The 142,248-nt window shown below is 51.6% G+C and overlaps 5 protein-coding genes across 5 annotated transcripts; all 5 read left to right on the top strand.

Moving 5' to 3' along the window:
• Nucleotides 1–946: 946 nt before the first annotated feature.
• On the top strand, nucleotides 947–9,088 carry LOC100903264 (tubulin alpha-1C chain). Its single transcript, XM_018638904.1, has 7 exons — nucleotides 947–1,076; nucleotides 4,442–4,664; nucleotides 5,513–5,814; nucleotides 5,919–6,181; nucleotides 6,386–6,650; nucleotides 6,885–7,048; nucleotides 8,801–9,088. Exons 1-7 carry the CDS (start codon nucleotides 1,074–1,076, stop codon nucleotides 8,928–8,930), a joined length of 1,350 nt encoding a protein of 449 aa, XP_018494420.1. The 5' UTR covers nucleotides 947–1,073; the 3' UTR covers nucleotides 8,931–9,088.
• Nucleotides 9,089–39,000: 29,912 nt separating this feature from the next.
• Epac (Exchange protein directly activated by cAMP) lies at nucleotides 39,001–91,053 on the top strand. The gene is made up of 23 exons (XM_029111025.1): nucleotides 39,001–39,167; nucleotides 41,250–41,392; nucleotides 41,901–41,992; nucleotides 45,265–45,414; nucleotides 61,734–61,929; nucleotides 62,086–62,336; nucleotides 62,444–62,593; nucleotides 62,849–62,936; nucleotides 63,649–63,832; nucleotides 64,053–64,198; nucleotides 64,520–64,596; nucleotides 64,972–65,118; nucleotides 85,209–85,402; nucleotides 87,565–87,650; nucleotides 87,805–87,950; nucleotides 88,204–88,415; nucleotides 88,498–88,643; nucleotides 88,778–89,022; nucleotides 89,234–89,359; nucleotides 89,575–89,753; nucleotides 89,908–90,109; nucleotides 90,277–90,482; nucleotides 90,649–91,053. Exons 1-23 carry the CDS (start codon nucleotides 39,001–39,003, stop codon nucleotides 90,719–90,721), a joined length of 3,606 nt encoding a protein of 1,201 aa, XP_028966858.1. The 3' UTR covers nucleotides 90,722–91,053.
• Nucleotides 91,054–100,282: 9,229 nt separating this feature from the next.
• LOC100901538 (uncharacterized) lies at nucleotides 100,283–101,966 on the top strand. The gene is made up of 4 exons (XM_003741765.2): nucleotides 100,283–100,335; nucleotides 100,468–100,526; nucleotides 101,129–101,547; nucleotides 101,635–101,966. The coding sequence occupies exons 1-4, from the start codon at nucleotides 100,314–100,316 to the stop codon at nucleotides 101,897–101,899; spliced, it is 765 nt and encodes a 254-aa protein (XP_003741813.1). The 5' UTR covers nucleotides 100,283–100,313; the 3' UTR covers nucleotides 101,900–101,966.
• A 10,769-nt stretch (nucleotides 101,967–112,735) lies between these two features.
• Nucleotides 112,736–115,047, top strand: LOC114828132 (chromaffin granule amine transporter-like). The gene is made up of 6 exons (XM_029111024.1): nucleotides 112,736–112,781; nucleotides 112,909–112,998; nucleotides 113,101–113,153; nucleotides 114,633–114,705; nucleotides 114,798–114,893; nucleotides 114,965–115,047. Exons 1-6 carry the CDS (start codon nucleotides 112,754–112,756, stop codon nucleotides 115,045–115,047), a joined length of 423 nt encoding a protein of 140 aa, XP_028966857.1. The 5' UTR covers nucleotides 112,736–112,753.
• Nucleotides 115,048–116,212: 1,165 nt separating this feature from the next.
• Nucleotides 116,213–117,842, top strand: LOC100902983 (synaptic vesicular amine transporter-like). The gene is made up of 5 exons (XM_029111023.1): nucleotides 116,213–116,251; nucleotides 116,647–116,710; nucleotides 117,114–117,236; nucleotides 117,372–117,502; nucleotides 117,804–117,842. Exons 1-5 carry the CDS (start codon nucleotides 116,213–116,215, stop codon nucleotides 117,840–117,842), a joined length of 396 nt encoding a protein of 131 aa, XP_028966856.1.
• Nucleotides 117,843–142,248: the final 24,406 nt, after the last annotated feature.

Genomic DNA, 142,248 nt, shown 5'->3' with positions numbered 1-142,248 from the left:
GGAATGGTGAGCTGGTGACCTCAGAGCACAACGGAGTTCCCCAGACGAAGCACTGTAGCGGGGCTTGGATGTATTTTTTCATATCGATTCGCATCAGAGTTCGTCTGACTCGTCCGGAGAGCCGCGACTCAGTGGTCGGAAGAATGAGGTACAATTAAGTCCATCCGATAGCACCCACCGGGATTAATGAACGATTCAATGTACGAGCGAAGATAATACTCATTTCCCTTGCAGGAGACACACTGAATGGGGACTTGAAATTCTGACGCCTCCGTGGATATGTGGTTGTGACTCCGCGCGTATCCTGAATGGCATTTCGAGTGGGTTGATTCTGAGAGGGCTGCCTTGCTGTCGTCCACTCACCCTGTACGTTGTGGGAGTGTTGTGTCGAGTTTTGGGATGGCTTCGGCGCGTCAACGCCGGTTGTGCTCATTGGGGCGCCTTCGTCGGTGATACTAAAGGGATGTGTGTTCATTCAGTTCCCCGGCTAAGAATCCGACCTGAGATCTGAGGATGAGGAATCAGAAACGGATGGAGCTTGTTTGCCATACTCTCGAACCCGCGGAATCCGTTCCTCGATAGAATTATAGCTTCGGGAAATTTCCGGTCTTTCTTATCCTATCACTCATCAGTGGTAGCTCTTCCTGGAATACCGATCACCCTTGTCCCATGTACATCGACCGCCGAAAATCAATAATCCTAAATGCTCACAATCCTGTGCTCCAGGGATTCGCGAGTGATTTCTAACCTCTGCACTCGATTTTCTGGCATGCGCGACAGAAAGACACGACAGTCGCTCACGGCGTACGCTTCTGCCAACCGATACACGCGCATCGTCTGAGCGTTCTTGCCCACAGCGAGGAGTCTGGCGGGAAAGGAGCGCTCTGCTGTGTTTGTTGCCGTCGGTCGGATAAAAGCCGCTCTCGCATCTAACTGGATCCCACTGTGTGTCCAGGGTACATAGAAGCCCAAGACATACACTGTTCACAGGACAGAAATATACAAAGATTTATCTAAGTGAACTTTTCCACCATTTTCGTTCCTTCTCCGGAGTAAACCACCGTTCCATCATCATGGTAGGTCCCGTGTGAGCAACCTTCCAGAACGGCTTTTCTATCAATCCTAGATCAATAACAACCTTTGTAGTGTAGGAGCGAGTGTAGCGCTAGGTCTTTCTGACGCGGTTTCTTGATCAGAGTCATCGACGAATGATATACCGATCAAATCCGGAAAAATCGCATCCTCTTCCCAAACCGAGCCAATGCAGCGTGTGATTGAGCTTCTCGTGTCGGGGACAGTTATCGTCCTCCTCGACTTTGTCATTGATCGCGCCAATCACCAAAAGTGATTCCTTTGCAAGAATACGGAAATGTTGGAATTTTCGATTAAATTCCGGAGGCCAAAGAGGAACATCGCAGTCACGAATGAGTTCGGAGCTCCGTTGTTAGTCTACGATCGACGTCGGATATTTCTCTCATTTTTCTATGGTCTGCTCAACTTAGTCGACCATTTGATATCAGAAAATCGTAAGCCCTGAGGATTGAATACTATGTTTGGTTGCCGCGGTGGAGATCGCTTCCTGGTGCTTCGGAATTGGCTCAAAGACTTCCAGCCGAACGAGGGAGAACGACTGAAGATTTATTTCCATCGTTCTGTGACGAATCGACAAACAAGTTTCGAATCGGCGAGACTCGTATTAGGCTCCTATCCGGAGCGGATGCTGGTGGCTCACGAATTGGGGAAACTCAATGTAGAAACAAAGCTTCACGAATCTGAGTCAAAACTCGTCCCACCCATTGTGGGTGTACGAGCGACCAAACACGGCCGTTCGGCAACATTCATCCAAAACGTCGATGCGTGGGTTTCTGCTCCAAATAAGGGGGACACTAATCTCAGACCACAGAGCGGCTGCCGCCAGCTTTCGGCTGACTCGTGGACAACACTGAGCGGCTATTCAATCGGACCGAACAGGGAGACCAGACCGGCCTTGCGTGGGGCTGCAAGTATTAACTCGTTTCGGGTCGTTCCGAAACCAAGCGCAACCCTCCGGTGCAACTCTTGGAGCGAACGGATGCCGCGCCATCTGACTGACGTGCATGTCACGATTCGCAATGCGCCCATGCTATTTTTAAAAGCACTACTCACAACAAGTGAGAAAATGAATTCAGTGGCTCGCATCCGAAGGGAATTGTCGGTATCCAATCGGCAAAGAGGATCGTTAGGCCTTATTTCTGCTCCCATGGCTTGGCAGACTTGCGAGCTTATCCTCGAGGATACCCGACCGAGGGAAGGAGCCTAGATGCAATCGGTGCTCCGGAGACTCGAAACTCGGCCTCGCAGTCACGAGGTCGTAGCCTCACACCAAAGAAACCGATTAGGAGGCAACGTCGCGCATCTCCAAGCCACCGCAATGACGAGCCGATCGGAAATATAGTCGCGGCGTTAGAGTAGCGAGTGGTGGTTGGAGGCATCTCCTCTAATAAGGACCGGGACTCGATCTCAGGGCTAGCTCGCGGGAATGAAACAGAGTCCCGGGGAAATAATTCGGGTCGAGGACAAGGCTAATTCGTACCGGAGACGGGTTCATGAATATGATCACGGCTGGATCATTGCAGGGCGTGCCTGTTATTCTGGAATGCCGCGGCCGGCACGAGAGCGAGTAGACGAGTGAGAAAAAAACGCCTTGTCACATTCGTGCTCTTCGCAAGTCTGGCTCGGCCCCAGTCCTGAAGGTGCGCCGTTAGGCGGACAAGAGACTCATGAGTCGCACGGAGAAGTAATCGTTCGTGAAGTCCGTGACGTCACAGTAGGAGACCCTGCTGTTTCAAACGTGCCAGGCAATTCCGTTCAGAAGACTCCATTTAGGCCGCCGCTTCGCAGGCAAAGCGAGCCACGGCGCGGCTACAGTGGGCGTCGCCCAGTCGTGACAGCGCAAAGCTTCACGATCCTGATATGATCTCCCGAGCCGAGCGAAAAAGAGCGAGTTTCGTTCGACCATCGCTTGTCTTATTGCGTGACCTTGCCATTGGGAATCAGAACATCAATGAGGAGAAGAGAGTACGGAATGATCCGTTTTCCTGACGGGGTTCTACGACCTAGTCCCTCAACACTGACAACTGGTAGTGCTATCTCGCTCAAATCTCGACTGTATATCAACAGCGAAAGCTCCGATGCCCTCGAATGGAGAGAACTACACAATTTGGGGCGATTGCATAATCGAGCTGTATTCGGGTATCTCGAGAGATTCGCACGTCCATGTCGCGGGTTTGACGAGTAGTCGCTGACTTCTGTCGGATGGGTCGATGCCCTCCCTGCTCGCATCTGAATCCCAGCCTGACCTGTGCACAGCTCAGTGGATATAGAATGCAGAGACGATGTCGACACTTTGGTGAAAATTTCATGAGGTTCTCTCGTGTAGCTGAATCCCGCGAAAGGAGAATCAGCTCGGAGAGCAGAGTCCCAAATAATTTTCGGGTCGATGTTTCGACCCCCAGGAGTTGCACCGATTGCATTGAAGTGAAATTAAACTTAGGAGGTGAAATCTCATCTAATTTGGCCGACTTGTCTCCAGTGAGGACTCTTCCTCCTTCTCTCCTGGACCGCATGAATGAAACGCACATCTCGAACGCGAGATACTCCTTGACCTCATTCGTCGACCTGCCCTGTTGGTGAAAAAACCATCGTGGACATCGTTAGAAGTCTACCTACTTTCACCCTGTGCGTGATCGTCTGAATCTCGGCGGACCTTGGAGCAACCTGTAACAATGAGCCGAGTTCCGAATTATCGTAACAGTTTGTGCTCCTGGCTTGCTCGCGAGAGAGCATCTGATCTGACGTGGAGGGAAGTTTTTTAGCGTTAGCGCTCCTGCCATTGTTTACTTTGACCCGTCGCTGTAATGGATGTTCTAGGAATAACAAAAGGACGAGGTTATTTTCGTCTTCTCCGAGGCTCCTCCGACGATCGGGGTGAAACATTGTCGAATCGTCTAACGTTGACGAAACTTGCGCTGTTCATATCTGAAATCTGAACTCAGGTACTTAGGCGGAGTCTCCAGGAAAACCGGCGAATCTTGGGTACTCCCGTGCTCGCTGGATCTAGAACGTATGATACTTTGGTCTCTTCGAGTCGGACCCGTCTCCCTCTACCATCTATTGTTTGCGCGATCCTAGGTCCGATAGAATATTTCCTCCTAGTCACGCGATTCTTTCTTCCTTTTTCCCGGATATACGCTTCGGAGTCGATTTTTGATGGACGGATTCCCCGGGGCTTCCGTGACTCGGCCTAATGATTTTGCCGCGGTGGATCCCCTGGAAACGTTCGCGATCCCCGTTTCAATGAATCGGAGCTCCTGTGCTATTCCCCAGGAGGACGAATCGATAGGCGAACCTCACTCCATAAATGAATTGCGATAGATTTGATAATTGTTTTCATTTCTTCCAGCGTGAATGTATCTCGGTTCATATCGGCCAGGCCGGAGTCCAGATCGGGAATGCCTGCTGGGAGCTCTATTGCTTGGAGCACGGTATCCAGCCCGATGGTCGGATGCCCACCGAAAAAGTCTCCAACGCTGTGGATGACTCCTTCTCTACATTCTTCTCCGACACTGGCGCCGGCCACCTCGTTCCGCGAGCCGTGTTCGTCGATCTGGAGCCCACTGTCGTCGGTGAGTCTCGACGGGGATGGCGCTGACCGTTTTCACCCTACTCCAACGTCTCCCCGAAGTATTGGCCAGTATCACCGCTTGGCTGTTCATTATTCATTGCTGGAATCGTAGCTACGCACGTATGGTGTGGGTCGTTTCTCCGCCTGTTTCGTAATGTGGACTCGAGCTGTATCCGAACGGATTTGGCTCAATATACTGAGCCTGAGACCGATGTATATTATATTTAGATTGCTTCTCCCGGTAATTCGCTGGCGGGACCGGAGCGGCGGGTCGTGTAATCAAACATTCGTAACAAACTCGGCTTTAGCCTCGGTCTAGTTCCAAACGGGATTTGCATAAGCTCGGAGGGGATGCTCGATATCGGGACCATGACACGACTCCCACATGTGACTCGAGCTGCGGCACTTCTAATGCCGGACTGTCGACGATGCGATCCGTCTGCGAAACCAGACTGGACTCGGCTCGCCTCCCGAATTCCTTTCAGGCTGTGTTGGGATTGACGTAATCCTCCGACATGTTGTCGACCTTCGCTCGCCTAAGTAAAGGTCGTTTTGGAATAGACTCGATTCTTGAACGTATTTATACACTCATTGAAGTGCTTGACACAGGGTACCTCTCAAACTAAATGTCATGAAGTTTATCGCGTGATTCCGAGCAGAGCGAAACGACCGGGTCGATCCGCGTACGACGGCTACACTTCAACGTGAAACAGACTAAACTCTATAAACCCAAAATACGTGCGTCCAGCGTCCCCACAGCAGAAATTGAATAGTCGCGGATACACCGGTATGACGGCCGGCTGGAGCCATAAAACACTTGAGTCTGATTTTCGTGTTTGAACTTTCCAGATGAGGTCAGGACTGGTCACTACCGTCAGCTTTACCATCCGGAGCAGCTGATCTCCGGAAAGGAAGATGCAGCTAACAACTACGCGCGAGGACACTACACGATCGGCAAAGAAATCGTCGATTTGGTTCTGGATCGCATTCGAAAACTGGCCGATCAGTGTACCGGTCTCCAAGGTTTCCTCATCTTCCACTCATTCGGGGGTGGAACCGGATCCGGCTTCACGTCTCTTCTCATGGAACGCCTTTCGGTGGACTACGGAAAGAAATCCAAACTCGAGTTCTCCATCTATCCCGCTCCACAGGTGTGCCCCGGGCGATCGATTCTCTTGATTTTGAGGACTGAATTTGCTCAGAATGCTCCTCCTCTTCTCCATGGAGTGACATGGACTTTCAATTCATTCCTCAGGTCGCCACTGCCGTTGTCGAACCGTACAACTCGATTCTCACCACCCACACAACTCTGGAACATTCGGACTGCGCTTTCATGGTCGACAATGAGGCCATATACGACATCTGCCGCCGTAACCTTGACATCGAACGACCGTCGTATTCGAACCTTAATCGTCTGATTTCGCAAATCGTCTCCTCAATCACCGCCTCACTCCGATTCGACGGAGCTCTCAACGTCGATCTCACCGAGTTCCAGACCAATTTGGTGCCTTACCCCAGGTTCGTCTTCTCTTCATTTGAAGTCGATCCGGGGCTCAAACTCTTGTGAAAGGGATGTTGAATCGAAAGAGCAATGGAATGAGTTCTAGGACACTCCGAGGATTTACTACTTTCCTCAGAGCAGGCGACGGTATAGCGAATATTCACAATATCGTTCCCCTCCGGAAAAATCACGAAAATCACAACTTCCGTGCTGTCCTCTAGGATACACTTCCCCCTGGTGACCTACGCGCCCGTCGTGTCGTCGGAGAAAGCCTATCACGAACAGCACACTGTCGCGGAAATTACGAACGCGTGCTTCGAGCCTGCCAATCAAATGGTGAAATGTGACCCACGTCACGGGAAGTACATGGCGTGCTGCATGCTCTACCGTGGAGACGTCGTGCCCAAGGACGTGAATGCCGCGATTGCAGCAATCAAGACTAAGCGGACTATTCAATTTGTCGATTGGTGTCCCACAGGATTCAAGGTAAGCGCGCTCCGAGCGTCCTCTCTCGAACGAGTCTTCAATGAGGAGCCGAAAATTGAGTTTACGTCGGGATCATTCAGTCCATGACGGCCGGACTCCGGAGAATCGCTCGAACCGTCGATCGAAAACTCCACCGTCGGCTTATCCGTTGAGTTTGTGAGAACCCGATCTCTATCGCCGGAAAGACGCAGAGCCTCGATCTGCTCCATTGTAACGTCTCTCTCCCCAACCCAGGTTGGAATCAACTACCAGCCGCCGACTGCCGTGCCAGGAGGAGATTTGGCTAAAGTTCCTCGTGCCGTGTGCATGTTGTCGAACACAACGGCCATCGCCGAAGCCTGGGCCCGTCTCGACCACAAGTTCGATCTTATGTACGCCAAGAGAGCCTTCGTACACTGGTAAGCGCGTTTTTCATCACGTACCATCTTTGACTAACGTGAGCAGACGCGAGTGAATCGGGCGAAAGTATCATCGCCGATGCTATGACTCGTTCGTGCATGCGTTGCGTGGAAAACGCGGCGAGCATCGATTCCAAGCAACCTATGCATCTTTTCCATTTGACAAAAACACGGGACCGTATGAGATTTTGAGGTGACATCGGAGCGTGACGAGCGCGGATCCCATATTTCCCTGGACACACATCACGTATACCGTCAGTGAATACTCTTCATCACCATCGAGGATGAACTCGGAAGACTGGAAACGCGGGTGATTCCTCCAAGAGAAGTCGGCGATAATTTGGTTGAATACGGAGACTATTTTCTGACTTCTGGCCTGACTCCGCTTCCGATCGAGCTTTGCATGTGAGCGAAGATCCTGGCACGCATACGCGGACACGCGCCTGCATCCCCAACCGCAACAATGTTTCACCGGATATCCGAACGTTACGTGCTGCCACCGTTGACCGCAGACAGGAAATGGTTTTTTCCCTTTCGATCCACCACCTGCACCGACCCGACTTCATTCGTCTTTCAGTCTTGTCACGTTTAGGAGACCGCGATACGCATCCCCCCCGACTCACTGCTCCAAGTCTCTTGCGTCCCGCACCCGCGCGGGGAAGGGGCGACTCTCCTGCAGGATCTCGCACTTGTTCGTTTGCTCTTCAAGCACCGCGGGTTGATTAAGATGGATGCAGCACGAACGAAGAAGACCGACGCGAGATAGGACAGCGAAATAAGATTCTTGCTCGTCCGGAGTGCACTCGACGCTTACTATGGCCGCGGTCCGGACTTCTGCTCGGGATTTGACGTCGCGGCCTCCATCGGGAAACCAATCCGCCAGTCCGTCGATTCGTCAGACCGATATTTTCGATGGCGACACCGACGCGGGCGTTCACAGGCTTCAGGAGGCGCGTCCTCGCATTCGACTCCTCGAGAATCGAGTCGAGTTCCTGAAGGAATCATCTCGAGACTCATCTTTTGAAAAGGAGATTTCCTGTCTCTCGCCCCCCTGCCCCGCTTCCCTCCCTCCTTGGGGGGAGTTTCCAAGAGGACCCTTATTCTGCCTGTGCGCTCGGAATCGTCTTGGGCCTACTTGACATTTTCAGAGCCCTCCTCGTTACGTCCTTCTTTCGGAAACTTCCTCTAGAGCTACAGAGGACTCGGGAAGCCGGGAAGTTCGTCTACCGATGGCGTAGCCTAATGGTCACAGCCCGCTGCCGAGTTGTGTGGGAGGTTGCGGGTTCGATTCCTGTAGCTCTTCGATATTTCTGGCGGCGAGTCGCAACTACGATGCCATCCTATTAGGCGCATTAAGGGACGACCGGAGGCAGAAGGCGGTCCTGATCAACCGCTCCATCATGGCCGATCGTCCTCAGTCCTACTGTTCGTCGAAAGCGAGATTCGAGGCTCGAGCAGCGGCAAAGCCGTCCCGGATACCGTACCTCTTTTGCGGAACGACTGCTGCGAGCGCGGAAGCAAAATGGGTACAGGTCATATGATTCGGGTGCCGACTTTATCAACGACCGTGCCGAGATCGACTGAATGAAAGCTTGACTGACGTTCTCATCAACGTTTCCCTTCCTTATTTGGAATTTTTCTGATCTGTTCTCCTTTCCCACCGGTGCTTACGCATTCCCTCGCAGCGACTCGAGCTGCTGTCCTCTTCGTCTTGCTCTGCAGACTCTAATGCGATTTTGCATTTTATTCCAGGTATGTCGGAGAAGGAATGGAGGAGGGAGAATTCTCCGAGGCTCGCGAGGATATGGCTGCTCTCGAGAAGGATTACGAGGAAGTCGGTATGGACTCTAACGATCAAGGCGACGGCGGGGATGAATATTAATTCTTGATCAATATTCGTATGCGCCATGGCGTACCCGAGTCGCGCGATCTTCCGTCCCCTCCTCCATCAGGATCAATGGAGGGAGATACCGACCAAGCTTTGAGCATCTGTTTCTGTAATAAATTTCCCATTGCTAATAAATGCGAAGAAAAAGAACGCGCTCACAACCGTTATGAAGTCTTTGTCGTCTGTGTTTCCAGGGGCGATTCTCCGCGGGTACTCTTCAAGACGGAGTCGCTTCCCCACCGCTTGCCCAGAGAGAATGTTACCATTCGTCATCTGGTCGACTTTGTTGCAGCGCAGCGTGGCTTCAGTGTTGTAGATCGATTCCTCGGTTTTCGAATCGGGGAAACATCGAGTGAGGCGAATCCTTAAGCATGTAAGGCTTGTCTTTGTTTCTAAGCGGAAGCGAGAGAAGTGAAACTCCGAATACGCGGGAACGGGTAGGTCCTCGTTCCGGGAGGATTGAGTCGAAGCGTGCGTCGAACGCCCTACCACGCAGGATATTCACCCGAGGAAATCCCTTGCTCGGAGAATGCCTATAATATCTGATCCGATCCATTGCATATCGTTCAATTCATGCAGCCATCCTAGCTCACCTGACGACCGACTCGAACTCTTGCCACCGATTGCTCACTATGGTAATGGAAACTTGAAGAGTGGGGGATTGGGACAAGAGACGCCAACGAGTCGCGAACGACCGTATGCATCGAGTTGTGATAAATCCAAGGGATTCCCTTCCTATTGGCGGATTTCAATTTTTTTTCGCTGAGTCGTCATATCGCAATGGCGCGGCCACAGAGGGAGACAAAGTAGCTCTGGTGTTCGCCGGCGAGCGCTCACTATTAGATTGCTCTCGGATTCGGGACTCGGTGAGTATTTCTCCTTCGTGCCGTTCATCGATCGAGTTGAACGACTCCGAAGAAGCTCGGGCAGTCTAAGATGTTGCGACTGGTGACAAGGCACATCCCCTCTGCAACGAGTCCTTCGATCGGATTTCTGTCGCGCTTCCTCTCGATTTCAAGGTCGACCCACTCTTGTGTCGAGTCGGGATTCCAATTCACCGATATTCGAATCGCGACGGCTATCGGACCCACTATTCGGAGCTCGGTCGAATCCTCGAACTTCTTTCCCGAAAAATCATCTCGTCTGAGAAATGCATCCTCCCGGCTGCCGGCCTCCGTTTGCGATTCAAAGCGAATCTCACGGGGCGGAAGACAAGCTGGGTGATACCGCGTGTCAATTTGCCTCCAAATCTATGAGGATCTCTCGGGACCCCTGTTTCGGGAACGATCTGTTGAGATACTCGCTCTCTCCGCCGCAGTTCTGCGTCTGGCTCGAGAGAACTTCCATTAATTAAGGGACTGTCCTCATAAATAATAGTAAACCCGGGAGCGGAGACCTGGCTACGCGGATCAAGTTGCGGGGGGAGAAGAGAATAGTGGCCTGAGTATAACAATATGGTTTTGACCAGACGTTGCCTGAGGAGATCAGCTTCACAACATCACCGACCTTGCAAAATGAACATCTACTGCGGGATTTCGGGTACGGGTTTTACGTAGGCATACTTTTTCTCCTTGGACAGCGATCGAGGGGAGGTTCTCGAGAAGGAATATCGGCAGAGGACATTTGCCCCGAGCGACCACCGGGAGTCATTCACTCAGACTCCTCCGGCAGCAGGAGCTGTAAGCTACGGAATTCGCCTGTCGAAGCTTTCGTGGGCCACGGACTTAGACATCAGAGCTCATGCCATGTTCCTTCTCGCGCCATTATTATTTTGAGCAAATGCGTGATTTACGAGAATGGAGGTCTTGTATCTAGCGAGGTGGCGGAATTCTACTGATTCGAGCACACTCTCGTCAAGCAATCCTACGTGAGCCGGTATCCCCCTCAAGGAAACCCGGCTCCATGTGCTGGAGTTGATGCTGGTAGATCGATCGTCGACACAAGCGGGAGCTCCGGGACTCCAGTCTCGTATACACGTATAATGACATCATTCGGGCTCGGGGAAGCAATTTTCACCTCTTTCTGCATAAGGGATCCTCGTGCTGACGTCTATTGACCTCAAGGCAGATACCCATGTACACTTTCAAGAGTGCTCATCCTGACGAGACTCTGCATGCATGAAGTACCACGGCGCTCTTGTAGATCGCTTGATCCCTTGATCAAGTAGTACTCTTCACGTCCCTGTTAATCAACGTTCGCACAAACGAATCAGGTTCGCTTATCTGCTAACGGAACTATTCGTATGGATGGCGAGAGCAGCGGCGTCTGACTGAGAAGGTTCGATCAAGCTGCAGTCTCGGTTTTCTGTCCGAATGGTGAATAAATCGCAGCTTGTCCAGTGAGTCGACCAGACAGGTAAGGAATTCCTCGCGAGGTTCGCCTCATCCGGGGCTCAGTACTGAGCGCATTTATTCACGCTGTGTTCGCTGATAGAGAATAGAGAAGTCGGTTGACCTTGCTCGAGCAGACTCGCACTGGAAATCGATGATACCGGTATTTCTTTCTCAAACAGTTTTCTCGATTAGATAATGCAAATCGTATTATGAGGGTTCACTTCCCCGGCATATTCTGATCATACAGAGCTTCTGATCGATCATCCCGGAGATGGAGCCCAAGGTCGCTGAAGAATTGGGAGAAGGGAGGGGCAGGGGGACACGGAACGGATCTCTATTCTCGAAAAGATGATAGATCCTTCTGCTATGTGGTCCGGATTAGTCGTGGGAATTGCTTCGACGAAACCTTCATTCGTTGGCGTTTCGCTCCTGGTCGATATCGAAAACGCTTCGCGTTGGGTAAGGCTGCCGAATACCGGATCAGCTCAATCATCATTCGAAATGTTGCACTCGTTTCTGATTCTCCCAAAGTTAAAAAATATTCTCCGCCGGTGCGAAAGATTTCCGGGAACCCCCCCCCCCTGATCTTGGCAAATTCTGTTGCCTTACGAAGAGAGCGCCGCGCCGTCGACTCCTGTTGATCGAGGCTTAGGAGGGAATGGTCTGCGAGCAAGAGATACGCTTCACCTTCCCACGTAGATACGCTATTCTTTGCTACGCTTCCCTTGAGATTCTCGATGCACGCTCAACTGTGAGCGCAGCCCGAGGAGGAAAGATCGCGGTCGGGCTCGGAGGGATCTTTCGATTGGAAAAAACGGAAAGAAGGAAGAGTCTTATTGAAGGGTACGATTTCCCGAAAAGAAAATCTGGGCAAACATTATCAATTTCCGATGTCTTATGTTTTCCCGCTCGAATTGGACGCTTCGTACTTTCCCCGACCTCCGTAAACATCCGTGTCGTTTCCAACGCTTGCACTAATCTTCCCGGCTGACGTTCGAAGCTCTATTCCACCACCCGGGTAATACGAGACATGAGGGAATGCGTCGATGTTCGCCGGCAATCTGAGCGTCTGATGAAAGCACGAGAGAGAAAATAATCAGCATTGCCCCGGAAAGCCCCAGAGTCCAGGCCGCACGAGAAGATGATGTGCCTGCAAGAGAAACAAGAAAAAAATTGATGCCATTGTTTCGGCTGCCCGTTGTTCGCGAGGTGGCGGCTGTCGTTGTCGACAGCGTCGAAGGCGGGCACCGGCGGGGGGATCGGGGGATTTCCTCCGTCGATGCAAGGACGACAAAGGTTTTCAAAATGCGCCCGGTTCGACGACCGTCGCCTCGTTTGTTTTGCCGACAAACAGAAGAGTCGACGGGTGTTTCCGGTCCGGGTGAAGGTCTTTCGGACCAAGCAGTCTATGACGAATTCCTCATGAGTCCCGAGACCGGGACGAGGCCTTGCCGGAAAGAGGAATTGCGCCGAGGTTGCGATGCGCACTGTTTATCTGCCGAGTGCACGACTCAGTCACTGCCCTGAACGGAGTTTTGGGTCCGAATCAGATCTTATTCAGACCGTCGGGAACTCCCGGTAGGCTGCCGCAAACTGTGAGTAAAGGACTCTCGGGACATTCGGGAGATTCCTACGGGATAGAGGGGAGCGTCGCGGCTCCGAACGCAATGTCTAATACGAAATTCAGCCGCGCCGACCGCTGCGGCAAAGTGCGTCCGCGATGCACTTACCCGACGAGAAAATCCTGTTGCCCCAAAAAGCGTCTCGGTTTCGCCAGGTTCGTCAGAAGTCTGCGTTACCTCACCGAGCGAACAAGGGAAGGATCCTTTGGGCACCTGTTGAAGGTCTGGGAGAGCTTCACCAAACGGTGGAGGGTACAAGCTCCGTGGTCGAGGATGACGGTCGTATGTGCAACAGGTGTTGTAAATGTTTCAACAGTGGCGTCCAACTGCTCCTCTCGCTCAAGTTCTGACCGGAAGCTGGAGAGAGACAATTCATCGACTCGCGGCTTTTGCGACGGGGAAGGAGCAGCGTTCGCGAGGCGCGTTTGCCGATAATTTTCTTGCGCTGAACTCCGGGCCGGGTTCGGGAATTCAGGAATTTCCCCCTCAATTTTTGCTTCATGAGTTCATGGGCAGCTTGCGGTATACCGGAGCGTCCGCAGCTCGGAGGTTCAGATTCGCCATGGGTCGCTACGATTCTGTGGAAACGGCTCGCCACTTCGCCTGGAACGAGCGGAAAAGTATCAACAGATCGCTGGACTTACGCAGAGGATCCTCGAGACGCAATGGGGAAAGGACGTATGGAGTTGCTGGCTGTCAGCTACTTAACCTCAGTTGGCTCACTGAAGTCTCGCACGCTTGCACCCCATAGTGTTCCTCATAGCCAAGCAGACTGTCGTCTTGTAAAGTGTCCCGTGCTTAAATCGTCGTTATTCAGGAAAATCACGAGCTTCGCAAACTTCGCTCGCATATTCACTGCACCGAGCAACACTCAACGGAGGCCGCAGCTTAGGGAGCTCTTCACACTCAGCTCCAATTGTGAGTATCTCTCCCCCGTGACGGGGAGTAGCATAGAGATGGAACGATGTTCCAAAAGTGCAAATGAACCTCAACGAACATTTTTCCCCGACGGAAAGTGCTTGCACCGAGCGACGTAATACGGCACTGACTGCCTCCGATTTCGTCCAGAGGATTCGGATATTTTCTCTTCAAAGAAACATCATCGAGAGAGCCGTGTCATAAGCTATCTATGTACATCATCATCAGTTATCAGCCGGAGGGGCAAGACGAGCTATCTGCGAAAACACGCGCGGAATAGGAGATCATTTCGGTTTGAACCTCCAATCCAAGATCAATTCCCTTTTTTCTTCTCGGAGCACGTGGGATTGTTCCTGAGGAATCCTTTCCTCTGCGGTGCGGTCCCACGTTTCCTGCCGAGTCGCAATCAGCTTCAACAAAAGGCTGAAGTCGAGCCGTAGCATTTATTACCGAATGTCTGGGCTTTACTCTCATGATTTTATACGCGGTCAGCCCGGACGCATCCGGATTCGTATTCAGGAAGCGGTCTGAGCCGATCTAATCCGTTGATCCTGTCCGGTTGTGATGGATAATCGAGCGTGCTCATCCGCGAAATCTCCGGGGTCTATACGGCGTTGGATGAAGAAGTCGGCGTCTCGGTTTCTGTGAGCGTTCAGCCGCATGTTCTCGTGCTCGTCGTCGTCGTCGTCAAGCACGTCGGATGTTTGAGCATTTCAAGACCTTGTCGGCTCAAGTACGAGCTCGGAATATTCTTCTTCGTTGTTCCGCCTCGAGCGAATTCTACACAGAACATAGAGCTGTGTAGCTAGAGTGCGCTTTTAAAAATGGAAGTGTCTCGGAAGAGCGTCTGTTGTGGTGTCCAGACGCACTTCTCAACAGGTGTCTGAACAGACGTCCCAACTAAGCGAGTGAGCGGACGTCCTGGCTAAGCTGATGTCTAGACAGTCTTTTGAGCAGACGTCTTCTTTCTCCTTCAAGGGTTTTCACGTCAAAATCTTGAGTGACACCTGGAATGTCGGTTAACTCAGAAAGGCCGCCCTCGGCCAAGCCACTGACCGAGTCTCAAACCCCGATGGTATTATGGAATTGAGCTCTGGTATCGAGGTCGCCCCCCCTCCACCCTGCTGTCGGAGTGACCTTCGAACGCTTTATCCACACAAGCCCCAATGTTCCTCGATACTGGAATCGAATAGAAAGCGGATTTCGCGGTCGTTTCAACAATTTTACAAGTCTCGATAGAGCTTGTTTGCTCTCGAGATTTCTGGAGAGCAGTCCCCGGGGCCTTGAGGGAGCAGGGACGGCGACGTCGGCAACGCGGTGTCGAAGCCAAGGCAAGATTGAAATGGGTGGCGGTGGGCGCTACCATTCACCCGAGCGGGTTTGGTGGAGCGGTATCAAGACGTCGGAAAAGGAGGTCGACCGTAGGAGGAGTCGGTCAAGCTCAAAGCGTCCGGAGACAGAGTGACGCGGATTGAGCAGTGAGAGAAAGTCGCAGACACTAACGGAGGAAAAGAGCTCTCGATACGATAAGGAGCACGGAATTGATTTCCTAACGCCAGGAAGGCGCAAGAACACACTTTGTATTCATGGTGGCGTTGGAAAAGAGCTCGTTGACGCCAGCTTTCGCTCAGGCTCCCGACAGCTTCCGGGAACTATCATTTTTCTAGTTTCGGACGGGACGCTACCGTCGACACTCTCTAGCGAGCGTGTTTTCCGAATTGATCGAAATCTTGTCGACAATCCATCAAGCACCTGTATTCGAGAAGAAAAGCGCTCAGAGCAAACACCATTGCGTCTCCAAGGACAGATGGAGAACTGCGAATGATGGCAGATCCCACGTCACGCACACCTTTTTTCCTCTGTTCGGCCCGTTCCTCCTCTCGAGGAACTCTTGGCAAGCGAAAGAGTGCTGCGCTCCGGTTGTCTCGAGCTCAAGTTGACAATCAGGCAGAGATCTCGATGAGGAGCTCCTCGGTCGGTTCTCGGGCGATGACTCGGAAGAAATAACGAGTTGCCGGTTGCCGTACTTGTCCAACAATAGATCGAATAATAGGCAAAGGGTAGGCGCGCACTTCTCTCGAGAGGAGTTTTGATTTTTCCGCCAGTGTGATGAAATCGTCAACGGGGAAACGACAGACACTCTCTCTGGAAAAATTGGTCCGAACACCATGTCCAACAGCCCGAAGAGGTCAACGGTTCCCACGGAGAAAAGAGCTCAGTCAGTGTTCCTCCACAGAGGACGGGAAGAAACCCGCTCTGGGCGACGGAGCAAGTCGGACTTGTCGGGCATCCAGATCGAGAAAGATGCTTCGCTTGTTCTCAGCATATTGCGGATGGTGATGCCCTGATTCTGAGTTCGTGCATAATAGAGGACCTGTCAGATCGTCACGAGTCGATTTCAACATGTTCTCGTTATTCTGCCAAGACAATGTCCCAGACGGAAGGTCACAAACTTGCGATACAGAGACAAGAAGCGACGGAGAAAAGAAAAAAGAAGCGGAAGTGTGGAGCCAGACCCTGGGACAATAATTGTTGTGCTCCGGGAAGTTCCAGTCCTGAACGAGGAGGATCGTGTCTCTAGAAATGACGGACCATCCAGGCAGCGGTTGCAACTTCCTATCGGAAGTGGTCTACTCCTCAATCGGCCAGCATAGTGTCTAATTCACCAAGACACAATCTCTCTCTCGATAGCTGTTCGCGTATCGAGTGCTACCGGCACCGGTCCCCCTCCCCTGGTCGCTTTCCATGGAGCTGCGGGCGTCTCCGCAGGACAGCTCGGCTATCACAATGGTCTATCGACGCACTTGGAGACGTATCCTCGAGTCGGACGGATCCCGTTACGAGCCCCGAGGTGAACTCCGAGATTCCTCCTCTGGGCGATAAATCCTCGGGATGACCTGTGGTGCGAACTGAGCCCTGACCCGTATCGCCTGGGGCATTCCAGTCTGATGTTGATTTGGTATTTTCCTCTGTCTTCGCGGCGGTACGGAGGGAAAACATCCAACCGATCCTGTGTGCCTCGACCTTGATGAGAGTCTCAAAGTGCGATGCAATTTTTCAAGAGTCTGTCCATCGATGCTCATTGATCGACTCTGATCCTTCTACACATCATCAGTGACCTGTGACCTGTCTTATTTCAATCCATCTTTTATTTTTATTGATTCGTCGTTTTCATCGACCAAGGTCCGAGTCCATTCAAGTTGTGCAGTTCGACATGAACGATGACGATCGAGAAATTCGATTTTTTCACCGAAGGCGCCGCGTGACCGTGTCCTCTCCCAAGCTTCCAAAGAGTCTTTGGCGCTCACCCGAGTGAGCGTTTCCTGTTGAGAGGCCCCTCGAGGTAGGACACGGCCCCGCTGATACAACACGTTCTCCGATCCGGAGGCGAACCTTACTTCCCGCAGGATTCTGAGCTCAGAGTCAGCGGCGCTTGGAGGACCGAGAACGGAATCGCTGAGCTACTGTGACACAAAGGAATTCGATAGGATCACACGGATACAGATCGCGGATCGCAGCATACCGTAGAATTAAAGAGAACGCACCCTCTGGTTTGGAGAAATCATTCAGAACTCGGACGGCGGAAAGCTCGAAGGGCGGAACTCGCGAGTCCTCGCTAAGAAATGCTTTTCCCGCGATCGATCCCATGTCAATCAGGTCCTGGGAAAAGGAAGTGAATCGATTCCCTTTCTGCGAGATGGAGGGCTCATATCGGATTTCCGAGGAGGATCGATGACGATGCCGTCCCAGGTATGAGTCTCGTCTCCGCGAAAGAGAACGATGTGACTGCTCTCACCGTGATACGGGAGTGATGGAGTCGACGAATACTTTTCTCACTGATTGAAAGGAGAATCAAGGAGAAGGTGATTCCTATGAAGCCTAAAGGAATGGATTTGTTCGCCCGATAGACATCCCAGAATCAGTTTTCTGTTTCCCAGCACTCGATTCGCGGCTTCAAATATCCTCCCGCCTCCTTCCCATCCGCGTCGCGTTCCCCGACAAATCGATTCGCCCACGGCAAAATATTTACTGATCGGCAGGAAAGCCTTCCAGAGGCAGAAGGACGCTGCGACTGAGAATCACAACCGAATGGCAAATGTATTTACCTCTACTTCGGCATTCGAGCCAAATCTTCTAGTTCTTCTAATTCTCGTCGTTGTCGGCAACCGCTCCAATGAAAGTTTGCTCAAAAAATATTTATTCGCTGAGAGATTTTTTGTTCGGAAACGCGCCGATCGGAGTTGGACGGTGACCCGAACAAGAAATTGGGAAATCCTAATATGCAACAATCGGAGACAGAATGACGGAGTAGAAAAATTTGAAATTCTCTTAGCTCTCTCAGAATACCCGACGGCGAAGATCACAAACAAACATAACCATAAGGTCCATCGAAAATTAGAGACTCTGATCCCTGGATCGAATCGAGAAGCGATGGAAGGCGCTCACAGCGGAGAGCTCACACTGCCCTGTCAAAGCGAGCAGCCTCCAATGGTCAGCCTCTGAGCCTCCTTTGATGATGTGGAGGAAATGAAACGCAGAGGCAAGAGGTCTGGATGGAATCAGTTCTCGATGGGTAGCCGCGAACTGTCTTGATTTCCTTCCGATTTTCCGCATGATTCCCCACACGGGTCGACTGTTATAATCTCGGCGTTGGGTACCGTATCGCAGCTCCGGTGTATCCTTTCCCGCTCGCTATACTTTCTGGGAGCACGTGGAGTTAATGAAAATAAACTCCCCAGGTCAGGATCGGAACCTTTATATCGGTCTGGTTGCTTGGCTTTCGCATCTCGGCGTCCTCATTCCACGGAGGCTGCTCGGTTCCGCTCGCCGGCAGCGGCCGCCTCGCTTGGCGGCCTCTCTCCGCTGCCCCTGGCTGCCACTCCAGATGTGATCAGAAATAGGAACTTCATCAAGCCAGATTAGAACGTTGATTGAGTTGTTTCCTCTCGGTACCTTACGAATACTGTCGGATTCGTAAGGGTGGTTCTCCGGGCTGAACATCTGGGAGTGACATGTGCTACTTCCTACACAACATATCGATACGGAGAAGACACTCGTCAGTCAGATGCTTTCTCCTATCGCCAGTCGGAGGCAACGAATTCCCTCGACTCCTTCCGACCTGCTCGGGGCTGGTGCTCGGTGAATCCCTCGACAGAAAGCTTACACACATAATCACTTTTCCTTTTCTCCGTCAGTTTCCCGCAGGGTCTTTCCAAGGTCTCAGGGGACCTCCCGAGTGTGAACGGCCGATTGCTGGTCGTCAGTCCGGAAAAGGAGTCGAGTTCCTTTTGTCGGAAACTGTTTTATGCCTGCGGAGCGGAAACCCCCATCGAGCTGAGGAAGTCTGATTGTGGGCTCGGCTGGCGGGAGGAGCTCGATCGATACCTCGGAGACATACTCGTCGCTCGCGCCGGGATCCGAGGCGAAAGCTCACTCCATTTTTTGTATTCCTATTTGATTTGCAATCGCCGGTTCATGGAGAATTCGCTTCTGAAACCTCGTGTAAGAGCAATGCGTCCTAAAGGATAAGTTGTTGATCAGGAATGTTCGGCGACGTCTTCTCGGAGGGAACTGCAGTGATATGCGCGCTGTCGATGTCGGAGAAAGACCATGAATTTCTTTTGAAACAATGACATCGCCCTACATCGGAAACTCCAAGTCGAAGTCGGAGGATTTCTTGAAAGCCTCGACAATGGATGAATGCCGGCCCGAATGGAAAAACTCGAATGGGATTTGTTGGACTGTCGGACTCTGCCGAAGAGTGGTAATCCGCGTCTGAGAGTGAGATTCTCGCCATCTCCCGTATATTTCTGCCCGATCACAATCGACTCATGCTCCCAGAATTTTCTCGGTGTTCTCCTGCAGAATTAGGCGGGAACGATGGATTTTGGGAGGCACCTCTTGTTTTCTTCCCAATTTTCGTTTTGAGTGGCTCGTCGGAAATTGGCACCGACAGACGTCAATTGAACGAAAATTCGGAGGCGGAAAGCCTGCCCACTCGGAACCGGAGCGGCCAAAGGTCCCGTCAGGGCTTCCGTCGAGGCTCGCGTCAGGGTTTCCGTCGGAGTCCCCGTCAGGGTTTCCGTCGAAGTCCCCGTCAGGATCCCGTGAGGGAATCCGCACGGAAACTCATTAACGGAGTTTGCGGACCTTCTCGGACCGTGGCCTACCTTACCCCGGCTGCTGCTGCAGTCGAGCGTTGCCTCGAGTCGGAACACCGGCTTCCGACCCCGCCGCCAGATGGTTCCGCTGTCCGCTCGGTCAGTGATGGTCTCAACCAGTTCCCAGAAAAGCAATCACGGGCACCAGCTATGAACCGACAATTGACGCGAATGAATCAACAGGGAAACTTCCCTGGTTCAGAGCGACTCCGCCGCCCCATCATCCGCTGTACCGATCGATCAGAGCGAGGTCAGCTCTTCACAGTTTTCTGAACCTCCTGTCCCTCCGACTCGTAATTAATCACGAGAAGAAGTCACAAGTAGATAAACGTACCTGAATTCAGGAAGGTATGCATACAGATCGATGCCACGATTTTCTATTTCGCGTCTTAGGCTTTCCATATCCTCCACGTCGGTCTCCTCGCATCGGGAAATATTCATGGAGACGCCTCACGTGTTCCCCGCCGGTTTACCCCGAAGATGTTCGAACTTCGGTCGGATGTTCCTCACCGGATACGCGGCAGAGGCCAGCTGGGTACGCAGACCGTACTCCCAAGTGTCGCGGAACGTGAGCGTGCATAGGTCCCGAGCAAACATCCGTTGCGGAGCGAGCCTAGTAGGAACACACGCGGAACTTCGGGTAGCTCAAGTAATTAAAGGGCAGAAATAACAGCGCCACGGCGTTCCATGGGCACTATGCAGAGGTAAGAAGGCTGCTCATGAATATTATTGCGGCGATATTCTGGCGTTGTTCCTCTCGCCTCTCATGAGGAAACCGACTCGCATTCGGAACATCATTGCGATCGCATGGTCGAGGGAGAGGCGATTGTTTCTCATGGAAACGTGTGGGAAGAATTCACATAACTGTTTCAGGGTGAGCGTCCGACTCGGCTGGGTAACTTTATATGTATGTACGTACCTTTCCCTCGCCGACCAGCACACACGGGAAGAACGATCAGAGAGAACTTTCAAGGTGGGCAGACTCGATTACACGATCGTGGAACGGAATTCCACCGAGGTTCGAGGTGCGCAAGCCCACCGTCTCCGATGGGCATGAGCATCCCGTGACTCGAATGGGAATTCCCCAGGAGTGTGCGAACTTGGGTCCAAGACCCCGTCGCGTCGTGTTTTAAAAAACGCAGTGGGTCTTACCGTGTCCGATGCGCCACGATGAATTTGAAAATGAAACGGGCGGCTCATGGGCTGCGTGGGTTCGTCTCGAGGAACGATCAAGATGATCCCCCGGAATCTCCCCCCAACGACGTTACTCTGACGTGTTTCAGAGAATGGAGATAAGGTCATAAGTATGTGTGCAAAACAGAACCTTGTATCTGCCCGGATTGCTCCTCCGGAAGTTTCTCGGAGACTATGTCCCTTTACGACGCAGGAGAAGTATCGACCGGGTTTTCCGCTTTCTGAATCGACCTTGCCCGGAGCTGGTGGAACGTTGAGAGAAAAGGAATTTCGATCAAGCAGCAGTAGAGAGAACCTCCTTCCGAATTTCAGGATTTCGCGGGGAATGGCTGAGATTTCCGCTCGAGTTCCCCAGCTCCTCTTTTGGTGGGAGCAACTTGAGCGACGATAGCGTGACGTGTCGCTCGATTCCCCTCGCGTGCCCGGAACCGTGTCGTTTATTGCGAATACGATTTGCTGAGTTCGGTCATTTCTTTTTCCGTCTATCCGTTCCCTTGCATCGCAAGGCACGCAGTCTCGAGAGATACGGAGCCCGGCGAAGACGTTCATTGTCGAATTCTCGCATATTCGAGCTCGCCGGGCATTGTTAGGAGTATTTCTATATGTCCGAAGCGGCTTATTGCTCCTTGGAAATACCTAGTCTCCTTATGACGTACGGAAGCATACGAGCGTACAAGATGGTGCGGATCTCGACGTAATGCGTAATTGGCTCCTCGATTCGCTAGAACGTTCGTCGTACCTTCACTCATACCCCTACAGCTCTATTCGTGGTGAAATTCCCGCGAAAACCGCGCAGTTGTCGAGAATCGATGGTCATCGTCGCGAAAGCTGACTGAGAGCTGGATTCTGCGAGCATGTTCCCCGAAACACCACGACAAGCACAATAAACAAAGTTACTTTCAACATCAGACGCAGAGCTTGATGGCAGGCAAACTGCCATGCAACTCCACGAGCCTGTCCGTTGGCTTGGGAGAGCACCACGACAGAGTTGTAGGTGCATTAGGGAACCGAAACTAGGCTCCCGCTCGCAGGCAAACGAGGTTTAGGGCCCATTCATTCGGCGAGCGGTGCCGAATGGCGGCATGCCAGCCATGCACGTCCCCTCGCATCGTCGTTACCGACGACGCACGGCGAAAACAGAAATTCCCCCGCAGCGCATCATGAAGAATGAAGCGGAGTAGGCAAGTTACTCGGAAAAATCTCCAGATGACCGGAGACATCCCGGCGCAGCGTGAGGCTCGCAGAGGAAATTGATGGTTCGGAGGAACTTTCCAGAACGAAGGGCGAGCGAGGTATGCCTAAAGGAGGGAAATAAGGAAGGGCGGCCTGCCCGCCTGCCTGCCTTCAATCTGTGGCAGAGCTCCCGGGAGGAAGACTTGTTGTCCAGCAGAAGACGCTGGTACTAAGAGGCAGCTACGCAAGCGATGCGCATACTTGAAAGGTTAATTCAGGCGAGTCTCTGACTCAGCTCGAACACACGACCTTGTTATTCTAATGTTCCCACTTAAACACGGCAGGAGTCTCCTCACTTGGGAGCGAAACAAATTCACGTCGAACTTCCTACCAAACACTCCACCTTGATGGAATAGGTGGATTGCGAAGTTCCGCTCGTGTTCCGAGAGCTCGGCTTTCGATATTTCGTTCCACAGCCGATCGATTTCATGAGACACGAAGGGGGAAAATGAAGAGCGTGATCTGCTTCAAAGGTTCAGAACAATCCGCTCGAAGAGAGTACCTACCCTCTGGATTTGAAGCCCATTTTTTGCGATCGTTCGAGCGTTCATTCAAGGTCTGAGGAGAATCCAATCTCCGATTATTATTGTCTGCAAGTCCCCTTGGCTCCTCCTCGCTCACCGGCGGGAGCTCGGAGGTTGCCATCCGGCGAGATTGATTTTGCTTCCAGCAATAATTATACCCGGCAGTATCGGAGCTCTTTCGCTCGTGTAGACGATGTTGCAAACAGTCGCGAGCTCACAAAGGCTCGCCGAGCTCTCGACGACAACAAAATGTTTTTGGACTGACAAAGCGCCAGACGGAAAGAATGCTCCGAGCACTCCGCTCGCAGGTATCAGCAGGGAACAATGAGCCCAAACATCTCCGAAGCATCGCACAGAGGTTCCCTAGTCCACGGCAGCCTACTCACGCAGCTGAGACACGGATGAGCTTCCACCGGAACCCGGGCCGTGCTTTTCAACGTCCGAATTTTACGCGGATTCTACTCCCCTGCCTGCACCTCGGACAAACCGTCGATTTGCTGCTCGCGGAGCTCACGTAGAATCCTCATTCCGTTTTATGGCTCCGGAAAACTGTTCGGACGACCGTTCCCCACGAGAAGAGCTCCAATTTTCAGGGTGTGCTCAGCTTTCCGACGAGTTTGCGAGCCGGTCTCCCTGTCCTCTGTTGCCTCATGCCACCGGATCCTTTTTGTGCAGGTGCGAGTGTTCCCCGCATTGGAGGCCTTACGGCGCAACTCACAAATCTCGGCAGCCGAATAGGGTAGCAGCTAAGCGCGGGTCACAGCTCGGATTCTTTCCGCCCTTAAACCTGACATTCGCTCAGCCGGAGAAAACAGCTGATCGGAGGATCCGATCTGTTCGGTACGCCCCTCTGTCTTGTTCACTGTGGTCAGCACCGATACGGCGCAGACGTGGCCGAAGGGACTCATCTCATCGGGAGGACATTGGTGCGCTAATATTAAGCCCTTCCTAATTGGTGCACAATGATTGCCGGAAAAGATCGCTCAGGAGAGAGGGTCATCTGCGTTTAGGGCTGTTGTCTCCCGACTCGGATCTGCTTCTGATAGGATGGAGTCGGCTGAAAGAAGAAAGATATTGATGCTTCGCGATGCGTTTAATAGCCGGCGATACCTATGGAATAACGGAGCGAAGACTCGATCTGAGCTCCTGGGGGAGATACATAGGTTTTCCTATGAAGTTCCATCGAAGACGTGGATATTTTCTTATCGCTCAGTGAAAACCGCGCAGGGAACCTCTCTCGATTTTGTCGATCACTGCTCCGGTCATTTGTTCGAATCCGAGTACCTGATTCCACGAACATTGGACTTGGGACTCGGAATCCCTGGGAATTTAAAACTCTCGTAAAATATCCATCCGGCAGTCGGCTGCTAGGGACAAGTTTCCGTTTGTCGTCGTGACTCGGACCGAGTACGAGTGAAACTCCCGAGCCCGACAGAAGCGTGATCGAGAGGCGAAAATTTCGTGCTCGATCGATGCGGAGCATGAGACTCGGTGAGCGCGTCATGAGCTGACTCGTGGTGCCGATCCATCCTGAGTAGTCGGTAGGACTATCGGGTGCTCGGAGCGTCCCGCAATGCTTCTGCCAAACGTGTCTCTCATGTCAGTCACTCTTGATTCCAATCTGAGATTCCTCTAAATGAAAATGTGGTCGAGCTGGAGAGGACGCCGGTTCAGTCGCTGGAAACATATCCGATTAAATGTCAGTAAATTTGATCGTTGATGATTCGTTGCGTGGAATCGCCGCGCTCCGTATCAGTTCCCTCGCGATGATCGTCAGAGACACAATGTTTCGATCGAAGATAATCGAATCGGCTCCCACAATGAATGCGGTATGAATATTCACGGAGGCAGCGGTCACGCTGCAAGATGCGTGTCGATTTCTGTCACGGCAATCGTATGGTGGAGGTTCGCGAAATGCTCATGACACCAAATTCCCCCACAGATACCCGATGAAGCCTGAAATATCTCACGATTCGCTAAAAATTCACACGACAACATTGTGTATATGTCCGAACTCGGAAACGCGTTTCCGCATTCCAACGCCTCCCCCCTGCGGAGAAGAATCTGCAAAACTCGGCCTTACTTCAGTGGAACGGTCATGAAATCACTGCGCTTGCCTGCGTGCCGCGCGTGAAATTACTCTGCGCGCACGCTATTCTGCCGGTGGAGCGCGCCGTGCATGGCAGCATGGCCCTCGGAGCTGGAGTAATGATACTCCGACGATTCCGATTCTCCGCGAGGAATTCCTCGTGGCTGGAGTATGAGTATCCTGCAACTTCCTCCTCATGATTCTCATCCCGATAGCCACCGACCAAGGATCAGTCAGCAATTTTCTCCTCATGATTTCCATCCCGATAGCCACCGACAAGGAATCACTATCGTACTATTTCTTTCCCATGACTTCAATGATTCAATCACTCTGATCTCAACTTCAGCCAACCGGCCTCCATTCAACGAAACTCTTTGGCTATACTCGACTTTCTTATTTCTTCTTCCTCGTGACTAAGCGTTTAAAGCCTGTTACAATTATCCTCCAACGACCGCCGTTATTTTTTGGAGCCCAGTTCGGCTCTGTTTCCACGAGCCTACTGAGGTTTAATCCCTTGTCGCTGAGGATTGATTTCGCGTCGAGAATTCGAGGCGCGAAGCGCCCTCACGGTTGGTGTATGCACAATTGGTGGAAATTCATTCACGGGAATCTCTAGGGAAGCTTCGAACTCGTTGTGCCCAATGTGGCGAATATTTTATGCGCGATCGACTCGCCGCAAGCGGGTCCTCAGCGAGCGCGTTCCGAGTTTACTCGAGGAATATATTCATTCCGACCGAGCATGACCGTGCGTGGCGGTCTGAAGTTTCACCACTTAAAGTTATCCCGGAGAGCGTACGTTGCCGATATTTCGCAAGGAGCTTGCTTCGGAACTCTTGTTCTCGAATAGACTACCCAGGTACACGCCGCAGACTCGATAACGTCTCCGCGAAGCACCAAGGGCTCGTTCCCGGAACTTTCTCCGATTCGGGGCCATATTTCTCGCGATATTCGAGAAAGCTCCGGAGCATCCAATTTTCAGATTTCTTGTATCGTTGGAGAGAGTTTCATGGAGTCGAGAAACTTCAGCTCCGCTTTTGGGAGCTTCACGCATCCATCGAACATCCCGGGAAATTAGCTTGTGCTTCCGGGAGCAGTCGCGGCTCGAAGCAGCTCGAACCGCGAGGACGTTGGGAATATCGGTGACAACAAAAACCTAAAATCCCAGGGATACGGATGGCCCGGGGCAGCGGATGGCCAATCCTCAGAGCTCAGACGCTTGATGCACTCATTTGTTTAGGAGCTCCTCGCTTATGCTCTAGGCCGTCCCGAGAGAGTCAGCTGCCATCTGCACTCTGCTGCAAAAGCTCTCACTCAGAGCGGGGCTACCAGAGGGAGTTTGTCTCGTTGACGAATCTTTGAGAGCTCGACTTCATCGAGGCCTAAAGCGTGTTGGCGTCTTAGCGGCTCCGCGTTCCTTCCCTCGTCGGATGGGACCGAGCGCAGACGCAACCGCGGCAAGGACGCCTCCTCCACAACGTCCTAACGCACCGAGAACTCTGCTCGCCGCGAGCAGCCCGCGCCCTCCGCGGAGCTCTCGGGCTCATACTCTAGCTAATGTTATTACAGCCGACGTTGTCGTTATCGCCTCGAGAGCTGCTGTTATCAAGCCTCTAGCTCTTGTCATCGTTCTCGTCGGTGCGGTAATCACTCCTGGCGTCTGTGTCCTGCTTGTTTCGCTCGAGCGAGTCGTCCTCGTTCGCAGTTTCGTTGTCAATGCACTACTGTCCGATGCCTTGTGCAAGTGCTGTGGCAGGTGGGAACAGGTGGGAGCCTTCCAGTTGGATCGATGGATAGTCTAAATTTAGCGCCGCGCACGGTGTGACTAAGAACACAAACCCTTGGGCCAGGGGCGCAGACGAGGCTGGTGGAGTCCAATCGATTCCGCGCCGACGGCAAAGCTCTTCGTCAGATCGACACATTTTATTCGTGTCGGAACGATTCCTCCCAGGGGAAAATTCCGAGTACGGAATATGAAAAGAACGGGAAACTCGATCTCAGATGATTCTTCCCGGGCTCGCATTCTAATTCTCAGTCAGCGTTTCTCGCCAAGATCCACCTATCCACCAATCGGGTGGATTTGCCTGATTGATAGGTTATTATGATATCTCGATGTGTCGGTCGGAGCTTCTCCGCAGACGCCCGGAAGCGGCATCTCGCCCGGAGAATGAGCGTGATTCGACGACAAGGTCGAAAACCCTACAAGGCTCCGACGACAAAACTGGTGTGAGGTGGAACGTCCGGCTGGTTTTGCGAGCGGAGAGCAGTCTGAGTCGCTCCTGGACGAGTTGGGAATCTGCCCTGTGGGACTCCGCGTTGGAGTCTCCAAATTGAACACTTTTCTCGGAAAGGATGCTCTCTCAGGGGACGTACTCGCTTCTCTTTCGGTCTCCGCGCGAAGCTCGCAGCGCAGCCGATGACCACATCACATAAGCGTCTGACGCTCGCTCGAGGGTGGGACCTTCTTGCAGTTCACCTTATGGATAGCTCACCATTGTTATTGTCAGTCTATCGTTTGGACTCCTTGAACCCAAAACAACCCCCTTTAGGACCCCGTATAGGAACTAGAAGCGATGAGGACTGGATGGAGCGATGGAGGGGTGACTTGCTCAACAAGCTACTTCGGTACCTAATCGTTTCAGCAATCCCAAACCCAAGCCAAATTCGAGCGTCAGCGAAGGAAAGGTGGCTCCGTTCCCTTCCACTTCAGTCCGGCAGCCGTAATATGGCCACCGGGATTTAGCCGCTCTTTGGATTCGTGACATCGACTAAAAGAGGGGATCGAATTACCCGGCCCATCGCTACAGCTCTGTATGATCAAATAATGACTATTATCATTATTATCAAACGACGATGCCGTTTCCTATGGAGAAAATGGCGCTGTGCCATGTTCTGGTCAAAACTCAACATTCTCGGGAAGCCGATGATTTTCTGAGGAGACGCGAGCGCTCCCCATCAGGCCGACGGAGGCTGAGGGAGGAAGACGTTCGAGATCGCTGTCATACGGAATCGAAGCTCCGACTTGGGAGGATGGGAAGAATTTTAATATTCAACTTGCTATGATGGACTCGATGCAGGTAGCTTAGGCTCAAGATCATCGATCCCGTTCCCGAGTCGGAGCACGACTGCCGGAATCGTCGGATATTCCCATTTTGAATCCAATCTCCTAATTAGAACCTAATCCAGCTGAGCTAAGGCCGATAAGTGCTCGATCGAATCGGATTAATCGCTCGGAAACGAAATCTGCTCCTCTCGAGGTTGCCGTCCCACCGGACCGGCATCAGCCTTCTGTGGAAAAAAAATGAACTTCTTCCCGAATCCTGGGGCGAATTTTCCAATGCCGAGTTCTCTTCAGTCGTTCCGCCTGATCTTCCCCGCGGCAGATCGAAGCGAGCGGAAAGTTTCTCACTATCCTCCGCCGCAAACTATGGTTTCCTCCCGATCCCGGGGTCCGGTCTGACGAATGAGAGGAGGAACAGAGTTTCCCATTTCCTTCAAGAGCTCAGACTTCATTTCCCTCTGTTGCCGTGCGCCTCAAGGGCGCTGCGGCACGTCTTGAGTCCTCGCCTTCCTGTGGAAGCGAGGTTACCCGGCAACAACAGGTTACCGATTGTTTGGCAGCGACGAGCAGCATAAGGTCAGAAGATCGAGGGAAGTTCACGTAGACACAGTCGAGTCTTCCTCTCTCTGACGTTTTTCGAGAGGCCTCGGCATCGGATCGGAACCCCGTCGGGACTTCTGGAACGTTTTATCATTTTCCGCACAACAGCAGCTTCTTCTGTCCCCACTCAGGGAAAATCTTGACGTTTCACTTGAGAGCTTCCTGGTCCGAGAAGTGCTTGCGGACAATGTTGTTTCTCATATGCACTCTCACGCCATCGGCCGCCTTTATCGAAACCTTCGACGATGAGGACCGGAGCCGCGACCCTGCTCGCGCTCGGCGTCCCCGTCTCGGTCCGTCTTCCTTTGCGGAGATCATAATTGGTGACTTTGCTCGGAACTCGACCGAATCTCGTCCCATAATGATCACCCGCCATCGCTCCCGCTGAAATTGTACAACAGTTGTTCGCGACTCACCCAAGGATCGAATTGCGTACATCATTAAGGTTGTTGGAAACACTCTCGGTGGAGTCTAGCCGAGCCGAACATCATCGGCAGGCGTGGGTAGAGCAGCGACGTAGGCCGCGCTTCCGGTCCTGACGGTCCCTGCGAATTCCGTCTTTGTCATCCTCGAAAACGGATTCGAAGCGCTTGGCGCGGCCGGAACTCGGAACAAACACTTGAGGCAGCTGTCGTTTCCCTGGACGGTGAGTTCCGATGAATACGGGCAATGACCGTCGGCACAGCAGCTGCCGTCATCTGCGAGAGTGCGGAGTGAATTCACGCAGTTGGCGACGAAGACGGAGGGCACAGACTCCTTCTGAATACATTCAGCTCCGGAATTCCGCACGCTCACATCTGCCGACGGGATTGACGTCGGCAACAACTTGGGAACTCGGTGATTGAATGCAGACTTATACGCAAGTGGACCTGGGAAAATCAATCTTCGGATGCGCGAGTACCGTTCAGACCTGCCGATTGCGTCGGTTTGTTCCTGAACGTCCAAAATCTATCTCGAGCTCGACTGCGGACTCGTCCCTGCACGGTGAATGGTCGTCTCTTGAATGCGAGCTGCGCTGGACACGCTGCGGTGAGGTCGACGAAGCGCGGGGCTCTTTCGGATGGGTATCTTGCGTCATAGAGTCGGGCAGGTTGGGAAGCACAACCCATGGCCCCGCTTATAATAACCCATTCGGGTCCCCGTGATGGTCGAAAATCGCTCGTCGAATACCCCATTGAGCTAGGTGGCTGTTTTCATTACCCTCGGACGCGAATTTCCCGCGCGAACACTCACGATGTTTTTGTTCGGCGAGTCGAAATCCCCAAGGATGATTCTGGGGAAGAATGGGAGGTGAGCAGGAGCGTAGGTCCGGACTTTTGACGTGAAAAAAATGTTGTGAGCCGAATGACCGTGACCGTGAACGGGGAAGCGGGACGGAGCCCTCAGGGCAGATTTGCACATTTCGCGATGTTTATATCCTCGGAGACTTGAGATCCGACCTTCGATACGCTCAAGAGGCTGACTGCCGGAAATTCCTCATTATCTCATCCAGGTGCTGGAAGTCTGGTATGCGAGATAGAGCTCAAACAACGACGTTGCAGAATAAACGGCAACTTCGAAAGTGCCCGCGCTGACTGCAGGATGCGGGTGCCCTCCAACCATTTCCGCGGTCGACTACAGATCACTGCTCAGATGGCGACTCTCAGGATTTCGAGCTCTCGAGGTCCAAAACCGGAGGGTATCCCACCACTCAGGCTAATAAACTCGCGGATGTTTCATACGAGTTTCCATGAGAGCTTTTTCATGTTCCGCACACTGCTCCTGCTTCTCTCTCGCCGATGGAATTTGCTGTTTGCTCCATTCATAGGGATTCTCTCGGAAAGTTCCATTTCGCCGGTGGGCGGCCATACGGATGAGCTTGCAGGGGACCGAACAAAAAATTACATCAGAGACCAGGAAAGCTTGGGTGATACCTACTCTGACCTCCTTTGAACGAAGGTCCCGCCCGCCTATCCGGATGAACGGGGAGATTAGCCAGAGCTGCCTACCCGGCCGCTGCATTAAATTCAGTCTCCGTTTGAAGCTAAATGCTCTCTTACCCGCGCAATGCGACCGAAATAAGCGATTGCGCGAATTTCTCCTGATGGAAATTCCAGCTTCCCCATATTCAGCTTTTGTCGGAATATTCTGCTGGAAGTTTGACCTCGCTGTAGCGCAGCCTTAATGAGGCCCGAACCGAACGTCGTGCACGCAGCGGGGCTTTTGTCCCGGCTCGTTCCCTGAACAGGAAGACGGTTCGCATCACGTTGCGTGTCAGGATAATCCTATTCCGCTGAGGGATAGCGCCACGGCATGCCCCGAAATTGAATTCGTGGTTTTAAGCTTTCTTTCTGTCTCCGCGCGTCGGGGGTTCTGATGCTGTTCTGGGATTACTCAGTCCTTCAGCTTTGAGTTCATGCTCGTATGGAAGAAGAAACGCTAGACCAAGCTAAAGCGTGGAACTGATTCAGCAACATTCGCAGCAAACAGATAGATGGAAGCAAATCCGTTGAACAAACATTGCTCATCGCAATATGCTACGTACGGGAGACTCACAGACCGAGTCTTGACCAAATAAATCATGTAGCGTTGGGGCAAAGCTTGCATTTCATTCGAATACGTCGAAGGAGGGAGTCTTCCCTGCATGACATGTGTGTGCACTAGGATCGCTTAATGAAATGGAATCAGCATTTACTCTTCTATTCATCTATCATCATGAACATCATGGGGGCGAAATTAATGATAATATTTTTATCCGATAATAAATTCAGAGTGTACACCTCATGGTACATCTCCGACTGGATGCCGTCCCAGAGCAAGTCGAATTAGAGGATGGAATTATTGGTCCTCAGTGATTCATTGGAATAGTCGCGAGCCCAGATGTGGAAAAAGAGCATCACTTGGATGAAGTGCGGAATTCCCGCGGCAAATCCTCTCAGCCTCCCGTTCGTGTAAGCTGGAAAGCGCCAACTTACGGTAGGATTTTCTTCTTGTTACAGCTCTTGAGATCAAATCCGGGTCAGGCTCGGCCAGACCCACCTCTGCCAGAAAATTCTTCTCCAAGACCAGTATTCGAGCTTCAACACCCCATGGCATCCCGGCGGAGGAGGCGGTGGTGGTGGACAACCTCAACAGCAACAACCACAGCCGCCGCCGCCCCAACAAGATACTCGGGAGAGACTGCTCGAAAGAAGCGATTTGATGCTCCAGCAATACCTAGGGACCGGGCAGGCTAGTCCGCCACAGCAAAGCAGCTCCCCGTCTCGGAAATTTCGGAGCCACTCCGCTGTCGGTGAGTCTCCTTGTTCCTCACAACTCGCGAATCTACGACTTTGCCCCTCAGTCGGCTAAGAGCACCGCGGAGGGTCGTGCGATCGGACGGCGACTCGAACGACTGGCGGAATACATGGTGTCATGGTCGTCGTCTAATATGACGAAGTGATCCAATACGGTCAGAAGAGTGTCGGTGCTGTTATTTCGACGAGCTCCTGTCGGAACCTGTCCGGCTGCTCCGGGTGATAAAACAGTTACGAGCTCGCGCAGCTGCAAGCCGAGCAGTCGGTCCGCGGGTCATAAAACTCACTTACTCAAACGCTCCGACGACAATGTGCGGAAAACGATACGCAGCTATGCAATTGCAATCCATTGATCAATCGGTCGAATAATTACATATTCAATGGGAAGTTTTGTGTGGAGGAATCAGTGGGACGGATTGTAGAACACATTCGAGGTGAAACCGAATGTGACGTCCGGCGGCGAAATGCGTCAGAGAATCCGTGTTCGGTGCTGAAGGCGTGGGGACGGTTTTGATTAATGCTGGAGGAAATCCGGGGTTAGAGGAGAACAGCCGGAAATAGTCCGTGACACAGTGACAGGAGTCGCCGGCGAGGATGACGCTCTCGGTACTGCGAATAATTCATGGCACACCGATCTGAGTGAGTCAGGCACGGGAGGGAGATAAAAAGAGAATCGAGAGTCAGACGTGCTCCTCGCCGCAGTGTGTCGTGGAAAGAGAAACCCCATTGACGGAGGAGAATCGAGTGGTCTTTCAAATCGTCGCATTATCCAGCGAGTCGCCGCCTTGCGTGACCTGAACAATGCTGTTAGGTCCTCTTTCTCGCCTCGTTAGAAAATTCTCAGACTACATTTTGAGTTTTCAGGACTAGACCGACAGCGACAAAAAAAACTTCCCCTCCATGCTCCTCGTGCAACTCGACTCTGGGATGAATTGAATCATTTTTTTTCGAGTTCATGCTTGAAAATTCGATACTTTCTGTCTGACCCGGTTGCGGGTTCTCCCATTGACGTTTGCTTGAGCCGCGGTTCCGGAAAAATCTCGCGGTAACAAGAAACCTGCAGGAATTCGAATATGTCCCGCGGCCTCACACATTCTGCAGGATCCCGGAAGTCTCGACTTGCAAGCTTCGTCCACCGATCTCGCTCCCTCCATCATTCATTTCCTAATGCCTCGCATTCCTTGGAAGACTCAATCGACGAACGACATGTCCTGCATCAATTCTCGGGAGGTTAACTTTTCCGAATTCTTTCGTCTTTGAGTGGCATGGGGTCAGATCGAGCAGTAGATCTCCCTTCCCGTCGACGACCATGAGAACAACACAATGATTCCTCTCGGGGAGCAGGCTACGATTGGTAGTCGCTTGGCGGAGATTCGAACCTGCTCGATTCCCTTATTATAGAATTGAGCGGGTAACAAAAAAGTCTGTTTCGGTAGCTTGAGGATATTCTACACGATTTCCTCGACGTCTGACGCGTCTGACATTTGACAACTCGGCAGGTTACGTTTGTCCTCCAAGAACGTCATAAAGTCAGCGGCTTCGGAGACGAGGCGCAACCTGGGTCTGAGACGCTGACACGATACACGCTGCGTTCTGCACGCAATCCCTGCCGGACGCGGGGATGTTTATTTTCAGATTCGCCCCTGTGCAGACATATGTACATACCTGCATAGCCTTGAGATACGAATTTCATTCGAAGGAAAAGCTGAGTCTCGCGTCAAGAGAAAGTCTGGTGCTTGAAGGTCGAGAGGAGACTCCCAAGTTCTCTTTCCGTTGTATGTGGATTTTAATAGCATTTGCTGCGCCATCCGATACTCGGTACGTTGCTGCAGGTTCGTTCGTGATTTTTCGTGGCGCCAAGGCCCGCGGGAACGTCTGCCTGTTTCACCCGGAATTCCCACGGTCCAGCGAACTGTTAGCGTAACCGCGGGTTGGAACTTGATCGTTGTAGTACACGTATAAATCTGACATCTGAGCGATGTTCGGAGATAACAAGCAAGAGGAAAAGCGTGTCGAGAGACCACAGACTGACTGAGACGCTCTCGTACGTGAACACAGTCTTCTCAGAGAACGCCACCCGCGAATGCCGATTCGAGCTTTTTGCGGAGAACTTTTCGATACATCGATGAAGTATTGAGGATGAATATGACTGATCGAGCCTCGTCGATTCCCCGGAGCTGTTAAGGGAGACTAATCCGTTCGAGCGCCCATCACCGCCAGAATTCGCCGTGTAGCTCGTCCGAGCCAAGGATCTCGCCTTCCTCGACGGGAACCCGGGAGAAATGAGGGGCCGGGAGGGGATATCTGATTCTCTGAGAAGGGAATCGGCTCACTTGTACGCACAATCCTGTTCTGTGCGTTCCTTTATTGTACTCGCCTAGACAGGGCGATACTTCCGAAATAGTTGGAGATTCCGTAAAAACGCGCGAGCCGATATCAAACGAGGGCTTAACTTGCGCGTAATCGAAATCAGCGCACAGAGAGTCTCGAGGGATCGGAAGGAACTTCAGGGTACGAGCTCCTGGAAAATTGCCAATTCCATTCGCCCGGGATCTACCCCGGAGATTCAAACCTTATACCCTTGGGGGCGCCGCGTCGCAGCGGATCACGGACGTGGATCCACCTCTTCCATGTACGACGACGCCCTCATTGCTCCGAGTTTTCGTCAACGCAGGGTTGACCATCGTTACCGAGGATGAGTTTCCATGGCGTTGCTATCTCTCACGCCAGTCTGATTCCGAGCGACGAGGATTTAGAGCAAACAGAACAAATAGCGAGTTATGGCGCGTCTAGGTGCAAGGAAATCCCGGAGCTGGCGTCGATATCGGGGTCAAAACACTAGGCATTCGCTAACCCTACTGAGTCTCTCTCTCATTTCGTCTCTGCCCGAAACCGTCCGACAATGAGAACTCCTATTTCCTCAATGCCCATACTCAACTCCGCGAATTTGAGCCGTCGCTGGCCTGCGGGGAACCAGGCCAGTTTGTTTGAGTATATCGTCCGCAATCCCAAGATTACGGGGACAGTTTACTATTTCTGCGAGGCGTCGGCGAGCATGGATATCTCTAAAATCCCTATAATCTATCCGTCCGGATTCCAGATCTCTCAAGAATCTTCGATAATATTCGCGTTTCCACGCATGGGAAGACGCAGACTGTCGGAAGGCTTCGCGCTTTTGTCGTGATCCTTGGAAGGCCACAGTCATGCCAAGAGTTCTAGATCGGGTTGAGACTACGATGAACAAGTCGCATACCATAATCCGTGGGGCAATGCGCCTTGAGGAATGACACCGGAGTCGAGCAAAAACATCCACCTTGAAGCCGTCTCCTCGTTCCCTCGTGTCCATCGCTCGGTCGATCAAAGCATCGATCGAGTTACCTTGATGGAGGACGAATATCGAATTTCGGATCGCCCGTGTACTCCCAATGGCTGAGTCGTTGACCGCTTTCTCGAGGAGGCGCACCTCAAGCTGGACTTCAAAGTTTTCTCATTGAGACTCGGCATAGCGATCGGTCCAGGGTGGAACATTCGGTTAACAAGGTTTGGATCCGACCCTTGATAGTGCCGATTTTTCGGGTTGACGCTCGCTTCGATATACAGTTGAAGGAGGAACAACCAGGTTCCAGGCTATTGCCAGTCGATCTCGATTCTGGAGCGTCGAGGACGACGCAGGTATCCTTGCTCAGGCACAACGAGTCCTAATGTCGATGCATAAAGTCTTTCGCCGGACCGGTCGCGACGAACTTCCGCAACACGAGACCATCGCTCCTGATATTTTGAATCAGACACCGGAACCCGTCGCCGGCGGTCGCTGGGACCCAAGACACCGGCGACTGAAAACGTCTTCAGTGTGCTCCGCTCGGGAATCCGCGAGAGTCGATGAGCTTGGAGCGCGCACTCCGCGGTGTCCAACTTCAAAATGAGGAGTATGATAAGGTCCGAACGCCCGGTTTCTCGTCTCGGACTCCTTTCGGAAAGGGGAAGATTCTGGCGTGGAAAAGCGGCGAATATGTGCGGCCCATGAAAAGAACTCTTTCCTTCATCCGAGACATGACTTGGAAGATGAGCTCGGTGCCAAATCAGCTGACTGAGCGAAGAGACTGGTGGACTAGCATAGGGTAGGGACAACCAAAGGCGGGGAAGCTCCACAATTAGCTACAGGGAAGAACAAAAGCCTGCCTAATTGGTGTTCTTCTCCTTCGTCTCACATGGTCATTCCCTACCATCATCAATATTCCTTGCCGTTGGGGATCTTCCCGTGCTAGGGAGGAGATCGACTCTTGGGTTCGGCGTTGTTAACGCCGGACGATGCTCGGGAAGACTGGGGCGACCTTGGTGTTCCGCTGTCTCGTCGGCGATGTCGAGGCGGAACTCTCGCTGGAAATGCTAATTCGTCGGTGACAAGCATCAGAAACCGAATCCCAAATGACAATGACGTCTAAGATGAGCCGAGCGTCGGGCTCCCACCGAAGAGGATAAGAGACAGTGGGATAAACTCCGGAGTTACTCAATCTCTAAACGGATGTCGGCGGCTCGAGCGATAAGCTATGGAAGTAACGCAGGAGGACCCAAGCGGACAGAAACCAACGTCAGGGGAGAACCTTCGATGGGAGTCGCCAGGGGAAAAACTGGGAGACAGCTGAGGATGAAGGATATTCCTTACTTCGGCGACGCTCACCGTCGCTCCAGGGAAGGGCTCCCTAGTGAGGGAGAACGAGATGAATAATAGCATAGGAGTCAGCGATTCGAGTCGGAGGGAATACCGTAAATGAAGAGAATGACATCTGGAAATTCGAAGCGCTAACTCGCACGATTCAGCAAACTAAATGTTGTGTGAGCGCCAGGCGAGCAGACGACCGAATGAGCGAAAGGAAACGAGGAGTGGTAAGGGGGGAAGGCACTGAATTATTTACATATTCACGATTTGCAAGCAAGTGATGCGGAAGAAGCGAGCGCGCAAGCAAACCCTAAGAGTTGCTGGACGGCAAAGCTTCCCTCCGTGCTCGCAGCGAAGTCTCTCCCTCTGCATTTCTACGTTTCTTCTACTTTCTTTTGTTCTCGGAACTCGGTGTTGGTTGGAGAATGCCGTTTTTCTTCTAGAGGATATCTCGATTCGGTACATCTGCCACCGATCCTGATTTCGTCCTCCTTATTTTTCTCGTCATAAGCAAGCGACTAGGCAATCGTCTCGATAGATAGAAAGATATCTCTCCGACCTAGCTGATGCTCAGACTTCGAATGCCAGGCGTCGAGGACTCTTGTGGGATGGTCCGAGCCATCTGAAATTCACTTGAAGCTGAATAGGATCGACCCGGAATCACCCTGAAAATCATCCGCAATCGATCCAGAAGCAAGCATACATGCTGAGCTGAGATCGGCATCATACGAGAGAGCGGGAGCTGCGTCAACGTTACATTGTGTCGCGACGAGCGGCACCATCGCATCGGTCGCAGCTATTGTTGCGATTCAATCAGGATTAATATCCTCACGTGAGCTCCTCCTGGAACCGAGAAACCTCGCCCAAGAAGCATCGCATAAAGTACCCGCAATTATCCTGATTTCGAAATATCCCGATCTGATCCGGAGTCGAACCCCGCAGCCAATGCAGGGAGAAAGAGATTCCCTCGCAAGAAAAATAAAATCCTCCGATGGGAAAGAGCGGTCAAGAGGAACAATTGCTTTTTTCCAGAGTGAACCTTAGTTCAATTTTCCGGACGAGCAGAAACTGGAGAAGAATACCCCGGAGATTGAAATTCACCGCGATATAGTTCTCCTCCAGCCGACGAGTCGAGAGTCAAGGATATGGAACGCTGGGATTTGCAGGAGCCGCGTCTCCTGAGAAACCGGCTGGAAACGGCTGATGCTCCGCTACCCGAGGAGCGCATTACTTTTCCCGATCGGCAAAGGATTACAAAGCTCCGAAGGCCGCCGGGCCAATTTCTTCGATTGTGCTCTTATATACCATTCTCTTCTACTTCAGCGATTTGAAGTTACCTCGGTATCTGGCAAACACCAGACAACATACTCCTGATCTTTTCCATGAACGATGTAGGAGCATCTCCGCATGCCGGTCAGATTCCAATCCTTTCGACTCAGATTTCTCGGGGAATTTCAGATATACGTATCGATGTTGAGCGTCTTCAGAAGCACGGCTGCGAACGTGGTGGTTCAGCTCCGCAACAATCTCGAAGGGCTCCCATGACATTGTTTCAGAGGAGTTCTGTTGAGAGTGTGTATAAGCAGAAGACTCCTTTGGTCTGAGCGCTCGTGAGGCGCAGTCTACCGGAGCGCCTTGTCTTCCCGCTCATACCTTGCTGGATGTTCAAGAGTTTTCTCGAATTAAGTTTTCCGCTCCGAAAACTAGAGCGACGTCGGGGTTGCGGAGAGAGAAGGAAAACTTCTCCGGGCTACCTCTCGGGGAATCTGAACCCCACTCGAATGAGGAGCTCGTGGTTTTTTCTCGTTCCAGTGGATCGCAGTCATGAAATCCGAGCCAGTTCAATGTCTCGTAGGAAGGAACTTACCTTGAAACGATTCTGCGCGATGTGAGCGGCTGAGCATCCAGAGAGACATCGATTCCTGACTTTCTCCACCAGAGGCCGTAGCCCCCGAAGACCTTTGTCCCCCTATATCTGAGTTCATCTGGGAACGCGACGCCCGCACGGAGCCGCTTCGCCCGACAGCGGAAGGTCATTCCTACTTAGAGGCGCGCATGGGGGGAAGGCGAAAATTTTCGGCCCTAATGCATAAGTATGGACCCCAAGGAAGCGCGCCATCGTTCAGGTTATCTGGCCTCCGAAATGCGGATCCCCCCCCCCCGTCCCGAGGAAGAAGCCTGTGCACGCCCCTGTTCCTCCTCCTGTCACGCATACTCACATACGTACACATTGAGCATACGTCGTTGCCGCGAGCCGCGAGCTGTCAACGCCTGCGGAATCTGCGCCCGCGCTGTGTCGGTCGCTCTCGAATCACGACTCACGACCTTCCCCGAACGGAAATATAATATTCTCACGGAAATGCTTTTCCAGGTGTCACGGAGCGCGGCGAGCTAGGAAACATGGTCCCAGGAATGGGAGCTCGTGGAAGACACCCCCAGAGCGAATGGCAGCGTCTAGCAAAGCTGGTATCTACGCCGGCCAGCGGGAGATTGTCTCGCAAACAATCAACACGCAATAGGCACGCTGCGCAAAACGTCGTCGTTTGGTTTCACAGCATGGATAAAAGGTACGCAGCCATGTCTGATCCTACCTGCATCCTAGCCCAGGCCCAGGTTAAACCCGGAGTACATACTCTGCGACGGGGTTCCCCCTCGGCCAACCGTTCGAATTCCTCTCCACGGCACCGGAGGAAATGGGAATACCCCCCCCGACGGTGTACAGTGATGCGAGTATTTTGAAGAGAACCATCAAAAAGCACAGGCCTCAGGCCCTGAGCTCGCGACGCAATATGAACAGAGTTTCTCGTGTAGCCGGGTGAAGCGCGGAAATTTTGAATTGCTCACCGTCGAAAGGTGCTGAGTTCCGGGCCGGAACTCCACCTCATAATTGTAGCTTAGAATTGCAAACTAGGAATTTGCAGCCGCTCGGCTGCCCGAGCCTGCGAATATTTGATTTGGGAATTTTGAAGAATATTCTTTTATCACCTCATAGACCTCGAACGCCACCGGAAGGGTGGAAAATTTCCCGATGCCGATGGATTGTTCGAAGCGCCCGATGTACTGAAGGGATTGAGGATGGAGAAGGAAATCTGCTGGATGTATCCCATTCTGTTGAGCGAAATCGAATCTCTAAAACATGATATCAGTCCTATATCTGGACTCACTAGCGACGTCATCCGGGATTGTATACATTTTTTTGATCCGGCCACGCAGAGGAAGATGACCTTATCCGAGGATACGACAAGCTTGTACCTAGGGCTCTGAGAAACATGGATATTATGAGACATCTGGCCCGCCTACTGAATGATTCAAATGCTCTGAGGAGCGTGACCGATCCTCAGATCGCGAGGTTCCCTCTTGAAAGGGTCCCAGACGATAAATCGGTGTCTGGAACGAAGTAGAACGTGCCTCTGGAGCGTCTGGCAACTCGCTCCTCTACCCATCGCGGCTCGATGGGAGATTCATTCAAAGCTCTCGGGAATAAAGCTCTCAGGATAAGTGACCGCTCGCGATACTCGAGCCGCTCTTGAATGTCGTTTGAACACCAAATTCGAAATTCAATGACTCCCAACGTCTCCTCCACCGATTCCGAGGCATGAACGAGCTTATGGTGTGGGACTAGACCTGGTGGATCTTTTGTGGCTAAGAATAGGTACGTATAGTCGAGACTAAAAACTTCTCTCGGTCAGCGATCCATAAAACTCAATACGAAACAAGTGAACCGAAGCTATCTTGTCCGCTCAGAGAGCTGGGCTTAAGTTGGATAACTCGTTCCCGGAGAACCAAGTGGGGGGAATATTCGAACTTTCCAGCTTCTCGGAGAGTCACCGGTTTGTGTGGGTCCGAGCTGAGCGCTTCTCTGTCGCGGAAGTCCGAGCTGAAATTCTGGATGGGAAATGAGCGGCTCTGGGGAAAAAAGACCTCGGACGGAATCACACGGAAAATCGAGAATTTTATGCGGCTGGACCATTTCCCGACGCTCGCTGATCGTCCGTGAGGAGTGAATGCCCTGATGCCTCCGATACTCCCGGGCCTATCGAGGCGGCATCCACAGACGCATCGAGGCGACTGTGATGATGAGATCGCAGGTCCCTCTTCTCCACGTGCTAGTCTTCCGTTCCCGTCCCTGTCAGATGGCGATGTCTACGCCCATCCATGAAGGAGAACAACGTGCTGATGTCTCGCAGAGTAGGAATAATGAACAGGATTGACCTTCCCACCAGGACGGGCAAAAACACTGGCAGAATCGGAGCGCATTCCCATCGGGATAAATAAACTCCGGTATCTCGATTCTGCATCGAGAATGCTATAAACAAAAGTATCGACAGCTCACCATCGAGGTTTTCACTTCGATGGGCGAGGGGAGACTTCCGCTGATGCTCCAAGGTTACAGGAGCGGCGAAAAGCCGGCGCGAAGGTGCAGAGAGAGCAAATATTGTTCGCCTCGAGCTCCTATTCTCTGCTGCTCCTCCAATAGAGTGTTGAGACTGAAGCTTGCGGCTTGCGGCTCGCCTGGGCAGTTTGTTTCATTGCAGCCGACAGACACGCATCGTGTGATACCCTGACCCATATAGACTTACCTACTGAGCGGAAAGGACTGTCTGTGGCTATCAACGTATCCTTCTACGACATGATTGTATCATTTCCAGATGCACCGACCGCACAGAAGATGACCTGGAAATGATCTACGCTAAGCTGCGAAGTATGCCTCCGTTCTCACAACTGCACCCTGTACTCCTACAACAGCTTTCATTTTACGGCTACTACGAGGATATCGACGCCGGTGTGACGCGTACGTTCATTTCTTCATGTTCTTGAGCTCCGCTTGATCGATTGGTCGTCACGAATCTCCCTATTCAATGATAGATTATCCTTTTTCCCGAATCCCGGACTGATCATGGGAGGCGGTGGGGGGAATAAATAACATGCTGAAGGAGGGACAGCGGGACCGATTCCATGCGGAATGAGGAATAGGCCTCCCACATGTGACTCGTTCTTCCCCGAAAAGGCAGAATCGAACAGAAGCGACACCTGATGGAACCGAAAAAACATTCAAACAACGAGCTGGTGATCGTGCCTGAGCTTCCTGACTGCGTGAACTCAGTCCACGCTGACAAACTTCGGAATTTCGGTCGAGGATCTAGGCTGAGCGGGTTCTGATATTTTCGCTTCGTACGAACTCTCATGTGCGGAACGGACCAGCTTCGTTCCGCACTTGTATCGCTATCAGGCTTCGCCACCATCGCATCGAGGTGCTTCACGATCGCACGTCGCGTCGTCTCAATATTCGCGAACCTCAGTTTTCAGAGAAGGCGACAAGGGAAAGAACTGGTATGCTGTACTCAAAGGCTCACTGGACGTCCAGATTGCGAATCCCTCAGGCGCGTCGAATGTAAGTCCGTCTTTTGTGATTTGTCCAACTCGTATTAATTAGCTTCATTCAATTTGTCGTTCCGCGGTCAATTCCAACAAACTCGCACTGAGCAAAGCCATCGCGGCTCCCGAATATTCCTCGGAGGATGACGATTTGGGAAAACAGGCGGAACAAAAACAAAGACCTTGGATTGAAATGCACGACTATTGTTGGCGACAGCTGCTCGGGAAATTAGCGTTCGGTTCCGAGCCTCTGTTGACGGGTCGGACTTTGCGCTCTCGGACTCTCTCTCCTGAGCCGCTGCCGTCGTCGGAGGGAGAAAGCTCCGAGGCTGGACGTCGGCGTCGCGGTGACGTGAAAATACGACACGAATCAATGCTCGCGTTCGACACCGTATTGTTAAAGGTCATAATTTCTCCCGGGACTCTGTCAGAATATACACACTGCGACTGACGTCCTTCGCCCGCGGCTCCGGACAGCATGACGTACGTACGCGCTGCCAGCGTTACGAATTTCAACGCGAACCGACCCATTAGATATCCGCTCAAGCGGCAGTAGCAGTAGCCGCACTTCCCTGACAATACGTTGCGGACTCGGGAACGAGCGCGCCCATCAAAACCTTCCCCGCGGTCGGAATTCCGAAATTTTTAGAATCGCTCGTCGAATTCCCAAAATCTGACGCTTCCGAAAAGTTCGAGGAGACTAATGAAGGCGAGAGAGGAGTTAAGTCCTTGACAAGCAACCGGAAGGAATCAGAGATGAGATATCCTCGCGGTTCTCGCGTCAGTATGCTGAAGAGACTCTTGTTGACATGTTGTCGAGCCGCGCGTTCGAGGAGTCGATGACACCGTCTGGCGCTTCCGTCACGGTGGATGTTTACTCTGGAAAATTTAACGTTGCCTCGAGCGACCTCCGGAACGAATATATGCATATGGATCTCCCGACTTGTCCCGACTGGCGCGTAAACTCTTCCGCCTTCGTCTCGAGGGGGAACAGGGGCTTGGACGAAGAGGAAAAAACGAAACGCTCTCGTTGGATCGGATCATACCTCCTAGCTCGAAGAGTGACCATTCCTGGCGGAGATTCGGTTCGCTTTCCAAGATTACTTCCATGGCTGGTATTGTGTTGCAGACGTTACCTTTCTCCGGTACTCTCCGGGACGAGGTGATTACGCCTCTGGTGATGGTTCTCGATAGTGACGTGAATGGCATGGGTGGACAAATAGAGAATCGACATCGATCGAACCCTTTCGCTGGTCCCTTAATCAAGCTGATTAGGTTTGGTCGTGCAACCCTCCAACCGCCATGTCCATTGATCGAGCTCACCGCCGATTTCACCAATGCTCATCTCATCATCCTTTGGCGCGGTCCCAGCTCTGAAGAGATGGATAGCCCATGTCGCATTCCTTTCTCCGGGCGGACATTCATGCGAAAATATATCGAAGGATCGAAGCACAGAAAGAATGAGCAGAGAATACGGTTTCTCTCTTCTCCGGGAGCCAGAGCGGAAACGCTCAAGCTCCAGAAGTACGAGGATCCCGCCGCGAACTACGTCGTGTGCCCGCTGGCGTTCGAGACTCTCGGCGGCCCTGGCCCCGTAACGCAGAGACTGCTTCGATACAGTGGGTCAGTTAATCAAAGAAGCGACGGGATGTAGGCGAGCGCGAGAGTACCTCTACCAACGGCTATCAATTTGCGTACAGAGAGGTAATGCGGCTTCCGTCATGGGAACCATGGCCGCTTACAAGGGACCCGCTATGGAACTGCCGTAAGGCCTGACGAGAGTGGGGACAGATGAGCCCATCTAAATCTGATTCATGTGTAACGTGTATTAATAATAAACATTAAATTCGTCTTTCCCTCTATTTTCTATTACTGTTTGGAGGAGCGTCGAACGAAGGGCGCCGAACCTCCTGTCGGTTCCCTACCCGCTCCCTCGAGCCTCCATTTCACTTCGCGGAGTCGAACGCATCGAGGAAAATCCAGCTTACCGTGTGTGCGATGCGGACTGAATGAGGCTGATTCGGAGCTTCCCATCGATGAATTCCTCCGAGGACGAGCCCTACGATCGACCTAATCCGCATGTGATTGGAGACTCTCGTTCCCGGCTCCCGCAATGCTTTACCGGTCAGGAGCCCCTGTATGCGCCGGTCCGAGAACTGGAAACTTTTGCGAATAAATCATGAATTATTCACCGTACAACTTCCCAAGGTCACGTCGGATTCAGGGGGATATCCCTCGGGGTATGACTGATGGTTTTTCGACCAGCTGCTTCGAATACATACATTCCTCGCTGGACTGGCGATCGGTTTCCGGGGCATTTCGCAGACGATTCTGTCTCAGATTGTCGAGTCCGATGGCTCCTGTGCCTCGGATCCGCCGCCGAGGGAGACGCTCCTGAGTGTTTAGAGATCGCCTATTCTTATGCATCGACGCGCGATAGGTTCAAGCGGGGCTCGAATAGGATTCTGATTGCGAACGACGCGACGATCGGACCAGTTCTCGGAGCCCCAGGATTTCAGCCCGATTTGCATCCGATGAGGACTCGGGAAACTTCCGCCTCAAAACGAGCTCTCGAACGAAAATGCTCCGAAGTGAAACTTGTCCTCCTAGTTCCGCACTCGGTCGAGAAAACTCGAAGGAGAATCGGACAAGGATATGAGCGATTACCTAATTCATTTCCCCGAATTGCGGCTCTAAGACCCATGATGTAGCCAGACCGATGACATTCTCAGCTACATAGCACGAGTTATGCCCGACCTTGGAGAAAGAGGGTTGGATCCTCACCGTGGTGATGACGTGATGACAAGCAACGTTCGCTTCGGCTGGGAGCCGGCAGTGGGAGCCTATTATTGACCGCGATTTCGTATTCGGTACGACGTCTTCGCTGGCGGAAACAATAGCTCAACGAAGGGTGTGACTCACACTACCTTGTGACTTAATTAGGACAGAAAGGGTCCCTTTCGCGCTTCCTGGCGAGGCTCCTCAGGGAAGCGAAAGCTTTCCGTCCCTTCCTGTAGACCTTGCTCGGGATTCTATTGCGTGAATTCTGCGCGACCTCTAATGACGCACCAGGAGAGGATTGGAACACCTTGAGCCATGCCGAATAATGATCCCGCGCCACGTATTTCTGTGAGGATTGTGTTCGCATGAAGCTGAAGCGGAAAATGACGAAAAAAAATGAGCGATTCCACCTGAGATTGGTGCTGAATCCCGAGTCGACGGCTTCGTTCGTCTATGAACTAGTTCCGCTCCGGAATAATTCCTCAATATCGATCGCTCTTCTTCCAGGATAACGTGACGCTCTGCACCTTGGGAGTGGGCCGGGCCTTCGGCGAGTCCATTTCAGGGCTTTCGCTTCCACATTCAGCGACTGTCGTCACAAATGAATGTTGTGAACTCCTACGGATCGACCAGAGAGACTTCCAATTGCTCTGGGAGGTAAGTTGACACAGTTCTCGACATCTATGTAGAATAGTTTCCACCCCTCAGGCAGAGGAACGCATGAGTAGGGAGCTTATGATCGACGAAGACTCGAAATACCTTCCCCGTTTTCCGAGATCAATTCTGGAACAGAGTGCGATGACTCCTGTGGAGCTCGCATGGGCGGTGATCCTCGCTCGATGGAGAATATAATAATCGGATATGAGTCGCCGCGAGGAGCGAGCGCTCGACTTGTTTTGTATGGCAAAGTCCCGATCGTCTAGACTCCAGACGGACGGTTATGAACGAACGAACGTCATCGGCCGGATTTTCTGGTTTCAAGGTTCGAGAGAGGAGAATCAGGTAAAATTGATGATGCGGGTCTCTACGCGGAGCTGAGTCTGGTATCACGGGATATACGGGAGCGTCTTCTTGGTCGAAGTGTTCGAGTTCGTTTCCCAGAGACGTCGGCTGAGGGATACGGACACATCTGCAGAGACGTTTTCGCTCACTCGCTCACCCACCCACTCGACGACTGACCAATGAGATTAGCAGACGCACTCGAGAGAATTAATTCTCTCGAGAGACGATAATGTAGCGAACGACTTCGCGTCTTATTTCGAATCGATCTCGAACGATTCGCCGGTCAGAAACAAAAGGTTATTGCAATCCGTCTCGAATCATGGAAGTGATCTCGAATGTTTAAGCTCTGGGCTCCTAGGAGATTTTCCGAACCCAGAGGTACCTGAATAGCTCGATCTCGACCGAACCTCTCCTCTGCAGTGAGAAGAAACCTCAGCGCACTCAGCTGGAGAAGTTTCTTGTCTTCTTCTAAAAGCCGCTCTCACTGCGAGGCTTTTAGACCAGCGGCCTTCTGAATAAGAGTCTTCTAAGTAGTTTCGGGAAATCGTCCTGGGAATTTTCGGTAGTTTCCGTTCTGCGCAGTCCAACGGGGAACAGGTGGGTCCATTCTCGAGAGATAACGGAAAGAGGGAAAAATCCGTCGCCGCGAACGCAATGCAGTGCGGGGACCCCGCTGTGGAGCATTCGGAAAACGCAGAACTCGAGGACGGAGAAACCGAAATGGAGCTTTCCACCAATAGATCATTGAAGAGCTTCCTCAGAGATTATTCGGTCCGTTTCTAAGAGCTACTTCGGGCGTTGAAAATACTGACTCGTTATGAGAGTGTTCCCCCAGTGGGCCGATCGCTCTCATTCACGTGCTCCCGCTAAGTTCAGGCACTCCTGTCGGAAGCAGGTTGACACTCTCCCTAGAAAGGAGCCGATCCGAGCTCCCTCCCTGAGTCGCTACATTATCCCTTCAGCTGTCGTGAATGATGATTTCTGGAGAAAATGAGCCGCGCGGTGCTCAACCCACTGGGAGCGCTCTCGCTTATTGGCCCCAAATCATGCAGGAACAAGGTCGATTGGGAGACTGACCTTGATTACCACAACGGACAAACCCGCACACCGTCTCAAACTCTGCGGGCTCTCATGATTGCGGAGTGGTAGAACAATCGGGACGCCTGGAAACTGCTCGGAGAACTGTTCAGTGAACCTCTGGGATCTGAAGCTGCCATAATTCACCCTTTGAATTTCCTTTACGGGAATTCCGGCTACGGGTTCGAACTGGCTTCCGCTGGTACCGTATGGCGAGGATTCCCGCGATCGCAGCTACCATTTTCGCATCGAACGCGCAATAGAGCCACCGACCAGTGATCCGAAAGCGCTAGGAGACGGCTTTCATGGAAGTTTGATCGCGGTTAGCGGCGGCGGCGACAGTATCGATTCGCGGGCGACTGCGGATCAAAACTCAAAACAGTTTTGATTCATCGCCGTATTTCCCGTCACTCGGCGCAATTACCTACACATGCTGTGTAGCATTTCACCGGAATCCGTGGAGTCCGTGAGATCGATCGGAGAGGAGCCTGCGTCCTCAAGCAAGGGTCGGTGCTCTCATTGAATGGATTCTCCTCATCCGGCGCGCCACTCGCTTCCACCGAGGGCTTGGGAGTGAAATTCGGGACCGCGACTCGAGGGTGAGCTTACCGTACCTCGTTTTACCGGCCGCGGCAGCGGCGATGCTCGGAGCCAGCACCGGTCATTGTGCTCTCTATCCGTTTGTGCCCGGGTTCTAAGGAAGCGGATCGAGTAGGTTGCCTAATGTTCTTAGGCTCCGTTGCGGTCAGTAATCTTGTGATCCCTTCGCGGGATTAGTGGCCCGTCAGCACGAACGCCCTCACCTCGTCAGTTATCCTCATACAGAGTTGGCTGAATCCCGATACTATGGAAGACGGGCGTCCGCTAGGGTTACGTCAAAGTGAAGTTCTTATCTGAAGCATAAACAGAAGTTTCCGTTCGTTCGGAAAGTGAGGAGTCGCTGCGCCGGTCAAAGTCCAATATCTTTTGGTGATAATCGTCTGTGAAAGGAACGAAATCGAGCTGCTATACGCAGAGGAACGACTGAAAATGGTGGAATGTGACAGCGTGCCGAATCAGGAGGATGCAACATGGGATGTCACGGTACGTCGTTGATGCACTTAGACAATAACCGCACTTGGATACGTTTAAGATCGTCTATGTATACTTTTTCCGATGGAAAGGAGCTTCAGTCAGATTTAGCGAGCATCGCTTCCGCAGATGCGAGAAAGAAATTCAGGTCCCGGCTGGGTATGAGATTCGTCGACCGAGAAATCGAGGGAATTCTCTGTGTTCCCGGCAGAGTCGGGAATAATTCGATTCCCCTCCACGGCTAATCTCTGACCGACGTAATTCTATCAAAATATTGCGCCTCATTGGCTGCGCTCGTTTGCGGATAACGACTAACCTAGTTCGGAGGTCCGGGATATCTAGCGTCGAGCAGTTTCCACAAACGACGGGGGAACAGAGTCTAAGTGTATGGTCGAGAAAACGTTTTACTTGTTCTACAAAAGTTGGTTGTGCGGTGTTCCCACAAGAAAAACTCGGGCTCTGCCAAAGAGGGTCGATTTTTCGGAATCACTGTGATACAGCGAACCTTACTTTGGAGGGGCAAGAGGAGGGGCTCGATCGCTGGGACAACAAGGACCCGCTCTACGGATGTCGAAGTTGCACAAACGATGGCGGCAGAGGGATTGTTCCGATGTAGAATCGAGCTCCCGATAAAAGTGGAGACCGTTCGCCGCTCCTGGAGAATCGTTTCTTGCTACACATTCGAGCGACATCCCTGCCCTTCGAAGAGGCTACCTGATTGGAATCGCGTTGAATAGCAAAAGACTTCAGAGGAGCCAATCGCTCATCGATAGATCTAATCTGCGACAGGTTGTGGACAGAAACAGTTTCCAGGTTTAATTGTTTTCCAGCTCCCCGTCGGCCGTCGCTTCTTATGAGCCCAGTGCAAACTCCCGAAACCGATCAATTCGAAAGTAGAGGAATGAGGACGGAGTAACAAAATTAGGCCTCGATCAACATCGTCCCGAGGTCCCACCCGGCGACGCGGCTCTTTGTGTCCACTTTCGAAATTCTCCCTCCGAATGCTGTAGATCTTCCGGGTCGATTCCCTAGAGGACAGTCGTCTAGGATCGAGGATTTGAGCTTCGATTCGAGAGCGAGATTAGCGGACAATGTCGATTCTCCAAGAGCGAGATTGGGGAAGAGATCTTGAGCACACGTGGAGCGGTCGCTAGATGCGGTTGGACTCACCCTATCAGAGCCCAGAATTCATACCAGGGGGTGAGCGGAGAAATTGTAGGAATGATTCCTCGGTTCCATACGGATACCCCCTTTGAGCGCGACGACTCAGTCCACAGAGCTCTAAAGAGATTTCAGTCTTGTCACTACAAAAAAAGCTCGTTATAACGACCCCATTACAAAGAATTTCTCGGTACAACGAACAAGGAATTTCTCCTGCTTTGGCCAGCTCGCCATAGGGATAGTGTTGAGCGGCATTCGTTACAGCGAAAACTCGGTACAACAAACCAGTTTCGTCGGTCCCTTCGTGTTCGTAGTAACGAGCTTTCACTGTATTCGATAACTACGGTGTTCGAAAGATGCCAAGCGCCAGAAAAGTCACAGCAAGTCTCGTTCGGTCTTCGAGATATATGTTTGACCAGACGGATGAGGCAGATGTAAGGAATCTACTCTTCTAGAAACTCTGTTGGGTTTCCGGAGATGGTCGATCGAGAACGAGTACACGGAAACTTTTGTTCTGTGCGAGAAGCACTCTCGCCGATAGTTTTCCGCGCCGCTGAACCTATGCGATCGACGCTCTGGGGAAGGATCAATGATAATCCTCAAGTATTACTACAACGCGTCGGTATGATGTGGAGAAAGTCCATGCGGGGATACCATCAGAGCCTCGGGAAAGCACGGAAATTGAAACGGCGAGCAGCACCGAAGGTTGACAAGCGAGACATTCATCCCTGCTGGGAGACCGAGCTCCGAACTCATAACTTTGAATACAGCCTGCGGAGTTGGCTATTTTGACTTAGAGTGACAGCAAGGAGAGAGAATGAGGAAATAAGTGGTCGAGGATCGCCTTCGGACACGGAACGCGCATTGTGGCCTGATATTTAGAGGTTGGCAAGACTCTAAGCTTCAAGAGGCCCGGAGTCGGACCTGTGCCTCAGAAAAATCATTGCAAGAATCCGCGCGTATATTAGTTTCTTATGTTAATGTCTCCGCATTCATTAATGGAGCTCCGTGAGAGCTTAGAGCCGGGGTTTCCCAATTGGAGCGAGATTAATTTTCAATTCTTCTATTGTTCAGGAACTCTCTTACTGACAAATCCCCTGGCGGCTCTGAGCTTGTCTGAGCCGTCGAGCTTCCTCGTGGGCAATCTCGCTCTGTGATTCAGATCACCTGTATCTCGGTCAAATCACAGCAATGAAAAAGATTTCCAAAGAGAAATGATACCATGACCTCCCATTCGGCATATCAGTTGAAATCTTGTCCGAAATCTGCCTCGCGTCATGTCTCACGTCCCCCGCTCTTGCATCATACCCTGACGGTCTCCTCGGAATGGGAAAGGAGCATTTCAAACCTACTTCTACTCTTCTCAATTCTTTAAGTAGCATCACTTGGCTCAAAGAATCTCGATATTCGTACAACGAAAATTCATTGACGCTGATCGACTGCTTGCTCCCGGCAGTTCTCCTATTGCAATGACGACTACCTCAAATCGAGGCGGCAGCTCCGGTTGTATTCCGTGAGGCCTCTGTTGTTCTCTGAGTCGACGTCGAATTTCTGCATGAGCGGAAAAGCTAGCTCGTTAGTTCAGCCGTCGTCGGCGTTAACAAGCTTAAGACTCCCGTAATTGCTTTGGGGAAGTGCGCGACTCCGAGTTTATCATAACTGCGAATGAATATTCAGCGTCTCGTAGCGAAAATAACGTTTCCCCCGGAGCTGTGTACAAACACTCCTCCTCCGCTTGAGGGATTCACCGAGACGATAAAACACGAGACTTCACCGCTGTTCCTGATTTCCATGTATGCATTGAAAAAAATCTGCGTACGATCGAATTCACATTGCTCATAGGTACTCCGCTGAGCTCGGCCAACATATTACTCGACCAGACTCGGACTCAAGAAGTCATGGGTACGGCCTGGAGGGCGAAGTCGAAGGCGCGAGAGAAACGCGGAAAAATGAATCGTCCGCATCTCGGGTTCGCGTGTCCAGCCTCCATCCGCTCTGCGCTTTTCTGATTCCGCAACAGTTGTTCTGCATCGGTGCGAAATTTCATTCTCGCCCATTCGGGCGAGTGGCTGGACACGTGCGTGAAGCGGCGGCGGCTACAGCCGGCCAGAATCGCCGGCAGAAGGGCCAGCGGATGTCGAACGACGTCAACGTAAACTTGTTATGTGAATTGTTGGAGTGCTAGCTGCCTTCCGGCTCGCTCGCACTTGGTCGGTGCTTGTGTGTGCTTATGTGTGTGGGTCGGAACTCCCGCCCGCCCGTGCGTAGGAGGGCAGCTCTTCGGACATCCACAAGTGCGACAGAGTGGACTGCCTCAATCTACCAGAGTGAAGCTCCCCAGCTGATTCCCGTAGGGGAAGAGGCGACCAGGACCCGTTCCTGGGGAATCCCGTTGGAGGATTCGCGTACGATCTCCCGTTGTCAGTTAACTCCCACAACCTACGTCCCTCTCCAAGTCCTAGGCAGACGATATCTGCATACGAATTTTTAGCTCTGGAGGACCGTCAAATCATCTTTTTCTCGCACAAGAAGCGGTCTCTGCACGCACAACTCGTCATCGGAAAACTGTCGTTCAGGGTGGAAGACGGAAGTGAAATTCCCCCTCTCGAATGTGTTATCTGTCAGATACTCCACTATCGGAATATTGGGGCAACTGAAAGAAGGGTCTCGCAAAGCACTCGGCGCTGCTTGAATGTCTGGATCAACGCGCTGGTTGCTACAGCTCGTCACCGTTTCGAATGCCCGCGCCGATGAATATTCGAGGAACGCCAGTCGATGTCTCCACTCGGTGAATACTCCACACCTCTGTGAGGCGATGACTGGAGCTTCCAGAGGATGAGCTTCGAACAGTGGGATAATGGAGCGGGAGAAGGACTGGAGGTAGTGTCACCGTCGCATCGCTAGAATGCTTTAAGTGGTACACTCGGGGAGCGAAATCCGGATTAAGCGACTTAGATGCAGACACGAGAAGACTGTCACCTCTCGAATGCTCTTCCCTTTCGTCTGCATGTCTCACATTCTCCATCAAGTCCTCCTTCCCCGTCTCATTCCGCGACAACCTTAATCCATTCCTCCTTTCCGAATATTTCTCGAGGTTTCCCTTTGGGTATTTTTCTTCGAGCTCGGAACGAGGCAGACGCAAAAACTCACTGCTCCTGTGAGCAGGGATGACGATTTATTCTTCATGGATCAGAGACTCCTAGCAACGTTTTCTGTCTGAGGAAATGTTGGCTGGCTGAAAGGGAGCGTGGGTGTATATCGAAATTCGAACGCACCGATCCTGAGGCTCTCTCCGTTCTGCACATGATTCCCGCTGAGAACCGCGGACCACGTGGACTGTCGTGGGAAATAATCGAGAGAGCCACGAATCGGGTCAATTTGCCGTTTTTCGAACCGATCCGAACAGCTATTCAGCTGGCAGACGAGATTCATTTCGTCTGCTCCGATTTTTATTTCCGAGCTCAACAATCCGAGCAACGAGGGAGGAAGATGATCTCTCAGGTAATCTCGGGAGCCTGCGTGAAAATTTTAAATCGATGAATCAGGCAGTACGCGAGGCATTCTCGGTCGAGAGACGCTCAGTATACACTGCCCGTGCCTGGGGGAAACGGGGAGCCGACATCGGATCGAGCCTCGCTGACCTTCTATGTGGTTATTGAAGACATGAGATTGATGGAACGGGGTGTGGGTTTAAGCAGCAGAACGCCGACACCTGGATGACGACGAGAACTCGTCAGAGCTCGCGAGGGTGTTTCTACTGCTCTCGCTCGGAAATAGAAATTCTTTGCTCCAAGCCCACGCACAAAGGAGCCTCGTGTGTTATCAGCTGTGTTCCCAAGGCTTGCTGCCGAGTCGCTGTCTAAATTCAGCTCACGCTCCCTTGTTGGAGGCGACCCTCATAGGGAGCAAAGAGGTGCGAGCACGCGGTGCTATATAACAGCGAGCGAATCCGAAGCCTTCAGAGTAGTTCTGTTGAAATATCGAGCAATAATTACTCGTGAGGGAATGATCCTCGATTCCAATGGGAGAGCGCGGGTGTCGATATGACATTAGAGTTCTCCCCATCGCCGAAGTTATCGCTAGAAATCGAGCGGAAACCGAGAGAAACATGTGGACCCTCCCGAATGAATGAGACTCCCTCGCGGAGTAGAACTACGCCCGTTCGGAACGTGCTCAAGCAACACCTGTGTCGCTTGTTGAGGATTTTTTCCAAATGAGTGAGCAGGGGAGGACAGGTCGTTGTGGTGATCTCCGAAAATTAAGAACTCCGCCGGGAGGCTGCGGGAAAGATTATGGCGTTTTTTTTTCTGCGCGATTATTTCTTAAGTAGAGTCTTATCGTCCAGCGCGCTCGGGGCTGATACACTCTCAGTATGAATTAGATTTGAAGCTTCTGCGGTCGGTGTAATACTATCGGAACATGAAGGTCTATCACGAGAAGAATTGATCGGTCACGGTCGCATGTTGAGGAAAACTCCCGTATCGCCTGAGAGTAAGGGATTCTCTTTATATCGCTTTGGTCATGATTTCTTCATGAGGTCTGAATTCGTGGAGGCTCGGTTTCGCGAGAGCCAACCGAGAGAGGAGGCTCTTCGTAGCATGGCATTGAATTCTGGAAGGCTTTCACAGCTGACTCATCTTTACCCTCGCTCTCTCGTGCCCGCTCGTCTCCTATCCGCCTATCTGGCCGAGCTGTTGAATGAACGGATACTTTTGGAAGTCTGGCAGCTCAGACGAGCGGGAGGAAACTTAGATTACTGTCAGTGACGATCCAACTGTGGGACCGGAGTTCCGTGCTTCCGGCCACGACACTTGGGACAGGAGCGAGAGCTCCGATCGGATCGATGTTCGATCAGGTCGTTGAAACTTCGCCGTCTCAGAACCTGTCCATCGCCTGGCCACCCAATCAGAATGTATTGATTGCTACCGCTACCCCTATTTCTATCTCGGAGCGCTCTGGACCGCCCCAGATGAGGACTCTGAGAGTATTCCAAACTTCGTCGGAGGTCCACAAAAGGTCCTCAGGTCAGATCCTTCCGGATCGATCTACCAGGACAATCGATTCCCCGACCTCTTAGCCTCGTTCCATGTCGGGAGGACAACTTGAGGGCCTCGCGGACTCGGCTAATCAAAGCAAGTTGGGGTCTCCCTTCAAGCCCGCCCCTCCCCCTCCCCCCTACCAATCATTGAGCTGTTGAGAGCGAAGTTCTCCCCTAAGAGAGACAAAACGAGCGGAGGAGTCCGTCTGATTGCTCGAAGAAGAAGTTCCAGAAGGCCCATAAAACGCAGCAATAAAAAAAACAGCCTCGCGAAACGGAAGCGCGGGATCAGCAAACGGAGGGCACGGCGGCCGTGAACACGCGAATACTTGCGAGAGTACAAGTTCCAGCTGCAAGTTCTGGGGGAAGTTATATGGAAGGTTTTGACAACGAATTCCCCACATAAAATAGGAAAGAGTAGCATGCATGAAACACACGAGCGTGAGGCTCTCGATAAGGGATATTTCCGAAATAATCGAGCATGAGTTGAATAATCGAGCGGGAACGCGATGACCGGGCGCCTTCGCGTTCATTGTAGACAAAGAGCACGTCAACCTCACGTGAAGAAAACTCGAACCCTAAGATGAATCGAGGCAAGCTCGACGGCTGTTGAGTTCCGGACGTGTCAATGACACGGAATTTCGCACCTGTTAGAGCGAGCCAGTCGGGGCTTGATTGAATTTCGAATTCTTGAGAGCCAACGACAGAAGACGCGCCGCCTGAATATATTGGGCTGTCCGTTTGTGACTGACGCCTGCTTCTGCGTCAGGTTTGCTCCATGTGTAAGTGTGACCGTGCGTGTGTGTCAGAGGCCGTGTGTGTGTCGAGACGCTCATGCGCTGGCCCGTTCGTTTGCTTGTTCGTGGGCTCAGTTCGAATTGTCAACTTAGCATTAAACCCTTACCAACATAGAGAGGCCTTTTACGAGGCGCGAGAAAGAAACGTTGTGCTCCGTAAACAGAGTGCCGTTGTCGAACAGATGATGGCGGTCCTCCACTATTAGGAATCGGGTCCCGATAAACTGATCCGGGGCCTCATGAAGAAACGATTCAGGCGCCCGAATCGGTGTACTCCTTGTTGATATTATCTTTTGTCCCAAGTACTTCGACGAGTGAGTGAAAGATGTGCGATAAATTTGTAGAATCCCCTTGGATATCTGAACTCGGTTGCAAAATCGCAAGATCTTGTGCTAAGAAGATGAAGTGGCGAAATACGAGAGGTATCTACGTCGTCTCCACCGGAGAGGAAGGCTTGAGTGATTTTAAGGTAAGCGACTTGAACTACCGCTACTCTCGAAGGCTACTCAGATCTACTCCTAGAGCACTGTAATTCAAGCGCAAGGTAATTTATCCCGTCCGTGGGAATTCTCGGGGAAGATTCATAGAAACTGGGCATAGAGAAGTCGTTGCGACTCCTGGTCACTAGTGAAATTCAATAGATGCGCCCCGATCAGACCAAAACAGATGCGCCGTCTTGGAGCAAAGAAAGAGAAGAGCAGAACAGTGTCGGAGTCTGAGAGCTTCTGAAGCTCAGGTTGACTCGCCGGTTGGGTCAACTCAGGTTGGGTTCAGATTTGGAAGAGAATCATTCACTCATGCAAAAGATCCATCGCGAGGGAGCTCCTACGTCGGAAATATGGAACTTTAATTAGGATGCTTCCTGTACGTATCAAATCGAGGAGTCTATCATTTATCTTCTTGATGAATCTTCCTCTGCGAGTTCGTCTCCGATGAGAGACTGAGTTCGACTCCGTAGGTACCGAGTGCAAGCAAGGCTGACTCCGTAGGTACAGAGTGCAAGCAAGGCTGACTCGCAGTCCGGATCGAGATGGCTGTACGCGTTTGGATTCCATCACCGCAAGTCGCGGGCCGGGAGAATTTCAAATCTTCAGTCCGTAGCGGCCCAGCTTTCCCCTCTTTCCCCGGCTCGCATTCTGTACATCAGGTGGGAAACTGACGATCTGCCTTGACTGACTCCGTCTTGTTGTCACGTTCCCACTAATGAAAAAATCTACCGACTTCCGAAATCCCCAGTGGAGATGAGGAAAATTCACGACGGGAAACGGGCAGAGAATACGGCAATGATAGTAACCTCGCGAAGTCTCCTTGACGCCTCCCAGAGCTTGAACCCCTGGAGGCTTCCTCCCTCCTCGGGAATTCTCGCTTGTCTCAGACTTCAACGGTAAGGAGGAAGTATCCCGAGGCTTCCCTCATTCCCGCGGTGATGCCATGCAGCTCGTGCCCCACAAGTTCATTTTTCACGGAAGGCGTCGGTGTTACTTTCAAATCGAGCAGAAGCATAACGGTCCATTCCGTCGCGATCGGGACTCTACCCACTGCCTAGCACTTCGTCCCATGTCCTTATGATTAACCTCCTTTGATACGCTTTGATTCCGTGATTGGTATCCATGGAGTCGCCTCGACTGACCCTGAGATGTGCAGACTCGACGGATGATGATAATCGGCAAGAGCAATTCGATGCTGCGGAAGTATAGCTGGCGTTTAGAGCTCGTGTCAACCCCAGTCCCATCCTTCTCACCGAAGCAGGGCCTGAAAAGAGCTAACTAAGCGGCCGCGATGCTCATACGTATGCGCGGAGTGGAGGTGATCGCTACCGATCAGAGTCTTGTGAGAATAATCGCTGCGCAGCGGTCGAGGTGGGCTTCTGCTCAGAGCCCATTTGCTTTCGATCGGTCCGAGGGAGAAATTTCTTTCCGGGAACCCGGGACACTCGGAAGTGGGCCGTCATTTCAGACATCTCGCTCGTTCTCAGCAGAAGCCCGGCTCGAATCAGAAGAGAGCTGCGTTTTCCAACGTCGGAACATCTCCTGCGAGCAAATAAGGGAACTCCGACGAGCCCATCAGCTGTGATAGCTGAGGGAGGAACCAGACGCGGCGGAGGTGGGAGTTCCGGGCAGACCACCGTTCTCGGAAAGCGTCTGTTTTCGCTAACTAATGTTTTAGTATTGATCCGGAAATCGATCGGATAGACCTACTTATCGTCCGCCGGCGAATTCCTCAAGGTGATGATCCCGTGAATGGATCTCCCCCTCTCAACAAGTCGGCAATGGAGAAAGCCATAAATCTTCATGGGCCTTCGCCGGAGCTCTTTTCCAGCTCATACGATGATGGACCTTTGGAGTTTAGTTCCGGGAGTCGAGAACGGCGTCAGTCCCAGTGCTCTTCTGCGGTTCGAAATGGAGCCCCCTGTCACGAGATGAGGAAAAATGACAAGGGATGAGGCCGAGACGATCGCGCCTTTGAGACTCTGTGTAAACTCGGCCCTGTCGTGAGGGATGAAGGTCTCGTTTGCCCGTGCCGAAAATGCAAAAATCGGCGTTATCTCGATGACTGCTTTGTTTCCGATGAACACCGGATTAAACATGGATAGAATCGTGATCACCCTGATTGGGACCGATTGTGTGAACCGGTCGAAGGGTGCCATGCTCCCTGCTGGGTCCGAACCGGAGTCGGACAAGTCCGATATCCCGGAGTCTGATTGGAAATTCGTGAGGAATGGCCATCCCAAACTGGGGGGAAATCGATGTCCAGCTCCCCTGTTGGGGAGGATTATCCGGTCAGATCAGAAAAACTTTCATCTCTGCAATCGCCTCTGTTGCCAGTCTTGTCTCTGGTCCAATGATACGGAAACTTGAATCATTGTTCTAATGCCCTCCTCATGTCTTTCGGGGAGATACGAGCCGTTTGGTACTCCAGAGTTGTGGTCTGCGGTCTCTCTCAAGGAGCTCCCCGGGTCTGTTTTTCTTGTCGGAAAGAGAATTCCTGGCCTTTCACTTCTCTCGATCAGAGTATAATGAGGACACTTCTGTCATCAGAGTGGATCGGAGCAGGGCGAGGTAGAAGTCGTCCTCTGCTCTATTCTCCCACGAGAATCTGTTGTACTCTGCATGGCTCGAGCGGACTTCCCGCTAAAATTTTCTGTGTGGAAACATGATTGGGACACATTTCACAGAGCGTAGAGCGCAGCCTGCTTCTGTTGTCGGTGGAAACGTAGGCGAGCGTGGTCCGAAAAGAGTCACTACTTGTTTTGGCGAACAGGAGTGCGATCCGTACAACGATCGATTGCTCTGTTCGATAATATTGTAAATTTTCAAGATAACAAGAGCGGCTTGTCAAGAGCTGCACTGTGACTCACTCAGTCTGAACACGCGTCGGTCAGTTGGGGTGTTCGTAGTCTACAAACGCCGCTAGGTTTTGTGCTCAATGCCCCTTGCCGATATTTTTTTTTCATTTCTGTTCGAACTACCTGTCTCTCGAGCAACTTCTTTGGAGTCGCGGTTCTACGATATTTGGGATGCTAGGGAACCTTTTCGTAGAGAGGAGATCTCTAGAGCATTAGCGCAATCGAAATCCACTGGGGCTTCGAAATGCTTGAAATTGTGACTAGCGATGACTAGAGATCCGTCGAAGCTCGACTGGAACGGATTCCTTAAGTATGACGCTGATCTTATTACATTTTAAGATTTTAATTTGTCCGTCGTGCGCCAGGAAACCTCATACCGCTGGTCGATTTGACTCATGTTCCGAATCGATAGGGAATGATCTCCGACTCGTTGGAGGGACATCCGTCAATGGGACATCAAGAGTCCAGACTGGGAGCAAGATTTCTCTTCGCGAAGCCGCGCCGAACACATGCTCAAAACAAGCCATCAGCCAACGAGTCGACAGATAAGGCCCCCACAGAGCACGAAGAACCGGGTGCATACAGTAAAGGATATCAGAGAGTCGTTCCCTCGCGGAAATTCTCAAAGTATGACTTCTGTCTCACACAGCCAAAAATTCGCAAGGGCTCATGAATATCGAGAGCTGTGGCCGTGCATCGTGGAGCGGCGCGCGTCGAGCCGATGATGATCTCCTGATTTCTTGTGAAGGAGTCGATGACGTTCCAAGATGATGAATCCGAGCTGCACGGAACTATAAGATAACCCCCACCAGCGCTGGGATCCGGAAACTCCAATGTCGGACGAGGTTCGCTCGCAGAAATGCTCTCTGATGTCATTACCCCGTCCTCTCGACATTTGCGGGAAGGCCCAGATTCGTTTATCGGGGATACTGATTGCTCAAAGCAGCCGGTTGAATACTTCGCGAAATAGCATCAGTCGAATCAGGGCTGATTGGGGCGATTTGCTGGAAAGCTGACATCGCACGATGCTCCGGAGCTGGTCGCTTGCCATCGAATGGAGATTCCGCGCGCTTCGGTTCCAACAAACTCGGGAGGATTCATTCGCTTGTATTTGCTCCCGAGGGAGATTGCCATGCAAGCTGTTCTTTCATTGACTTCGCAGGCCTATCCGCAGACCTGCTTCGTCGATGAATTCCGGGGTGGGAGAGCCGGAAAAATAAGACGATCGTTAGTTTGCGGACCCGCGATATGGCCTTGTGACGCGAATGAACTGCGTCGCGGTGAGCTGGTCGCATCTAGATTCCGTGATGACCTGTCGTTTGCCGAATTTCTGGTTGGACTCATGCATTCACGTCCCGGAAATTATTTACGAATACTCGGGGCGTCCCAGAGACGCAGGAGTTGAGCCAAGAATACAGACCACGGAGTCTCTATTTCTGAGTCCGATTCTTCATATCCTTATTAATATCGCCAGGAAGAGAGCATTAAGAGAGTTTGGCCCGGGTGAATACGCGTGAAGGGTCAACCGCATTGAGCTCGGCTGATATTTCACATTATGATATCTCCTACTAAAGTGTTCGGTCGAGGGAGGCTGACAGCGAACAATACAGACTCCTAATTCGGGGCAATATTTCACCCGCGTCATCGAGAGAGCCATTCATGTGATGTCCAGAAAACTCAGAGACAGGACACTTATCAATTCGTTCGAGATACGTCGACAAGAAGGAGAATTTCATGAGCGCTTACACGAATTGTTGTGAAGCCTCCCAAGGCAACAGTAATCGAGTCAGTGATTCCGGAGAATGCAGGGAATTATATTTGAGGAAGAATGGAAAGCAAAGAGAAAGAGCCTCGGTCAAACGTGTTTTTGTATGTTTTGCTATCGATCAGGCGTCATTGCGCGATACTCTGCGAGAATCCACGGCGAGGTCGCTCAACCGGGCGCGAAAGAATTCAGGAGCTGCTCGTGATTGATTTGCGATAGCTGGCCACGAATATATTCCGCAAACATGGTGTCGACCTGATATTTCTGGAAATAGATGCTCGTGCCGAGGAAGCGGTCGGAAACATTAAGTCAGGGGTACTGCCAGCGGCTGACGAGTCCGGAACTTCGGGAAATCTCGTCCGCTCGCTCGAGAACCTACGCTCGCAATGATAGAATGTTCAATCACTGATTCCGTTTCGTTGAATATGCAGATTACAGGGGGCCTTTTGAAATGGAGTGAATTTCCGTTTAGGGAGATCCACTGCGCGAGAATCGTTGAAACATTACCGAGGTCATACTTCGGAAATCCGGGCGACCCACGCACTAAGGACGCCGACAGAGACACCAGCAGACGCACTGCCTGCGGGACGTAACGACAGATACGGCGGAAGCGTTGCCGAGCCGTCACTGGAGGGAATTCTAAACATTCCGACACAGAATTTCTGATTTAAAAGCACGAGTTACGCTTTCGCAAAACTCCCCGATCATTGTTCATCGGCATTGTCGAATCCCGTACGGACCGTTATTTTAGCGGCTTTGTAAGCCCTGATCCCGCTACTCCATCAGAATTCGAAGGCTCGATGCCACCTGCGAACTTGGAGGATTTTCCAGCTTCGCGGTTGATATCTCGCGTTTATTTGCTCTGTCTCGACAAATAAAGGGAAGTCATCCTAGGACGACCTAAGTGTCCCAAGTACTTCCAGGCAGCTAGGCTCCCCGCGTTGCGAAAGCGCGATCCGCGTAGGTATTTGGCACTTTGTCAGCCCTCACTGTGGTTGGGAAACATTGGTCTCGAGAGACTCTTGAGCACATGAGGGTGCATGGTGGCGCAATATCATAATGAAAAGAATCAATTCGGTGAGTGGCGTATGTAGGCCCGCAGTGACGAGTCAGTGACTTCTCTTTCGAGAGCGACCTGCGCGTCGGCAGCTTCTTCTCTTTCGGAGTTGCGCAGACTTCCGATGAAAAGACTCTCGTGCGATACCGAGCTTCGCGAGAACAGGTGGCTCCAGCCGTGGGGCTGATCAGCGGCTCTCGTTGCGCTGCGGGCTTCGCTATTTCTTAGACTGGCCGCGATCTTGAACAGCGTTCACATAGTACTGCGTGATGCGTGGGTTCACCCGTAACTTTCACCTCGGGGTCAGACAGGTTCAGGGACAGCTATCGAGAGTCCCGAATGAAGGTCGTGGGAGACATTTCCGTAGAACATGGAGTTGGCAAGTCGCTTGGATTCGAGCTCGTACTCGGATCTTCCTCGGAGATTCGCTCATGGTGCTGTGATCGAAGCCAACCGAGCGCCACGAATCCACGATCTGCCGGGGAGACTTGAAGAAATCGAGTCTTTTGGCGTATGGTAATTTTTGCATTGATGATCCTCAGGGGGGTGGCCCCCCGAGCGTGTAACGACCCCCGGAGACTTCCGATACGGGGATTTCATTCTCCCTCAGAGCAGTGAATTCCGTCGGCGATGTCTAATTCTCGATCCTCCAATCTTTACAGAGAAATCGACATTTGATGGAAGACATGATTTCCCCCCTTAGCACCTTAAGGGGGATCACTCATCATCCCGTACACCCATCTCTCGCTTCTCAACAAGCCACGCAACAGCAATCACAATCATCCATTCATCAAGGCTCTCATCAGACTCTCAATAAAATGACAAGTCTTGGAGCTCCTGAACACATCGGTCCTCCCGGTAAGCATTGATGCGGCGGGGAGAGAAGGAATCAATCTCGGAATATCTCCTCCGCTAAGGGAACTGAATGCGGTCCCTGTCAGTCAAGGTTTCTCGAAGAAATAAATTTGCAATAAGCACCAGGCACATTGATAATGTGGAATCGTTATATTTCAGAGCCGATTCGTCGAGCTTCTACGAATTCTGTCCGGCTCTCGGGTGAAGGCCAATTTCAGTTACAAGACACCCATCCTCAACTCAACAACAAGTTCTATCCTTCCTCCAAGGTTATCCCTCCCGTGCCGCAAGTCGCGGGTTTGCAACAAAATCAACAGAGCATGCAACAATCTCAGCAGCTGCATCTACACCAAGCACAGCAGCAACAACAACCGCAGCCTCAGCAGCAATTCCATCTGCAACAGCAGAACGTGAGTGTCGTCCGAGGATATTTCGCCTCCAAGACTTCAACGTTCTCGTGGAAGCATCATTTTTCTCACGAATCTCCGGAATTTATCGTTAAGCTATTATTTTTCAGTCGGCTTCAGCGCTGGCGCGAGCTTCGTGGGTCCTCCGAACAGTACTTCTGTATCAGGCACCGCAACTGGTTCGAGATCGACGAGTTACGCCAGGAAGAGCTTTTAAAAGGTGTATGGTCGGCACCGAGATGGTCGACTGGATGTTGCAGGTAAAGCGGATCACCGGGACGATTTTATATGGTCACTGCTTTCGAAAGCTCCCGAGAAAATCCTCAAAGCCTGTCCGTGTCTCTTGTTTGAATCAATCTAGGAACTTGCTGATCTGTGAGAATTAGATATTTGAGTCTGAATGGAGACTCGGGGACTTTGGAAGACATTGCATTCAGTAGAAAATGGTCTTCAGGAAGAACGGGAAGCTCTCACCCAGTCTGCGCATCTATCTGACCCCAAATACCTCATTACAGATGGGCTGCGTTCATGTGCGCTTATCGTCCCGCGCGCAAGCAGCTGGCATGTGGCAGGTACTCTTGGAGGAGGGATGTCTAAATCATGGTACGTGACTCGAGTATCCTCTTCCTGGGAGGCTCCTCGTCGAGAGTTTACCGTCCTCTTCCGAGCTCGGCCTGAATTCGAGAAGCGCTCTAGATTTCGGGGCCTTGTCTTATCAGTCCGCGAAACATCAGCTTACCTAATTTCTAATTCGGAATGTCGAGCTGCTCGCGAATTCCCTTCGCTCCCCAGTTCCACTCAATTATCGTCGCTGCTCCTTGCTCTTGAGAAAATTGGGAGGAGGCTGCCCTTCTCAGACGAGTCTCTTCACGAACGAGGCTGTAGTTGGAAAGCGGGAGAACGAACAAAGAGACGAACAACTTGGCTTTATTGACGTCATTCTCGGAAGACACGATGCGCTGCTTCTGTTCTCGCCTGTGGAGACATCGTTGCGGCAATCGTCAACAAAGAGCCCATGGTCTCGTCACTGATACGGCGAGATTCGTCGCGAGACTGACATCAAAGGCTCCAGAAGACAGAGACGTCGATAGAGAAAATCCTTGGATCATAGTATAATGCGACCGCTTCACGGAGCTCGATTCTGATCAGACAGAGGAGCCCGATGAGAGGAGCGCTAGCGACTCAGGAATCTCGCAGGGAATCGCGATTCGGACTTAGATCAGTACTCGCAGACGTCACAGCCCATCTAGATTTCTGTCAAACCTACGTCGTGTTTCGTCCGATAATGTCATAGAATCAATCTTACCGACTACAGTTACCGGAGAGCGTCAATTCGAGGACAAATATTTGTTCTACCGCTTCCGAGACGACGATGCGGAACACCCACGGCTCCCAACCGCGGAGGAGAGACCTATCGCAGAAGCAGAACTGCAAGACTGGCTTGTGTACCTTATGCAGTTGGCTCCCGATGCCAATTTGCGAATGATTCTGCGTAAACCGTAAGTGTCCTGGGCGTTGAGGAATCTCCGACCGAATAATATGATTCCGAGAGACCCGGTGAATCTCTCTAACAGAAACTCCAAGCAAAGGAGCGTATCCATGTATTCAAATGAATGCAGATCCTCCCCTGCATACCGATGCTTTATTCTCGAATAGATCGAAAAAACGTTATAGACACAGTTTCATTCTAGTCCCTCATTACGGATTGTTGCTCCACAGTCCATCGGAGAGACGCCAGGATGACCTAGATACTATATACGAGGAACTGACTCGAATCAAAGCCCTGTCACACTTGTCGAATTCAGTGAAGAGGGAGCTCTCCGGTGTCATGGTGTTCGAGTCACACCCAAAACGTGATACTGCTTGTAAGTAGACTTCCGCCCTCGCGATCCTGTGATGGACAGCGACAAGTTAATTCCAATTGAGAACACCGTGAATGAAACCCGATCGCGAGATTCGAGTTCCTCGGCGATTTCGGCTCATGGCTTCGATTAGATTTGCGATTCCCGTCGCTAGTTTTCAGCTAGTGCTACCCGAGTTCTTTCGGGAAATTCAGAGAATATCTCTCCATACCTCATTTCTGCTAGATGAGAGAAAATCGCTTTAGGAAACTCGCGGGGGCTCCGGGTATTTATTGACAGCTGTCGAAAGCTCCCACGATGATCCGACTCGCTCGAATATTGCAGTGTTCAATCAAGGAGACGAAGGGAAGTCCTGGTACATCATTTTGAAGGGATCAGTGAACGTCGTCATCTACGGCAAGGTTTGTAAACCATTTAGTCAGGCAGGAACCGCTGCGTTCCTCGACATTCTCAATTGATGTCCATTCGGCGCATGGTGACTCTGATCCACCGGTTCTATCCGCTCAATGTCATTGATAATGATGAGTCACTCGAGCGACGCCGGACAATTTAGCTCGGCAGCTAATTGTTCGGACGGAGTTCGACGCGTGACAATTGTCCAATGATGTAAACGCGGTCCGTTAAACGCCATCAATACTCGCTGTCATCGTTGAGGAGGCGAAAGACGGGAACACCCGGTTATGGAGACGGGGTCGGAATCGCTAAGAAATGTCCTGGCGGCGACCACATAGGTGAAAAGATCGATCTTACGACAATTCTTGATATCTCTGCTCCAGGGTGTCGTCTGTGAATTGCATGAAGGCGATGACTTCGGCAAATTGGCTTTAGTGAATGATGCCCCTCGGGCGGCGACCATTATAACTCGCGAAGAAAACTGTCATTTCCTGCGTGTGGATAAGCACGATTTCAACAGAATACTCAGGGTGAGTACAGCTTGTGCCTGCATGGTTTTTATTTCCAGGCCGACGGAATCAGAAGGGAGTTCCGCGTGAGAAAAAGCTCTAGATAGATTTACAAATCACTGGGTGGGGCTCCAAGTAATATGTCCGGCAGGATATTCTCGCCGGAGGCGAGACGGACCCCCGTAGACGTTTCGATGCCACACTCGTCATGTGATGAAAAAGAAACTGTGACGATAAATCGAAGGATTGAGGGTGCGGCTGTTGGAGGATTGTAGTCTGATACATCTCCTGATGTCTCGCATCTCCTCGCTCCTGAGGGCATCCGCATCCGCTGGATCTCGATGGAGAGCTTCGCCTATTCGTTGCGACGAACGCGTGGGAAAATTCTCGCCCTGCCACCGACTTTAGTTCTCCACTTGACAATGAGGGACGAGTCTACCTTCGCGATGGTGGCGATCAGCAGCGCGATTGCTCAATCTTCTTGTTTTCTTAGTCTCCCTGCAAATCTGCTCGTGCTGTGACTTGTGATTATTGTGCGCGGCGACACATTCGACGTTGTTCGCATCGTTAAGCATCGTTCATGGAGTGAATGCCCCGATTACATCAACTCAGTGAAGTGGTCAAAGCTGACAAGCCTTTGACATTCATTCATTTGTCGAGCAACTGGGAAGAAGGGGAGGACGAACGGCATGCGAGAAGTTGATCGCCGTATGCTCGTCGTTTTGCTCGTGTGGGATAATCTTAATGACAGACGGGGACATAACGAGGAAAGAAGGAAACCGACGACTCGCAGTTTTGTAAGCGTGCAATGTCCGTGCGAACAAATAACCGCAACTTTGGTTTTGCCCGATGGGCTCGAGACTCCGTTAATGAGCCCTTGTGTCTAATAAAGATGGATGGAGACGCCGGCGCGGCGTCAAGACGTGCAAGACCACCAATACAGTGGAAGCTACTTCGATACTTGAGAAAGTTTCCCGGGACGATCGGACTTTTCCTATCACCAGGTGTAAGAGCAAAAAATATTTCGATGGAGATAGACGAGGGCAATTTCCTCATTTGCTTAGACACGATGGCGTACTCTCAAGCAGGAACTCAAAGCTGCGAAGCCCGTCGCTGATCTTTTGGCGTGATAATGTCTCTGTCGCAGGCTTTCTTGATCTTTTCGGAATACTTGGTCCTCTCTCCATCAAAATCTCCTCTGGACCGCTCTCGGAGCGTTATAGCAAGTTGTCACAGACACGGGCGCAGAGACGTACTCCGCGGCATCGGATATTTGATTTTGAGTGAGCTCACGGGTTAGAAGGTCATATTGATGCGCATCCCCGTATCCCCAGTCTAGCTCAAAACTTTCTGCCTACCTCTAGGAATGGCTCAAGATTGGAGAAATACAATTGATCATCGGCGACTGTAACCATTGAGAGGAACAGATTTCGTAGGCCAAGATCAGGGACCGCAGACATTATTCATAGAGGATCCAGAACACTGGGGCTTGTTTGAATTGGCGGGAAACTCCGAAATCTAGGGTCTCATGTGTTCCTTAGATGTTCTTACAAACGCGTTCTCATCCACCCCGGCTGTCACGTCGATTACCGCAAACAAAGAAAAAAGTCGCTGAACTATCCAGGGCCAAGAATACAGGCGCGCCATGAAAATCGCCCGTCGGTCGCCAAAGAGCCTGATAGACGCGCTGTGTCCCGAAAAAGTCATACTTTTTTTCACTGTTTGTTCTTCGCTGAACCAGAAAATTCGTCAGCACTGTTTGAAAACCATCAGATAATTCTCACAAAGTTCAACTTTGTTCTTATAGAAGAAAACAATAGCGCGGCGGCTGCTCTCCCCAAATTATTAGTCGCCTTTGCTTTCTTTTTCTGTATAATTGTGGATTCAGGGAGCGAATGGAAGGGAAAGATACCACTATTTAAGCCCCACAAGAGCGAGAAAGGTTTGAGCGTCGATAGCCGGAGCGATGAAAGGGAAATCAGAAAATTTGTAAAGTGACCCAGAAACTTGATACTAAGGACATGAGCTCCCCCCTTGAATTTCTCTCAATCACTGGTCAACGTTCTTGAAGCTCGTAGCAGATTCTAGGAGCCCTCGAATCCATACAATGTAGATAACACGAGTATTCGTATAAAATCCTTTCGAGGAATCGATTCCGGAATGGATAATAGAGTTATCCGGCCTGATGCCAGTGTTCGGTGTTTTTTTGCAGCCTAGCCCGTCTGAGAAATCTTTGCTGACCTGATTCTGCCACGCGATAATTGCTCCTCGATTTCTTCACAGTCAAGACGAATGCTGTCGGATCCTCCCCGCGGCTTCTTAATATGCAATTCGGGATTCGGACTCCCTTGAGCAATCACGGTGGGCGAAATCACGATCATCCGCGCGTGCTTTTCTGCGAATACTGTTTGACGATTTTAAAAACCAGAACACCTCTAGAGCGACAGTAGTAGGATATCCGGACCGTAGGCATCGTGAGAAGGGCGTCCTGGATCATTTTTGCTTGACGCGGTTTCTTTTATCTCGCCTGCCTTGGACTGAACTATGGACTTTCTACGAGACTCCATCGCAAATCCGTTTTTTCAACGCTCGAGCGAATCTCAATAAGAACCCGATGCGATGAAAATGCGACCTGAATACAAATAGAGCCTTTCGCAACTTCTTCTGGAGACTGACCGATCGGCCCGGGAGCGAACCTTTTCCTTATTCCAAGTAGACAGGTCGGTTGCTGAATAGAGACCTTCGGAACTTCTGCGCTGTTCCCTCGATTATATGAGAGCAATCCGATCGATTCCTCCCGGTTGTCCTCCGCGGTGCGGCGTGCGCCCCAACAAGCTGCAAATGAGTTAGGCGGCCGGCACTAGTGATCGCACCGGTAGATGTCTACCACTCCCAAATTGATTATTCGGGATCAAAGCTTCTAGGTTGGAGCCGGGGAAGGTGAAGAAAAACTTCCTTTTTGTCTGGCGACGAATTCTTCCCACGTTCTTCCGTCGCCGCCGATCCTCCCCGCTCCGATGAAGCTGACATTGTAGCCCTTGTTTCTCGTAGACGACCGCGCAGGATATGAATAAAAATTCCGTACGGAGACGTCTTGCAGGAATCCTGTCTCTCGTAGCGAATATCTGTCGAAACTCGAAATGCACTCCCAATAGGCTTTCGGCGATTGCACCAAGCGAGCGATCGCGCGGCCAGCGTCCAGCGAGCGGCGACAAAACAGCGTGTCCGATGTAATTGGCGGTATCGCCTCCGCAACAACGATGACCGACGTTGGTGTCTTATCGTTAGCCCATCCTCCCAAGGCGGCTACATGCGCTCCCGTAGAAATTTTCCGTGGCTTTCATCGAGCCTCCCACTGACCATCGCTCATCGCTTCATGGAAATTATCGAAGCTCGCTATCTCTCGAGGAGCTCCCGATCGTTCGCGATTTACATGCGATATATCTAGTCCTCGCATCGACCTCGATTGTTGCCCCATGTCATTGTTTGAGTCTTTCGGAAGCTTTCGGGCTCGGGTTCACAGAATCGCGCTCTCTCCGCTCGATAGCGCCTTCAATTAGGTGTATGAAGCCCACGAATATCCTCAATCCTCACCATCGGAAGAGCTCGCGCATTCGTTATGCTTAACCGAGATCGCGAATATGAATGGGGAATTGATCCTCCATCCACGCAGAGCGTCGATACCCTTGATGGGTGTGATTGGGAGGTACATCGATTTTCCCATGAACCCCTCATACATCTTGTTCCATCATAGCCACATGTGGGATGCTATGAAGTGCAGATTGAGGAAAATCCCAATTTTCATTATTTTGGTACTTCCACCCTTCCTCTCATCTCTGTGTGCGATTGAGCACCTTGCGATTTGTTTCCCTACTCGATAATCATGGCCGTCGACTACAATGACCCAAACGTCAAGTCGTCGGAGAATGGGCATTTTTCAACGAACTCTGCTATTTGTCTGAGCGGCAGACAAACCGGGGGCGGCTAAAACGAAGACGGGCGGACACTTGCGCGAAGGACTCCGGGAGTATTTATCGGGTCGCTGCTCATTCCGGGAGACATTTGTCCTTTTCAAGAAGGCTCTATCTCTTTCTCGATTCGGACTCACTTCCTACCGCCCGGCCCTTGTCGCATCGTGAGTCTTCCGCCGTATTCCTGACGGAAGCGCTCAAAAAATACGAAACCGGAGAGCTTCGGACGCCGAAAACAGTATTCGATAATTTTCGCCAAACAGGGCGCGAGTGGTCGCTCGCTGTCGTTGTCTTGAGTTTCCGAAAAGCACAAGAGTCATTGACGTTGTTGACAATGGGAGACCCAGACGTGGCTATATTACACCTCAGTAGTTCGATAGTCATCCCGGTCGTTTCTCCAACTCGCCATACTCGCGAAGCGTGTGTAGGCAAACAAGCCAACTCACTGACGCTCACGGGGAAACTCAAACAAGCGCTACGCACCCTACAGCGTTTTCCGTGAGCAGAGCCAGATAGAGAGATTTAGCGAGCGACAAAATCGCGCCGTCGTTTAGCGCCGCCATCGCTAACGAAAACAAAGCCACGCTATACCCCGGGGTCGTCATCGATGTCAGCACTCGTAAAACCTACAATGTGCCACCAAAATCAATAGGAGCGAAACTTTCGAGCCAACGGCGCCATGAATACCTATTTTGTCCCATGGACAGCGGCTCGCGATCCATCCAGGTTGCCGTGAACGATGGAGGGTCCCCTGAACCCTAGAAGACCTCATCCAGTGAACGAATGCGCAGGTGGATTTTTTCCATGCATGAGTTCTTCTTCCCGATTCAACGGGCGGTGAATCCTCCCCTCTTCACAGTCTTTGCTGATTGCGTTGGGAACAGGAAGCCGTCCTGGGAAACCGCGTAGAAGAAGATGGAAACGCGGCTCAGAGTCGATGATGAAGATCGCAACCGCAAGGGCCATTTCTTCGACTCGCCGGCACGACTTGAATTCAGAGTATATCGATCATGAAGATGATTGTAATTTCCATTGATCGAAGCTCTGATAGCGATAATTGTTAGCCACAGACCAATGAGCGCCTCGGAGAAGTCGATCTTGTTTGCTTTCTTTCGGTGATCATCGATCGATACGGAGAATGGCGTCTCTTCCGATTCGGAGTAATCTGCAGAAAACCTGCGATTCTTCTCAATCACTGTCATCATCATTTCAATCGCCGATTTCAATTCCGCTGACGCAAGTCGATATCGTGACCATCGTGTCAAGAACGCTCGACGTGTCTCCTATTCGTTTTCACGAAGCTTGTTCCATACGACGCCTTTCGGTAGGAACTTCGATGGAAAGTCTGTCTTCAAATGAATTCTGCTGATCAGAATTTCTCAAGAAGAAGTCGCCTTCTCTCGTCAGACAGATTCAACCTTGGTTCCCCATTCATTGATGACCGTTGCCGCGTCGCTTGCGGGGAGATCCTCTCTGGGCGGAAAACGGTCTTCGAACCCTTGCCGGTGGGTGTTAGGCGAATGCGCTCTCACTAGCTCTCATTTTGCATCGTTTCGATCCTGTCTTCTGCGTGGCTGACCAGCAATTGGGCGAAATCAGAATCGTCCATCGCGATTCATTTGAAAAATATGCGACCGCCCTTGCCGCGCACCGATTGCTCTGGGAGATAATTCGGACTCTGCCCACAGTACCGAATAATTTTCATGAATTTCGGTCTTCGCAGAAAAGAGCTGTGACGCCAAAAACAGAATCCTACACCACTGTTCCACAAAGATTGGTCCAGCGTCAAGAGGAAAATGTTTCACGAATCCACAGATGCGCTCCTAGACTCTTGGCCTAGAACACGCATTCCGAACTTCGCTCCCTCTCCCCACTCGGACGGAGTGCCGCGCAAACAAAAGACCCGACGAAAAGACTCGAGTGGGGCATCGATTCCCTTTTCTCCATGGAGGAAAAACCATGAGATGAATGCGATACATCGATCGTTACGCAAGCTCTCGATATCAGAACACTTCGAAAGATTCCGGAATGGAACATCATCCGAAGATTCGTGAGCTCCGGTTTGATGCCATCGCTGCTCACCTATCCGATTCCGGACCTTGAGAGTCCAGGTCATCGATTGGTCCGTTCCTTTTTTCTGCGAGAGCTTCTGAATAAGTCGTCAGCTGCGGTGTCCATCTAAAGGGTTTTGGAAGCGTTTCTTTCGTATCATCAGAAGTCGCAGAATGGGTGAATGAACGAAAAAAAGAGAAAGAACGGAAGGAAGACGAAATGGATGCAACAGTGTTTTATGCTCGCCGAGACGACAGATTGGTTCTACCGAATACGTTTCTAAAGATTTCCCACAATCAAAGGAACTACTGTTGGACTTGACGGCCTTCATCTCCGGTCGACTGCTTCACTGCGTCCAACAAGGGGCTCCGTCAGTCTGTGTGTGATCGCAACTTCGACCAAATTACGTGATATTCGCTCGCTTGGACGATTGACTGCCTGGTTGACCGGCTCGCCGGCCTGCCGGCTATATACTCGCTCGGGCAGTCCGTTTGGCGATCTAACCGACTGTTTTGGGGTTTGCGCCACGTTGGGATTCTCTTTCAACACATTGTAGTTTGTTGTGCCATCTTCAGATACAACGTCAACTTATCGGCGGACTCATAGTAGAACCTTGTAACCGATCGCGGCAGCCGTTCGGAGTGAATTTATCGCTGCCGTCGGAGCTATCGACTTGCGCGATGGCTAAAGGAAGCGTTCTGAATCTATCTCCATGCGAACTAGCACTCAGGAAGCCATGGCTCCGCAATCCCGAACCGAATTTGAATCTCGAACGTCCAAATGTTCGGGATCGGTGAAAATGAAGTCCAGAATCCGTTGGAATGACCGCTGACCACCCGACATGCTCACCGATCGTTCGCGCTCAGAATTCTCTTTCGGGATGGGGATGCGAATGATAGGGATGCTCCGGACAAGTCATTCGAATCTGAGCAAGAGAGGGTCGCAAGCAGCGGGACTTATAGAAAGCGGAAATAATTTTCTGGTGTCATATCAGGCGGAGCTATTCCTAGTGACAAGCGTGGAGTTGTCCCTCCGGATAGGCCTCCAGCGAAGCGTCTGTCGATTCCGAGCCGCCAATAATGAGCATTCGACAAAGCTCGCACGGTTTCTTCGCCTATGCAAACACAGTCGACGCTTATCGATATTCATCGTGTCCGATCGAACTTTCGGTTATTTCGAAAACTTGAATCGTTCCTGCGGTTACGATCAAAAGCACAACTCCCGAATCTCCGGAGTAACATCTGTGTCGTTTCCAAACGGGAGCAGTTCCTAGGAGTGAAGGGTGTCTCGGTCAATATGATTCGTTTATTTTCGCAATACCACCCATCCATCACCATTATCTTCCTCTGCTCGTCTCGAGAGAATCTATCCATGACAGGCACGGTCAGAAAGAGAGAAAGTGAATTGTGCCTCCAATATCACTGGGGTAATACAAGCTCTTGATTTTTTGGATGCCGACCTCCCTCGCTCCGGAAAACGGAAAACCTCCGGCGGAACATGCGCTGAATTTCCCTGTTCAGGTCCGATAGCAGAATGATAATCGCGGACTTGAATGGAGGCATCCCGCTTCTCATTTTCGATCGCTTGGAATATCGGATCTTGAAGAGCTAGGATCCTGAGGTCTTTGACATGTGAGCGTGAATGTTATCAGACCCACGGAAGCGACGTGTATTATGGGGAAAGTCACTCAGCGGATCGGCAGGTGAAAGACAGTGTTTCGAAACGGAACAATGCAGCAGCGATGACAACAAGCTAATACTGAGCAATAACAAGCCAATAGGTCGTAAATGCTGCTCGTACACATATCTACGGAGAGGACTAGTTTTAGAATGCAGAGTCGGGCGGAAAAAAACTAATTCATTATTTTGCGTCGGCATCTGAGTGCGTTTATCGCTCGTAAGACGAACATCTGACTGGGATAGTCGTGGTGAATGATTTCGTTATGAAATCAAATGTCACTTTTTGAAATGCTGATAGAGCCATCTTCGTGGTCGTGAGTGGTTTTCGTACGTCTGTTGTTAGTGAGGGCATTTGGAAATATCCTTCCCCAGCCCAGTCGGCGACCCTCTCCGGCGTGATCGGCCGCGCGCCGCGTTGATTTTGACAGAAAATGCCGGCGAACAGTCGAGGGAGCAGCTTGAGTTCTCACGACTCCGGTGGCCAACCCCAGGCCTGTTACGCTCACTAACCACTGTCACAGTGTGTGTGTGCGTGTTTTTATACGAGAACTTCCTCTCTGGTCTCCGTAGGAAGCGACCTCACGCGAAGTTCCGAGTAGAAGAGCCTTGACTCTCTTCACCATTAGGAGTTCTTGCTCGGTTGGAGAATTGCGCGAAAAAGTTCTGGGTATCGGGAGCTATGAATGCATAATCCGTCTGTTCGGGAACTGAGTGGATATTTCCCAGTGGACGAGTGGACAGTGAATTGAACCGGTGTAAATGTAACCAACAAGCAGGTATGCAAAATGTGAGCCGTCTATCTGGGAAGCTCGAAAAGTGTTCCATCGTCGAGGAGTGCAAAGAGTGCCCGGATTGCCTCGACCCTCACTGGTGTTGTAGACCCTTGAAGGATGTTGTGCGTTTATTCAGGGAGTGGTTCTGCTTCGGATGGAAAGTCAAGTTCATTCTTGAGGTAAAGTTCTTATCTAGGCCTCCCAGTTCACTCTTAGTCAATCCGTTGTTCTTGGTGTTTCTTCGATCGCGCATTTCGAGGCTCTTGCCCCTCGCTGAGTAAATCGGTCAGCATTGGCTCCAGTCTGCGCGATCAGAAAAATGACTCCACGACTAAGTAGCAACCTCTGTTTCTCGACGAATCAAGTCGTAAGCCGTCATCGACATCCAGAAATCGTTCATTGTGAACATAGAGTCGAAGCGCGATCCGTTATACAGCCGATGAAACTAATAAACACGGACTTGCGAGGCGGCAAAAACAGCACACGCGAATGATTGATAAGATTGCGCTCCAGACCATATTGAAGGTTCATCCGAAGCAAACGGGATTCCGTACGTTAATGGATGTTCGCCAGCCTGAGTGTATCCTGAAGCGGTATGGACTCACGCGACGAGAAGAAACGAGGAAGAAATGAACATAAAGTTTTTTTGTCGTCGGTCGTCTGGGAATGAATCGAGTCGTTCGTCGACAGGTCCCACAGAAAATTCCTTGATTAGAGCAGCCTCGTCGAAAGGCCCGATTGGAAGTACTGAACGGTGAGACTTTATCATAATTTACGGAAGGAAACGCTTGGCCTTGTCGCGTCCGGGTCTTTCCACGAGGGGCAACAGCTACAGTATCTGCGACAATTGGACAAGGTTCACGTCGGATACCGTCCAATGAAGCCATAGCGCGCGATTAGGCTCGGCTCAAGTCGATTTGCTTCATCGACTTTGCTCACCTTCGCGCGCTTTCACACATTGAAGTCGATGGCGGTACTGTAATCAGAAAATAGGCCCTGACTCGCGTGACGACTTTCGATAAAAATCTGAGGAACCAATATTTCTGTCGCTCCACGTTTTTATTCGCAGGATCTCGTCAGATTCCCCTGCTTGAAACTTTTCTGCTTCTGGGGCAGGGGGACTCGTTACGGTGCTGAATGTCGGCAAGGGGGAGAAATTCTGAGAAGTTCCAGCGGCCATATATCTCAGATGGTTCATTTTATGGACATGAGAGACAATTCGCGACTGTACTTGACAGCACAGCGTCATGGACTTCCCGCCTGACTTCTAAGGCGAATTTACTGCTCCCATCCATTTCCCGAACTTCGAGGCACCGGCGACAGTGCCTCAGAGGAGAAACATCCGAAAACATCAGGGGACATTCCCCCCAATGAGATATTGAGACTTCGACGTACGTGGGGAAGAACTCTTCTTCCCGAGACCGCGTCGATCAGTGTGCGCTGCTGATTCACCGGGAGATCCGTTCGTTATTCGAAAGCGTTTTCATTTCTGCCTTCCCCTCCCGCAAGTGCTCGATCGTTGTGCCTATGACGATGATTATCATCATAAAGATGGTGCCGATAACGGTTGTTGTTGAGCATAATCCTGCCGATGAAGACTCCGATCCCGACAATGATGACGTCCGGTCATGTTTATCTATGAGGACGATGGCGGCGTTCCAAGTTGCTGCTCCTTCCTCGACGTCTCTGCTTCCGGATGAGGGGCGAGGAAACAACTTAAGATCGTGATGAGTGGCTTTGGGAATCGCTCTTAACCAGGCCAGCCAGCAACAGCTATTCCGTCATCCCGTTCGGGGAAAGGATGGATACCTAGTCGTTGAGACCGATAGCAAGTTTGCTGAGCGGGAGGACGGAAAGATCGTCGGACCGACAGAAAGTGAGTCTTCCAGGCTGAATATGAGGGAACGCGTGGCAGGAAAAAACACCGAAACATTCTGTAGCTATCTGTTTCGTGGAGCGAAGAAAAAAAAACAACTTGATGGGAACCAAACAAGCAGGCGGGCAGGCAACAGATTTCTGGCTTATGCTGTTTAGGGACGGAGAACCCGGAGTCAAAAACTTGAAGGTCCCAGTCAGGCGCTCTTTGTTCCTTCGTCCCAACGGATCGTTTTCGGAAACTTCGTAGCTCCTGACTCCGAGGGAACGTTTCCGCTCATCGATCGCTGATGTTCTCGGCGCGAGCTTCCATCTGAGAAATAGCTGTCACAAAATCGTTCCGCGTTCTCGTTCTCGAAAACAGAAGAGCGAAGCCGAGCGACGCCGAGCATTCAGGAGGGAACCATCGAAACAAACTTATGATGTTTCACTGAGCTGCTGACGGATCGAAACCTCCGTCAATGGTCCTCTTCCCCGTCCGATTTGGATTAACGAAACGTCTCGTAGTTTGTTCGTTTGTCCGACACCGCCGGGCGTTTTGCTCCGAGAGGGCTACGTTTTTATCTCCGTCGTCTTTCCCCGAGACCTCGCGGACGTCGCTCCTTGGCGGATAGCGCGCTCTTGCTTAACGTGGACAACGTCGTCAGTCACATGCGCACGAGATAGTTTGAACGAAAACGTCGACAACAACGACTTTCACCATGGCGTAGACGCCAACAACACCGATGACGAAAAAGAGCAGAAGAAGGAGAACATTTAAAGTGAAACCAAACTCCCATTTCCTGTCTGCACATCGTCGGTCCGACTGTGAGTTCAGCGAGCCGAGTCGGCCGCTAGCCAGTGGTCGCTCCGTTGGCGTCTAGTCGATGCAGGTTTTACTACAGCGGAAATCATGTCGCGTAGGATTTAGTGAAGGTACCGCACACTTGGGATTCTGGGACGTTGTGAGCTTCTAGTGGCAGGGTCGGTACATCGGCAAAGCCCAAGGGTCCGTCGATCCTTCCGCGTACATCCGAATCAGTGGCATGAGTAGGATATTAAGGAAAACGACAAATCGACGAGTGCGTGGGACTACACTCCGATACTGAAGAATGAGCTCATTCCACTGGAAATCAGAGTGATGCCTCCATCACACAAGGGGTACTTCTGGATCGTCATTGAGCTTTCCGGAATTAGAGGTTCGGCTATACGGCGCCACTCTTGGTACCGCTTGTTGGAAGAGCCTGGTGACATACCCAGACGACGCCGACGGTTGGGGAACGTATAACTGAAGCCCTTATTTGGGAACCCGGGAGTGTGAATACACAATCAAAACAGCTCCGTTAGGTAATGCTGCGCATATGCTCCTCTTTGAGCGAGTGATGATCATTGACGCTGCCGGCGCAGGGACGCCGTTCCGTATTTTCAGTAATTCATTGATGCGCTCCTTTGATATGTATCCCCATTGATTCCCTAGCGTCGTACGTCCATTGGCTTCTCTCGCCTTGTATACAAAAAAATACTGGAACGCTCCATCGCTATCCGACGTCGTCAGGGATGGTGAGCGATGAGCCCATGGAAAATTGGAGGAGCAATTAGTCGATTGAGGACATTTCACAAAGAGCTCTCGATCTTCATGTATAGAGATCCCCATATTCTCGATGACTATTCGATCTTCCCGCGAATCGATACCGGGCGGCAGATGTCAGCTCGATCGATTAGGTCCTCAAAGTGCTTCCGAAAGTGATTGGCTCAACCCTTTAAGCTCATTCGTGTCCTGGATGAAGTCTAGTTTTTCGCGTAATCGCCGTCGCACCAACTTGAGTCTTTCGGTGTTTTGCAATGGAGTTCGATTTTCCCGCTTTCGGTATCGTTACAGCAAGCCCTCCTCGACGTTGTTGGCCGCCGAACGCATGAAAGTTCCATGTCCCCCGTTTCTAGCCGGAACTGTCGAGGTGTCAATTTTCGTTAGGAAACCCAAGGATACAACGAGAACTTTCAACAGTTTAAACAAATCGTGACGTTACTTCCCTCACGATTGCCGAGTGATGCCGTCTTTCCATGAGGGTGATTGCAGACGACGATGGCACTTTGCCGCGCTTGGAGCCATTGACTCGCGTGAACGGTAGTCTGCGGAAAAGCGTCGATTCCACGAATCTAGGAGATGATAGTATCCGACGGGCGTTGGATCTCACGCTACGTATCAACACAAACGAGTCACACTGCTTTCGCAGCTGGTGATCTCGATATATTATGTAAGACTTCCGATTCTCCGCTGCTCAGTAATAATTGAAACTTCCCCTGCTTGAAATTCACGGGCTCTCTCGCAGGAGACTTCGGTGTCGCGTCGTTGCCAGCGACGATAATGATAATGTTGCCTGTAACGACTATTTGTGGTCTGGCGATGGCTCCACAGTTCCCAGCTCTCAGAAAACTCGTTTCGATGAATTAATTCGCTCTCTGTTTCGAGGATAGCGCGAGTCCCGCGAAACGAATAATTGGTTGACGACGCTTGGAACAATGGAATCCGAGAAGTACCGCTTGGCATGCTCACCCGCGGAGCGCTAATATTCAATCACAGATGTTATCTCATCGACTCAATCGACCAGGTCGAGGAAGACGGAGGTGGGAGAAGAGGCTGAGGTTTACTCCTGAAAGGATAGTGAGGAGCAACCGCGAACCTACGCCTCCGCTGCCCCTCACCACACCCATGAGATGACTGTGATTAGGCAATGGAAAGAAGATGGGCGTGCGTCTGAATATCCCGCGAATCGTTTACCAACAATAGGTCGCATCTTGGAATACACCCAGTCTTCAGGATTTCACGGAAAAAATAACTCATTGTCCTCCTGGCCTAGCTCTCACTTCCATTCTGTGCGTTTGCTTGTCCGGTCAGACATTGCATGCAAAAGACAGGCAGGCAGGCGAGCGAGCAGTCTTTTCAGTCACGGTCACGACAGTCAAGGCCATCGGTCTCGGTCGATCATCATCAAACAATCGGCCCGTCAATCTGTCCCCTATCAGAAACGTGAATAGATGTATCCAGCTAGCCAACCGGAATCTTGGTCGTCGATTCCCTCTAAGCACCATATGTTGAGCTCGTCATTTGTCGAGCTCGGTACCTGGGTCCTGATGAACGCTTCGGATAAATTATCACGGATCGTTGGTCGTTCCGTTATGACATTGTCTGGACAAGAAGCCTTCTAAACGCTCAGGGACTGAATCTTAATTATTGTCCATGGATTAGGCGCTCAATCGAGTAATATCATTCGATGCAAAAATAGGAAAGTTATTTATCCCGGTGGTTGACTCTCCCTCTCCATCAATCCATCCGGCCACCCTTCCATGTTCGGATGGATCAAATCCCGATCCAGGATCATGAGAGAAGCAAGAGAATGATGCGGGACTGGGGTTCCGAATCCGTTCCATTCGCGAAACGAAGCAAACTCTTTTTATTTGGAATCTCGAGTTCATGCTAAGTAGTCAACTAGACTCATCCCTAAGATCCGTCTTGTGATGTGTCGTCAAGTTCCGAGAGACTCAATTCGCACACACACTTGTGCCCAAATGTCGATGAGCAGATCGACCAATTAGACGCCAACGAATCGCTCGAATCTCGAAAATATTGTTGTTCTCGGCGATGTGGCTCTTCCCGCGCCTGCGTTTGACAACGCTCCGTATCTGGAAAAGTTCCTGTGTATCGCCGATACTTTCGAGCCTTGTGCCAAAACTAGGTCCGGCACGGAGATACTGTACGCTTCGTGCTTCGAGACGTCCATGTGGAGCTAGAGTCGATCATACGGCCGTCATCGATCAGGTTCGTGATGAGTTTGTTTAGAGCGAATGGAATTCGAAGTGGACGAGTTTTGGTCACCGACTCCGAGCCGAGACGGCTGAACGGATAAAGACGGCGATTCCCAGAGGGAGAAGCTTAAGACTTCCGATCAAAGGATTGGTCACGCACCGCCAAGTTGGTCGCGGTGCTTTTCAAATCACGCTACCCGCGACTTGCGGGTGGAACAGAATAGCGTAGCGTTATGGCAAGATGGGGTGCAACGGAACAGGCTTTGTTCTAGTGAGAAGAATCAGAGGAAGTGAGTCCGATTCGTTTTTTTCCGTGACTTCCGAAACACCGTTCCAGAAGGGAACGGATCCAGGGATCGATCGAATTCTATCGTCCTGACATCATTGACTTAGGCTCCGACTCCCGTCTATGAACGAGGCGTCGATGATTTTTTCCGTCTCCATTGGAGTGAACATCCAACTCGTTGGACCAAAGCGCTGTCCTAGAAATGTGAGCGCGATAGATAGATCAGATCTGGAGCGAAGTTTCGGCGGCCGGAAAAAATTCCAACTTACACGTCACGGACAGAAGACGAAAGATGATCGGGAAGGAAGCTAGAGTTCCGAATGACGAGAAAAATAATGGAATAGTTTTTGTCGCTCGTTGACCCGTTACGCGAGAGCTGGTCGAACGAGGAAAGTTGCTTCCGAAGACTTGGCGGCCGAGAGACCATGATACAGCGACAGAGAAAATGAGCTTTAGAGGGAAATGTAGAGAAGGGTTTCGACTATAGCTGGGACGGCTTTCTCCTCGCCGTTTTCTGAAGGGTAGGGAGACCCAGTTGTTTGAAATCCATAGAAGCCCCTTGGACTTGATCATTCCCACTCCGCGGTCCATCTTTCCTCGTTCTTGTGGTAATGTCGCTAAAGATGTCTGAGTTCCTATCTGCAATCGTGACAGTCGAAATCTTAATGAGTGTTAACGCGATGCTCAGTCCGGTTGGGGAAGACGGTCCCATTGATCGGATCTCGGGCTTCGGCCATCCGAATGTTTAATTTCATCGGCGACTGTTTTTCATGCGATTCCTCTCGCGAGAAGATATCGTGACCAATGAATTACAGCGGTCGAGAGTTTACATAAGCTGCCATGCCAAAGCATCATGAATGATGAGCCCGATGGCGATGAATTCCAATCCGTTCGTTAATCCGTTCCCATGACTATTCGATCTTGATGTCGAACACAGGCCATTCGGAATTTCCTCCAAGTCTCCCATGGTTCCGCTATGTGCAATGACTTCTCGAGCTCGATTTAATTATATTCTTGATCGAATCGATGCTTAAATGTAAGTGTCCCTAGAGACAGTCTGCTCCCCGATCCATTCGAACCATAAGCTATGGATCTTTGGTTGGCGCATTTTCGAATCCTCGCCGGATGAGCTCCTTCAAACCTCGGCGTTTTTCTCCCGCGAATGTGTCCAAGCCATCGGTGGATCCGCGATATATGGCACCATCGCAACACCTACGAGAACTTGGTCGGACTCGATGAAATTAGGGAAGGAAGGGGAAAGTAGAGGATACTGGTCAGCGTAAGACTCGCTGAGTTCCGAGACTCCACCGCGAACGGGTACAATCGGCGCTGGCCACGGTCGTGTCCCGAAGGGGAGGGAGGTTCGAAATATCGAAGCTTCATATGCTTTCCTTCACACGTACCGAACAGAAAGTCCTTCTGTGATCGAGTCTCGTCACCTAGCCGACTTGAGCGCTTGTCGGCTGTCGATTCGGACCCCGTGGGGACGAGTTTTCGACCTTGATGAAGTTTCAAAGAGCGTCTTTGGTATTAGAGCGAATATCTGCGCTGGCCATTCGATCTTCATTCGTTTTCAGCTCTGTGTGAAGACGTGCTTATCTTTCGAGTCTAGAATCAGACCCTCTGTTCCTTGGCAGTGAACCAGGGCTTTCACAAATGAGAGTCACTGGACTGTTGTCGGAGTCGAACGTGAAGCAAGGCTCGCGCTGAATGGGACACTGTGTGCTGGCCTTTCGGAGCAATAATCATGGAGAAAATGAAACAAAAAGGGATATTGTCCCTGCGTCGACACATATATTTAGCGCAATAATGATGGCTTCAGTGCAATCTTGCCCCCGCTGCAAGCTCTACTCAGAAGGATGAAAGATCCGAATTAGGATTCTATTTCTTGTTCCCGAGCGTCGGTCTGTTCTCGGAAAATTGACGTTCACGCGCACTTCGCGGTTTCGATACGAGAATTTTGAAGTGAATATCACTGACATGAGCCACTTTCGGAATAGCGATACCTGATCGGCGGAAGGTTAGAAATCTTCGAGTGAGTCCTAATCGTCGCGGCTAGGTTCAGCGCTCATCTTCGGAACCACGAGGGACTTCGGTGCTACATTGTCGACAGCGAAAGAGGCGCGTTACGATGTTACGAAGCGACAAAAAAGAACGACCGGGGAAAGTAGGAGAATGGAAGCGATCCAAGAGCGAACAGACGAAAAATGAGAAACAATGGCTCTTCACGAGACAGCTCTGCTCGTGTTCGATGTCACTTCACTCGTCAGTCAAAGCATGTAAACATGATCACGGGTTGATACAGCTCGCCTCAGAAAGGCACACGCGCCGATGAAAGTTTGGAAAATGTTCGAGAGAGGAGCGCGGGAAAAGAAGAAAGAACATCTCCTCAACGGAACTGGCGGTCAAAATGCTCAAGCGACAATATTAGGACGAGGAGAATAGAAGAACGCCGAAAAGAGCCGATTTCCAGAGAATTCGCCGTCTTCATGTGTTGCGGTTTTCTCCTCCGGCATGGGGTTTCGGTCCACCTGTCACTCGCTCATTGTGAACAGCTTATGGCGATTTGTGTTGAAACAGTCAGCGTTGCGCTCCGCTTCAATCAGAAGCACTTTTACAAACACCATAAACAAGTTCCTGCTGGACAAACGGTTCAACGAAAGCTCGGCGTTTTCCAATAGAGAGTCAGTCGATTGAAGTCTCGCATTGCAGTGCCGCTGAAACGGACCCGATAGGCGGATTGAATTGGTTCTGTCGCTTACGCCGGCACCCACTCGGGGTTTTTATTCCCCCGGGCTACGGAGCGGTCTGGATCGCAGACGGCGGTCTTAGATTGGGAATTCGATTGTAGATGTTTCGATTTGCGACAGCTTCGAACGGTCGGGCTTTGCGCCGACGGATATTCTGAAAGAATTAGCCCTCTTCAGCGAGACGCTGTTTGCCCATCAAGTGTTATCTGAGTCTGCCATAATGTAGCACATAATGAAACCATGAGGTAAAGAGCTGAAACCCGGCTTAGGAGCTCCGGAGTGATTACAAGCTTACGAAAGTGGGGGTCACACGGCCGTATTCGGCTCCGCGATCCGAAGATTGGGTGAAATTCACTCATCGTATAGACTCAAATGGTGCACCTACATGAGAAAAAAATTGATGTTTCACCCGAAGGAATCTTAAGCCAGTGCGGGAATTCATTTATATACCTTGAAGATATGCACCCAAGGCTAAACGCTCTTCACATTCGTTATCGGCACAGTCACGAGAGAAAAAATTCCTCATCGGCACGGGTGTCGGAGCCTCTCAGTGAGGCGTCCGACGTTCGTGCAATAAGTGTGGGTCTTACCGCGACGGCGACGATGATCACTCACACTAGTGTCGAAAAGTATCGATGTCTTCCGGTCGACGTCGAATTTCCGCGGCGAAGCCGCTGAGTCGACTAGGGATTCCGATCAACAGGTCCAAGTTGCGTTCGGAAGATTAGCAGAGCAAGGTTCTACGCTTCATTCCCAGCAACAGTCCTTCGGGGGTCACACGCGACCGCTCTCAGAAGAAGGACATCCGAGCTGAATCCCCACGAAATCTAACGGATGACGATTGTGAATAACGAATGCCTTACCACGCGGAGGGGACTGCAGGTCTGGGATACCGAATTAATTACGCAGCGCCGCGCCGTTGCGAGGCGCTTGATCCGCGGCCTAGCGGGCTGACTGAGCCCGGATAGCGCGGGCGCATTTCTTTATGCAAATCCGGGGGCGATTTTTTTCGATATCGCACCTCTCTGTCATAATTTTGTCTTCACCTCAATTTTCTTTGAATTGTAATTCGTCTACCGACCGTCTCATTGAAAGGCGGATGGGCTCACCGCTTGAATAGATGAGCTTCAAGCACCTTCCCCTCCTCGCTTGTCTTGGCTGGGCAGCGGCCTCCCATAAACCGGATGGAATCGTGGGAGATGAAACTTCCTTTCGCCCACTTAGCCATCCGGCCGGCCTGCGGATGAACGCTGGGATTTCGCTTTGATTCTCTGATCTGAAACAACGGACTCCCTCAGTTAAGCCCGTTGCGACCACAACGAGTGAAAAATAATGCTTAAGCGTCTCCGGAAAAAGGAACGTCGGATAGTCAAGCAGAGGAAAGATGAAGTGTTTCGAACTTGATTCAAATCCAGGCCGGAAGCGAATGCGCTCTGCTCGACCCGATGGGCCGTCGAAACTGCCCCGGATCAGGGCGCGTTTCGAGCTCGGAAATCATCATGGGAAAGACTTGTTGGTTGAACTGAGCGTGACAATGGAAGAGTCAGAATCATGGTGCTTGAGTCTCAGATTCCAGGGTGCTCTTTCGCTCCTAGCTCGTGTTCATTCAACAGACGAAAAGCGTAAGAAGTGGGCATCAGGCCCTCTGAAAGGTCCTCGGGGAGCTCATTCCAAACTGTATATAGTTATAATCTGCAAGTCAGAAGAATGGGGCATTCACATGGCTTTGTCTCGGAAATAATGCCCCCTTTCGATATCGTTCTCCTCGCTCGATCACCCATCTTCTGCTAGGGCATTTTGTCTTGAAGTTCACTCTGCCCTGTGTTCAGTGTGAGAGGAGCTTATTCTTAATCATGGTTCGGTGATTCCCGCGCTTCCGCGTTTTCGCTGCGACGGTTAGCTTCTGCCGAAGTTTTCGGCAGTAATCTTTATCCAGGGATCCCAATCAATCATGGAAGCAGAATCAATTTTTGACTCGAAATTCTTCCCGGATCCATCCATCAGGATTCAAGTTCATCAAATCCAAGGTCATCACGTCTATCGCTACCGAATATCTCATCCGTGCGCCAAGTGATGAATTATTCGTCTCGTTCTCACGGAGCGATCTCCGTGTCAGAGACCCTACTCGCTGAAGATGCCAAGCTCGAGTTTCGGAATGGCCCTGACTACAATTCTTGAACCATTCTCGAGACGGGATTCACAAGCACAGATAAATCCTGACAATCCTAATTTGTCGAAAGAAGTCCCTCATCGGTATGACCCGCGGGAAACTTTGGATCTCTACCCCGATCGCTCCCGGACACCGATCTCATCTCGGTGTCTTCTCCGATTAATGATCCGTTTCCTCCATCACCCACCGCAAGAACCTTGAATACCGTTCTGTGACCGTGATCAGAGCGAGGGCTTTTGCCCACAGTGCTGCCTTCGATTGTCGGTTGCGTTCCGCGGTCTTTTCTCGCAGATCCGGAGACCGAAACCCGATCTGTTTATCCTTATCGAAGTACTTTTTTTCTGGCGGGTCGTTAGTATTTCTGATCCTGGTTGAATTTCACCGGATGCATCACCACCCCATCATTCTGTCACCGGCCGATCGGCGAATGCGGAAGTGTTTCCAATTGCAAATCCTGCCAGAAAAGCGCCTCTATTAGCCTCATCACTTTTCGGCGCTCATACGATCCGAACTGCTGTGGTTACATCCAGTAAGACTGATACAGAAAGATCGATAAATCGTCGCATTATACACAAGGAGAAATCCCGCGGCCTTCATAAAGAGGAATGCACATCGTAACTGAATGCTTATCGGAGAGCAGCGAGGCGATTTTGTTCAAGTTCGGATGGAATTCTGTGCAAAGTCAAGGGTGTAATAGATCGATAGTATGTGGTTCCGCTTCACAGCTCGCGAGATTATACGCGATCTCATGAATCTCATTTCATCCCCGCAGGACGTCGAGGCGAATACGGTTCGGCTGAAAGAACACGGCCAGGATGTCTTGGTGTTGCAGAAGAACGCGCAAGACGTCAGCAGTGGCGTCAACGGCTCCCAAAATCAAGCCGTGGCCAACATCCAACAAACTGCACCCAACGGTCAGCAAATGGTTGCCATATCCAACATTCCCTACAATGCCTCCCATTACAAGTAAGTCACGTTCATTCTCGAACGTACACGTAAATATTATACAGGAGCCCTTCAATGATTGATTGGAGATCGAATCAAATAATTCATGCCGCTCTGATTTCATAGTAATTCTGTCTTTCCGTATCAGACTCTCAAGAGGCTTTCCCCTCGTTACTGAGCGTTTGTTTCTAGCTCCGGCCAAATCAAAGAAAAATAATTCTTGGAAGCGGTGCAGATCACGCAGTCCGACGTAGGATTATGAATCGGATTGCTTCTTTGTGAATTCACATTGTCGATCTCTCATAGTCGCCGAAATACTCCCCTGAATCGAATCCTCCGATTGATGTCGAGATATTGGCTCGAGGTTGACGTCTCGATCGGTTGTTCTGATTGTTTATAAACTAAGTACCTCTATGTGGCATGATCCTACAGGCATGGGTATGTAAACTGTGACATCTAGGGTCTCTTACTTTGGGATATATTGGTTGCTCGTGTAGTTCTACTACATTCTCACAACGACTTTATCCTCTGAGAGAGTTATGGTGTGATTTCTGCCGCTCGATTCCACGAACTCTCGTTCTCGAGAAATCTCGAGCGTGTCGGTATGGAATATTGCCGATACCAGCCTGCACTGGCCGCAGTTTTTGCATCCGCCGACTATGCTCGGCCGTAAGGACCAGCAGCGGTAGAACTCGTGATCAGAAACGGCCTCTTTACGAGTGATGAGGTGTTGATTTCTGACGATGGTTCGCAAGTGCTCCCTCAGCCCGACGATGCAGTCAGCGATGAATCATTTAGACGAGCACTCAACGGGTGAAGTGACCGCCCTACGGAACCATCGATCCCACAGTGCAGAGGACAGTCGTCAGAATGATGTCAATCTAGATGAGCTCTGAGACCGTGAGGACACCCGTGTAGAGTCTCAAGTGACTAGTGACAGGTCCGGACGCCCTACGACTGACTGAGGGGGGACGGCACGTCCCGGCCTCTTTTTCCGGTGCCTGCAACGAAAGGAGTTTTCGCGTACCGATGCCAACTTCCCCGACTTCTCTGAGTCCTGGGACTCCCCCGACTTAGGAAGAAATTCGCTCGGGGGGTCCTGCCAAACACTTGCGGCTGACAGCAGGGAGAGATGCGGAGAAGAGCCGCTCAATATAGAGTGGCAGTGAACAGCTGGTCGTAATTTCTCGGCGGAATTCCTCTGCAGATTCCACGGTGAATCTTATCGATGTGCGAGGTCTCTGGAATTGGTGTCGCCGCAGAGAATCCTTCGTTCGACTCCCGCTTTCTTGCTCGGAGGCAGTGTTTGTGCTCGGTGGATCTTTCCGGTGTCTTTCTACTTTTTTGTGAGAAAACAAAACAAACATTTCTCATTGCGTCGATGCCGCAACGGTCAACAACTCCTGTCGAACGGAACATGCTCGTCGTGCTTGTTAAACGGAAGGGAGCTTTCCGGCGTCGACGACCACGGCGACCCTATACAAAAAGGTACCCGACCGTCACTGAAGGGCACAATGGGCTTCATTTCTAGACTGAACAGAATCAACAGCTGGGAGAAATGCGGAGGGAAAAACTTCCGAGAAGGAGAGAGTTCGCGTCGATGCCTTATTGAATCCGGGTTTCTTCTCAACCGCTCCGAGCCTCGGTTTCCGGCTCTTTGACGGGAATTTCACAGAAGAAAAGTGCGATTAGTTCCACCGGCACGTCAGCTGATCCGGCCGGATTGGGGCAAGGAGAAACGAGCAGAACGAGCGCGTTTCTCGAAAACCGTCTCCTTCGTCTACTCCTCTTGTCTGACCCACTGTCGATGCCGTGTTCGGTCGAAGTTGACCGCGTGATATCGATCCGAGCGAACATGTTGAATTCCTGTCGAGAATAATGGCTGCTGTTGTTCCCTGTTGGAGGAGCCGCGCGGATGTCGGCACGACCGTGGCTTGAGTATTGTGCTGAACAACGGCTTCCGGAGCGTCCTGAGGGGGCCAGCCTTGTCCCCATCTGAGCTTTGCGATCGATTCTGCCGGAGTTCCCCGAAACTCTTATCAGAAACCCCCAGCGATGATAATCTCACAGCTAGGCAATGTCAGGAAGACTCCCGATCATAATACCCTCGACTCCTGCCGTTCCTAACGGAGTCTCTCCCAGGCCACCCCGACTGCATTAAAGAATCGAGCCCCTCTTCTCAGGTACACGGTTATGGCGGGTACGCCACAGAAAATGCTGGAACATCTCCTCGAAACTCGCATCGGAGAAAGAAATGATGAAATGCAAAGTAAGTTCCGGGACGAACCTGGACCTGATCAGACAGAATTCCGCAAGTGAATTTAACTGCGTCGATCCGTATTCCGCAAGGGGTCGGGAGGGGCCCCGTGAATTTATCCGCTTGAATCCGCGCTCGGAGTTAATTGATGATGATTCTGCTTCAGTCTCCTCGAGTGGCACAGCGGCTGCAAGCGCGGCGGATTCTTTCCTGGAAGACTTCCTGCTCACTCACGTGATCTTCATGCCGTCACATGATCTCTGTCCGGAACTCATGCGTCACTACAGACTGGACGCCGTCAACCAACGACAGGTTTGTATGCTCGGCTTCTTGGATACGTAGACCTGAATCCGATAACCGAGCTCCCCGGTGAATATCTAATTCCGGAGACGGCCTGAGGTCATCTCTCCTCGGGGAAGGGGCCGGGCCGAGGTTTCCCACGAGACTTCGAGTCTTCGATCCTCCAAATCTGACCTGACCCGACGAGATCAGGATCCTTGACTCTTGGGGTAGATCATCCTGTGAGTCGTCTAGAGACAGTAACGTATAATTCTCTAAATGACAGGAGCGTGAGTTCATACTGGCCTCGAAGCGTCGCGTGGTGCAATTCACCGCACAATGGGCGGCGATCGTGCGCGAGCCATTCTATCAGGATCCAGTCATCCAGTGCTTTTTGGAAGAGCTTCTAAGTGCTATCGAAGAAGACCGACAGAAATACCTCGGTGCCCTCCAGGATCAGCTTTCGATCGTGCAGAGACTTTTCGAGATTGTTGACAAGTGAGTTTGCCGCGAGATGAGCATGCATTGAAACTCATGCCTTGTGGTGAGTTGCCGCAATGATTGATCTGTCTCTTCGCAGGTATCGCTCGGATCCTAGTATGACGAGTGGTCAGAAATGGAAGGTGGACACGAATGGTCAGATCCGCCATCTTTCATCTGGAAGCACCCAAACAGACGAGAATTCGCAAGAGCACATCATAAGAGCCATCAGAGATACCGACGAAAGTGAGTTTCACTCAGCTTGACTCAATAATCATGTCCGGAAGAAGTCCTGTTCCCTCATTCCCTCGCTCATAATGGGAGCGGAAAGAACACGGATTTCATCGTCTCGAGTTTGAACTCCTCTCTCCCATCCACAGTAATTTTCCGCGTCTACTGTGCGGATCACACGTACGTCACTTTGAAAACGGCCGTTAAAGCGACAGCGAACTCGATTAAAAAGCTGGCAGCGGAAAAAATAGCCTTGAAAGATGAGGTTATTCTCGTCGAAGTGAAAAGTAACGGAGAAAAGCTGCCTTTTAATGAGTCTGAAGTCTCTGTGCCCACCGGCCTAAGTATCAATGGGAGAATATTCATTTCTCCCATTGACCACATCGATGCACTCGTGAGTATTGACAACGCTTGAGGAGCGGAGAACTTGGAACGACCTTATCATTGGGAGCGATATTTTCCCGCGGTCCTTCGGGGATGCGAAGTCCTGAGTCAAAAGAGAGTTTGGAGTCAAGACGAGATGGGCTCATAAGTCGCCCTGGTGATACCATCGGTGGATTTCTCGAGTTCTTCTTCAGCTCGATAACGCTTGTGTTCGATTCTAGACACCCCTGCAAGAACAAGACGGGCCTAATGAAGGTACAGCGAATATCTTAGAGGCCTTGAGTTCCCAAGATATCGCGTACCACATGACCGTCTACGAGTGGCAACTCTTCACCACAGTCCACGAGGTAAGTTATTCTTCCCTACGCGTACCCGATCACGAGCGTTTCAACTTCGCTCTTTTCTTCGTTCGCCTAGAGCCGGACGAACTGGATCCTGCGGTCTCACGCGCTTCCCGCTCACGATCCGGTTTCGCATTTGATCCTGTCCATCCTGAAGTCAGTAAATTCCGAAGCTCCGAAGTGGTAGCTTGCAAATAACCTTATTCCTCATTCCATTGCAGTATGAATTGATTTATCAAGTGTTCGGTCGTAACCAGTTTCGGCGAATCATGTCCAATTTGGACGTCTTCCAGAGGAGATTCAATCAAGTTCAATTCTGGGTGGTAACCGAGATGTGTCTTGCCAACTCTTTGTCACGAAGGGTGACCTTACTTCGGAAATTCATCAAAATCGCCCAGCAGTGAGTTTGAATTTCCGCACCTGCGGATTTGACAACATGCCATTAGAGAATCGATCCGATCGTTGCTTCGTCAACCTTTTTCGGTAACCGATCGCCCAAGTCGGCCGCTCAGCCCGCTACTTCTTTGTCTGAATACGTTCCCTTCATTCGACAGTTGCCGTGAGTACCAGAACCTGAATGCACTATTTGCCATTGTAATGGGGCTTGGAAACGCCGCCGTATCAAGACTCGGCCAGACGTGGGAGCGACTGCCGTCTAAGCTGAGACGCAGTTTCGAAGAACTTGAGAACCTTATCGAGCCTTCACGGAATCACAAGCGATACCGTAATGCCGTAGCGAAGCTGCAGCCACCACTGGTACGTGTGGAGACTAATCCCTCATCACAAACATTCACCTTCTCGTTCTCCACTTTTGTATGCGTCTAATCGAGGACTAAATTCATGGACGACCTATTAGAGTGTGAGAAGAATGTTTCCGTCCTCGCGGAAGTGCAATCCTCGAATAAGGAATCTTTCCTTTGCAGATCCCTTTCATACCACTGTTACTGAAAGACATGACGTTCTGCCACGTCGGAAACAAGAGCTATATTGACGGATTGGTGAATTTCGAGAAAATGCACATGATTGGACAGACGCTTCGACATCTCAGGCATTCTCGAAGTCAGCGCCTTGCGATGGAACCTCCACAGGGGAGTTCGAAATCTCATCACAATGTCGCCGACTATATTCGGTAGGTCATCGGATCTGGCTCGGAGCTTTTCTTTGTTCTCACCGACCGAGAGTTTCTCCTGATCGCGTTCTGTGCTCATCTCGAAACATGGGCCCATACGATTACTCCATCGGTGGTGCATCGTGCTCGGAATCGGGAATAACTTATTGATACTTTTCTTCCACAGAAACCTGAAAGTGATCGATAATCAGCGAACCCTGACCAAGCTCTCTCACCAGTTAGAACCGCGAAGGTCGTGAGACGGCCGTTCGCACAATGAACACTTGGCAGACCCATGAGCGGCGCGCTCACAAACGTAGAGACTGTATCAATTGCATTCCATATAGCAACGCGTCGTAGGACATTTCTCTCGCACTCACACTTTCTCTCTGCACATGTTGTCAAGTGCAAAAAATCGGTCCATGCAACGAGTTGATTGATGAATCAGTCCGTGATGGATGGATTCATCGATCGGCTCTTTCCTCACCTCAGAGAAGGAACTCATTCTTGATTCGTCGTCCTCCCCATCCGACTCTCCCAAGCATCGATCTCGGATGCGTTGGAGAACGTCTCATCGACTCGGTCTCCGAAGAAATGCAAGGAAAAACACTTGGGAGTCGAGCAGATGCGAAAGCATGGTCCGTGTGATTGCAGTCACGGACGGACGAGCTGATGCACTCACGAGCACATAGTGATTTTCGGAGAACATCACGAACGAGAGTAAATCTTGAAAGTCGTCCTGCCTGAAATCCTTAAAATACATATGACCGATGACGTCGAACTGTGAAAACACCAAACGTCTTCCCGCGTGTACTCGCTGAAAGTGTGAACGCGGGAAGACGCCAAATGATCTCATGGGCCTCTAGGCCCCCGCATGATATTCAGCCCGTCGTTTCGGTGCCCTTGGTTGTTGAGGTCAACGCCGAGGAAACCGTTCGCCGACAATTTGCGTGAAATCGTGATTGCTGTTCTCGTTTCGCTTCAAGCCCTCCGTTGTCCGTGCAGCCCTTGCGTCCAACGTCAGTTTCATCTCCATCATCTTCACATTTTGATCATTCGCATCGAGCATTTCTCCTACCAATGATTGCAGACATATGATGCTTTTGTAAAATGTAGACATTTTCATATTCTTGCTCGCTTTGCTTAGAATACTTTGCACACGTTTGACGCGCGGCGGTAGAGTCGACTCGGCTCCTCACTCATCGTAGCATGAAGTTTGATCGTTTTATCGCGGCACCAGCAACTCGTAGATAGGCAGAAATATCGACGTCTGCGACTTCCGAGCTGCTACCACAGTGTTACGGACTCATTGAGCTCGGCCCTGGATATCTGTGGTTGGAGGGCCGCAGCGTGGAAAATCATATGGATCGGAGAACATTGGAGGCTCTTCGAATGAGGAGGCCGATTCCCAACGCATATTTAAAAAGCTCCGATAGGTGTGACTGCTCGAGAGTCGTACGAACGCAGGCCCACAATGTGAACTATGTGCAATATTTAAAGGCTCCGACTGAACTTATCCGTCGACAGAGTTGAGTGTTAACGTCATTCATATTTTAGATTTCTTAATTATGAAGGGGAACTTTGTCGAATACCGTTGACCAAAGAGCTTCGCGGGAACGAGTCCTTTCCGGACGTCGCATATCTGCTGAGCTTAGAGATATTCCCACCACATACTCAAGACAAGCCGCGTATTCATCACGCAGTGTGCAATTGGAACGAGAGAAAAACTCATTGTTCAAAAATATTTGGTAAAACGTCTTAAAGATACAATAAAGGGAAAAGTGTATGGAAATGTCGAAAATTCTTTCAGAATTCGCGATGGGCTCGGGCCTCTCGGACTCCCGTGGAAGCGATGCCTTTGCGCCGATAAGCCGAGGGCTTCTCTTCCTTGAGAGCGTTCTGTGATTTCAATACTGAGCCGACGACACAATGAACGAAACACAGAACTCTCATTTCTTCATCATCAGAGGGATCTCCCCACGGAAGGGCACCCCATGAAATTGTCCGACTACCCAGGCGAGTCTCGTATGTACGTGAACGCCCCTCACCGACAGCCAGGGCTGGATCGGATATATCGGATCGCTAGCGGAGTCTGCATTCGCTGCGGAGAAGATGTGGTCTGCAGAAAGTTGGCAGACCGCAGAAACACTCGATCCGATCGAGCACCGTACCGCGGGCTAGGTTATCTTCGAATCTTGACTTCAGCATAAGACTTCGCTGATGCGTGGTGGCGATGAGACTGGCAAGAACGCTCCTGATTACCGAGACTGCAACGGACAATTCAGACAATTCGTTCCCACTATCCATCCGATTCCCCTATTCTTTAGGCGCCCCGTGACAGCCCACACATGTTTTCCGAAGTGAATGTGAACGATACATTCTCTGCGGAAGCCAATCCTACCCTAGCGCATGATATTGCTGATTCGCTCGCCCCAGAAGACGAGAATCGCATTTGAGACGATCAGCAAGAATCTGTCCGAGGCGAGGTTGCGACTGATTCTGCAGGTCGCGAATAATATCATTGATGGAAAGTTGACGTGAACAAACATCGATACGAGCAGGAAGCAATCATAGAGCCCACTGAGGAGAGCCTTTGCCGAATCGAACATCTGGCAACGAAGCTCGAAATGGAATCTTCTCGGGAATACTGTTCGGGAATCGGTGATACACGCCAGGGAAGAGAAGATGCAGGACGACATTATTCCACAGTTCCGGAAAGCGGAGAGGAAGCAGAAATGTGTCTGGAAATTCCCAATGTAGAGAAAGGGTCGACCAGATGACTTTTGTCTCGTGAGAGCGGGGCTAGAACGTATGAGCTCAATTGCGAGACACCGAGTAGAACTTCCAGGGACGTGACATTCAGACCTGTGCGCCACGCCGAGTATTGCAAGTGTTCGCTGCGTTGATGAGGCCGGGGAAGTCGAAAGAGTACCGGAGGATCCCATTCAGTCCTTGGCGATACATGTAGTTTTGCCCATGAGGTGTGGATTAAACAAAAGTGAGTCACTTCCAAAATGGGCCGCACGACTCTGTCGATTCAACGCCATCTAGGCCTTCAGGGAACAACGACCATTGTCAATGACTCTATCCGAAGGAGGTCAGCATATACCTCGCAGCCGGCTCGATTCTGAGCAGACCTTGCGGATGCGCTGCTCGATAGTTGATGCTGCTCAACACGGTTATCTTCCTATACGTCGATCGAAGGCGAATTGACCAGGAATTAATTTCCAATTCGAAAGCGGAAAACTCTCCCAGGGGACGAGTTTCTTCGGGTAACCTAACCTGGAGTCCACCCCAGAGTCTATCGACCCGGCTGATTGTCGTCACAGCGAATTCGAATCCCTTTATTGTGCGCACTTATAGTCTGATTATGAGTGAGACATGAAGAACAACGGCGTTTTTCTTGTATTCGCATGAAGGCGACAATTTTCGCGGCATTTTCGAGCGGATTTCAACTCCACGAAACTTCAAGACTCTGGTTGCGGGAGCCGTAGCTCACTTACATGGGATGGCAGACCCATGAGGATTCCCTTGCGAATCGGCCTACTGAATATCTAGTTTCGGAATTTCGATTCGCCCGGGCGCGGGCGGAAGTCCTGGACACGGAGCCGCATGGATGGAAACACTGAGGGATGGATACCGATAGCGCCTCAGCAGACAGTCTGCAACTGGTATGGCGGACGGCTCTAAGCGCGCCAGAGTTCGTCTTCCGAGTGGGAGGAATGGGGCGAGTCCAAGGATGACTTGGACCCAGATGAAATAATCAATGGCCTGATACATACATCCATTCCGAAATGGCATCATGGATTTTTAGCATTGATTGGATCCCGGCAAATACTGAGCGGGCTTGCGCATGAAATGGAGACGGTGGAGCCAAAGGGGATGGATGGTCGACGTCGGGATCCGTCTCCGAGGAAGACCTCGCGACGGAGCATTGAGGTCGATGCCCAGACAGAAAATCCGACCAAGACGGCCAGCTCATAATCTTAAGCAAGGCGAACACTTGGGGAGCGGGTAATTCTTTGTCTTCGACCGATTTAGGCTCCAATTAAAACTTTCTGTTGATTATGGGAAATATGTCCCCGGGGTCCGACCCAAAAGCTGAATGTCGGGAAAAGCGTTCGAATGTGCTCGGCATTGCTGGAGGGGGAAGGGCGGTTTCTTCCGCCAGAGACCCCGAACTGAGAGTGTGTGGAAGAGAAAGAAGCCGTACGCTCACGAGCCGCGCAAACTTGCCAGAGAAATACTTTTCTCCCACACTATCTGTTTCGACGCACAAGTCAAGAGACAGGACAAAATAGTTGTTCTATGGTGCTCCATGGGATCCAATCCAAGCGGGAATCCATCGGCCTCATGCAGTCCCATTGATCCCGCATTCGATCCGCCTCGGGGAGGACTATATTGCAATCGGGATGAAGGTCCTCGAACACAATTTGATAAGAATCAGCGTGTGAGAATATTGGGGAAAACACCCGTTTCTTCAGAGAGAGAGGCGAGGTCCGCAGGAAACGAAGGAAGCAGAGATATGTGCCTTATACTGATCGGAGGAGACATGAACGCCCACCTCGCTCAGTGGACAGGTGAACAGAATGTCAGGGGGGATCACATGATGGACGTCGTGGAGCAAAACCAGCTCCATGTCATGAACATGAAAGAGATATGCGAGGGAAGCCACACCAGGGGCTAAGCAGTGCTAGATTACTTACTGCGCAATGACAGAGCTCGGGGGTACATCCGGAGCATGAGGATCGATGAGGATAGGATCAGGAGCAAAGAACTCTCCGATCATAACATGATAGACATGAAAATTGAGCTCCCGGGGGCAGTCACCTCGGAGAAGAGGAAGGAGTTCGTGGTCAAAACCAACAAAAGCAAAATCGCTGGGGTCAATGGACAAGTCTCAAGAGGTCGACAAGAGAGAGGTGAAAGAGTTGAATACAGAGACCTTCTACAGGTCAATGAGGACCGCACAAGAACAACCTCGGAGGAGGTTCTAGATAAATCAAAAAGTAGAGCGAACAAGAAGAAGTCTTCAGGGAGGTGGGAGCCGGAGACGAAAAGACACGCTCCCGCACGCGTCGGATCCACCAACCAATAACCAGCTGAGAAGAATCGGCCCCGCGCACGGGGTCTCTTGGATACAATGCAAAGCGTGTATTGCCAGGAATGGTTGATAAATCAATCTATCGATCGATGCTTAACTTCCCTGAATGGGGAGCTGGGCTGAACGGCTCGGCGAAAGGTCTCGTGTAACAGCAATCCCTATGGTTCCGAAAACCTACATAACCAGATCGACGCCGGTGCCATAGTCTTCATGCTTCGAGTCATACGATTCGTCTGCCTGCCGTAGAGGACCGAAATCTGCACAGGGGCTCAGGACACCATGTCGAAGGGAAGCACATGGCTCACTTTATTACATGGCCAACCGGGGTGCATGACAAGGACGGGACGAGAGAAATCGGAGGACACGCAAGCGAAGAGCAGCCTCCGGTGAGAGACTGCGCGCGTCAGTCTAGTCTGAAAAAGAGAGGAGAAGTAGACTTTGAGGACAGCGCCATCACCAGATCCCTGCTCCCGACCTGGGCCACTCTGAGAGTTTCAGGAATTGATGCTAATCGAGGTGCCAGCCAATGCTCGGATTGTCTGAACGACAGGCACGAGCTGGACTGCTTCGTGGGCGTTCGAGTCGGGCTTTCCGAGGGTCTCAAAAATTTCGCTCTCGCTCCGGGAATCGGAATACCCGACGGCACTCCACTGTCGGTGCCCCCGAATATTGTGCCTGAGTTTAAGCTTCCCGGTGCCTCGTTTCTCGAGCAGCTCAATACCTTCTCCGCCGGCATCACCGCGAATTCACCGCTGGGCCGCGGGAAGATCCGTGGGAGGAGATGCTCGGACCATCCGAACGAGGCAGTAGCAACTTGCCATCGGTAGACCGACTCTCCGACTCGAGATTATCGGAGTTGCATCCACAGCTCGATCACGCTGACTGACTTGACTCACTCAACTCGGTATGTTTTAGCAGACCCTCAGTACGATCGAACGAGAAGAAGGAGACCGTCGGGGAATCGCACACTGAGCCCACATTGCGGGTCGGATCAACATGCCGCGGATCTTACTGTCCCCTGGAATTCCTGAGTGTCTGCGCGATTTCGTATGATCATCCCAAGACCCATCACCGGAGGAAGCTGAAAGATGTGACAGCTCTCTCTCTTGATCTCGCTATCTTCCGATGGCGCGGATATATATTCGAACCAAGATCCAGAAGATTTGATTGGGAAGCCTATTTTTCTGGCCATCTACGATCTAACCTAAACCTATAGCCCTACCGGAGGATTTCCCCGAACCCTTGCTTTCAACCCTTCGTCGAAGAGACTCCTCTCCCATCAACGGCGACTCAGTCCGAAAAGGGCTAGTCAAGCTGTACGTTTCGTTCGCGTCATTTTTCGAAGACGAGCGTCTTTGCTCCTGACCCCGCCGTATTCCCCGCTGCGGAGTCCATGACTCCGCGAACAGTTGTCCTAGATTCACCCGACTCCACAACGACAGAGAACCTTAGGGAACATCTGCAAGTGAAAGTTCCTTTCAGGCCGCCTTCGCCGCTTTGATGCGACAAACCGAGTTGTGAATTAAAGCTGGGGGAAAACTTCGAGTTCGGTCGTATAGAGAGTATGTACATATGAAGCAGAGTGCGAGCCTCAAAAGATGTTTCGCAAAATTCCATCTGGAGCGTCATTCATTCTCGCTGAAGCTCGTAGAGTTCCAGAGAGAGTCTGATGAGGTCGCACTCGCTCGCGGAGGAGTTCAATGCCCCTCACAGTATCGAGAGCGCGATCCCTCGTCGTCATTGACGATCCCCATTCTTGATGATCCATTCAATTTCACGAGAACTCAGAGTGAATTTCGTATTCTCGGAGGTGTTATTCATCAGGAATAAATCATACTTTGCTCACTTCTCCAATGGATGGAAGGGCAGGGTCTCCAGGGATGCCAGGTAGTAGAAAGGATGATATTGGAAGAAGGATGCCTGCGCATATTTTCCCGACTGTCCGCCCACGGACCTGGATCGCCAGCAAGCTGACTGGCGGGTCCCCTGTCCCCACGCTGAAGTCCGGGCCAGTAGTCTTTTTAATTAAGGATCCGCTCCCTACCGATGACAGGCACCGTACCCTTCCTGAAGTCAGATCCGGCAACATCTGGCTCTCTCGACGAGTTCACATGGGGCCATTGTTTCTTGGGAGGGCGAGCGAACTCATTCGCTAGTCTTCGAGCTCCCGCACAGGCCCCAGTGACCAGTCTGCTGTCCTCTAGCTCGGAGAGACCGTCCATCCTATATGTCGAGCCTGTTGTGGCCTCGCGGACTACCAAGCTTGGACGCATCTGGCATTCCTCTAATTCCACAGCAGGACATCCTCTCGAAAGGAGTAATTTTCGTTGAACGATTTCACCCAGCGAGAATTGTTCGGCCGATTATGGTAATTTCGAGAATATAGCCCTTCCGTGATTCTCATGATTTACCAAGCTCGGGACTCCATCATAGTACGCGGTTGCGCCAGAAGACGCATCGACCTTGGGGCTTATTTCGAAACTACTCCCAGGAAACCTCAAAAGAGACGTCTAGTCGTAGGAGTACGCATTTTGGGTGCGACACGCGATCCTGGACTCGGCACCACGCCCTCCCTGATCCCGCATTTCCATTCTTTCACTCTGGAGTCCTCGTACACGCATTCTCCTCCTGGAGGCGCTCGCACGCGCGCTCAAAGCGCTTAGGCGAGAGATATTTCTGTGGAAAAACGTGTCTCGCAAATAGGCAGGATTCGTCGTTGATCGCTACACCGGCTGTAGAGAGCGGTTTTAGAGGCCCATACCTCACTACCGTGCCATTGTCCTCGATAGCCGCGTTCATCTCTCCAAGAATGGGGAACCATCAGAAGCTGCCGACAGAGGATCCGGATGAGGGGAGGGGGGCATAGGCAGGTTCCATTTATTGAATCGAATCCTCTCTCGAGGGGTGATCCATCTTCGTCGCCAGAAATTTCGTAAGCGTCGCAGATCGGCGCGACAGCACGGGCACGTGACACACGTTCACGGGAAGCAATATTTGAAGCGAAGCGTTCATGTCCTCACTCCGCTACTCTTGTCGCGGAAAAAGTAGTGGTAGGTACTCCTTCTAGAATTCTAAGCTGCAGTGGAATCGTCTCAAGCCGACATTCTCTTTTCGAGGTTCTCTGCTCTCGGATCTGGTTTCGTTTTGGCGTCCGATATATTTAACTCGAGCTGAGATCGGGTCAGGAGCGTTGCAGGGAGTCGCGCGGTCCGCTTAGGATCGTATCTTCTCTCTTTTTGGAGAACACTTCCGTACGTATGATAGATGATCTTGCTCGTTTGAACTTTCTGCTCTCTGTCAAGAGTTCGCAAGACACTCGGACAGCACAGGGAAGAGGTCAAACACACTAAACATTGAGAAGTGCTCTCCCAGTGCCCTGGTGCGACTTTTCGCTTGACCCCTGACAGGAGGCCCGCCCAAAGATAAGCCAGAAAGTTCCACGACAACCTCGACTACTAGCCAACCGTCGGAAAATTCGATGATTTGCCCTATCGAGAGCGTTCCTCGCCTCCCCATGTCCAGACAGCTTATGACGACGGCTCAGATCCTTCCGTGATGAGCTCACGAAAATGCATCACGCATTCCGAAAATCACTCTCGGCATGAGTCATATAATGAGAGAGGAGGCGTGACATTCCATTTGTATGATCGAAGCGGCCCGCGGGAGACTCCAGACCTTGGGTCGGTAAAATCCGTCACCTTATCGTGCCGGGAATAAACAATTCCCTCACTCAGTGGATCCATCCGACACGGACTGCAAGAGAATGACTCTGCCCGGTCACGCAAGGCAATCGATATCTCCTCGCCTATCTGAGAAAGTTTTGAGCCTTGACGTACGAATCGGAAACGGGGACTCATTTCGCTTTATTTGAATGAACTTTCCCCGATTCGCTCGAAGAACCTGCGATACCTGCGTGGTCAGAGTTTTCTCCAGCGAAATCTCCACGATATTCTGGGCACAACCAATACAATGAATATTCATCGGGGAGATGCAGAAGCGTGCGTAGGGTATCGATTATGATCTCCAGCAGATGAGGTCCGCCCTTCGGCTCGATCCCATAACACAGCTCGCGCAGCTCTTATAGAAGATTTCGGCAAGTCGGAGTGGCACGGGCGTCGAGGAGGATCAAGGAGCTCGCGACTCGAGACATCACGGGTGACTTCCGCTGTCCAGGAAAGGCCGAAAAGTCCTCGTGAAAGAGTCGAACAGTTGGCTTACTGATCCGCTTTTCGCTGTTCCACCTTGTCTTTTTGGAATCGACTTACTCCCGGGTCGCTCACCCCGTTGAGCGTGTGGCTAAATATCCCGGGGAAACCAATCATTCTTTTCCCCTGAGAGTAATAATTAGATTTCTAATCGAGCGTTTTGATCGCGCCAACTCTTCACGGAATCTCCGACAGAACATTGGTCGCGTCGACTCAGTTCAGCAGGTCGGCGGGACAGACGCGCCACAGATTTTATCTGTTCCCGAGTCGAGATCCAGATTGGCCGTTTCGAACGGAAATTATCCGATCCAATTCCCCGCGATAGGGACAAGGAGTGGGTTTTTGTCTTTCCTCTCATAGGTTACGGAGTTCACGCGTGAGAGGTCTGATGTTGCAGGCTGATCCTGTCGGAGGAGTGAATCTGATAAATGTCTAGCTGTCTGTGTAATCAGATGGCTCACGCAGCTCACAGTGGGAGTATAGAACGGCAACGTCGTCCGCGTAGACCTCATATCGCTCAGACTGCACTGAGCGAGAGTCGAGATGCGTTTTTTCACAGCAACAGGTACACGAGCACCCGAATCTCCATCTGTTTGGCACAGCTATGCAAAAGTGATTTCCCGCCTCCCGGGTGATGTCATCCGACGATAAAGTGCTCGCTCGCGAGAACCGCCATTGAAACTTGTCTCGTTTCCAGCCGTGTTTGTCCTGGTGTCGGCGTGTGCGGCGCAGCAATGTACCTTCAGGGATAGCGGGGTAAGACCAGGAAGTCCCTCAGAAACGGAGCGGGCTCTTGTGAGACGAGTGCGGACGAGAGAGCGAGAACGCGCACAGCGGCGGTGGGCGGGAGTGAGTCGGGGGAAGCGAGCTCGGTCCTCAGACAGAGACACTGGATGAGAATCCTCGCTGGATGGGACCGAGCATTAGGAAGCGTGGGAGCAAGGGGAAAAACGGGTGGAAAGACGCGGAACAGGCTCCCAGGCACGGACAGGCAGGACGGTAATCCTCAGACGAGCATCTCTGGCTTCTCAGAGAGCGGCTCGTTTCGCGTCTTGGGTCACGGAGCCCTTGAACCTACCGCCGTCGTCGGCCTTCCGCTCTCAATCTCATCGTCGACGCAGACAGCGTCCTCTAATAAGCCTACCTGGAACGAGCTCTCAAACAGAGATTTCTCCTCTCATTCGGTTCCTTTGGAAGGTCAGGCTCGTCGCTGGAGAGCTCAGAGAAATCTTCCGCTCCCTGTCACCACATAATTGCGTTCGTGTTCTCGTGGGCGACAACCTCGACCATGCGACACATGATCGGATCTGAAATCCCTAGTTTGGGCTGAGTTTCCTCATATTGTCTCCTGGTTGCAGTTCAAGCAGTGCATCAATAATTACACCAACTGGATTCAAGTTCAATTCGCCCAAACGAAGGACCTGACGGTGCGCATGATCAACGCGATTCCCGAGCCCCGGGAGAAACTCGGTGGAGCGCACGGTCTCGATTCTCGTCCAAATCATCATCATCATATCGGTGCTCCGTCGCTGCGAAACAACAACGTGCTCCTACGCAGAGATCTACGAGCTGTGGAGGATAACGACTTGGATTCGTCATCTGAGGAACTCGCGACCCCCGCTGCCCATGTTAAGCACGACTCCGATCATCATTTCAGCGGCCATGGAGCTCAGTTGTCTTCCGAAGAAGGCGCCGTTGCCCGAGGTCTCTCTTGGCAACAATTCAAACGAGAAGTCGTCCAAGTTATCGAGTCGGTGATCGACAGCGCGTGCCAAGGGTAAGTTTCTCCCGGGCCGCCCCCAGCGACGGGCCTTCGTGTGCGCGAGTATGCGCGGGAATTTCAAAAATCACTCGATTATTCCAGGATAACGAACGGCGTTGAGACCATGACTCATCCGGGAGGCATACACGATATCCGCTCGATAGTCTGCATCTACAGCAGTGTTTCGACGGTGAATATCAAGGCCTCCTTCGCCTTGAATGAAATCTACGAGAGGCTCAACAATGAGCAGAGACCCCGCTTCGAGAAGGGACTTGCAGTGCCTCTGCTGATGGCGGCTAAGCGCATTGGAGAAGTCAAGAAGGGAATGGAGAAAGAGATTCCGATCTGTTATTCCCTATTGGTGTGAGACCTATACCTGAGCCGAGAGTTCACTCGGAATTGAATAAATTAGTAGAGAGTCCTCACCGCGGAGAATATAAGTATGTCATTCCCGGGGAATTTCTCGTAGATAACTCTTATCGTGACTGCGACTGAAGCTAATGCTAAGAGCATCTTCCAATCGAAACATCGGCTACAGTGCATGGACCCTCTGGTAGCCTCTGGGAGTTCGGCGTGACGGGTTGCGGAACGGTCTCCGATCCAGACCGCTCTCTCGCATGATCTCCGGGCACAGTCTCCGAATTCCCGAATGGAGGAGATCCGAGAGGACAACGTTCAAACACGTACGCGCCTCGCTGGAAGTAGGTACCCCATACAATATACTTTTCATCTGCACGGGATTTCATGACACGGAGAGGTGCTGGAGAGTTTTCTGATAGATAATTTCCTAGTAAGATAATGGAGCTCGATCAAGTTGGGATAAAACGCGATGGTGAATTCGAGCCCCCCTTGAATTTGATCCACAGCGGATGCTAGGGTGAAGTCTACATGAAAGCCATGACGAGCAGAAGGCAACGACCGCGTTCCTGCCCGGCATGGAGACGGAGCTCTAATTTGCATTTTGGTAGCAATTAAAGTCTCTTTCTCTACCATTTCAAGCGTAAAATAGACTTCTACGTGACGCAGGCATCCAAGCGACAGCCCGCAACGCAAGCGGAAAGCTCACGGGCTGACAGGCCCACTCTGAAATGACTCACAATCCGGGTTCCCAAACGCTTCTTTGATGAGCCACGCAGCCCCATGCGTCCCGGCGGACATCCATGCCGACGAACTTGAGTTCCTTCTAAGTACCTTCCTCCACCACGCTTGCTCTTTCCGGTCCCTTGGCGTTAAGTATTTTGAAAACGTAGCCCGTCCACATCTGACTCTGAAGCGCTAGCCCTTGGAGCGGCTCGCAATCTCAGCGCGAACGGAGATTCTCGGTGGATCGCGCTCGTGTATCTGTCTCTGATGCAAGATCCAACGCTGTCCTAATTTCGGGAATTGACCAGAATGGATTTTGGGCGGAATTTTGAATCAAGATCGTTCGAGCAAAAACCGAATACAACGATACGTATAACCTCAATCACTGGTGGGTCTATGTATTCCGAAGCTTGGAATCGGAGGCAGCATTTTCCCCCGGAAACTCCATCACGGCATTTTTCGGCCTCGCAGACTCCCTTCGGAGAATCACCCGATTGGGAGAAGACCGTGAGCATTCATGGCGGCCGGTGCGACCGAGCCGAATTCCAAGCCCTAATCATTTGTCTAGTGGACGTGCCTCCATTGCCAATGTTTCAGATAGCTGCAGTACTCACCCAACCATTATGAAGTATCTTATGGAGTTGATCCTATACGACCTGACGCTGACGGAGGCATTCTAGCTGACGCAGAAATCAGGGAATAGTTTTAGTTTAGTTAGAATAGTTTCAATAGCTCTAGTTTTCCCGGAAGAGATAGCTCACGCTTTATCCATGTACGAAAGAGTACTATCAAGTCAACTTGGTCTCTCCTCGAAAATATCCCGGCATATCCGCCGAGGGAGATGCTGGATATGCCTGATCATGGCCAGTTGCGCTGTACCTTCGGTCGAATGACATGTTATCCGTGGCTAAGGAAAATCGGGAATATCGGCTGCGTATGGGCGCTTCCGGGCCTGAATCGGACAAACCGAAAAAATCCGCTCTTACATACAGCCGACATACACATTGAATTTTTCCCGTCCGCGGCGTCCCTGAGCTCGTCGAGTTGTCTGGAGCTCTACCGTAAGGGTAGGGCGGAATTACGCAGAGCTTCATTGTAACCTCATGGACATATTCCACCGAGACGGACCGTCCCTTGGCGACGATTTGAGTATGTAGCTCTGTCTTGAATATCTAGCTATGGGAAGCTTGGGAAGGCCTTCATTCGAACTCGAATTCAATCTCTAATGAACGTGGTAGGCGATGAAAAACCGTTTCAGGCATGAAGCTTTCTCGCAATGAATGCATTCAATTAAGGTTAGCTTGCGGCAACCCCCTACAGCGCAGATTCGAATCGTACAGAGGAGCATATCAGCGGTCTTCGGGAACGGAACGGTGGGTATTATGTTCAGAAAGAGCCGTATCTATCGACTTTGGGTCAAGGCGTTCACGCTTTGTGCTGCGAGAACAATCTCCATCATTCTGTAATGGGGTAGCGTCCGATTCGAGTAAATCGAATACCTGATTGATCCGTGTTGAAGATTGTGACGGGCCGTCATGGGTTCGAAGATTTCCGACCTAATTCAGAGTTACCGCAGCTACGGAATTCTCAGCCTCGTCCTGGTCTTCCTCGCGTCCCCGGCTCGTGAATTTCCTGACTCTCCAAGTCGAATACGGTGACATCTTTTGAAATGTTTAAACCAACGAGATGGAGTGCGAAGCCCCCTCGAGTCGAGCTCCCGCGAGTTATGCCGGGCCTTGTTCCGGATGTCGTCATGGGCCAGGACCTGCGATTGACAGCTCGAATCCATTATAACTGGACTGGATGCGAGCCTGACCGGAAGTAGCGAGTGGAGTCTTCTGGACTACGTGAAGGAATTCTTCGCGAGCACATGAGTCGTCGGCTAGAGGCTGGCAAACCGTAGAGAGAGAGCTTCTCGAGTGCCGGCGTGTGCAGCTGTGCGTCCTGTTTGAAGAGCGACAACATTTGCCTATCGATCTAGCCGTGAGGACAGAAGCAGGTCGACTGAAAAACGAATAAGATGTTCTTATGCTCCATGCTATCATGCTCTCCAGATTTCCCGATATGCCCGAACCCGCGACTCCGATTAAACGAGCTCCATCTCGGAGCGCTGATCCGCCTATCGGGCAACATTCGTTCAATAAGGCCTGCGTTAGAGTCGATTCCCCGACGGATGGACTCGAATTGAAGCGTCCAAACTGTGGATTACCAGAAGAGATTCAAATTTTTCGCGGCGACCGCGAAATTCGTGGAAACCGCGATTTTCAACAGTTTTCAGCGATTTCCGGGAATTCATACGTTTAGAGACTCGATAATAAATCGAACTTTCTCCAAACAACCCAGAGGAGTTTTTCCCCTCATGGGGGAATCGGGCTCTCGGAATCGAAGGTGCGCAAAACCTCAACCGGGCTCTTTGGGACTCGGTCATTTCTTGAGCTCGGCCACGGGCTCTAAGACTCGGTCGGATCAAGAGTCGCAACAAAGGATCGAACTTGGAAAGCTCATTTGATTTTGGGAGTGACTCTCGCAACGAATTCGAATCGAATTCAGTAGCTCTCCGCGATTTCGAGGGAATTTCGGGGTTTCCGCGAGTTTATAGTTTTCTTACCGCGACACGCCGCGATTTCAGCGATGTTTCGCCGCGAAAAATTCACATCCCTGATTATCAGATATCACATGGGGGCCAGAGAGTCTTGGCTTTCTTGTGAAAGCGATGGCATCCTGGCCAGGAATAAAGATTTTCTCGTCCCGATTCGGAGCGTTCGATTCCATTATTCCAGAATTCGACACGGCGGGCTCTCAGGGTTCTGAGAAGTTACGCGTCCTGCTCTGTCGAATTCCAGAGCATTGGGAATTATCCCTGCATCGAGAATTCAAGAAGTTGAGCCGATGACTCGGCGGTTTGACTAATTGCGTCTACTTTGACTTGACCCTGGAATCACCAGAGTTTCAGGACTCAGAGCACAGCAGCCGGCTCTTGACCGAGATTTCTCTTCTGGAAGATCAGAAAAAATAAAACGAGCGAGTCGAGGCGGCTCCTTCGAGGAATGGACCCGATACTTCGTAGGCAAACGCAGCGGAAATCACTCATCTTGCATCGCCCAAGCTTCCCGCGAACCGATAAATCCTCACGAGCCGAGTCCCGAGTTTCCCTCTCCCGTCTCAAGGTCCACTGATTGGTGATTAGTAGCAAGTCTGCGCAAATGATCGCAGATCGGCCTCCGAATTTGAATGAAAGCGTGCGAACCAAAAGCCTCCCCGCTGCCGCTTTTCAAGTCGATTAGTCTGGAGACGTCGCCAAGGTCGCGCGTGTCGTCGGGCTCGATGCAGTGGAAACGATCGATTGAGGGAGGCTACCCCGAGGACGCATGAGGGTCGAGTAGGAGAGTAAGAGAAAGGATATGAATTCTGAAGGAAATAGCCCTACTGGAAGCAGCCTCCGAAACGAGCAACAATGTTTGGACTCCATACCTCACTGCTTCCATAACGCACACCATCTAAAAAATCTCCACGGAGGCCTGTATTGCACCGAGCTCGAACGGTCCGAAAAAAATCGCTTTTTCGTTAGAGAGGGTTTTGGGTACAAGATTCATGTAGGAGAGATTCTCAGCAGAGCAGGAAGCAACAACGACACGAATGTTCCGGCAAGGCTGAGCCGATACGGAATGATGCAGTCGCAAACTCCTCAAAGAGAAGGAGAAATAGCGCTTAGCCTGGCGAGCGAGCGAGCGAGCGAGCGAACGATCGACTACCCGATTCGAGAAATCGTCCTCGAGGCCGTGTAACGTCTCTGAGTCCTACAACGATCCGCGGTTCCAGCTCTGGGTCGACGAACAGCATTGCGGATCTCTGAAATTTGAAACCAATACGACTCGAGTGATCCCTCCAAACAGTACGAAGTATCGAGTCGTAGAGTGATCGATCAAATCCATCTCGATGAGGCTCGCAGCCTTCCTCGACGAGATTCTACCTGGAGTCGTAAATAAATTCGAAACCCTTAAAAAATAATTTTACAAAACGCTCCCATGTATTTTCCTCTAAATCATGTGGATGACTTCGATATTCCGGTCCGAAAGAGTTCGGTCAAGCAAAGTCACACGATGCTGATGTGGTCATTCGAACGGATGAGAGTTGGTAGGTCCGAGGGCACTGTCGCCCGATACCCTTCTCAACCTTGACATATCTTAGTACTCCTTGTTGTGGTGAGGAGCCCACGAGTTGTCGAGACTTCACTGCAGGGTCATGGCTCATGGCCTGTCAGATCTTCGGATCATCGAGGCTCGTCTGATAGAGGATAGATGAGCGGAACTTCCAGCCGATGGTCATGGGAGACGGGGAAATAATACTTCGATGAGATCCGGAGCTGACTCCCAGACTCGAAGTCGAGAGAACGGTCGAGAGACTTTTCGTCATTACGTAGAGATCGGTCCTTTGGGAATTCACTCGAAGCCTGTCGAGTACTTGGAAAATGTTCAACGGCAAACATTACCCTCTCGAGATGCCGTGCGCTGAGCAAACTTCCATTCGGGCAGCCCCGCCAGGGGAAAAAGAGCCCTCAGAGTTCCAGAAGAGCGGAGAAAAACACTTTTGACTCCGACATAACGTTCCTCGGATCTAATTCTATCGCACACGGGTGTATACGGTCGACGTGAAAGCAAATATGCGGTGGAGGATCCGCTGAATCAGCTGATATTAGTTGGAGCTGGGCCTCTGTGAAGATCAAAGGTTTGCTCGGCCGTAGCGGAAACACCACGGCGGAAAGCCGCCGGGGCTCGTCCCCGCTCTCTCTCACCCGCGGACCGAAGTCCTCTCGATCTGTGAGAGACTCTCTAATGCAAGCCGACGGTGGAATATACGCTCGGTTCCGGACTCTAAATCAGACTGGGGATCGAGTGCGAGGTCCCGGCTCTATTGCGTGTCGGGCGATTGGTTTGCCTATCTTTGGCAAGATACGAGACCGTCATACAAATACGCGGAGACAACAGCACCCGCTACGTGAGCTTTCGCTTCCGATTCGAGTTCGGCTTCGCCATGCGCTTACGGAGCAGGTGTCCGTCTCTCCTACTGACGCTCCTTTCGTTCGAATGCGCTCGGAAATCAAAAATCCGAGTGCTTGTCTGCTCTACAAGGGCGTGAGGTTCGCTCCCCGATTGGTGCGGAATAAAATCTGCCCCCAGAGCTCCAATAATTCGGCCATTTCATTTCCATTCGGGCTAGAGATCCATACGTCGAAACATGACTACAAGACGTCGAGTGCGGCGCTTTGACGCGAAAACCACCCGTTTCTCCCGCCCTGATGGACTGGACCGTCATTCAGGATTCATCCGTCAACTCGCTCTCGGGTTGAGTGCGGGGCCCGAGCCGCAAGCCATTCTTGAGCTGAGTATGATCTCTTGCGTCGAGTGATAAACACGCTCTTCTACAGAGCCGTTGCTTTCGGTCGCCAGTCGTTGCACGACCGCTCGACAAGCAACATGTGGTTCGGTGAGTAAGAACAATCTATACTTTCTGAACTGGTTCTCTCAGAGGAACCGCTGCACAAGCCCAGCTCAAATCCCCGTGCGAATTCTTCTTGGATCATCTGCCAGACAGATTTCCTGGCCAGACATCTGGGAATTTTCTCCATTGAAGGTTATGCACACGAAGCCTTGACCGCGAAAGCATTGGAATTGAGGCACTCGGCACGATGCGTTTTCTTCATCGTCTATTCCGCATTATTCGTCGACAACATACTCTTGACTGCGGCGGGTGAGTAGACGCTACTGGCTTCCGATCTTTTGCTTATGCAACGCGAGGAATCCCATCGCCTCCTGGTCTAGATTCTAGATCCTCTGCCGACGACCCAACGTCTGAACCCCGATCCAGTCCCTGGGGCCGCTTCCATGAGGCTCAATGAGATCCGAGCTGTGAAGTTTCGCGGCTGCTCTTGATTGGATCGTGGGCTCAGCGCGGCTTTCGACGGATTTCTCCAACATATTCGCCGGAATTGTGCGGATCGAATCCTTACCGATTTCTGTTGGCGCAATTCGTATGAGTTCTGACGTCCTGGAGCGTCATTCCTGGGTTCTGAGATCGACGTGACTTCAGGAGCTCCCGCTGATGAGGAACGCCAACATTTCGGCATGATGATCGTACTTGCGGCGTATGCGGAAGCCTTCATGTGCAAGGTGCTAAGCGAGCCTCGACCCGGGAGGGTCCCGGTGTGGTGTAGGTACCTTCGCGACTGGACACGATCCAGAGGAGCTGTATTTATTGGGCCAATCTTGTTCGCTGAAATATCGGAATCGAATCAAAGAAAATGATGTCAGATATTGCATCTCCGGGGCTCCTCGAGCAAACCGATTGCAAATCGTTGCGGGGGGGGGGAATTCCAACACTCCGCGGCCTTCCAAGATGAATCTAAGAAATGTTGTCCTCATGGAGAGAGCCAGACAAAGAAGTCACCTTTTCTGATACGAGATCCTAGGGATCTTACATTCCTTACGAGTGTCCAGTCGCCCCTACATAATCGCGCTTTCACCGTGCTCAGCTCGCTGAAACCGCAACCGTACCGCGACCATTTATTTTCTCTGACGACGATCCTGGTGTGCAGCTTCCGTTGTCTCCGGGTCGGGCAGAAAAAGCCGCGCTCCCTTCTGAACTTCGGAGTTGGGGTCAATCGCACCTCTCTCCGGAAAAAGGTCACTCGATCAGGTCCCCATACATAAACCTGCGCTAGCGTCCAAAGTAGCGGAGCCACTTTTGAGTCAAAGGCCCGCGACTATATCTAGGTGAATATATGATAACACGCTCTTGACATGGTCTCAATTCGGTTTTCGATCCGCCAACTCGTTCCGTACCGAGCTCGCTGTACCTCACTATGACAGAAAAAGTTCTCTCTGACTCCCATCATGGAGAAAGTCTTCTCGCACGACGATATTCAATGATGCTCAACAGCTGACTTTTATGAGCGACCGGGATCGATTCTCTTGCTGCAGAGATCCCGGAGAGCCTGGACGCTACTTCTAGCTCAGCAGCTTCCTTGGCTCCTTGTTCCGGTCTTAATGCGATTCGGCAAGTCCAGGGCGATATTGTGCCCTCTAGAGGCCCGCAACCGGCTGACTGAGTGTCGACCGAACTTCATCCTTTGTGGAAGATCTACTCAGCGACTCGCAAGACATCATTCAGAGTTCGTAGGGGCATTCTAGAGTCAATTGACAGAGTTAGACTATTCTCTCCGAAGTTCGGCTCGATAAAAAGCTTCGAACCGTTCAGGCGGATTTGGTTCAGGGCGGAGTTTCCGCTGATTCCGACAGAGAAACAATCTCCGGCGGCTCATGAAAGGCCAAGCGAGAGCTGCACCTCTCGATACGTTGCGCGTTGTCATCACGAGTCGGAATTCTCTTCGAGCTAGCGCATCAAGGAGCCTGCCTTTTGACAAGATCACGTTCCTATCCAGTCAATGAAGGCATTCTTCTGGGGATTCCTCTGAATTCGATTTGCTCGAAGCTCTATCGGCGGCTAGTGGGAATCATTCCGGGCGTCGTAATTAGGATTCGGCATTCGCCACCGCATGGGAAATCATCAGAAGCCGTCGCCTTCCGGGGTCTGCACGGCTTCGCGCGGTGAGGATCCGATGTACAGCTCTTCCAGGGCTAGGTAATCTTAGAAACTTGTCTCCAGCTGGCTGGATGAATAAATAATTTGAGGAGACCCGGTTATCGAGGCAGAATTCGCCGACATTTGCGCCTGATCGAGGTCTCTGATCCGGAGATTTCATCTCACCAGCCGAGGGGGGGGCGAGGAGAAGTCCCTCTCTTCACCCTCCGGCTCAGATCCAAACAGACTGGCGGAAAAAAATTGCGAAAGTCAGTGGGAGACAAGGCATTTCCCCTAGTCGTTTGAAGGATGTTTTTGGCACGGAGGATGGAGAAATGACCTGATAAGGGTGTCCTCTCGATGCTTTTCCGAAATGCGTGCGACCGGTTTCGCTATGTGCCGCCAGCTGCGATTGGCTGGGCTGTGACGGAGTGTAGGCTGGAGGCTGTACATTAACCATCGACATTCGACACGCGAGAGATCGTATACAGATCGGAAAGAATCGCGGAGCAACACGCTTGCACGGTAACAGAGCGAGGCAGACGGAAATTCAGCGTAAAACTTCATACCAGATCCGGGCGATCCAGGGGACTCAATCACATGTCATACGAGAATTTCTCTATCGCTGTTACGATCGTCGAGCCCGTGATCCCACTCCCGGTCCCTCGATCGATAGTGTCTTCGGTGATTTCGACCATCTTCACGCTCCGGAGAAACTCCTCATGCCCTAGGAGGTCCCCGCGCCAGATGGGGAGGCCCTCCCTCTTCTATCCTGGAGCCCCTTGCCCAGACTTCAGAATCTCTCCTCTTGTATGCGGAGGAACTTCGCGGGAATACTGAATTAGGCATCTCGATCAATGTTCCCACGGAACTTGAGACCCCTCCATTTATCCCGGTAAGATACGCGCATCGACGGTAATGAAGGTGTCGCATTCCGCGTCGCGAGTCTTCCGGATTCTCTCCCGAAACTTCTTCCAATACCTTCGCAGTCGCATATTGTTCTGTCTTGGTCTTAATTGCCTCCTCAAATATCAATTAAAACGAGCTTACTCGGCTCTGACGACGCCGACGGCTCTCCGAAGTCCTTCCTGCCGAGCTGCCCGAAACTTTTTCTTTTTGTTCACGTTTCGAGTTTCTCAGAGTTCACTCTGAATCCGACCGGAACTTCACTTCGTTATACGCGTCTCTTTCTGACGCAATGAGCTTCTGAATTTAGAGATTCCGCGGGTATGTCGAGTTCCCGCGCAACTCTCGACTCCGATGGGGATCGATGCATCACCGCTCTGTGTTCGTGGATACGCACGTGGGAAGCGTCCCATATCAGACGGTGGTTTCCGGCTGACTCTGTCGGCCACATTTCTTGAGCGAAATCGATGCTGAGTATCACCCGTCGACCACCACCCTCAACAGTCCTTACACCTACGCTTTCCGCTCATGTATACGTGTATCATTTTGAATGTACATGTTCACGTCATTCCGTACAAATAGATCGGAATCTTGTAACGGTCCTCGCATCGACAAAAAGCGGATGGATGATTTTCGTGGCCGCCTTAATGACGGAATCTCAGCCCCAATGGGAACACTGCGAGATGTCGTCGGTGTTCCGTGATCCTGAGAGGGTTCAACGAAAGGGGGAGAAGATAGAGATCAAGATCTGCGCAATCGGTCATTCGCAAAAGCGAGCGGAAATAACTCTGCCTTAGAACTCCGTGTCGCTCAATGGCGCATCGGGTGACTGCCATGGAGCACCTATCGGCCCTCCGGCAAAGCCGCGCAAAAATTATCGGTCGAACTTTAATACTCGTCTTGTTATTCCGCAGTGCCTGTGCTTCCGGACCTTCTCCGTCAAATCCAGGGAAACGACGATACCGACGGGACCGCTCCGGCCCGATCGCTTCAAGAGGCCAAAGTCGTTCTGGTCAACGGGTCTTTCGGCTTGAATCGAATCTCGGAATCGGTTGTGGAAGCTCACGGCGCCAGCGCCGCGTACATTTTTGCTTTGAAAGCTTTCGTGCAGCTGGTCGCGACGCCGTTCGTGGGCCTCGTCGTAACGAAACACGGCCATCGAAAAGTTTTAACGTGGGCTGTTTATCTCCTCTTTTCAGCGTGTCTGGGTAAATGTTTCGTGTTTGATCCCCTGTCGATTTAGAATATCCTCACACTGACAATATCTGCCATCGACGCGTTTGTTTCCACAGTTCTCTGCTGGGCGGAATCTCTGTGGTCGATAATCGCATCTAAAATCCTGCATGGCCTGGCATCAGCAGGTGTGGCTATATCAGGTTCGTGGCTTGACGCAACTAATAATCATCGAGCGAACACGACGCGAGCTCCAAAGATGAACCCCTTCCTGAGGGGGATGAAATTTAATCGCGGCCTCGGAGCGGAACATCCGCGGGGAATTCACCGAGGAATACCGTCGGATTGACTGATCTGACTTTCCTTCCAGTGATGGCTAGAATTACTATATATCGACGCGGTTTCTTTTCCAGGTCTGAGTTCCATCGCTGAGAGCTATTCAGAAAACGAGGCCTTACGAACAAAGATAATTGGCAGGAGTATGGGCGCTGTAGCGCTCGGTGTTCTCGGTATGAAATAATATTTTGTCCGCCTTATATCTATTCGAGCGTGTAATCATGAGTGGATGGATGAAACCGCTCCGGGATGTGGCTGAATAGATTCCCTTTGTGACTGTAACTTTCTTTGCCTCTACAGTCGGATATCCGTTCGGTGGGATAGTTTATGACCTGTGGGGGAAGGATGCTGTATTCATCGCTATCCTCGTCATGATCATGCCGGTCGTGGGTAAGACTGCTCAATTCGACTTCTGGAAAATAAAATTCTCGGAGGACACGTTCCGATAAGGGGGCCTAAATTGTGGAATGCAGTTCATCTTTTTGTTCCAAGTCGTCGTCATGATATCCGCCTACAACGATCACGAGGATTACGAGAAACTCGAGGCGAGTAAACCATGGTCCCGATCTCTTCTTCATATTTCCGACGGCTCCATTCCTAGGAATGCAATGAATCCCGTGGGGATAGTTTCCGGTGGATAAGGAAAATCATCCGATATCTATGAAGCGCCCGATGAGATCTAAGTGAATAGCTTTCGGCAAAGAAAATATAGCTCGCAAGGAGCCGAGACCGGAAACGGTTCCGTCACATGATCTGCATGGCGGGCACGGCCCACTTGTCTCCGTTGATTCGATTATACGTTTTACGCTGGTGCCCCGTAGTCTTGCATACAATGCAATCCGAATCAATTATTCAATTATCCATAGCTCTATTCCGACCGAGATCGCACCGACCCTGCGGATCAAAACACTGGCTGTACATGAAGCATATTATTACGCGGACGGACCCTCCCCGATGGAAACCAGAAGTCGCCCGACGTTCTGATGGGTGTGATAACTTTGATGAGCATCGCTTTCTTGCGGGACAAACTCAATCCGGGTGTCCCTGTTTCCCCGTATTTCCCGTCCTTCGTCAATTAGATCCTCATGCTCCGCGGAGCGTTTGAATGGGAATCGAACGTTGAAAATCGAGAATCGAGAAAGGACTCCCAACGGGAAAAACATTCGTTGCTGGACAAGCCAGAAGAGTTTTCTGCGTCTGTTTGTCGTTTCGACTCCTGGGAGAGCCTACTGTGAATATAAAACGCAATGAGAGCACGAAGCTCATAGCCTGAGGGCGTGTGTTATATTTCCCTATGGTCCGGCGCCCGAACAGGAGATGCCTCGAACGGAGCTCTACACCGAAGTTGTAGGCCAGGCCTGATCGACGCTGCGCAGGTCGAGTGGACGCTGAATTCACCAGTTTTCTTGTTCCAAGTGTTTCAGGAACTTGCATGTTTCTCCCGGGCCTGCGAATCGAGTTTTCCCAATTTTCCGGACCATAATGAAAGTTTCGAAAACGATGCGCGAATCGGGCCTCTCAACGAGCGCTATCGGCGCAAAGCTCCGGTCATTGCCTTCCAAAACATTGGACGCGGCGCAGCATGATTCCGGAGGCTTTTCAGACTCCTGTGTGCTCATTTATTAGTATTCTTTGAGCCGCCATGCAGTTCAGCTTGCCCGCGCTTCGTTGGGAGCTATTCACATCTTCGCTGCACCGATCAATCCATTCACCACTTTTGAACGTTTTTCTCCCGTTGAGCGGAGCGGGAGATTATTGGGACACTTCCCGCGGAATGCTTGCTATCAGGATGCATCATAATTCTATTCATGGGATGATTTGAGCGATTTTGAGCACTCACAATAGAGCCAGGCGCTCCCGTTCTCGGGAAAAGACCGAACGCCGCCTCATCAGTTCCTGGAGTATTTCCCGTCTCCTATCACTCTGAAACTCTCTACACACCGGAAACTTGCGCGATACAGGCTAGATATTGGATATTTGCGTCTGAGCCTAGACTTGCTTAGCGGTCGTTGTGCCTTCCCCAGGAATCGGATCACGGCGCCAGTGTTAGAGGAATCACGGAAATGCTGACGGAACCCGTCGTCATAATCGCAACCGGTTGGCGACTTGTTCTCGTTCTCTAAAGTTTATTGCCCCATGGAAGTATATCCAGGCTGAGCTGTCTCCGATGATCAAAGAATTGATTTCAGGCGCTACGCTCCTCTCATCAGCCTCGATCGCGATTCTAGAGCCCACGCTTCCAATCTGGCTGATCGACACATTCAATCCGCCGCGTTGGCAAATCGGTTGGTATCCGGATACCCCCCGAAGTTCGATATTCGCCTCGAGAGAGTCACTGTCAAGAGCGCCTTTTCAGGGACGGTGTTCCTACCCGATAGCATAGGATACTTCGTTGGAACTCATTTCTTCACCCATGTCACACGTCATTTATCCAGGTGAATATCAACTCGACATTTTCCGGTCGCTTGCTTTTAATCACGCTAGATTCGGATCATTGAAATTCAAGTCGATTTCTCGACGAGGGCTTTCAATAATTCTCTGAGAGCGCCGCAGCGAAAGACCGTGGAGCGCTGCGAGAGTTGATATTCCTCCGGCTCCTCGAACATTCTTATCTCATGGGTTGGAGAATGACAGGGCCTCCGCTCAATTCGCTATCAACGGAAATCTGGCCTCTGAGACTCCGCAAATTCGGAACTCATTGGAGGTCGGCGGATCGGCGCGACGGCGAGCCGCGTGATGATTCCAGCGATCTCGAGCCTCCAACGGTTTTTCTGAGGATTTTGCCCGAAATCATACGGAGAATTCCCAAGCCCGACCAAGAAGTATCCGAAGAAGAAGATCCGGGCTCATCTCAAGGAATCGTTCCTCCAGCCTCCTGGGCGTAGTACGTTGTATTCCGGAGAGCGTGCAACTGGTCGCTGAATCTCAGTTCATTCCATTTCAGAGCTGTTTCGATGTTCACCGCTGTATTTTCTATCGGGATCGCACTGTTTTTCGTACGTATCGGCTCTTACCTCTTCTCGTTCGTGAATTCCTAGTCGCACCGTATTCGAAGCGCGTCTCGTCGGGATGGAGCGATTCTCCATCAAATCATCTCTGGAATCGACCGGGGCCTGTACCCAACCTTGGATTATTTGATCTCACCGGGAGAGCGTTCGTGATTCATCTCGAGAACCTCACGGCCCCCTCCCGAGCACTTGAGGAGCTCAGGGGCTTTCTCGAGACGATTCCATATCCTTACCATCATTCTCGTTTTGATATCGGGTGCAGCAGCCCGTGCTCTCGACGAGAGGCTTCATCACTAGCCGAACAAATCGAGGACGACGAGTGCCTTTTTCGGCATGCACGATACGGATCGATTTTATGATCTTTGAATGACGTTTTGAGAGTATTTCCTCTCTCATGATTTCCCTATCTCAACCGCCTGGAAGGAGCCCGGTTTGCTCGAAGCCACCGAAAGATAACCGAGAAAATCGCGGAATAGTTACCTACGAAGATAAAAGAAAGAGAGTAAGGAAACGAGTTTAAATCCCAGGGCAGGGAAGTCGGTTGGTGGTACCGTGCGAATTTCACGGACAGTGAGCGAGCGAAGCTCGCTGAGAGAATGGGTGACGGGAATCCTGAGCGAGTGCTCGGAAAAGTGGTGCGCCCACCGACCGCCTGCTCGTTCAGGCGGTCGCAAATCCTTTCTCAGTGATGACATATTCAACAGCGACACTCCCGAAGGAAATGAAATAAGATTTTCGGGTCTTCGTCCACCGGGCTAGATCATTCTCTCGTTCCGAGCCGAGTTTGTTAGCTCCATGCTAAGTGGACGACATCCACGTTGGAATGTATTGTCGGAAGGATCCTAATCTGATTTGAAACCTACTCCGAGTCAGCCTGTGGGTAATTTCGTAGCTAGACCCACGACCCGGCTGGTCCGTCTTCGCATGCTTTTATTCTACCCCAGAACGGCAGTGGAGAAAAAACCTTACGCATTCCCCCTACACCATACGTTGGGACGGGCGATGATTCGAGAGCTCTGGCTATTTTCAGATTCCACGCGTATCCAGCTTGCCTCAACTAATCGTACCGCATTTCATCATAGGTCTGGGTGTCGGTGAGTAATGGGATGCTCGGTGAGATGGGCGATCGTCCTTGCGAAGGTGAACCTTGACCTTACGTCATTTACGTAGCGCTTCGTATGAGTTGCGGAGGGTCCTGTCAAGCATCCCGTTCTTATTTTGGCAAAGCCTCGATATCCGTCTCCTTGCTCGGTCATATTATTTCTCGTTCATATCGAAGCCGTCGCTCTCCTTCCCCAAGGACCCCAAGGAGCACGAAAACCTCTATATTGTGCGTCTCTCAACACGATCCGGGCTCGTATGGTGGGATGGTTCGGTTTGCTCCTCCTCCCGGACGTATTATAGACGCCACGCTTTTGTCCTCTTGGGACGGTCAGGAAAAAACGTTCATTGACCGATACCATTCGGCCCGAATCGTTGATCGGTATCAATCTTCAGGCTGTACGGATGTTTCGGTATTGTCGCTGTTGGCTTCATTCGGCGATATCTGGTATCGGGAATGGTGTTATTCGATGATATACGCTCTGAACCAGGCGGCGGTTTGCGCAGCCTATTCTCTCGGTAAGTTTTGACAGCTGCGAGTCCAAACTTGAGATGCGCACCTATATCAATGACGTCAGAGTTCTCGCGACAGCCATCGCCTTCACGCTCCTAGACGTGCATGGTCCTGGGGAGTACTAAGCGAATACTTTGCAGGTCCCGCTTGGGCGGGCGTCTCGGTTTCGCACTTCGGATTTCCTGCCACGATGACAACGTTGTCAGTGGTGAACATTATCTACGCCCCGTTCACCCTGGCGCTCCGTCCCCTGGAAAGAGCCCTCACAAGGGTAGGTTTTCGGGATCCTAACGGGGTTATGATTTCGAAGACGTATCTTCGAATCAACTGAATCGATGGTCGCTCATTGACTCAATCGTCATTGATCGCATTGCCGCAATCGACAATTGTGAGTGCGCGGGGGAAGACGGGACCGAAGATTCAATTCAGCATCTTGACTCTGCCCTCGGCAAGATCTCGGGGCTGGGACGACTTTGGATAGAGCTCATTTTGCAGGATGATTCCGGAGATTTGTTCTCGATTCCGACAAGTACCAGTCTCACGCTGGTAAACCTGTTCCGAATAATTCACAGGTACACGCCAAAATGGAGTCGCGTTTCGCGGACGAGTAGAGTACCAACCGGATACGCAACCATGAATCTCTCTCGAAAGCATGCTAGACTTCAGAATTCAAATAAATGGACCGTATGAAAATATGGTCCGCTCCGCTCGAATGTCAGAACCAAGGGACTCTGTCACGGATGAGTTATTTCCCTGCGGTTGCTATTCATAATTCACCTCCACCGTTTTCCTGATATTCAATCGATTCTGAGCCACTGCAGCCGCAGATTTCATGTCCATGAATCACGCGCGATCGTCTCTCCGTCCCCCGCTTCGTCGGTGCACATCTGAGCGGCTACGCTTGGAGAGCGCCTGAGGATGCCGATTCGAGTTGCTAGGCCTCATCCTAATTGCGGCAACTATGAGCCTCCGTATCCATTAGTGGCGGACGATCCTACCGATTATAGACGGGTGGGCCAGGAGCTATAGAAGTCACTGAGTAGCACCGAGGAGAAAATGAGGAGAGAGAGAAAAACTGCGCAAACTGATTCTGCTCAGGGTTCTGGACCAGATTGCGACCAACAGTTGGGAGCCGGCTGGCCTCATACGTGACGAGACTCTTTGATTCACGGAGTCGCCGTCACGGGGGGCCTGAATCTCGCTGCAAAGGGTAACGCGTCTAGCGAAGCCGTCTACTGAACTTGCCGGTCGACTCTCTTTCGATCAAAGACGAGGCAGCCGGGGTGTAGGTGTGAGATCCGAAGCGATCGGAAACAGGAGTATATGTATCGAAGAGAATTACCGACTATTTGCCGGAATGGAGGAATGTCTCAAGACGATACGGAGGAGCAAGAACAAATGATGATACGAGTCGTTTGCATCGATGACGTAACTCTGGCTCCGTCAGTGCGAGGCGGGGTCCGTATTCATGCACACGATCTGCGACAGACGGAAGTGTGCTTATTCTCTCAGCTGTGAAGCTTATTCGGCTGAGTCGCAGCATCGATTCGGTTCATTGATCAAGCAGTGCTTTCTAATATCCCTTGTCTCTTCGACTCATGCCTAGATCTTGTATAAGCGACGGACACTCTTGGAGGCACCTCAATAACGCGTCGGCGAAGAAGAGATCAATTATTATGGTCAACGGAAACAGTATCGAATCAGTCGAATAAAGCCCTACCATTGATTGACACTGCTGGTTTCGCTACAATCATTGATCACGTTTATTTATATTCATCATCACATCGTCCCTGACCTCCCGTAGGGTACAGAACAGACCCTCAGGATGATTACCGGACCTGAGAGGATACCTCTACTAGTATTCCAGGAAGGCGTTGCGAAACGAGGTCTGTTTACTCGCGCCCACTCGTCTGCCCACAAGCTCGCAAGCCGGTCTGCGATCCGACGGTGCGCTTTCGCGATAATGGTCGCCTTATCAGCGCGTCTCGGTGCATCGGACACGTTCTGTGTCTGTTCGGATGGGACAGGATTAGCATTAATCTAGGTCGAGCAATGCTACGATGCGTAAGCGAGTATTCGGCTGGGTCAAAAGTGTCCCAATTCCTCCTCGAGGAGCCCCCTTCGGAATCTCGACCCGTAGCACGGTGCTCAGCACGCGGAACTCTTCTGGGCGGCGATTTGTCTGAAGGGATTTCGCATTCGAGGTCTAGCTTCCGATGCTAGCATCGCGTGCCCTCACCGTACTCCCTCCGCTCCTCGCTCGTATAGAGCACGTCGGCGGTACTCCTAGCTTGGAGAGATGAACTCGAGAAACGAGGAGTGGTATCTGCGGTAAGGCCCGAGCCTTACTGGCGACAGATCGTTGAATCTATGTATGTATGTAAACACAATACAGGTATGCGTCGATGATTTCGACGACGTGAATGTGAATTCCACGGCACCCATCCTTTTTCCGACGGATTCACTCGACTCTGACGTTCGCCAGCGACGTGTGAACCCCTGAATCACTCAGCGTCCTCTGCGGAGATAGCAGCCCAGATGTCGTTCATGCCTGAAGTACAGAAGAGGCTCATAGGCAATTCCGTGTCACGACCGTGATGATGCTCTGCTTAATGTGGGGTGCCTGCAAGCCTACCTTTCATCTGGCAGGATAACGAAATGCTGTTGGCAAAAGACGAAAAACCTTATCGCGCCAATCACAAAAGCATCGTGGCATGAAAATGTCGCCCCAAATTCTGTCGATGGATTGACAGCGGGCTGACCTTGAGGCGAGCCTGCAGAGTTCCCTAAAAATAGATTATTCCACATCAGACAACGCACCAGCAAATGTCCCCTGTTCCGTTGTAATAGATTTTTTCCCTTGCGATGGCTCGCGTTTCTGCTGGCCGAATGCGGCGGATGTGCCCACCACTTTGTAACGATAAGACCGCAACTTCGATACTTCATCATAAAGCCTCCGACCACTATTGGGCGATATCGATGCTTGGAATCTTCAGAGCACAGTCCGCATTCGGTCGCTCTTTCTCAATACCTCTGGGGACCTAGCCGATGCACTTTGTCGGAATTCTCAATTTCGTCTTCGCGCTCTCTGTGAGTCTTCGCCGATGCCTTCCCGGTCCGAAGTCGATTCGCGAGGACCACTCAGTCAGCCGCACTGACTAGACATATATCTCAAAAGAGTTCCTAGCGCGGCAGGATGCTCTAGACTCTAGAGCCTTGTCGAGACAGAGGTCGAAAGTCTCTCCTCCACCCAGAGGCTGATGACTCAGAGTGGTTCCATGAAGAATTCCGCTAAATTCCTCATCGCCGTCGCGACGTCATTTGAGCCAAAGTGTGGGTCAGTCCACTGATCTTCATAAATTTTTCCAAAGCTCCACCCCCTGCCCCTTTGCCGGCAGACAGAGCACGATCCGTAGAGCTGCAGCTCGATTCTGGGAAAAAGGAGAAGGTCTCCATCTACTGGAATCGATCTGTCCCTCATTGGATGTCATCTGTCCGGAAATTCTTCTTTCGATTCCGATTGAGTGTCCCGGAAGAGAACGGAGAACCTGTTTTCTTATCATTCTAACTCGCAGCCTCAGTAAGTAAGCGAAAGCAGTCAGGCTCAACTATACTGGAAGGGCCCGCAGACCGGAGACCATTACCTGGCAGAGCAATCGATTATGTCAGAACGGATCTGCCTCGCCGCTGTATCTACTCCAGTTTTCTTCCTATTGAAGGAGTCTGAGTTCCTGTGGAAAATTTTATTTCCCTTGCTCGTAGAGCTCCGATGATTATCCGAATGCAGATTCGGAACATTCGGCCCGGCTGCAGCCGACGTCTCCGTGAAGTAGGATCTTCGTCTGACCGACTTTTCCCTTTGGTTCTCCTCACAGGTATCGCGACGCGAAACAAATCACAGCGATCTATTCTGTGACTGATGGTTCCTGGATATTCGAGTGGAAGGAGGTCGTCGCATCCTTCTATGGGTCACTCGGTGCATGACGGGTCGAGACGCGTATGGGGCCAGTAGGTATTATAGAACGACGAAACTCCACATGAATAATTCGTGAAGAAACCAGAGGAATCACGGAGGCGGCGCGATCGGTGCCTTCGCTCGTCGAGATAATCAATCATAGGGGCGAGCCAATGGAAATTGATGGTGTCCCTTGTTTCATGGAACCTGGTCACGAAAGCGTCGGGAAGAGTCACACTAAAATAATTGAGCGCGATGTCTGCCCGAATAATTCAGGCGCGGTCCGGAAAATTTTCGAGGAATTGAAAATGGACACGGACTTGATAGAATACGGGAGAGCCCAATCAGCTCGACGACATCGGGTAATTTCATGTATCGTGATCGATTCCACTAGATGGGCACCAATCATCAAAATGTCCATTAGAGTCGGAACTCCTACAACTCTCTTCCACCGTCTTTGACGTCTATCCCCAATTGATTGGATGGGCATTATTTGTGCTTTGGTATAAGGATGCAAAGTTCGCATCGATTCTCGATCGGAGCAACATCGCTTCCGCTGAATACTATGTTCAAGCCTTGGAAGGAAGTGAGCTGTCATCATCAGTGAGCGTTGGGAAGCGACGAGTTATTTTAGAAGCTCGCCAGCCTCGAGTCGTCGATAATAATCTATTCCAGTCCTGCTCACAATCGTTTCGCCGCAAACTCACGCAGGGCAATGCCGGATTCTAGAATAAGCGTACAAGAGAATAAATCATAAGCGCCTTCAAGCATGGAAATAACTGAATGAGAGTTCATCGGGCATCGTTCGGAACCATTGAACAACGCGATGCCATTTAGAGGCTTCCGTTTCATCGAGGTTTCGATCAGATTTCGAACTTTCGATGTTGAATTATTCAGCGAGCCTCGAGCGGGGCAAGGAAGAGGACGTTTCTATCGATGGATGCTGGATTAGTTATTCCCCGGCCCAGACTGTACACTGATTAGCCTACGCCTAACCGACGGGCAGGTGTTTTGTAGGTTGACAGCTCCCTCGGCTGGCTAGGTCGTTGCTTCCTTCGTTCGCACTTGTGTACGCCCAGGTTGAGTTTGCTGCAAATGGAGACAGATAGCGCAAACTTACCGCGACCGGAGCTAAAAACGTCTCCCGTAACGATGGGCGTGCTTGGCGATGGAACGTCAAGCGGTCGGGCTCGGGCTCTGCGGATCGGTCGTTTCTCTAGACAACAAAAATATTCGCAGAGCATCGATTCGTCACCGAAAGCACTTTGGTGTGAGAAATCGCGTCCCCGCACCGAGGGACTAGGTTGTCGCAGGGGAACTGCTTGACGAGAACTTCTCCCACCGGAGGCGGATTCCTCGGATTTTTTCGGTATCAGTCAAGGATCACGTAACTTGGGTGCCCATGAGCCATTCGCGGCCACTTACCGCTCCATCTTTGTTTTTCTTCACCGTGTCCCTCCCAAAGATTAATCGTGGAGGGGCTCATTCTGTCGCCCATCATCGAAGATCGGCTGAAGCTTCGTCTATACATAAAATAATAATTTATCGACATCGATCCCTGCTCGATACGTAGTCACGCATTACCGGGTACCGCGCGACATTGTGTACTCACGGAGCGCGTTCTCGTAGAGATTGGTAGTTTCCGGTAAGTGCTTGTGCTCGGCTGGCCCAGTGAGCGGTGACCGGGTGACACAATCCGTTGACACGATTCATTGTGATGTGTCAAGAATTCAAAGGCATCCCATGTGGGCTCGCCGACCAGCCGACTATGTACTGAGCGCGGGAAAAGGGGGACGAGAGACAGCCCCCGAGAACGCTGGGATGGAAGCGAACTGCCTAACCGTGAAGTCTCCGATCCGGTCTCCCCTTGCTCGTGGGCCACGCTACGGGACCCTGAGGGTCGGAGCGCCCTCTGACGGTGGAGGTCGGCTGGTGTCTTTGAAGCTCTCAGAACGTGCTGAGCCTTTGGAGAGTGCACTGCTCTCAGTCTGTTGCTGCAGCCGCTGTCGTTGTTGTTGTTATTTATTATTTTTGGAAATAATGCTTGTGTGGAAAACAAGTTCTCATTGTTGTAGTGGTGGTGATGGTGGCGGTTGTTATTGACGTGCAGTGCGCCGGGTGAAACGGAGAAAGTTCTCGTCGCCGAAGACAGCAACTTGTCAGTAGAGGAAGCCCTTCAGCGAGGGATTTTCAACCTGAGTTCAACGATCTTGTGTTCGGGGCCTTTTCTCCCCGTAAATCGATCGCTTCGGAAACCGTTCTCCGGCTGACTCGCAGACTCTGTCACCGTATACGTCGGTCGGTCGGTTGAACGGCCGACGAGAGAATCGTCAATGGGTCGACTTATCATCATCGTTCATTGCGCGCATTGATCAATCATTTCGCATAGTCATCAATCATCGTGCAGGGTCATCGATCTTCAGTCGCTTGTCGAGCGTCGACTCAGTCGATGCAGATGACGGAATCATTCAGTGCGGTGCTCTTTTTCTGAACTTGATATGTTCATGAAGGTGTAGAACGTGGATGCTACTCGAACGCTGTGTTGGAGAACGTGACTTCCAACATCTCTGTGTTTCGAACATTCTCCATGACTCCGATTTGATACAACGTCTTTTCCTCGACGGTAAGTGAAATAAGAAAAGAAAAATACTGGATCGCGGCAATTCTCGTCAGAATCCAAAAAGAAAAGCAAATGAAATATGCGCATGCAATGAATAGCCTAAAATCCGTTCAATCCGATTGAGACATATGTACATAAGTTTTGCTGGCGCTGGCGGAGGAAGCTCTGACTGTCGGACCAGGTCGCCATAAGAGCGTACGAATAAGGCTCCATTAACGTTCGGAAAAAATAAGAAACATGGGATCTCCTATCAGCGATCCTATCCGGAATCACATATGCACAGCGTGAGCAGGCGGTAAGCTTGATCGAATCGAGTCGGTCTGATAAGGACGACCACACTCCAGCGTCCTATCGAGGAGGAAAGTTGGCGCGGGGAGGACTCGTCGTACTCTCTGTTTGTGCGTCCGATTCTGTTCGGACCGTACTATCGCGAGCGAGTCCCTCGACGCGCAGTTGCATCTTTTCAAGTTTCGGGCAAACGTCTCCGAGACTTCTCGCTGTCACAACCGAGGGCGAATGCGACCATGCTTCGATGTAAAGAAACTTTCCTCCCCTCCTGTCTGATAGATCCCTCCGCTCGGTCTCTGATCTTTCGGTTTGTTCCACGGTCGGCAGGTCTTGTGATTCTCGGCGGAGGGCATCGCTTTCGGTTTGACGGAGATCGGATGGAGCTGCGCGCGGAAACTTGTTGACTTTGGGAGCCTTCTAATTTCCCCCATACTGCACGGATCGTGTTCGGCTTACCCAATCTTTCGGCAGTTCCTCGAGAATGAGAGGTCCCTGCCACGATGGATTGCTGGGTTAGGTCACGAGGAAATGAGAGGATGACATAAAACTTTTAGAGCGGGCGAGGGCTGGCTCGGAGTCATTTGCTGCGCAAACTGACCGAATATCGGAGCTCGATCACGGTACGAAGATTCTGGCTTCCCCTTCAGGACGTTCCAGTGTTGTCCCAGAACATTGACACAGAGCTGAATTCTCTTTCGCCTGGTGATCTGGATGCTGCCGGGACTCGCGATAGCGGTAGATAATAAGAACCCGAGGCAAATAATGATTCGACCTCGCCGGGCGTCGGGACGACACGCGCGGCGTCCTCGATCGAGGGATGCTTTCGGGAAAAACTCAATCATCAGCATTGATGCGGTCCCGAAATTCATGAACTTCATACATACGTACGTATAAGCACGGGAAGAAAGCACGTCTCAGACAAATTTACTGCCTTACCGCATGAGTTGCCTTTGTGATCTTTTATGCTCATCCGGTCGCGCTCGTGGATCGGTGACAGATCCATAGATGTTGCAGCGATATCGAATATGATTATTCTTCTGGCTGTCTAGTGAGATGGCTTCAGGTGACTCCCCCAGCGTTTCTGAATTGCTCATCCTACCAAGAGACGAACGCATCGGATCGATTCGGATGAGCTCCGATGCCTCCAACTAGATGGGGAATCTTAAGGAATGCTCTCCTGAAGGAGCCCAGAAATGAGGAGGAAATCGGATCTTGAGAGCTGCGACGTGCCATCATGAAGCGACTGAACCCCCTGGTTGGGGTTGAGCTGAGGGCGAGATAAGAACGAGGTGGGAAATGGAGCTCAGAGCTCTTGACATCGCTGATCGGGACAGGTGGCGGATTCTCGATTAAGCCTCGAGAACCAGGCGAGACGGTATAAATGAACAAGCAGGATGAGAACGGTGCTCAGACCCCGCGTGTAGCACCTGGCTTGTGTTTGATCTTTGCATTTAACGAATGAACTTGACCATCCCGACGGTGTAAAATTCTCGATTCTGGAAATCATGCGATGACATAGCTAATGAGGCGCCGCGAATCACCGATCCCGAGACGTCGACACATTCGGACGAAGTCCGTGACTGCGTAAGGCAAGCAAACTTAATGAGCATGAACACAAGCCATGTCATCCATTGTCATGAAGTGAGTATGGACTCTGCTTTCGAATGGGAACGGTGTATCAGTGTCAGCGTCGATTCAGACTCCGAATCAGAACGAAGGAAGACCTGCATATTGTCAATGAAGTCTTGCTTAACGGGTGTACGGTACTCCGTGTACCGAATGAGCGCCGCGGATGTTGGCGTAAAGCAAACTCGGAGTCTGCTTCGAAGGAGTTACTCCCGCGGAAACCCCTCCTAATTTCCCTCCGTACAGAATCGAACGTTCCGTCAAAAATCCGTGACGATCGATTCAGCAGACTGCTTGCTGACTTTACGCGAAAAAAAGACCGAGTGCTTTTCTATCGTCGAGTCATCACCCTTGCGGAGTGCGTCGAGGTCAGTAGAAGTTCGCGTTCGAGAGAGGAGACATCTTTTTCGTTGATTGCGCGGAGAAACGGATGTTCTATTGAGAAGAACGTGGAGAAGCTTCTCCGAGCCAGCTATGCTCTCCCTCTTCTCACAACGACGACGGAAGTCCGAAGAGGCGCGTTCCTCAGAAAATTCCGGGTCATCATTACCCCGAGGGTACAGGATCGAATTTCACGAGAAAATCGCAGAAATATTGGATCAGGGCAGTTATCGGATGAAAATCGAATAAAGGGTCCGAATGGTCCGCGGGCGCTTCTATCTCTGGCGAGAATCGATATTCGAGCTCAGTTATTAGGTCGTAGTTCAGGGGCGGGGAATGTGCGAACTCCCGCGCTTTGTATTTTCATTTGCGAGTTCGGCGCCCGAGCCGAAGATCGAATTCATGAACGAAGTCTGAGACATCCAGTTCTCGTTCCCGGGGATCCGAGAGAACAGAGATCATTTGCGTTAAGCCAATGCGAGAGCTCGACGTGAGAAACTTCCGGCGGAGGAACTCCCTAAATTCGGAGCCCACACCGCTCGAAATGTTTTCGCGACCCATATTCTGTTCTCTGCTTGAGAGGACTCACGAGCGAAACTTTCGCTCGTGTTACGGGTATTCATCGCGGGGTGTTTTTGTTCACGTACGGCAAATTGTTCCGTCTTTCGATAATCCCCAGTGATCCTCCTCCCAAACTGACTTTCAAAGGGCCGTATCCGAACGAGTTCGCTCCGAGCTGCTTTTGATAACGGCTCATCGTTGTAGCGGGCACGCCCTGCCCAGTATCTCTCAGTCTACATGAACATCGCAATCTTCTCCTGCTCTTCACGGATCGCCATCGACTCAGATCGCTCCAGATATCTCTTCTGCGCCCGTTTCGAGGTTGAGTCTGTCGGTGTCGGTGCTCATGTTGCTCGCCTCCCCGCCCGTTCTTTTTCTCGCTCCTTTCCGATAGACAGAGATAACGAAAAATTGGGTTGCCGTCGTCGGGCAGGAACGATGATCGGGCCACCGTAGGCTTTGCATTTCGTCCCAGTCAACAAGCGCGCGTTCGTACCCTTTGTGAACGAAGCGTGCGCCATACGGCTGCGTGATCCACCCCGCTTATGGTCCAGCTGGATAAGAGCAATGATTGGATGATGGCGGGGGCGGACCAACAAATACTTCGGCGAGGAAAACAAAGGGGTGTCCCCCCCTCGAAATGGGAACTGTTACCTCGGAGACCTGGGTGGATTTCTCTCGGATCCGCCGTCGGCTTCCGGGTTGGAACACTCCTTTCCCTGATCCGCCGGCCTGCAGCGCTTCGAATCTGATTGCAAGACCGAAATTTTGGACAGAATACAGTAGAACGCGATCACTTCCAGGGGGATGCTCCCATTGACACCGACTTTCGACTGCATGAATGGTGAGTATTCGCGCTCTCGTCGAAAATTATCGGCCTCACCTTCTCTGGTCTGTCGCACTGAAGGCGGGTTCGCGCGCTTTGCGGAGCGGAAGAAGAAGGAAAAAAAATGATCAGGATCTCTTCAGGAAGTTTCCTAGGGAGCACCACCGACTGACTCTAATATCCAGAATTTTTGATAATACTGACAGTAAATTCGGCCCGACTAGTTCCAAGCTGAAAAGGAGGGGAATTCTCGGGAGAACCGTCCGTGCATATTTCCTTGCTGACCTCGCGATCCTGAAAAAAAGATGCACCACGAGCAAGGACAGACATGGATGTGACTATACGATACCGACTTTTCGACTGTTTCCTTCGGTCCCGTTCCCCACGGATTGTGGACCTGTCTTCCGAATCTGTTGTCCTCCGATCTGTCAATAGGAGAAGCTGTGTCCTCAGCGTAGATTCAGAAGCTGGAGTCTCCTGTCGAGTAAATGACTCGGAGGGGCAATGGCATTGGATGGCGCCAATGATCGAGCTCCTCTCTAACCATCCGATCCTCTGAGGAGCCAATCGATCAATAATTGATTGAGCCATTCATTCATCCATCCATCCATCGTTGCTTTTTCCGGCACCATTCGAGTTCGTCGCACTCCCACAACTCAAGAGCAGAAACAAGAAAATGAAAGGGTTCTCGTCCCACTTGTTAGTCGGAGAGTAATCTTCGAGTCGACAAGAATCTTGACCGAGGACTTTCTTCCCGGACGCCCAAACTTTGCAGAACAATCTCTCGCCAACACCCTCCCGACTCTAAGCCCATTAGGTTGAAGGATCGGGAAGCGAGGAGCTTGGACTACACTCGAAAATTTAAGAGCATGTTCCTCCGAACCCTCATCTATTAAGCGACCCGAACTTGTTCGAATCTAAAACGTTCCGTCCGCGAATCCGTCGAACATTCATTAGTCCGATTCAAGAATTCTGACTCCTGTGGGAATGGTGTCTTTGGGAATCAACTCAAGTCGCGCTCTTCCGAGGTCCCTCTCGGTGTTTCTCCGAATGAAATGATCTGTGGCGGACGGTCCGGAGGCGGCCACGCGATACCAGCGACAACATCCAAGGCGAGAGAACACCAATAACTAAGATTGACTGTCTCGATTCCGAAAACACTTCCCGAAACGAAGGTCTTGTACGGGGTTTAATTTAGCGGAAAGAAAGTGATGTGAATAGCTTCGGAATAGCGTCGCTCCCTCTATCGAATTCCGGTCGTTTACGTAGGACTTTAAACTGATGCTATCGATTCGCGGAGATTTGTTCGCCGATTATTCCCCAAGATGATAACGAGACCTGTTGGCTACCATCGCCTTTCTGCTCTTGAAACACAGAAGCTCATTCGCAGCGTTCTGTCTTCGGCGTCTTCGGATCCTCGAAACACCCCCAGCCACATCGGAGGGTGACGTGAGAGTCTGCCACCGCTCTCCACTATGACTTGAGTCCGATTCTGTCACGATCGACAACGATTCCTCGAAGAAAGGAGGAGGCCAGCGAATTGGGATGGAGGCATCGGCTCATTGACCGTTCGTTCATTAGTTGCTCCAAGGGCATGAAGGCTCATCGTAATTATTGTATTTTCTCAAGCTGGAGCTGACCCGAGCAAACGGTAACGAGAAGACGCCAAGCCAAACTCATTCCATCCATCCCCACCTGCGGCCGACTCAATATGCGCTGCTCCCTCGTATATATGTACATACGAGCATGAAGGATTTCGTTTGTTCATGTGCGGGTTCCTGTTAAATATTGACATCCAGTTTCCATTCTTCATATTTCTTGTCCGCTCCCGCCTCACAGGAATTATGCGGCTCTTGGACATTTCCGCCGCATGTGTCGCGTGAACCGAGCTTCGGGCGGCGAGCTCCTTCCGGATACTTGCGGTGGCCGCGAGTGGTTTCGGAGAGAACTTTGTTATCGAGAACAGATGCAAATGAGTTAACCGGAGGGCCCTCGGAAAACTTGTGAAGCTGGCAAACGCTCAGCAGATGCTCGACGGTCCGAGGGAGTCGTTCCCGGAAAGTGCCCGTTGAGACGACGATTCGCGGCAACCACGATGCCTTACGCCTGATAGCGGCTCGGGTGCTCGCTCACTTTGGTCGGCTCGGACGAGTGACGGATGCATCCTCAACAGGTTCAGCAAACATCGACGGCTTTGAAATATCTCCATTGTTGTTTCAGCGCTCGTTCTTCTCTCGATGCTCCCGTCTCCTCGGGGCCACATACAAGCTATCGGAAAGCAGATTACTAGCAGATGCATGGATACTCCCTGAACACTATCGATTCCGCGACCCGGAAGCTCTCAGCTTCATCTGCGCTGTGCTACCGACAACAGTGGACATTCTGTTCGAACATCTCACACGCCCGCATCGGTCCCTGGAATCGATTGAATTCCTTCTGTTCCATGCAGCGCGACGCCAAAAGAGGATCGAGTCCTGAGAGGTCGAAAGAGTTGATTAGTTGATTGGAGCAGTCGTCCGCGTTTCCGAATTAGCTCAGGGGGATCGAGTCCCAACCACTTGATTTCGGCCCCCATCATCGAGCTCGTAACGGGTTGAGGGCACAGTGATCGAGATTCAGCAAGGTTCCTCGAGTGTTCCTGGTTCCCCCGGCAGCCTTTGAGATTCACGGGCGACGAGCCGAAGAAAATTCGGAGACCGTGCAGTCGGTAGAGATCGCTTCGCGGTCTCCGGAGGAGAGGACTTCTTCTGCTCCCGTCGCCACAGCTGACGCACAAGGAACCCCGCTTTCACGACAGGGTCAAAGCTGCGGAAAATCTCAGCTGCGTCGAACGCCCCTGATCGTAAGGTCTAGCAGCACGAGATCTGCCGACAAGCATCATTATCCGATTATATTGACTGTCCTAAGGGGTTGACATGATTCGTGCCGAGTCAGAGGAATCAAAAGAGGATTATTCCTCCCCTTCTCTTACCTCTTCTTTCCGAATCGGAACGAAGCTCCCAGCGTGAAAAGGATGAGATGCCTCAAGGATATTCTCGAGTGTCGTGCATCCCGCACGTGCCCAGAGTCAAAGGAGCTCGTTTCCTTCTCCTTACTCGAGGATCCGTTTTCCGGATTTACCGGTAAATTGTCTCGCTGCCGTTCCCGGTGGTTCGCTTCAGCGACGTTATAAGGCAGAAAAAACCTAAATAAGGGTCTTGACAGAGGAGCGGAAATTATTTCGAGGCCGGACGAAAGCGAAGAAGAGCAGCAGAACACTGCTGCAGAAAACTGACTCACCAAGATCCCCATGCCGGAGAAAATTGGCTCCGACGGATTATTCTCTCTCTCCGTGCCGGTTCTCCGTCTCCAGAATCATATATTCGGTTTCCTCGGCCTAGTCATGACTATTCACGGTTTGTTGGCGCTCCCAGAATGGCTCCTATGCGCATATCGACCTCGAGCCTGAAAAAAAAAAATCCTGAAAAATCAATGAGATGTTGGCCCCGCTCCCACGTCACGGTCAAGGGGGCTGATTGCTTCGTTCATTCGGTTGCGAGAACAGAGTCAACACGACTTCGTCTCCACAACCGCACTTCTTGTTACCGGCTGCTTTTTGGGCGGAATTCCAATTAGAAAAACCGGGGAGGAAAGCTCAACTGGTGCACGGAGAGCGTGACCCGTATTCGATTTGTGGGTTTTCCATTCTGTATTTCACTCGCTCGGAGGGCCCTCACAGCGACCGATCGGATCCTGCTCGGTCGATTTCGATCGTCTCCGCTCAGCAATGAGTTCCCGGTGAGGTGAGGTCGGGCGAGAGCTCACTTAGAAACTAGAGGTAATGCTTTGCGGGGAAAGAACCCGCTGGTGGAGTCTATTGGGCTCCGACCGTAATGCGAATCGAGCGCGGACTTTTTCTCCTTTCAAGTCGGTACGATCTGACGTGCCAGGGCCCAAAGTGCCGATGCCATACGTTTCCGCTCTGCCAGCGATCGTACCGACTTTAATATTTGCACAAGAAGTTCCCCTGCCCCTCGACGTGTCGGATCGAAAGTCGGCACTTTGCGCCGTGAATCACAGAGTCCATCTCCGTCGCCAAGACCTGCATTGTAGTACACATGGACGTACAGAAGGTTCTCCATACCCAGAAGGTTCTCACCCGATCCAGTCCGAAACTCGAGTTGAGTTCCTGGGCAAGTCCATCGGTCAACAACCAGCGAGACGTCCCGTTTGATCCAGATGTCGCGTCATGATCATGAGAGCCCCTCTGTCGAATCCAGTTCGCAGCGCGGTCGAAACAGACTCGAGCCCGAATAGAGAGAGGGATCCCCATATCCGAACTCGGAATAGATTCGACGCTTCTATTAAGGGAGCATCGCCGCCACGCCATGCATCCATACTGCAATGGAGCTTCAGAATATTCATGAACTTCAGCTCCAGAACTTCGATCCGCTCACGGACAAACAGGGTAGCTGTCGCTGCTCGAAACAAAGTCCGATCGCCCACGCGGAGGAGGAGAGCGACTGGACAAAGCTCGTTAACCTTTGACATGCGGAATAGTCTCTGACATGATGGGAATCCCCCGAGCGAGGAGGATTATAGTAGAAGAGAGATTATAGTACTTCTTCGTGGACTCATTTGTTGATCTCGACTGAATGGCTTCCCTCCGACACGGACACGGGATCCCTCCGAGACAGTGGCGCGGCGTCCTCACTCTCTGATCGAGCGGACGGCCCAAGCCAGCCTATCGCATGATTCACTTCCCCAGCTCATGAATTAATACCGATCACAGTAATTATACCGACTCGTGTAGCGTGGACGAACAAGCACACTTGTCGCTGTAGTGGCCAGCTCTTGTAAGTGGAGTTCTCTGTGAATGGCGACTTCTTCTTGTTCGGTCGACCGAGCGAGCGAGCGCTGGCTGTTGAGCTTGCGCAGAGCAGCGAAGGGATAACAAACTCACGTCGTTGCGATCTCGCAGCAAAAAGAAAAGCGAAAACAGGCGGGAACGACAACGGGCTGAAGTACAATCGACGGCCATCAGTGGGCCATTAATGCGCTTGCTACGGGGCATCGTCTCAGCGACGCTCGACTACCCAGCAGCTAGCAAACTGGTCAACCAAACACACGTGTCCGAGACTGCCGTTAACGAGTATTATTATTATTGTTCTCCATTCATCGTGAGATCCTGCGGTGCCCATTGGCGTAGCGCCCCGCTCAGAAGAACTGACTGTGGCCGAGCGAATCCCGAAAACTCCGCTCAAAAGCTCAGCGGGGAGTACGTTGCGTGCACTCGTCGCAGGAACCGCCAGAAGTCGTCGGCAGCTTTTGCCGAGCGGCGCCGGCTTGCTGCTGGTAGATGCACGGAGACGTCAGAGAGGCCGATAGGCGACAGAGAGGAGAAATCTCGAAGAGAAAACCGACTGAGCATCGAGGGTTTCCGATTTTTATGAGGACTTGGTGGACTCTTTTGTTTTTGTGCTGAGCTGGAAAGAACAGGCGCTACTTTGCTCCTGTGCATTAGACCCCCTCGGTGTTGGGTCAGGAAATAGTCGAGATGAGGCGAAGGAATCAAACGGTGATGGGTTGCTCGGTCAGTTGGGAGGACCACCAAGGGGACGGGGGACGGGAACGTGGGCAGAGTTTCATCTTTGGCGGGAAGGGAAATCGGCCAGAGGGGCAGCAAAATAAGTCGAGAATAGAGAGGTCGAAGGAAAGATTAGAAAGAACGATCCGGATCCAAAAAAGAGTCACACCGATTGGAAAGTTCCGGGAGCCGCTCTGCGGGATCGATAGATGGGAAAAGGTGACAGCAGCCTTTCTGTGCTCGACGCACTGTGGCGCGGGGGCTTTGTGCGATACTGAAGTTGCGAAAAAGGCTCACCGCGAACGCTCCAGATAGAGAACATACTCGAGCACGGAGTGCGGGAGGAGAGAGAGAGAGAGATCGCCAATCAGCTCTCCCCTTCCCAGATCGACGGCAGTCGTGAGTTTTTTGCTCTGCCGATTTTGTGATAAGCGTCGAAACATTCCCAGAGAGGAAGCCCAGTTCGAGAAGAGACACGACGCGACGATATAGAACCCTACTGGTACGGGTAGTCTTCTGCTTCCGCCGAGGTGCCGTGGCTCGTCTTGCGTGATGCTTCGTGACGGTACGCTCGATGCGTCGCGGAAACCCGTAGAGAAAAATACAGCAGGCGTAACATGAAACCTTTCAGCAAATTCTCGGAACACTGTTTCCGGGTTCGACTCAGCGAGGCTTCGAGTCGAGCGGAGAAGAGACGAGGTCTTTTCTCGAGGCCTGCAACAGACGTCTATAGCGGGGCTACGGAGTCTGTTCTTTCACAGTCTGACGGAGAGCTCTCACAGTAGACGGGAAATAAGCGGGCTAGTTCTCGTCAGCGGAGCCGTTCCTTCAAAGGCACCTCGAGGTATGCTCGGAAGTGACGGTTTCCGCGAAGCATCGAATGTGACGTTTCTTTGCGAGAGGGTTTCGTTCGGTTCCTGGAGCCGAGTCCAAGGCCGAACACCACCAGCGGATATGGAACACCGATCCATCTTTGTCCTCTTGTACCATATGCTATAAAAAAAAGCTATAAAATCGAACAGATGCTCATTCGCATACGCTGAGAGTTCGCGATCGGCGGCGGCGGCGGATATCCTGTAGACCAAGAGTGTGGCAAGCTCTTTCGGGATTTTCTCATCGAAGGATAAAAATACGCAAATTATTCATGACGGGTCCCTCCCTTCTCCCCTGAGGACATGCGGCTTGTATTCCTTGGGGAGGAATGTCAACACAATTCTCAGCTCGAAACTCGACGTCGACTCCGGAATCCCCTATGTGAGCGGTCGAAGGGGGGCGGAGCAGTGTCGATTCACAAGATTTCTCCCGACAAGCATCTCGGAATCATCAAGATCGATAAACCTTGAAGCGCTCTTCGGTGGTGGGGGTCGACGGGGCAGCGCAGCAGAGATATTCTCGAGGGGATCGCGAAAAACCTCCCTCCTACGGTGAGCTTCTTTTTTTGATGTACTATAATACATTCGGAGACAAGCGATGAGATCCCGACTACCCCGATCGCAGCTTGCATCGGAATTCCATCATTCGTCCGCATTCATTTCTCGGTCTGGTCTTGCAGAAGCGAAGTCTTCCAGAAGCGGGAACAAGGTCATTATTTCGAGGAAGAAGTCCCTAACATCGTTCTCTCGCTGCTTCCCGCGGCCTCCCCGCGGCCTCCCCGAAAGCGGGAAGCGTTCACTTGACCTTCCAGAGCTCTTGGACCGGCAGTCTCGGGCAGAACATCGAATCGTGTACTATTTCAAGTTTACGTTTGTGTTCGATATACGAGGTCACTCCTCCCGAAGGCTCCCGAACAACAGGTGGACGGCCGAAGTATCATTTGCATTATATTGCCTTGGTTGTCGGAGATCGAAAAGCTGAAAGGAGGAGTCAAAGAGAACGGAATGACCGTTCGAGCGAGCATGCGCCAACACGGGAAACTGAAACCCGCACACAAATGCGTGCGACTCCGAAGGACGAAGTATTGCTCGGGCCGAAGGGAGGATACGAGTGGGTTTTTATGCCTGAACTTACTAATAAAACACTCTCCTATTGCTCTCCGCTGAGCCGTCGCGTTCGGGTGTGAATTCTTAGCAAGCTTACGTTCATTCTGCTCGACTCGTTGCATCACCGTCTCCCATTTGCTCCCGTTGGCTGTGCACGGATCGGGGTGGAACAACGGTCTCATTTCGGAATGATCGCGTTTTCTCACGGCTCTCCAGGAGTCAAATAGATAGATACGCACATACCTGTACCATGTAGTTCGCTTCTATTCGGATATCGTGGTGATCGTTACAGAGCTTGAGCCTGTTCCCCTATGTGTTGTCGAGAAGTACTCCCCGAGCAGTAACGATTGCAGCCAAAGTTTCGGCGAAAGCACGTCTGGGACATTTGTCCTGAGGGAAGCATAAGACGTGTCGACGTCATCGTTGTCCTAGCATTTGTTGTTGTATTCTCTTCCGGTTGTCCTCTATAGACGTCTTCGTGGCTCTTCTGCACCATTTACTTGCACGGATTCCAGGATGTTGCAGATGCTCTGTCCGTGTGGTAGAGCGGAAACTTTACGAGGCAACTCGGATCTTCCTACCGATTGAGTTTGCTGAGGAAAAACTGGTCAAGGAATTTTCCGTATCAGAGGAGAACTCTGGCAGTCATACCGACTCACGCCATCGATAAGTTTCTTCTAGACCCTCCACACTCTAGACAATGGCTCGACGGCGCCAAGGTCGAGGGTTTTGCGTCGAATAAGTCGCAGCTCGTCCGCGATCCTTCGATGGAGGTTTCAACGACAGTGTCATGGGCGTGTAAGAATCACCGCGGATGCCGATATCATCTTCTAGCCCCGCCTCGGCGGCGGATGGGAACAGAACCCACAGTGAACGTGGTGGGACTATGTAGCCTCCGTCTTGTGGTTTTGGACTTATGCCAACAGTGATTTCGGACGGCGAGGCGGCGGAGAAAGGAAGGGAGGGAGGAAGGAGAAAGCGTGAATCTCCGAAAGCTTTCTCTGTCCAAGCATTTTCAAAAAGCCCTGGCTGAAGTCCGGAATTCTGCATTATTCCATCTTTTGTCGGGTCCTCGCCCGCCCAGAACCCGAACAGTGGCTTCTCGGTCGAAAAGCCTAGAGGTGGTGTATCAGGGTCGCGTCGTTGGCAATAACCTTGAGAAATCCGGAATCAGGAAGCAGGGCTTGTGTCGAATGGGATCCACCGTGTTATCTAAAAGTCGAACAAGCGTTCCGATCGGCGCGGTAATTGAAATCCTGATGCGATTCCCCGACAGTGTTTTTTGAAATTTTTCACACTCGAGGTCCCGCCGATTGTTACATTCTCGGTGCCGCAGGAGTTTATCGCCGCGAGATGGTTCTGTCGAGAGGATAGCTCTGAAAGCCATCATCCCGTGAGCGAACGACCGAGGGAACTTCGGGGGGAGCGGACGTTGCTTTTTCCGCAACATTGGAGACGAACTTTTATAGCAGATCGAAGCGCGCCTTTCTCTACAATCATTGACGGCGAATACGTTTCATAACAATGCACCGAAAAGCGGGCTCCGCGGTCGTTCGAAGATAAGGCTGTACAGACAGTCTCTCGATGACAACGGAGCGTTCCCTTGCGACAAAAGTTCTTGTAGGCGGGAAGAGAGCTTTCGAGCGCCGCATCCGTGGAAGCGAGGATTACATGGGTGGAAACCGCTCGGAACGTCCACAGAGTCGGGATCGGGTGAGAGACCGGAATGGACGTGAAGAGCGCCTTCATTTTTTGAGCTCTAGCTGTGATATCCGATCGCCGAATGAATCGGAAGAAATATTCCCCGCGAAAGCGAGGGCGAGTCCGATCGAGAATCAATTCCGGTCCGGCGGGGGCGGGATTGTCGAGTGCAGAACAATCATCCGCAGGTTTGGAAAGCCAGCGCGGTCCGTGTGTGTGATCACTCCAATCCAGCGTCATCCTTGAAATAATTCCACGGATCGATTCGATACAAGCTCTCTGGAATCCTTCCGGCGAGGCAAGAACTCGAACAGAGATGTCGATGGGTCGAATTTCGAAATTAACCCGCGACGTCCGGTCTCTTCTCCCGGAATCAATTGCTCTCAGTCATCTCATCTGGTGCAGGACATGAGCGAACGCAAACCTGTCAGCAGACTTGAAACAGACCGCATCTCGTGAAGGATACCATGTCACAAGAGGTGAACTCTTTTCAGATCTTTGAACGTACATATGGATTCCCGGGGTCCTGGATACGCGGGGCGGGTTATCGCCGAAGACATCATGGAAATCGCTGGGATCTTTCAATCGGATGCTTGAGAGAATGGAGATCTCCGCTGACGGGGCATCGCGACGCTCGTCAGCGAGACAAGTTGGCGAGGAGCTTGCCACCAAAGTCGTCAATAGAGACAGATCTCTTGACGGATGATCCCTTGAGCCGGTGGTTATGACCGTCATCGCTGTTGAAACAACGACCTGACTCGCAGCAGACGACGCCCCGGCCTTTCGGTCTAACCCGTTGCCGAGCCCCAGTCCGCGGCTTACAGCTCGCGTGGACGGAGAGTGAATCGAGGGGCGATTTTGCAGATGCTGCTTTGGGAACGACTTGTTTGCCGCTGCGTCTGCTGCTACAGCTAAATTCAGCCCGCTCGCTTGGAAAGAACGGAGAACTTGTTGGCTTGCTTGCTTGTTGCTGCGTCGGTCGCCGACGGTGGCACGCCTCGCGGTCCTAATGAGTTATGCGCTTCTGCCTTAGTTCACTCATTCCGTCGTCCTCACACCTGCAGCAGAAGAATAATTCCCGCATCCTCGATGCAAACTAAATCAATTCGCAATCATGCGCATTCGGGAGAGGGACCCCGCGAAAAGAAGAAGGGCCTAATTTGTCGATTTTAGTCGCCAGTCATCAGCGCACGCCGAAACGGCGCGTGCGCCTCGCTCTGACCTCGGTCGCATTCGATCGTAGTGCGAAATTTTCCAAGGGAATGAGTCCGGGCGCGTCGGGCACTTGTTGCTCCGCTCGGAACTTGAATCCAACCGTAGATATCCGAGTTTCCGATGTCCTAGCCGTTCGCGAGAGCGAATCGAGGTCTGAAGCTGTGGACGAGATTCGGCCACCAGAAGATCGAAAAGGCCTCGCCTTCTTCGAGCGAAAGTGCCAATCGTCCCGGGATTCGGGTTGAACTTCCGCCCTCGTTTGTGTCAGGCGTGTGTTGCGCACGAGAGACCGTCGGGTGAACCTTCTTCAGCGGACTCCGAACGAACGAGCAACTTGTGACTCGAAAGGACAAAAAACGAAAAAGCGGGAGACGGAGTCGGTTTTCGAGCGGCAGCAACCTCCAGGCGGAATCAAAGATTCGATGATCCGCGGGAAAAAGAAAGCGTTCTCTTTTGCATCGACAATCGATACCAGGCATCATTTTCTGCCGCGACGAAGCCTTCGTCAAGGAACTCTTCTCTGAGAGAACTCGAAGCGGGATCCTCCGCAATTACAGTTCAACGCGTCTTTCCGTTTGGAACTGAGGCTGAGTTTCTTCCTCGCTCGGCCGTCCCGCCCAACGCGAGCAACTCACAGACGAGTGACTCCACGGACCGCAGATACTCTCGCTACCTTCTGCGAAGCAATAAGACTGTCTCGGGCTTGCACACCGATCGAAACGTCGGAAGTGTTTGCCTTCCTCAGGTGTACACAGGTATAATACGAAAATTGCCTCGAGGATGATCGCATAAAAATGTTTTGTTCAATAAGCTCCCTCAATCAGTCCTAGCATCGCAGCGCCAGCGCTGACTGGGACAACACGGGACATCCTGGAACGACGAGGCTAATGCGTGCTCTTCTACCCCCAGAACTAACGAAGACATCCTTGTTTTTCTTATGTTTTTCTCCCTGTTGTGTGTATGTATATGTTTTTCTTGGTTCCTCTTGCGTTGCGGCAGCTGCCTGCACGCCTTCGAATATCCGAGCCGCTGCCGAGAACTCCGAAAATCGCTAGGAAGCGAACTTCTGTTCCTGATGTGAGCATCGATTTTTGAAGAGAGCGCGTTCGGAGAGCAACAGAAGTCGAGTTCCAACCTCCAACTGAACCAACACCGAAACGATCTCGAGTGGCTTCGTGCCTGCCTCTTCGCTGGTCGATCGATCATTGGGGCCGCGCGGTGTTTGCGGCGGAACAAAAGTGGAAAGACGATTCTCTTACTAAATCGGGAATGCCCGCTTGCAGGAAGAAGCGCGGCCCGTCCCGAGTCGGTTCACGTAGGAGCATATTGTACTCAGATCCCTTCCGAGAAACGCTTCAATATATACAAATAGATATTTATGTATGAATACGTATGGCTCCTCCGTGAGCCTCCGGATCGAGTAGCACAGGAGAGCATGACCGGAAAGCACTCCGAAATTCGGGGATCTCCCACTCTCAAGTCGGTCGTCCTAGGGAAACCTCAGCGGGAGCGCTCGTTCATCGCGGTCGGGAAGTCTGAACGACGTCGGTGTTCCAGCGTGGGATAATTTAGGCGAGGATCGGGCCAACTCTCCGATGACAATGCTCGATCCTTCCCGGGAGGAAAGAACTATGTTAGAGATGATCAAAATTCCGGATGGAATGAGGGCTGGTTGAAGTACTCTTGCCGTCCGCATTATTCGAGTTGGCATAACAAATGCTCGAACACGCCTCCGCATGGCTGCGACGGAGAGGGTTTTGTGAACTCGATAAGAGGGAGTCGAGAGCCCAGCCTGGCGATGCATACGTCCATCAAGTAGCTGTATCGGCCGTAGTCCGCTTTGTCGAATCCGCCGCCTCTAACGAGCACTAGAATCGTGGCCTCGCTGAAAAGGAGTCCCCAGACGACTCCTGGCCGTCGAAGTCGGTACTCGAATGCAGAAGCAGTCGATGGGAGCTTCATTGTGTGCTCCGCCGATATTCATCGGGAACGCACGTCGTTGACTCTCGAGAATCGGAACATTTTTGGTAGTAGGCGTTTTTTTGTCCGAGTCCCTGCAAACAGGATTGGGGGGAGCGAATGATCCCGCTCCCCACCGGGACCAGCCAAGCTTGTCTGCAGCAATGAAGGGGGGGGGGCGGAGGGGACGCGAGAAATCGCGACCTCCAAGTCTGAAGCTCATTCCGCGACACCTCGAGGTACGCGTAAGCGTGACTCTCCTCTGTTCTCAAGATTCGAGCGGATTTCCCCCATGCGATTAAGGGTATTGTGGAGGGAGGGACTCAATTTTCAGTCAGGGAGAAAGCACTCCGCTACTCGATTCGGGAATCTGGAACAGAAATTCTCGCTCTCCAACGGAATGCGCGGAGTCTCCACGCTCGATTGACAACATCTCCGCGGAGTCTCTGTGGAGGAACTCGTAACCCAATGGGAAGGACCCCGGATGTTGGGTGATTCTGCGGAAAAAATAGACGATCCGAACGAGAATGACGTTCGTATCCGGAAATGAACGAACACGTCGTTTACGTCGGTGACTGCGAATTCACACTCGCGAGTGAGCCGGTGACGTGCATTAGACGTGAGTACAAACGAGCACGCACATAAGCGAAGACAATCGTGTCGTTGTCCGAGTTAGGACTTCGCACATTCGCCTGATTATACGAAAGTATTCGCTATTTCTGCGGGATGAACCGGGCTCGAACAGAGAATGCGAATCCCGCTCGCGGAACAGACTCGAATGCATGAGATTCCGACTGAATGTGAGGATATGGAGTGCGTGAAATCCCCGATTCACTCTGCCGCTCGGCTCCGTGGAGACTCCCGCGACTCGAAGATCGTGGAAATCCACGAAATCCGTCGGGAACAGACTCCCATGCCGGAGCCGGGATAATGGGGCCAGTGAATAATTGACTCGAAATTGAATCGAAATAATTCGCGTAAGTCGCCAGGCGCTTATCTTTGAATCAAGGCACAATACGCAGTAGGCGCCGTCGTCGCGCGACGCGACGGTGGGAAGCTGCTCCTCGGGAGAAGAAGTTTCTCCTCGGCAGCTTCCATTGGGAATTCCGGGAGACGGGCTCCAAAAGTCGATTGCGCGAACCGGAAGGCGTTTGTTCTTCTGTCTCATTCGGTCCATGTCGCACCCCCGATCTCGCAGAGCTGATTTTAGGCTTGACCGTAGCCCATGGGCGTCACACCTCTGCGCATGATGTGATCGCGCAGGCGGGAGCACACTATGACCCATCGAGCCGGGAGGGCCGAACATTGAGTTCGAAGAAGATCTTGCATCGATGTTTACATTGCCCTTGGAGATTCAAGCTCGATTTGACTGGAACGGGGACAGTACACAAGGAACTCGCGACAGCAATTGTCTAGAAATGAGCCTTTCACTCGAATTCCTTGCAGCGCTTCGACTCGTTGTATCCATGTTCGGGTTGTTTCTGCTCCATGTGTCTGCGCGATACTTCTCCTATGGATTCCCCCTTTCCCTCCTCTCCCCTGGGGGTGAAACGAACTCAGCCCTGTAGAGGGCTCGCCTCCATCCAGATACGATTCGCTCCGATCCGACTCGCGGAGAATCCGAGGAAGTTCGGAACCTGGCTTGTCAGATGAGCAATGGACCCACTCAGAGTATCCGTCTGATCGAACAGCTGATCAGTATCCAGGGTCGGCTCTTTGTTAGTCGAATGGCCGACCGACAGAATAGTTGGTGGAGGCTGCTGCAAAGCTAATCGGACTCCTCGGTCGCTCTGCTTGTTTCCCTTGGCCGAGAGGAGAATACTAGACGTGACTTCAGCTGCTGCTGCGGCCACTGCCTACGTACGAAGTGGGAGGTTTTTTTTCCACCATCTGACACAGCTTACCACACACTAGCTTAGCGGACGGGAGAGCCGAGCGAAGCAACTATAGAGACGAGCGACGGGGAGCAGGAAGAGAGCTGTCGGCTCCTCTCGCAATAATAAGCCCTCTTCGTTTACGATGGATTGAAACCTCCCCCCCTCCCCTCTCTTCCGTCTCGGTGTCCGCTTTTTTCTGGGGGAAACCCGAATCGCATTCGATCCACACAAACCGAGAGAAAGCCGACCGAGGCATCGCTGTCCGCCCCACGTCTTCTCCACGTCCGACCAAGTTTCCGCGGTGTCTCTTCCACGCCTCCCATCCTCACTCTCCATCCGATTAATGACCAAGTCTACGTCATGATTGAGAAGCGGTTCCTATAGCTATTCGGGGAAGCCTTCATCGATACAAGCTTTCTGTTCCATGACAAACCCTGATCGAAGTGATTCAGGGAATTTCCGG

This window comes from Galendromus occidentalis, unplaced genomic scaffold, assembly GCF_000255335.2.
Source record: "Galendromus occidentalis unplaced genomic scaffold, Mocc_1.1 scf7180000077194, whole genome shotgun sequence".
In the NCBI taxonomy this organism is placed as follows: domain Eukaryota; kingdom Metazoa; phylum Arthropoda; class Arachnida; order Mesostigmata; family Phytoseiidae; genus Galendromus; species Galendromus occidentalis.
Note: the sequence above shows the minus strand (reverse complement) of the source record. Positions and strands in the feature narration are given on the sequence as shown.

What these genes read in the sequence shown, in the direction of transcription:
- LOC100903264 (XM_018638904.1), top strand. An exon ending in CCATCTATCCCGCTCCACAG is followed by an intron (nt 5,815 to 5,918) that starts GTGTGCCCCGGG and finishes TTCATTCCTCAG; the next exon opens with GTCGCCACTGCCGTTGTCGA. An exon ending in GGTGTCCCACAGGATTCAAG is followed by an intron (nt 6,651 to 6,884) that starts GTAAGCGCGCTC and finishes TCCCCAACCCAG; the next exon opens with GTTGGAATCAACTACCAGCC.
- Epac (XM_029111025.1), top strand. Translation starts at nt 39,001, where the DNA reads ATGGTCCCAGGAATGGGAGCTCGTGGAAGACACCCCCAGAGCGAATGG. An exon ending in GGAGGGATGTCTAAATCATG is followed by an intron (nt 62,937 to 63,648) that starts GTACGTGACTCG and finishes TACCGACTACAG; the next exon opens with TTACCGGAGAGCGTCAATTC. An exon ending in ACGTCGTCATCTACGGCAAG is followed by an intron (nt 64,597 to 64,971) that starts GTTTGTAAACCA and finishes TCTCTGCTCCAG; the next exon opens with GGTGTCGTCTGTGAATTGCA.
- LOC100901538 (XM_003741765.2), top strand. Translation starts at nt 100,314, where the DNA reads ATGCGTTTTTTCACAGCAACAG. An exon ending in GCGTTTTTTCACAGCAACAG is followed by an intron (nt 100,336 to 100,467) that starts GTACACGAGCAC and finishes TCTCGTTTCCAG; the next exon opens with CCGTGTTTGTCCTGGTGTCG. An exon ending in ATCGACAGCGCGTGCCAAGG is followed by an intron (nt 101,548 to 101,634) that starts GTAAGTTTCTCC and finishes CGATTATTCCAG; the next exon opens with GATAACGAACGGCGTTGAGA.
- LOC114828132 (XM_029111024.1), top strand. Translation starts at nt 112,754, where the DNA reads ATGGGCGCTGTAGCGCTCGGTGTTCTCG. An exon ending in CATGATCATGCCGGTCGTGG is followed by an intron (nt 112,999 to 113,100) that starts GTAAGACTGCTC and finishes TTTTGTTCCAAG; the next exon opens with TCGTCGTCATGATATCCGCC. An exon ending in AGGATTACGAGAAACTCGAG is followed by an intron (nt 113,154 to 114,632) that starts GCGAGTAAACCA and finishes TGCCTTCCCCAG; the next exon opens with GAATCGGATCACGGCGCCAG.
- LOC100902983 (XM_029111023.1), top strand. Translation starts at nt 116,213, where the DNA reads ATGGGTGACGGGAATCCTGAGCGAGTGCTCGGAAAAGTG. An exon ending in CATCATAGGTCTGGGTGTCG is followed by an intron (nt 116,711 to 117,113) that starts GTGAGTAATGGG and finishes ATCAATCTTCAG; the next exon opens with GCTGTACGGATGTTTCGGTA. An exon ending in TGGAAAGAGCCCTCACAAGG is followed by an intron (nt 117,503 to 117,803) that starts GTAGGTTTTCGG and finishes AATAATTCACAG; the next exon opens with GTACACGCCAAAATGGAGTC.